The 121,896-nt window shown below is 56.1% G+C and overlaps 6 protein-coding genes across 10 annotated transcripts; 1 reads left to right on the top strand and 5 right to left on the bottom strand.

Moving 5' to 3' along the window:
* Nucleotides 1–232: 232 nt before the first annotated feature.
* On the bottom strand, nt 233–12,417 carry MCAM (melanoma cell adhesion molecule). Of its 4 annotated transcripts, XM_071576292.1 has the most exons (16): nt 12,241–12,373; nt 8,463–8,590; nt 8,143–8,356; nt 7,956–8,026; nt 7,773–7,860; nt 7,470–7,643; nt 7,263–7,390; nt 6,951–7,113; nt 6,740–6,861; nt 6,358–6,496; nt 4,998–5,119; nt 3,519–3,654; nt 3,316–3,393; nt 2,742–2,886; nt 2,251–2,368; nt 233–1,500 (listed from the first exon to the last, which is right to left on the bottom strand). In XM_071576292.1, exons 1-16 carry the CDS (start codon nt 12,305–12,307, stop codon nt 1,471–1,473), a joined length of 1,923 nt encoding a protein of 640 aa, XP_071432393.1. In that variant the 5' UTR covers nt 12,308–12,373; the 3' UTR covers nt 233–1,470. The 4 variants fall into 4 exon arrangements, with proteins under 4 accessions (XP_071432393.1, XP_071432391.1, XP_071432390.1 ...); XM_071576290.1 differs by lacking the exon at nt 2,251–2,368 and having other exon boundaries at nt 12,241–12,417; XM_071576289.1 differs by lacking the exon at nt 3,316–3,393 and having other exon boundaries at nt 12,241–12,382.
* Nucleotides 12,418–21,852: 9,435 nt separating this feature from the next.
* On the top strand, nt 21,853–25,716 carry RNF26 (ring finger protein 26). Its single transcript, XM_071576124.1, has one exon. It carries the CDS (start codon nt 21,891–21,893, stop codon nt 23,574–23,576), a length of 1,686 nt encoding a protein of 561 aa, XP_071432225.1. The 5' UTR covers nt 21,853–21,890; the 3' UTR covers nt 23,577–25,716.
* Nucleotides 25,717–28,929: 3,213 nt separating this feature from the next.
* Nucleotides 28,930–31,428, bottom strand: C1QTNF5 (C1q and TNF related 5). The gene is made up of 3 exons (XM_071576218.1): nt 31,300–31,428; nt 30,301–30,533; nt 28,930–29,714 (listed from the first exon to the last, which is right to left on the bottom strand). Exons 2-3 carry the CDS (start codon nt 30,512–30,514, stop codon nt 29,197–29,199), a joined length of 732 nt encoding a protein of 243 aa, XP_071432319.1. The 5' UTR covers nt 30,515–30,533; nt 31,300–31,428; the 3' UTR covers nt 28,930–29,196.
* A 1,750-nt stretch (nt 31,429–33,178) lies between these two features.
* On the bottom strand, nt 33,179–37,239 carry MFRP (membrane frizzled-related protein). The gene is made up of 13 exons (XM_071576239.1): nt 36,980–37,239; nt 36,780–36,891; nt 36,448–36,576; nt 35,963–36,124; nt 35,645–35,879; nt 35,430–35,560; nt 35,129–35,254; nt 34,952–35,028; nt 34,683–34,831; nt 34,368–34,498; nt 34,134–34,268; nt 33,858–33,985; nt 33,179–33,778 (listed from the first exon to the last, which is right to left on the bottom strand). The coding sequence occupies exons 1-13, from the start codon at nt 37,031–37,033 to the stop codon at nt 33,554–33,556; spliced, it is 1,794 nt and encodes a 597-aa protein (XP_071432340.1). The 5' UTR covers nt 37,034–37,239; the 3' UTR covers nt 33,179–33,553.
* Nucleotides 37,240–39,113: 1,874 nt separating this feature from the next.
* USP2 (ubiquitin specific peptidase 2) lies at nt 39,114–50,933 on the bottom strand. Of its 2 annotated transcripts, XM_071576262.1 has the most exons (13): nt 50,804–50,933; nt 48,196–48,938; nt 41,680–41,730; nt 41,285–41,408; nt 40,905–41,016; nt 40,713–40,823; nt 40,496–40,560; nt 40,300–40,403; nt 40,146–40,226; nt 39,929–40,007; nt 39,715–39,822; nt 39,395–39,515; nt 39,114–39,287 (listed from the first exon to the last, which is right to left on the bottom strand). In XM_071576262.1, the coding sequence occupies exons 2-13, from the start codon at nt 48,895–48,897 to the stop codon at nt 39,200–39,202; spliced, it is 1,746 nt and encodes a 581-aa protein (XP_071432363.1). In that variant the 5' UTR covers nt 48,898–48,938; nt 50,804–50,933; the 3' UTR covers nt 39,114–39,199. The 2 variants fall into 2 exon arrangements, with proteins under 2 accessions (XP_071432363.1, XP_071432365.1); XM_071576264.1 differs by lacking the exons at nt 48,196–48,938; nt 50,804–50,933 and adding an exon at nt 43,955–45,796.
* Nucleotides 50,934–54,750: 3,817 nt separating this feature from the next.
* On the bottom strand, nt 54,751–59,512 carry THY1 (Thy-1 cell surface antigen). The gene is made up of 4 exons (XM_071576348.1): nt 59,270–59,512; nt 56,973–57,054; nt 56,509–56,844; nt 54,751–55,937 (listed from the first exon to the last, which is right to left on the bottom strand). Exons 2-4 carry the CDS (start codon nt 57,007–57,009, stop codon nt 55,825–55,827), a joined length of 486 nt encoding a protein of 161 aa, XP_071432449.1. The 5' UTR covers nt 57,010–57,054; nt 59,270–59,512; the 3' UTR covers nt 54,751–55,824.
* Between the last annotated feature and the right edge of the window lie 62,384 nt (nt 59,513–121,896).

Genomic DNA, 121,896 nt, shown 5'->3' with positions numbered 1-121,896 from the left:
TATTAAGTTCTATTGACAATATTATCTGTTAGTATCTACTTGTAGTACAGTCACATATTACAGTCTAAAGCCAGGATTATTAGAATAATTAGTACTGGTAATTACTAGTGTATGACACTTATTAGCAGCTACAGGGGTATAAATGTGTCATGTTAAAACCTCAGTGGCATCATGGAATGATGGGGGAGACCCTCTGCCCTTCCCACCCCCCACAGGGGAACAAACTCCAAACTCAGCCTTGAATTTGTACTTTATTTTCACATATATATATAAAAAAAAAACTTCTGGAAAATGTACACACAGTCCAACAAAAATATATATAAACCAAAGCTCTTGCTCGGGACACCACGTGTAGCAGGCAGGGAGAGGTCCCTGCTGGCAGGGCTGTGGCACAGGCACAGTGCCCCTGGCACCCAGGGGCAGCCCCAGCCCCGTGCCCAGGGCTGGGGGGCAAAGGCTTGTGGGCAGCAGAGCTCAGAGTACAGTGATTTAGAGGCACAGCAGGGGCTGATCCCGCTGGGAGGAGAGGCAGGAGCTGTGGGTGGGAGGCTGGCACAGCCCCTGGCACAAGATAAAGGCAGAGTCTTGCCCATCTCCCCACCAGCCGGGCTGTGGGGCCAGAGGTGCCACCAAAGCACAGGAATAAATCAGTTTTACCTGGGGCTGGCACAAAAAAAAACCCAAAAAACCCTGAGACATCCCTGACTGGCCCTGGTCTAACACTGGATTTAATCTGAGGGTGCTGCTGTTGCAGCCACCCCTGAAAACCCAATTCTGAGGGGAGAGGGGAGCCCTCCCCTCACACCAGCTTCAAACCAGGCAACCTTGGTGTGGCATGTGCCTGGAGGTGGGCACCCATCCTTGCTGTGCCAGGCACTGCCCTCCCATGGGATCACAGCTCCGTTGGGCAGCGCCCTGGGCTTAACTGAGGCAACAGGGACAGTTCAAAGGCAAAGCAAAGCACTAAACCCTCCCCAAATGCCACTCTAACACTCACCACTGCCACTCCTCCTCCTCCTCCCTGCACACCACTGCTGCCAGGGGGCCTGGCACGTCCCAGGGGGCCTGGCACGTCCCACAGGTTACATTTCACCAGCCCGTCTGAGCAAGTTTGGGGTACAAAAACAAAACGCATCCAAACCTTCCCACACATGTACAGAACAGGTTACCTGGAAAAAAAATGCCTCAAATCCTTCCACCCAGTAGCTTAGTGGGATATTTCTTCCTAATATTGCTGTGGCTTCTCTGGAGTAATAAGCAAGTCCAGCTTTGCTAAGGCAACACCTGCAAGCCCACGGTTGAGGTAATGGCCAGGTGAGTCAGGGAGGTGCCCCCTGCGCCCCAGGGCTTGGCACTTTGGCACAGGAGTTGCCTCTGGCCGTGCCCCCCAGGTGCTGGAGCAGGGGTGGGAGAAGGCAGTCCAAGAGCAGGAAAGGTTTGAAGGAAGAAAGCACTTAGTAGGTTTCCTCTCTAGTTTCTCAGATCGATGTATTTCTCGCTCTTCAGCCCGGCAAAAAGAGGGAGAGGGGGTGGGAAAAACAAGCAGTTAGGGATGAACACAGAATCCAATCCTCTGCTGCAGGTGTGGCAGTGACAGGCACCATGTGATGGGCGACAGCTGCCAGCCCAGGCCACCCAGTGTGGGGGAACACCCACCCAAGGAAGGGGAGGTGAGTACGAGCTGTGCAGGCAGAACCAGGGAGGGATTATCCCTTGGCCCAAGGCAAATAAAACAGCAGTGGGCTCAGGTGCTGCATCCTGTGGCTGCACAGCGTGGCAAGCCCTGCCTTGGCACCGTGCTGGCCCAGCACTGGCACTGGGAGCAGCTGCTCAGTCCCAGGTGAGAGGAAAGCACGTGACCCAGAGATTCATCTCAGAGATGCTGGAGCAGGACCCATTCCTGAGCCTCTGCCCTGACTCCTGGCCAGAAATGTTTGCATAGCTCCTCTCCCAAAGGCCCCAGGAGCCTGGTTGCTGCTCCAGGGAGCACGGGGGGAGGCAGAGCCAAGCAGAGCTGTGTGCTCCAGGAGGTGCCAGGGGCTGGCACGGAGCAGGGCTGCACGTGTGTCCCTGGAGCTGTGCCACCTCCCCTCCCTCCCACGGCCCCTCTGAGCGCTGGAGATGGATGATGGAGGCCCATGCAGGGAGGGCAGTGGTGGGAAGTGAGCAAAGCATTACCTGGATCACCACCATCCCTCCTCAGCTCCGCTCCCAGCCCCGGGAAGGGCAGTGCCCGACGCCCCGTCCTACCTGGTCAGCGTTGGGTCTCTTCTCGCCGTTGGCACCCTGCAGGAGCCCAGCCTCTTCGGGAAGTTTATCTGACTTAACTTCAACTACAATCTTGTCTTTACGTGCCTCTGGCCTTGTGCTAGGGGAGGGAGGTGACAATTTTTGAGACATGTTTGAGGTACTGAAGAGGCACAACGTGGCCAAGCCCTGGGGCTCTGGAGTGGGGCCAGGGGGACAGAGGCTCCGGCTCACAGGAAGCTTTGGGCTGCCCAGCCCCTCCCTGGGGAGGGGACCCTTGGCTGCTCTACCACTCTGCTGTCCTCCTCACAGCCTCCCTGCACGGACGGGGCGGGCAGTGCCCTGTGGAGAAGCTGCCAAGCCCCCCCAGTGTGTGCCCCCCACGGGGCTGTCGCCCCGCTCTGCGCCGGGCAGAGAGCAGCTGGTGCAATGAGATGGGAAGCATGAGTGATGCCAAGCAGCCCTGGGGGCTCCCTGGGGGTGGCAGTGCTTACATGTCCTGCTTCCCAGCGCGGCCACACGGGATCTTGCCTTTCTTGTGCAGGAAGTAGATGACGGCGCCCAGCACGGCCACCACGAGGATGGCCACGATGATGGCCACGATGATCACCCCTTGGCTCTCCGCTGTTGTCCTTTGATCTGAACAGGACAGCAGAGGAAGAAATCAATGCCTGTCCCACTGTGGTCCTCTCCAGCTTTCCTTGTGGGCAAGGAAAGCATCCCTTTCCCCCAGTTGCCAGCATTCCCCAGCAGGATGCAGATCTCAGTACACAAACGCCCTGTTGGGGCAGTTTCTGTACGAACACGCTCTGCCATCTGCCCCAGCCTGCCATGCCCCATGTGCCACAGGAGGGTGGGGAACAGCGATTCCTGCACAGCCAGCCCTTTGCTTCCTTGCCCAGCAGGTCTGGGCTGCAGGAGGCTGCACTTGGTGGACCACAGGCAGCTTTCCCACCACTGGGACAGAGCCTGTCCTTCCCTCCCAGCTGGGCAGGGAGAGGAGCAGCAGGAGATGCAGTGCAGAGCCAGCAGCCAAGCCCCCTCCTCAGGCTCCAGAGTGTGACTCACGTGGGTGGCTCCCCCCAGAGCCGGGCTGATGGGTACCAGGAGCACCATCAGCAGACTGACCTGTCCTGATGGACTCCACTGAGAGAGCAGGAGGGGAGGCAAAGACACCGAGCTCAGCCCCACCACGGCACAGCCGGCGCCGGGCGAGGGGCACTGCCAGCCCTGGGGGGCTCCTGGGGCACAGGGCAGGGCCTCAGACTCACCCAGCAGCTGGATGTGCTTCTCGCTGACTCCCAGGTCGTTGGAGACCCGGCACATGGCCCCAGCCCTCAGCAGGTCGTGGTTCACACGCACGGTCAGGTTGCTGGCGATGTGCTGGTCCTCAATGTACTCGTGAGCCTGGGGAGGGAGGCAGGGAGGGGTCAGGGAGCTGATGCTTTAAAATCTATAACTTTTAGTATAGCTTTTTAGTACCTTTGGCTTGCTAAGATTTCTATAAATGCTGTTTAATATTCCTGTTAAGAATTTCAACGGAGAAGAGATTTTAGCAAGGTGAGAAGTTTCTTATTTGTAAAAATGTACTGAGAAAAACAAAACACCTGATATAATGACCCAAAGATATTGAGAAGCCTTGAAACCATTGCAGAAGGTGTGATACTGTGCCAAGGACCAAGAAACCATTGCAGAAGGTGTGATACTGTGCCAAAGACCAAGGAGCAAGATGAGGAAGGCAAAGAGACCTTTGGGACCTCCGACTCAAATTCAGGAGGCGTGTTGATGGTGGCACTAATGGAGGGACGGTCTTGGAAGTGGGTGTAACAGTATTAGGTAATGCTTTGAGTTGTTAATTAGGTAATTATATAAAAGCAAGAGGCTTTGGTAACTCTGCATGCAGCTTTTGAAGGAACTGGGCAGTGCTCCTCTTATTTCCAGAAACCCCCCAGAGACCCCTGAGAGACCCTCCAGAGTCCACCCAGAGACCCCCAGAGACCTCCCAAGACCCTCAGAGACCCCCCAGAGAGACCCCCAAGAGACCCCCGAGAGACCGCCCAGAGACCTCCCGAGACCACCAACGACACCACCAGAGACCCCCCAGAGGCTGCCAGAGACCACCAGAGACCCCCCAGAGACCTCTGAGGGACCACCAGAGACCTCCCAGAGGCCGCCAGAGACCCCCCCAGAGGCCCCCCAGAGGCCCCGCAGAGTCCACCCAGAGAGCCCCAAGAGAGCCCCAAGAGAGCCCCAAGAGAGCCCCAAGAGACCGCCCAGAGAGACCCCCAGAGAGACCCCCAGAGAGACCCCCAGAGAGACCCCCAGAGAGACCCCAAGAGACCGCCCAGAGACCCCCCCAGAGAGACCCCCCCAGAGAGAGACCCCCCCAGAGAGAGACCCCCCCAGAGAGAGACCCCCCCAGAGAGAGACCCCCCCCAGAGAGAGACCCCCCCCAAGAGAGACCCCCCCCAGAGAGACCCCCCCCAGAGAGACCCCCCCCAGAGACAGCCCAGAGACTCTCCAGAGTCCACCCTGAGAGACCTCCCGAGACCACCAGACACCCCTGAGAGACCCCCAAGAGACCCCCAAGAGAGCCCCAAGAGAGCCCCAAGAGACCCCCAAGAGACCCCCAAGAGACCCCCAAGAGACCCCCAAGAGACCCCCAAGAGACCCCCAAGAGACCGCCAGCTGAGCCTCAGGGGTTTCCTGTCAGGAGCAGAGGTCAGACCCAGCCCCCAGGCAGCTCTCACCGTGCCGTTGACGTTCCAGTGCAGGGAGGGCCTGGGCACAGCGATGGCCTTGCAGGTCAGGTTCACCACCTCGTCCTGCCGCACGTACAGGGGGGAGCTGATGGCCACGATGCGCGGCTTCCCTGCGGGGACAGCACGTCAGGGCCACCAGGGCTCCTCTCTTGGGTCTTACACAAAACTCCAGTACAGCTCTTTTAGTGCAGCACTTTCAGTCCATTAAGTGTCTTTGTATTATAGAATCATAGAATGGATTGGGTTGGAAAAGACCTCTGAGATCATCAAGTCCAACCCTTGATCCAACCCCACTGTGATCATCAGCCCAGGGCACTCTGTGGTGGATTCTCACTCAGTGCCTCATCCATAGAATGGATTGGGTTGGAAATGACCTCTGAGATCATCAAGTCCAACCCTTGATCCAACCCCACTGTGATCATCAGCCCAGGGCACTCTGTGGTGGATTCTCACTCAGTGCCTCATCCATAAAATGGATTGGGTTGGAAAAGACCTCTGAGATCATCAAGTCCAACCCTTGATCCAACCCCACTGTGATCATCAGCCCAGGGCACTCTGTGGTGGATTCTCACTCAGTGCCTCATCCATAGAATGGATTGGGTTGGAAAAGACCTCCGAGACCATCAAGTCCAACCCTTGATCCAACCCCACTGTGATCATCAGCCCAGGGCACTCTGTGCCCTGGGCTGATGATCACAGTGGGGTTGGATCAAGACGTGGTGGATTCTCACTCAGTGCCACATCCATAGAATGGATTGGGTTGGAAAAACCCTCCGAGATCATCAAGTCCAACCCTTGGTCCAACTCCAGTCCCTTTACCAGATCATGGCACTCAGTGCCACGGCCAATCTGTGTTTAAAAGTCCCTAGATTCCTGAAATGTTGTTTAACTTTTCTCATCAAGAATTTCAGCAGACAAGGACTTTCACAAGGTGAAAAACATCTAATCTGTAGGAAATACACATAACAAGGTCACATCCTTTGATATAACCAAGTCAGGACTACTCAGAAGCCTTGAAGCTGTTCCAAGGACAGAGATGAGGAGGAGGATGGGGATGAAAGGGTGGTTGTTCTGCGACCACCAACTCAAATTCAGGGGGTGTGTCTGAGGGTAGGACGATGGGATGGACTTTTGGGACTGGGTGTAACCAAAGAGGTTTGATGTGTAACCAAATATTATAATTAATAGTGTTATAAACATTGTGAAGGCCTGTGCTGCTGGGGTGTGCAATATATTTTGTTCATCCAAGTCACCACAATTAAAGAGCTGCTTTCTACCTTTCTACACCCAAAACTGTCCAGAGAATTCTTTCTCTCATTTTAGGCAACACAACCACACCAGCTCTTACCATGGACAGCCACAGTCACCTCCTTGCTCTGCTCCAGCCCTGGCACACTCGGTGCCACCACCTTGCAGCTGAAGTTGTTGGGGGTCTCGAAGGTGAGGTTGCTCAGGAAGAGCTGGTTCCCCTCTGCGACCTTCTTGCCCTGTTGGGAAGGGAGGGTCCAGTAGTAAGTCCCAGGCACTTCTGTGCCCATCTCCCACCAGGCTCAGGGCTCCCTGCAGTGCTGCCAGGAGGCAACGAGGTGGAGATGGACAGTGCAGGTCCATGGAAATGCAAATCCTTCCCTGGGCTCTCAGCAGGAGATGGAGTGAGCTCCTGACTCTGCCAAATTTGCTGCAAAGCCCAGGCTGAGCCTGAGCAGGACAGAACCTGGATTCCCCCTCACCTTCTCATCCCTCCACTGGTAGTCCAGGGCCACAGGGCTGTGGGCATCGCAGCTCAGTGTCACACTGGACCCCTCCCTTACAGGGGAGGACGGCTCCATCTCCACACGGACCCCTTCGATGTCTAGGAGAGAGATGGAGACCAGCACAAGGTGAGCAGGAGGGACAAAACACCCACCATGAGGTCCCCAGGGGCCCACCCTGCTGTCTTACAGTTTACAACAAGCTCCACTTCCTTCTCTAGCTGTGTCATATCATCCAGGTCCAGGGTCTGGCATTTGTAGAGGCCACTGCTGCTCTTATTCACACCATGCAGGTTCAGGACCCCACTGTCAGGCTCTGTCAACCATGACAGGTCCTGCCAGTCGTCCTCCAGCTGCAGGCAGTGGGGAGAAAGCAGAGCCCTTAGCCCTCCACAGCCACTGCATCCCACTCCCCAGGCCCCTCCAGGGTGCCCCCAAAAGCAGCAACCAGAACACAAGGTGTTTGCCAAGGCAGAGGTGCCCAGGTCCCCTCTGGCCTCACCTCTCTCTTGTAGAAGCTGAAAACAGGAGGTGGGTTCCCATCAGCCTCGCAGACCAGCTTGACATTGTCCCCTTCCTTCACCAGCGACGAGGGTGGCATGACCTGCAGCTTCAGGTGCTCTGCGGGGTCTGGGGGGACGGAGGGGCACGGTGGGTGCCCGGCCCCGCTGCCCAGGCAGCAGCACAGCCCCCCAGGCCCCCTACTCACAGAAGACTTTGATCATGACCTTCCTGGACTCCAGGGCGTGCCTCTGCCCCCGCAGCCAGTAGTGCACCGTGCAGTGGTAGCGCGAGTCGCGGTCCTCGCGCGTGACGGGCGCGAACATGGTGCTGGTGACCGTGTACAGCCCGCTGGACTCACGTGTCCGCGTGTACTTCACCTCTGCAGGGGACACGGCTGCTGCTCCCAACCGCGCCCAAAAGGTGCCATCCCTCCCTTTGCCCCCAGCTGATGGGACCCTGGGCAGCGCAGGCAGCCCAGCTCCTCTTCCCCCATCCCCATCCCACTCACGGTTCTCCTGGAGCTGCAGCTGCTCCCCGTTCTTGTGCCACGTGATGTTGGGGGCCGGGAAGCTGTTCCTGCTCACACACCTGGCAATCTGAGGTGGCACAGACAGCCTTGAGCATGGGGTGCTCCCACGGGGAAGAGGGGAGCAGGGAGCCTCCCCCTCCCCTGCGTAGGGCCACTTCTCACCTGTGGGATGTCACTGCTCTGCACTGAGATGCCTGCTGGGTTGGGATCAATCTCGGGGGTCTCAGGGACCTCTGGAAAGAGAAGCCATGCCACAGGTATTAGGAGGGCTGGCATGGCATGGCATGGCATCTCCCCAGCCCTGCAGAGCAGCTGCCCAGCCGTGCTGCCCTCCTGCCCCATCACTCACTGTAGACGCGGAGCTCGGTGCGGCTCTCGCCCACGCTGGAGCTCCCTGCTCCAACCTGGCACACGAAGGTCCTGACATCCTGCATTGTCACCTTGCTGATGGACAGAGCCTTGTCCTCCCCCACTGAGAGCCTCTCCTTGTAGTCAGTGTCATCCTTCAGGACCTCACCCTCCGTAACGTGGCACAGCCTCACCCGGCTGTTGGTGCGATCCACCTGCAGGGCGAGGGACCAGGCTGGGCTGGCAGCCCAGGAGAAGGCCCTGGGCTAGTTGGCCCGGGCAGCCCAACACCCAGCACTGCTCTCCCAGGCCAGCACTCACGTAGAACCAGTCGATGTAGGTGTAGGAATCATTGTCAGGGGTGTAGAAGCTGCATTCGATCTTGGCTGTGCCTCCGACCTCCACTTCAACCACCGCTGGTGTGGAGACCTCCAGCCTGCTGGCTGCAGCTGTGGGGCAGAACTGCTGTCAGGGGAAGCCCTTGTGCCTGCCCCATCTCCATCATCCAAAGAGTGTGGGGCAGAGCCACGTCCTATGCCAGAGTCCCCAGGGATCTTTCAGCAGAAAGGAGATGCCTTGTTCCTCCACAGCAGGGTGGGCACACAGGGCAGCAGCTCAGGAGGGGAGTCCCAGCCCGCCGTGTCCCAGCCCACTGTGGCTCCCCTGCTGCTCCCTTTGCCCCTCCAAGGGCCCGTCAGGGGGGCAGCACATCCTTGAGCACCATGGCCATGGCACATCCAGGACTGCCAGGTCCCTCCACAAGCTCTGACGTGCCACCACAGCAGGAACTCAGAACCCCACTGTGGTTGGAGCACCCACCCTGCAGCATTCCCAAGGCAAGCCCCTCCCTGCCCACACAGCAGACCCAGCTCTGCCCACGCACAGCACGGGTGGCCCCAGGGACCCACACCCTGGGGAGCAGGAGCTGGCCCAACCCTGCACCCTCCTTCCCTCCTGGCCCAGCCGCCCGCAGCAGTAATGGAGCTCCTGGCCACACTCCAGAACGGATGGGCAAGGTAATGGCTATTGATTCAGGACAGAATGGAGCAGCTTCCCAAGGGATTGGGAGCAGAGCAGCCCAGCTGGGCAGAGCAGAGGAAAGGACGGCATCATAACAAGCCTGGGAGTGTCATTGCCACCATCCCTGCAGGTGACAAAGCAAAGGGCTCAACCTGCATGCCCTGGGCTGGCACAGAAGGCCCAGCAGCAGAGCCAGCCCAGGTATGGCAGCTGGGGACAGGAGGCTTGGAGGAAGCAGCTGTGTCAACACCTCCCAGGACAGAGCCAGCTTGGTAACAGCCACTGAGGCAACTTCAAAGGGCAGTTCCTGTGTCCACAGAATGCTCTTTGTTTGGAAGTGGGTATGGGGAGGCTCAGTGCCAAAACACATCCAGGAGCCCCTTCGGGCACAGCCAAGGCCCCACCTCACAGGACTAGCCCGACAGTTTCTGGTCTTTACCCATGTTATCAGCTGGCACTAAGGAAAGAGGGACGAGCAAAACATGGCAGAGAAGGTGCTAGAAAAACACAGGTGAAAGTCCCACAGATAAGTATGCACTGTGGAAAGGAAACTGGACCAGGATTGCATAGGAAAAGATAATTTTTCACCAGAGGCACCTGCCCACCCTCTGTGGCCACGACTGGGCTGCCTGGAGCAGGCGAGCACCTGCAGAATTGGGCAAGAATTGGGGCAGCCCAGGGCTGGGGTGTGGCCCTGCAGTGCCCTGCACCCTGCCCTGAGTCCTGACACGGGGCTGCAGCCAGGCCAGACTTTGCCTCTGCCTGGCCAGCCCCTGGGAGAGGGAGAGCTGTGGCCAGCCCTCCCCCTGACCCGCTCGGCATGAGGGCCCTCAACCAGGCAGCAAAGCAACCGAAACCATGAGCTCAGAGCTGGAGAATGGCTGGCATCCGCGGCTGGCATGAGGCTCACATCCCTCCCCACCATCCGCTGCCCTTGAGGAGGCTGACACGGTCGCTGCAGCCCCCACCCTGCCTGGAACAAGGGCTCACTGCTCCCCACCTCCTCTGGGACAAGCTGGAAGGAGCACCCAGCATCCAGCTGGAGGACACGAGGTCCCCCACAACCCTGGGGACAACAAGGCTTCCTTCTGCAGCTCCAAGACCTTTGCTATTTGCGTGGGCAAGCCCGAGGGGCACTGGGCACAGGCACCCTGGCACAGCAGGCTCTGGAGACTTGGGAATCCTCCCCTGTGCCCAGCACAGCTGCAGACACCGGCCTGGTGAGGGACCCTGGAGACCCACGGGCCGCTCACGGAGCTGCAGAGCTGAGCTCCATCCAGCCCGTGCCCGTGCACCCCCAGCGCCTGGCACAGCTCCAGCGGGAGACCCAGAGCTCTGGAGGGGACGTCTGCAGCGAGCAGGCAGGGAAGGAAGGAGAGTCCCCGTGCCTTTCCATCTGGCTGGCGGACAGCCGGCCGGCAGCCAGAGCTCCACAAGAACAAAGATTTGCTTTTAGATCGCGGGGAAGGGGGTGGGGAGCAGCACAGTCCCTCGCCAGCCTCCTGCAGAGCCGAGGTGTGCGAGGAGCGGCTGCTGCACAGAGCCCCCGGCGCGGAGCCCCCCGGCCCGCAGCAAAGAAGGGGCACCACAGGGGTCTGGGGCCGCACGTGGGATGCCTGAGGTTTCCGCGGGTTTGTGTTGCCCTCTCAGGGAAACCAGCTGCGGGCAGCTCCCTCCCGCCTGCTGCCAGCCACACGCGCACACGCTGCCCTGCTGTTCCCAGGGAAAGCTGCTCCTCGGGCACAGAGCCCCGAGCGGGGCTGCCCCAGCTCACAAAGAACAGCTCCACCTGCGCCCTGCCTTCTGCACAGGGAGAAGGAACAGCGTGCGGAGCCCCCGCCCTGCAACAAGCAGCACCACCTGCAGCGCCCGACAGCCCCCGCCCCGGGGACGGGATGGAGCCAGGGCTCTGCTGCCGTAGGGATCAGCACCTGGCACCCCAAAACAACCCCACCGCCCCCTCAGGGCCCCGTCGTGTGCACCAAGAGAGGCAAAGCTCTCAACTCCCCCCACAGCTCGGTGACAGCATCCAGACACCTCCCGAACAGCCGGATCCCGGTGCAGAAGGGGCTGGGGCGGCTCTGGCAGCCCGAGGGTGGGCTCAGACCCCAATCCAGCAGCACTGGCTGGCCGGGGAATGTCTTGGCTATGGCCCCTCGTGCTTCTGGGAAGCATCAAACCTTTCACGTGGCTCGGCTTCCAAACACACCGACGCCGCCAACCATTGAGAGGCTCCTGGCTCGGCACATGTGCTGTGGGAAGGGGATCCCGGCACGGGCCGGGGGTGGGAGCAGCCTGCCTTAGGCTCTGCTCTGAGCCTGCCTTTGGCTCCAGCACCTCGGCCCGGGCAGGTTCCCAGCGGCGGGGCCACCTCCGCAGCGCGGCGGGGCAGGGAGCACCGGGACCGCTCCCGGGCCCCTGGGGAGGGCAGGGCGGGATGCGGGATGCGGGAGTGGGGCAGGGCAGGAAGCCCAGCCACCCCCCGAGGGTGAAAATGGACTGGAAAGTGGTTAAAAAAAGAAAGCTCTAAAAAAGCCAAGAGAAACACAGCGCTCAGGGAAAAAGTCCTTAGAAGGAAAGGGGTGGATGCCTCCCAATAACAACCAGCCCGCTGAACGCACGTGGGGCACCCCTCGATCTTGCCCTGCCTTGGGGGGGCTGCAGAGGGGCCCCCAAAGCGGGACGGGACCCCAGACCCGCCCCTGCGAGGCTGGCGGTGCGGTGCGGGCGGGACCCAGGCGCGGTGGGGCTGCTCCCACCTGGGCTCTGCCCTGGCCCCGCGATCCGAGCATTCCCGGCGCCGCGCCAGGCACCGCCCGAGGGGCGCAGCGCTCCGGGCTGCTCGGGCTGGCCCCGCAGCGGCTCTGCGGGGAAAACCCGCCGGCTGCCGCTCCCAGGAGCCGCACAGAGGCAAAGGAACCAGCAATGCCCAGCCCTGCACCCACCCTACAGAGCGGTGTCCCCCGGGGGCGAAGGGCATCGCCCCGCGCCGCGCCTCTCGCCCCGCATCGCCCCGGAGCGCTCCCGCAGGTGCGCGCCCCGCACCGCTCCGCACCGCCCGCACCGCCCGGCCACTCACCGCAGCAGAACAGGAGGCAGCAGCCCCAGCCCAGGGCGAGCCCCGCCGCCCGTCGCCCCCCAGCCATGCCCTCCACCAGCGCCGGCCGTCCGCGACTGAGCGGGGCCCGCGGGCTGACGTCAGGCGGCGGAGGAGGAGGAGGAGGAGGAGGAAGGCGCGGTGCCTGCCCACCGCCCGCGGCCCCTTATCACCCCCCAGCGGCAGCCGGCCGGGCGCCGCCGCACCCAGCCCCGCAAGCCGTGCCCGGCCCCGCAAGCCGCGGGCACCGCTCGGTGCGGGGTCCCCCCCGCGCAGCCCCCCGCGCTCCCAGCGGGGCCCGAGGGGCTCCTGCCCCGCCAGCTCCTGCCTGCCCGGGCGTGCACGGGCTGGGCCAGGCAGACAGGCGGGCGCTGGAGGTGGAATCTCTCACAGACGGAGTGTTGTTTTCCGTGGGGTTTGGGGAACGCCGGCGGCAGGGACAGTCCCGCAGAGTCCAATGTGCAGGTGGCAGCGGGGGCGATGAGGAGCGACCTGCTGTCCCTGCTCAGCCCCCACGCCGCCCCAAAGCCCAGACGCCGCTGCTGGGTCACCTTTGAACCCGCAGAGCAAACCCAGAAATCGGGGTGGGGGAAGCAAACTACTCTTTGTTATTGCCTGGGCTCGGAGAGGCACCTGGGCAGTGCGGGGGCTTAGCAGGGTCGTGCCCCGAGTGTGTCCCAGGCAGGTCACCGAGGTCTGCAGGGCTGGCACCCCGCTTGGTGTGCCCAGTGCCACAGAGAGCCCCCATCCTGCCCCCAAGGCAGGGCCCCAGGGCACAGCGATTGGTGGCCGAGCCCCCGCGCAGCTGTCGCTGAAAGGGGCGGCTGTGGAGGCGCTGCCCGGTGCGCGCCGGGGCCGACCCGGGGCGGGGGGGTTCGCGGGGATGCACAAGGCTCCCATTATCCAGGGGTAATCACCCAGCCCAACACAGCCTGAGGCAGACCCCGGAGGAGCACAGCAAACCCCCGCAGGTTGCTGAGAGTTGCCCAGAGCCAACCGGCCAGGACCCCCAGGGCCAGTGCCCCGTCACAGCCTGGCTCGGTGCCTCGGTTTCCCCCGGTCAGTCAGAGCCAGGGCGGCTGTGTTGGAGGACAAAACACTGGGGGTTTCTGACCTCTCAAAGTCCTATTTACCCAACTCCTGCCCCATTCACAGGACTCCCAAAGCTGACTGATTCGGGATCATCCCACCCAAGGACAGACCCAGAGCTGCCTCCACCTCATCACTCTCCTCCAGCTCCCAGCCCAGGGGCTCTGAACCTTCGCACACACTTTTCTCTCCTCTGCTTGCTTTCCCTGCAGTAGGACTTGTTCTCCAGGGCCCAGGCATCATGGGCTGCACCTCTGACCCTCCCTGAGCCACTCAAGGGCTGGGCTGAGGGTTCCCCTGAGGCACAGCATTCCTCCCGGGAATCCCCAGGCACCTCTCACGCCACCAGCCCCCTGTGCTGGCCCCCAGCCCTGCTCCCCTGCTGGTGCCATGCGGAGGCCCTTCCCATGCCCTCCTCCTCCACCTCCTCCACCTCCTCCTCCTCCTCCTCTTCATGCCTGACTAGCACCCCCCCACACAACACTTTCCCAGCCAAATAGTCTTGATGATTCATCGGAAATGATTAAATTTTTTCCCCATAGGATTAGTTGCTTAAAATGGCAATGCTGGGCAGCGATAAGGCTCAGAGCCCTTGTGCTGCCGCTGGAGAGGGGAGGCCTCCGCCCTTTGCCGGGAGGAACAAGTGCAAGGGAGCTGTGCCATCACCCACAGGATGCTTGGGAGCTGCTCTGCAGCCCTATGGCTGCAGTGCTGGGATGATCCCACAGCTGATGGCAGGAGCTCCCTGTCTGTGGTGGGTAAAGACACCCTCTGAGTGTGTGCCCAGGACTCAGAACCCCCTGACATGTTCACTCTTTCCCTCCAAAGAGCAGGATCCAGCACCAGGCTCTGCTCTCCTTGCAGCAAGGAAAGGGATCTTCAACTTCACAATTTAAGCCCCACAAATGCCACCCTGCGAGGGAAGGGGGCCCAAGGGGTCCCCCACTCCCACAGGAAAGCACCCACCAAGTCAAGCAAAGGAGAGGGAGAACCCAGATGACACACTGCTGGTGCATTTTGTTCCGGGGCTAACTTTTATTCCACGTTAAAAATAAAACAGAATGTTGCTAAGAAAACCTCTGCAGGAAAATTCCCAGCAGTTGGAAAGGGCAATGCCCTTCCCTGGAGAAAACAGGCTGGTGAGCCCCTGCGGCGGGGAACGTGCCACCCTCAAACAGCCTCCTGCTCTTTACTGCATGGCTGTGTCTCCAGTTGTTGGGCTTTGGTGTGTTTAATTGTGAAGAAAACTTGGGGCTTTTTTCCCTATCAAACCAATTGTTCTGGGGAAGACAGGCAGGACTTGAAAGCAAAGCATGAACAGATGGCATGAAATCGCCCCGTCGCGCTGTGTGTGGCACCCGGTGGGCTCGGGGTCTCTGCGTGGGGAGCGTGGCAGGCTGGCCACCTTCATCTTCCCTCCCTGCTGCCTGATCTCGTGCCTTCTGGTTTATTTGCTTGCTTAATGGATTTGCCTTTGGCACCCAATGACAGCAGTGCACACAAACAGTGTGGATCAGGCTCCCGGGTCGTGGTCCCACACGCTCAGCCAGGGTGGGAAGCACAGCTCTGGTCCCACCTGAGACCCAGAGGAGATCTCACAGCTCTCACTCTCTGGCAGTGGAGGGAATATTGATCCCAGTGCTCTCCTCTTGCTCCATCCCTCCTGCCACCCCTCAGGCGAGGCTGTGCCCGGGCAGGCAGCTCTGCCCATGGCAGTGGTGGGGTTTGGCAGTTCCTGGCACAGATTCTGGGAGCCTGGGATGCACAGAACCGTGCCCAGGGCAGGGCTGATTACCCGGCGTTATCTGAGCATCGCAGGTTGCAGGAATGATCTGGAAGGGTGTAATTGCATTTGCCTCTCTCCTCTGGCCCCTGCTGGGCCTGGCTCTCCGCAGCAGTGGCCAGCACAGAGCCAGGCACGAGGCCTGGGGCTGAGCACAGGCTGCACCCCAGCACACAGCTCAGCCCCTTCCACCTCCCCCTGCCCTCCCAGTGAGATCCCTGCTGATTTGGGCACCTGGGGATGCTGCCAGAGGGAGCTGGGCTGTGCCAGCTCTGTGCTCTCGCTGTGCATGTCCTGGCATGTGGCTCAGTGTGTCCCAGGTGGGTAAAGGGGACTCTGTGCCCAATACCTGCAGCCTCCAGCCATGCCTGTGGAGCCCAGAGAAGCTCAGGGGGGCTCTGTGAGGTGCCTGGGGTGCTCTGTGCTGGTTGCCTCTCTCCAGTGCCAGTGCTGATGGAATGCTGGCTGTCCTGGCTCCCCACACAGTTCCAGGGGGATCCAAGGGCAGCTCTGCAGGGCAGAAGCTGCCAGCTGCATCCACCCAGGGCTGCACCTCTTCACACAACACCGCCAGGGCCGAGAGGGGCCCCATCCCCAGGGAAGGGACGGGATGTGGCCAGTGCTGTGCTTTCCTACACCACCCCAGGAGCAGCCAGTGTGTCCCTGCCACTGGGGCATGGCAGTGCTGAGGATCACTGCCCCTGGGGCACCATCCTGCCAGTCCCTAGTGCTGCATTTTGGGGTACTTTAGGGCTCACACAATGTGTTGCAGTCTGGGGTAAGTATAGGAACCTGCCTGGGATGTCTGACCTCTGGCTGCCCATTTCCTGGTGGAAGGAAAGAAGGGGTGGGATATTCTATGTGCCATGAGGGTGCCTCCACCCCATCTCTGTTCACCCCTGGGAGCCCTCTTCGATGCCCCCTGTCATTCAGCTCAGGAAAACACCTCCTTCCAACCCCTTCCTCAGCTGGGCTCTCAGCGGCTCCTTTGTGTCTCCCCTCTCCTTCCTCTCCTCTTCTGCAGGGCCTTTCTGAGGGGATTATTAACCATGGCTACAGGGCCTTCACTCAGGAGGGGCCAGGAGCGGGAGCCAGCCAGGAGCAGGGAGGGTGGAGGAAGGAAAGGAGCTGAAGGCGGGGGGGAAGGTGACATCTGGATTTCTGTGCCGGACGAGCGCGATCTCCTGGAGCAGCTGCACGGGCATGGCCAAGGGCTCAGCAGATACAGAGCAGTGGCAAAGCCCCAGAAAGGAGCCAAGCTGGCAAGGGTCACCCAGCCCCACAGCACACAGCCCGCCCTCACACCCTGCCCGGGGTGCCAGAGCCTTGCTGAGTGTGGGAAGGATGGACAAGGACAGCTGGGGCAGCGAGCGCTCCTGGGGGAACCTCAGCCAGCCGACAGCCACGGACATGACCCAGGGAGAAGGACCCTGTGCCCACCAGCCTGTCACTCAGCATGCTGGGGGTACAGCAGCCCCACGTCCCAGAGCAGGTGCAGCCCTGGGACAGGGTGGGGACAGCCACGGACTGGCCCCTCACACACGCTTTGCACTGCGCTGCTCACGTGTGTGTGCCAGGCTCCTCTGCCAGCCCTGCTGCACTGCCACCCCCATGCAAGGGGCAGCTTTGGGGAGGGGTGGGGTGGGATGGGGGCTGACTGGAGAGCCGGGAGCCCGGGGATGGCTATTTATAAACTACATTTTTCCTTCGGAAGTCTTCCGAGTCCATCTCCCTCCAGCGCCGGCCGGAAAAAGGCCCCATTGTCCCGGCGCCACACGGGCCAGGGCCGGGCACTCGCCCCCACAAAGGGACAGATCCGGCCATGGAAGCCCCTCTGGGGGGGGGCAGCTGCAGCCAGTGCCTGCATGGAAATCCCTCGAGGGCTGCCCAGGGGCAGCAGGAATGCCCTGTGCACCCTGTGATCCACCTTTCCTGGCTCCCTGCGGCAAAGGGAGGGAGGAGAAGCCAGTGTGGGGAACCAGCAACACTCCCTGTGCCAGCCAGGGGTGTCTTCCTGCCCGCTTTGGCTGCAGGGCTTGGGGCTCCCTAGGAGGGCTCACAGGATGGACTGTGAGAAAGCCTGAAAGAGATGAGCCCCAGGCAGGAGCAAGGCCAGCCCCAGCTTTGGGGCAGCCCCTCTGGCAGGGGATCCCTCTGGAGGCTTTGGGGAAGGCTCCCTGTGTAGAGGAACAAGGGACAAAGGTTGCCTGGTAAAGGCAGCAGGCAGGGCACAGTGCCCATCCCACCTCCCCACACCACTGGCCCCACAGCACTGGGGACACGCTGAAGCACCAGGCCCAGGGGAACTGTGGGGCTGGCCTGGCTGAGCAGGAATTTCTCCTTGCAGGACTTTCCCATGGAAGAGGACTTGCTTTTCCCAGGACTGTCTGGCCAGACTCCAGGAGGAGAGAGAGATCCCAGCTCCCACCGTGGGGAGACACACAGCCCTCCAGAAACACAGTGGGCAGCCCTTGTGCTCCTGCTCTTCCACAGCTCTGCAGGGTGGAAAAAGGCAGGGAAAGTGCCTTTGGCTGCTGGGGACAGAGGGATGGGCTCCCTGCAGCTCCCAACCCTTCCTGCAGCCTTGGGGCAGCTGGCAGCTGTTCCCTGCCAGCAGGGATACGTGCCTTGGGGGATACCATCACCTGCACCTCCAAGGCCAAGGGAAGGCCAGAGGAAGAGCAAGCCACGCCATCCTGGAGCTGAGCCCGAGTGGGGACGGGGGATTTTCCGGAGCGGATGCACCGAAATGAGCCATTGTTTGAGGCTGGGCTGTGAGCACGGGACTGCAGGGCCTGTCTCCGTGCCCAGGCATCCTCTGGCTGCTGTTTCCCGACCTGGGCAGGGCAGGGCAGGGCAGAGCAGGGAACCCACACACAGCCCGGGCTCTGCAGGCAGAGCAGGGGACCCACACACAGCCCGGGCTCTGCAGCCAGGGCAGGGCAGCAGGACCTACACACAGCCCCAGCTCTGCATCCTCAGGGTGGGCTGGGGTGGCCCTGGGCAGCAGCAGAGCCCTGCCTGCCCCATGCCCACGGAGCAGTGAGGATGAGGAGGGGAGGGAGCTCACAGGCAGGGCCCACCCTGTCCTGCTGCCAGCAGCTGCCACGGGCACAGCTGGGAGCACGGGGGCATCATTCCCAGACCTCCAGCAATCGAGGGACAGTGGGGGGGACCCTCCTTGCAAGGTGTCCCATCCACAGCCCAGCTGCCAGGCTCCCTGTCAGGGAACTTTATCCCCTCACAGAAACCCAGGAAGGGTTTTCCCTCCCAGCACCCAAAGCCCTGCTCTGCTCTGCTCCAACCCAATCGCTGTTCCAGTCTGAGCTATCCCGGGGCTTCCAGCCCCTCCTGGCCCCGTGCTGGGCACCCTGAGCCTGTGCCTCTGCCCAGCAGGTCTGGACGCTGTGCAGCTGAACAGTCACGAAGCACGGGGGAGGGATGGAGAAATCGCTACGGAGCCACGAACTCCACGGGCTGCAGCCCCCGCACCCCCGGCACTGCCGCCCGAGCCCCCCGGGGTGCCCCGGGCAGGCTCCAGGAGCGGGCAGGGCCAGGCAGGTGCACCGCTGCGGGCAGCGAGGGAGCAGAGCACGCCCTGCCCTTGGCTCGGCTCACTTTTCCCGTCTCCCGCTTGGCGAAGCGATGAGAAACGCAAACATCACCATAAATGCTGAAAGCATCCCGGCTCGGTGACGTGCGGATCCAGGAACCCGCGGCCAGCGCCGGCCGGGCAGGGAGGAGACAGGGCTGGCGGGGGGCCAGACAGCCGGACAGAGCCCGAGCACGGACAGACAGACAGACGCGGCTGGAGGAGCAGCACCAGCCCACGCAGAGGTGTCAGGATGTGCGCCCTGCACCGGCTCGGGGTGTCCGGGGGGAATACGGAGGGAGGAGCTGCAGGAGGGTCCCCAGCCCTGGTGCTGCCCCGCGGGGCTGTGGTGCTGCCCCAGTGCCCCCTGTGGGGCTGCCCCGGTGCCTCCTGTGGTGCTGCCCCGGTGCCTCCTGTGCTGCAGAATCTTTCCCTGGCTCAGCATTCCGTGCCCTGGCTCGCCCCTGCTAAAAAGCCTTGGGCTCCAGGGCTGGGTTTTCCTGAGATTGTCACCCCCGCCCAAGGCTCTGGGGCTGGAGCATCCCCGGGCACAACCCGAGGGTTTTTTGGGGCTGGAGCATCCCCGGGCACAGCCCGAGGCTCTGGGGCTGGAGCATCCCCGGGCACAGCCCGAGGCTCTGGGGCTGGAGCATCCCCGGGCACAGCCCGAGGCTCTGGGGCTGGAGCATCCCCCGGGCACAGCCCGAGGGTTTTTTGGGGCTGGAGCATCCCCGGGCACAACCCGAGGCTCTGGGGCTGGAGCATCCCCGGGCACAGCCCGAGGGTTTGGGGCTGGAGCATCCCCGGGCACAGCCCGAGGCTCTGGGGCTGGAGCATCCCCGGGCACAGCCCGAGGCTCTGGGGCTGGAGCATCCCCGGGCACAGCCCGAGGCTCTGGGGCTGGAGCATCCCCGGGCACAGCCCGAGGGTTTTTTGGGGCTGGAGCATCCCCGGGCACAGCCCGAGGCTCTGGGGCTGGAGCATCCCCGGGCACAGCCCGAGGCTCTGGGGCTGGAGCATCCCCGGGCACAGCCCGAGGGGTTTTTGGGGCTGGAGCATCCCCGGGCACAGCCCGAGGCTCTGGGGCTGGAGCATCCCCGGGCACAGCCCGAGGGGTTTTTGGGGCTGGAGCATCCCCGGGCACAGCCCGAGGCTCTGGGGCTGGAGCATCCCCGGGCACAGCCCGAGGCTCTGGGGCTGGAGCATCCCCGGGCACAGCCCGAGGCTCTGGGGCTGGAGCATCCCCGGGGCACAGCCCGAGGCTCTGGGGCTGGAGCATCCCTGGGCACAGCCCGAGGCTCTGGGGCTGGAGCATCCCCGGGCACAGCCCGAGGCTCTGGGGCTGGAGCATCCCCGGGGCACAGCCCGAGGCTCTGGGGCTGGAGCATCCCTGGGCACAGCCCGAGGCTCTGGGGCTGGAGCATCCCCGGGCACAGCCCGAGGCTCTGGCCCGGCAGGGAGGGCAGGACCTGCCCCGGGGATGGAACCTCGGGCTGGGACCCGATCCGGGCTCCGTTTTCGGATTCCTGCAGGGAACAGCTCGGAGCATCCCAGGCCAGTGCGAGGGGCTCCTGCCCGAGAGCTTTTCCTCTGGCTGGAGTGGGGCGGATCCAATTCCACACAGGGAACACAATGTTATAAATTTAATTTTATATTGCTGTTAATTTTATATATTATTATGATTTAAAGGCATCCAATTGAAATAAAATAATTAACATTAATTTAAAATAGTTCATATCAGTAATATAAGATGATATATCCTATTATATTAATACATTGTATAATATAAATATTATATGTAATAGATGTGCAATAATATGTAATTTATTATATGTAATATATATAATATAAATATTATATGTAATATACACGCAATTATATGTAATATATTGTATGTAATATGACATATGTAATGTTATATATATTACATATAATATAAATATAAATATTCTATGTAATATACATCGCATTACAATATGTATTATCATGTAGTGTGATATAATTTTTATATTGTAATATGACTTTTATATTGTAATGGAATATTAAACATCATTATGTTCAGGATTTAATAAATTATGTATATTATAAATTATAAAGATATTGCAATAATTGTTGTGCTGCGATGCAATTTTGATTTTGTAATGTAAAATATAATAAAATATAATAAAATATAATAAAATATAACAGAAAATAGAATAAAAATATAATATAAAATATAATCAAATATAATAAAATATAACAGAAAATAGAATAAAAATATAATATAAAATATAATAAAATATAACAGAAAATAGAATTAAAATATAATATAAATTATAATAAAATATACAATATAATGTAAAGTAAAAAATGTAATATAATTATAATGAAATAAATAAGAAATATAACTGTAATATAAAATATAATATAATACAACTATAATATAAAATATAATAAAATATAAAATATAAATCATACTGAAAATATAAAATATAATATAAATATAATTAAATAAATAAGAAATATAATGAAATAAATATGAAATATAATACAACTATAATATAAAATATAATAAAATAATAAGAAGTATAATACGAACTATAAAATATAAAATATGAAATATAATACAACTATAATATAAAATATAATAAAATATAAAATATATATCATACTGTAAAATATAAAATATAATATGAATAGAATGAAATAAATGTGAAATATAATGAAATCAATATGAAATATAATGAAATAAATATGAAATATAATACTATAATACAACTATAATATAAAATATTATCAAATAATAAGAAATATAATATGAACTATAAACTATAAAATATGATATGAACTATAATACAACATATAATACAAATATAATATAAAATATACTGTAAAACACAATAAAATATAATTTCAATATTAAAATTGGCACCTTTCAGGTTTAATCAGTGGCGAGACCCGACGGCGCCCGGGGGTGGGCGGAGCGCTCGGCGATAACGAGCCGCGCTGGCCCTTTAAATGCGCGGCAGTGGGCGTGGCCCAGCGGACAGCGCCCCCGCCGCGTCCTCCAAACCGCCCAATGAGCTGCGGTTGGGGGCGGAGCCTCGCCGCCCATTGGCCCGGCGCTGCACGGCCCTCCGGCGCAAGATGGCGGCGCCCATGTCGGAGGGTCCCCGCGGCTGAGCGGCCATGGAGGCGCTGCTGGCGCTGCTGCGGGCGCTGCGCCTGGCGCTGGACCTGCTGCTGCTGGTGCTCGACCTCAACTTCTTCCTGGTGTCCTCGCTGGTGTCGGCGCTGCGCTGGGTGCTGTGCGCGGCCTGCGGGCTGCCCGCGGCCTGCGGGGACGCGCTGGTGCGGGCCGGGCGCGGCGCGGCGGCGCTGGCGCTGCGGGGCCGGGAGCTGGCGCAGCGCGGGGTGTGCGCGGCGCTGGGCGGGGGGCAGGCGCTGTGCCGCCAGGCGGGCGAGGCGCTGGGCATCGCGGGCAGCCTGCTGCTCTACCTGGCCAACAGCCTGCTGAACGTCTGCCTGCTGGGCGCGCAGGACCTGCTGACGCTGCTGGCCGCGCTCGGGGACGCGCTGGCCGCGCCGCTGCTCCGCGCCGCGGAGCTGCTCGCCGCCTGCCTCGCACACGTGTCCAGCGCCGCCATCGCCCTCTCCATCCTGCTCTGGTCGCCCTGCCAGCTCGCCTTCGAGCTGCTCTGCGCCGCCGCCGAGCTCTTCGTCAGCGTTTTCTTCGTCAATGTCTACGGGCTGGGCTTGCTGCTGCTGCTCGTGGCGGCCGGAGCGCTGCTGCTCAACCCCGCGCTGCTGGGCACGCTGCTGGCACACCTGCTGGCACACCTGCGCGCCCTGCCCGCCCCGCGGCGCCTGCAGAGGGACGCCTGGCGGCTCTACCAGGTGGCCGTCCTCAGCCTGGGCATGGCCGTGGCCGCCCAGCCCTGGCGCAGGCTGGCGGAGTGGGCGCTGCAGGTGATGGACTGGAGCCTGCAGGTGACCAACTGGAGCCGAGGAGGCAGAGGGATGAACCAGGGCAGTGCCCAGCGCGGCGCTGTGGCCGTGCCCAGAGCCCTGGCGCCCCGCAGGGTGGTGCTGGGGCCGGTGCTGGGCTATGGCGAGGAGCTGGTGGCACCACCACGTGCTGGGACAGCCCACGGCAGGGTGACACTGGGCAGGGTGCTGGACGATGACGAGGAGCTGCTGGAGGCGGCACAGGTGGCACCACCACGTGCTGGGACAGCCCATGGCAGGAGGACACTGGGCCAGGTGCTGGACGATGACGAGGAACTGGTGGCACCACCACGTGCTGGGACAGCCCATGGCAGGAGGACACTGGGCCAGGTGCTGGACGATGACGAGGAACTGGTGGCACCACCACGTGCTGGGACAGCCCACGGCAGGAGGACACTGGGCCAGGTGCTGGACGATGACGAGGAACTGGTGGCACCACCACGTGCTGGGACGGCCCACGGCAGGGTGACACTGGGCAGGGTGCTGGATGATGACGACGAGCTGCCGGAGGTGGCAGAGGTGCCACTGCCACGCCCTGCCCTGAGCCGTGGGGCAGCTGGACAGCGTCCCCAGGCGCCCAGGGAGGAGCCAGGCACAGCCTGGGGGAATCCAAGGAATCAGCAGCGGAACGCCGGGAGCGCCGAGGGAGCCGCGGATGGCGACCCGTGGGCGCTGCTGAAGGAGCAAGAGGAGCGCAAGAAGTGTGTCATCTGTCAGGACCAAACCAAGACGGTGCTGCTGCTGCCCTGCAGGCACCTGTGCCTGTGCCAGGAGTGCACTGAAGTGCTCCTGCAACAGGCCATCTACCAGCGCAACTGCCCGCTGTGCCGCCAGATGATCCTGCAGACCCTCAACGTGTACCTGTGAGCCCACGGCACAGGGGCTGGGGGTTGGCCCAGGAGCTCAAAGGCAGCCCTGCCTGCACTTCCCAGGGCTGCCCTGAGCAGCTTCCAAAGAACTGAGGACGGGGCTGGAAGGGCAGAACGCTGTGGGGGTGTCTGCTGGTCACGTTTGCTACATAACTAGGTTGTGGCTCTTGCTAGCAAGCACAGCACTGATCTCTGCAGCAGGCTGGAAGTCTTGCCTGGTTTTTTTGTTGACCACTTTTGCTGTTTCAAGGGCTGTTGTTTGCCTCGAGCCTGCAGCAGCCTGAGGTCCAAAGCAGAGCGATGCTCTGGTCCCTCCAAGCCAAAGCTGATGGAAAGGGTAAAGGCTCTGCCCTCCTGGGAATCACAGGGGCTGGTGCAAAGCAAGGGAAGGGTTTTCCCAAGGTCTCAGTAGAAAACTCCCTGGCAGGCTGAATTCAGGCCTCCTTTCTCCTCCCACCATGGATGTCAAGGAGCTCCCTGGCAAGTTTGCAAGGCCCTGGTGGAGCAGGGAGCACAGTCCAGTCTGCTGGGCTTTGCTCCCAGAAGGCTGAGCCTGGCCCTCAGCTGGAGAACAGGGTTTCTGGGGTACTTCAGCATCCCAGCCACCCAGTGGCTTTGGTTTCTGAGGGATTTCCCTTGCCAGGACAGCATGGAACCTTGATGGACACGGGTCTCCCTGCAGAGCTCAGTGTTGCTGCTGCTTCCACGCATCACCTATGCAAGACTAGCAAGCACACATCAGGTTACCTGCATGGGGAGGCTGGAGGGATTACTCCTCCTCAACCTCAGGGGTGGCCACCCAGCCAGTGCTCCCAGCCCTGGCAGCAGCCCAGGTCTGAGCCAAGGCTGGAGAATGCCCTCCAAAATAATGTTTTCAGGCTCAGAGTGCCCTGGAACAGGGAGAGTCACACCAAAGCTTGCTCCTTTTTGGGCTGGGCTGGCTAGAGGGAGGAACTCTTTGAGAGGAGAAGGGGGACACCCCCCAAAGCTCCTGGGAGCTCACAGACATTCCAGCTCCAGGCACAAGTTCTGCACATCTGCTGGCATCTACCTTTGTGTGCGTGGAGCAGTACCAGGACCACGGATACCTTGGATTAGGGCAGGGTTGTATTATTGTGTTGTCCTACCTGTCTGTCACAAATGTAGCTAATTGTAAAGTGTCCACTGAAGTCTAATGAGAGCATCTGATCCTGGCTGGGGAGGCCTGAGATGGCTCATCCCAGCTTGGGCAACCAGCACCATTCCAAGGAACTGCTGGGCTGCAAGAGGGCCTTGCACTGAAAAGCTTTTCCAGCTGCTTGCCTGAGGTCAGCCACATGCCACAGCCAGTTCTGGCTGCAGCCAGACTGGGGAGAGTTGATTGCTGGACTGCAAGCCAAGAGCCTGAGAGCAGTTGGCCTGGTTTTCCTTCTCCATTTTCCTTCTTGATTAGCAATTTAAGCCAAAACAGAAGCAGCAGAGAGGCCAGGCCGTGCTGGAGATGCCTCTGTGCTGTAAACTGAGCTGTGACGTGGCACTGTCTTCTTGTTGAGTGACTTTGCTCCAGAAGGCACTGCCAATGTTGTTTTCCTCCACATTTATTGGGCCAAGTGGGTGTTGGAAGGACCTGGCCCTGGGGCTGTCAGCTGCTTCCTCTTGACTTCAAAGAGATGCAAAGCTCAGCCACTTGTCCCTGTGCCTCCCCACACACCTCCTCTGGTAACTTTGCTCTGTCCAGTTGCCAGCACTTGCAGCTGAGTAGCCAAGCCCTCAGCAGAGCAGTGAGTGGGACCACACAGGCCGTGCTCCACAGGGTCTGCCTTGTCCCAGAGGAGGTGGGGAGCTGCACCTTTCCCTGGATGTACCTCTGGAGTCACCCAGGAGTGGGAGTGGGGCTGTGCTTTTGGCCACAAGGCAGCAGCTTTTGGTCAGGACCACTGGGTGCAATATTTCCTACATGAATTACAGGGTGAGGGGAAAGGGCACCTCCCCAAACCTGCAGTTTGTTCCCTCAGACCTCTTTTTTTTTGTTGTTGTTATAGCAGTCACGCTTGTTGTTTTAGAGCCTGTTTGTCTGCTGTTTATAAAGAGAAAGCTTTGCCTTAAGTTTAACTCTTTGCACTATGGACTAGATACTGAGCAGATTAAAGTCTCCTTTACCAAAAGATGCCTCGTTCTTGAGAAAGGTTTTCTTGTGTGTTGTCTCCTCTGGTCACCCCTGGATTCCAGCATGTTCCAGGCTGGCAAGAATGATCCCTGTTCCTGCATGTCCTTGGTGCCTCTGTGTCCTGTGCTGGCACACCAGACTGTCCCAGGGATGGAGGCAGCACAGGGCTTGGTCATACCTCACTCGGGGCTGCTGGTGAGCAGATGCATTTGCTGCACAATGAGCTACTCCCCAGCTGCAATCTGAGCTCCTGGCAGGTTGCTCTGTGCTTTTAAGCACTCTGCTCCCCCAGCATCCCTGTAAATTGTTTGGAAAACCATCTCAGGACCCTGATGGGCAAAGACACCAGGAGTTCTGGCTTGCTCTGCCCTGGACTCACCTGCCAAGGCAGGGCCATGCCAGCAAACTGGCTAATTTTAATCAGGATGAAAACCAGCTCGGGGAGATGGGAGCTGCTGGGAGGGCAGAAAGAGATGGGTATCTGCTGCAGGCACAAGGAGCAGCCCACTCAGGTCCTAGAGGGGTCTGGCTGCAAGGGGGGTGATAACTGGGTAAACAGAGGCACTTGTCTGGCTCCCAGAGTGTGACCTTAGGCTGGCTGGGCACCTGGGCAGGCTGCAGAGGAGGAGAGGGTCAGCAGGGGAGTGTCTGCCACCTCTGCACACACAGGATGCTCCCAACCCACCCCCAAAACACTCCCAGCAGGGGATGGAGAGGGTGTTCAGCCACCTCAGGCCACTGCAGCTGAGCCTTCCCGGAGAGGACAGGATGTGCAGGACACAGCCTTCCCTCGGGAGCCATCCTGCACACACTTGGCTCACTCTCTGGCCAAGCAGCCAGCAATTACAGCAGGGAAATGCAACCACCTCGGGGATAATGGGCAGTGGGACTGCTGACAGCCAGGCCAGTCCTGGCACTGTGGCTGTTGGTGCAGGGCTGCCCAGCAGCAGCAACACTCCCAGACCGCTCCAAGGCAGAGATCTGGAGTCCCCGGGGGTACCCCCTGCTCCAGATCTTGCTTGGGAGCCTCATGTGTGAGATGAATGGGCTGCTCTCAGCTCATCAGAATGCCGAGACCCATCCCCAGGGAGAGAGGAGCGTGATGCTGCTGGGTTAGCCCAGTTCAGGAACACTGAGGTGGTCGGGGCTGACAGCTTGCCGGGACCAGGGGCCCCCAGGCCCTGGGAAAAATCCCTTTGTCAGCCCAGCTGCAACTCCTCCAAATAATGAGCCGCCAGTCCCAGCCTGGGGCCAGCAGGCATGAGCAGGACAGCGGGGGGCCGGCAGGAGCCGACGTGCAGCAGCAGGGGCAGCCAAGGATACCCGGCCGGCAGGGAGGGAGCAGGTGAGAATCGGCAGCCGAGACACGGGGGGGGGGGCGTTGCTAGGACGGTTGCTATGGGGAAGCCGTTGCTAGAACAGTTGCTATGAGGGCCCGTTGCTAGGGCGGTTGCTATGAGGGCCCGTTGCTAGGGCGGTTGCTATGAACAGGCCGTTGCTAGAGCAGTTGCTATGGGGAACCATTGCTAGGGTGGTTATTATGAGGGGCCGTTGCTAAGGTGGTTGCTATGAGGGGCCATTGCTAGGGCTGTTGCTATGGGGGACCATTGCTAGGGCTGTTGCTATGGGAGGACCATTGCTAGGGCTGTTGCTATGGGGAAGCTCTTGCTAGGGCTGTTGCTATGGGGAAGCTGTTGCTAGGGCAGTTGCTATGGGGTTCCCAATATCCCATGGAGGGACACTACTCTGAGCAACCTGTGCCAAGGTTTGATGCCTCTCCCAGCAGGAGATGGAGAGCCCATCGCTGGACTCTCTCTGGCATGTCCCTGGGGAGCCCAGCACTGGACCTAGTCCTGACTGGTGCTGGGTCACCTCCAGAACCCAGAAACTGCTGTGCCCAACACTGTGCCTGTGGCTGCCTCTGCTGACTGTGCTTCCCCATGCCCTGACAGGGACCAGAGAGTGCTCCCAGCCCCCACTCACCTCCCCAGGCCTCCTCTCCAGAAAATTCACTTTCCTGCTCCCAGAATAGAGTGCTGGCCATCGATCTGTGGTGTTGTTTGCCCCTGAGCAGCTCTGCTTACACAAAAGGCCATCACGAACCCAAACAGATGCTTCCACCACAACCCAACCCTGGGAAGGGGGTGAGGGGCTGCAGGGTGGGTGCAGCACAGCCCTTCTGCACCCCAAAGGGGTGTGAGGCTTCCCCCCTGCTCCCAACACCTCCACAGGTCCCCATGGAGTGGGGTGGCCCCTGGCACTGCTGGGCTGTGCATCCCCCCATCCCACTCAGCCAGGCAGGTTGCAGTGATGTGCCCATGGACACCAGAGTTTGGGGTTCCCTTTGGGGGTGGCATTGTCCCTGTAGAGGGGCACACAAAGGTCCCATCGCTGCTGCCAGCCTGCCCCAGCTCCCAGCCAGGGAAGGTGAGCAGAGACACAGGGTTTGCTCCCCTCAATGGGCACTGCAGTAGTGTGGGGGATCCCTCCAGCATGAATGGGAACAGCAGGGGATCCAGGGCAGGGCAGGCCAGATGTGTAAGGGGGTCCTGGGCTGCTGAGCGCTGCAAGGTCCTGCTGGTACGGCCAGAAAAGCCAGTCCCAGCTGGCACCCCATGGCCGGGCAGGGCACCGTCCCCAGCCCATTAAGAGCCTCAGCCGCTGGCCAAGAGCCCCTTCCCCTGCTGGTCCCCGCAGGGACCTATTTCGGGCAGGAATGAGGAAGCTCCTCATTCTCCTGCTAAAAATAGGGACCTTTCCCAGCGGCGGGTCACTGTGTTCCCACTTGGGCGGGGGGCGGGCACGGGGGGCTCGGCAAGCCCTGTCCTCTAGGTCCGGGAGCGAGGGGTGCCCACCCCGCCGGATCGGGGTCCCCGCTCGCCCCGGGCAACCCCCTGCCCCCGGAGTGGCCCTGCGGCACTGGGACCCTCCCGGCCGGCAGGGGTCTGTCCTCGGAGGGACACCGGGGATGTTCCCAGCCCGCTCCCCCAATCCTGAGCCTTGGGGAGGTGCCAGGAGCTGTTGCAGCGCCGCGGCCGCCGCTTAAGGACGCCGATGCCACCATCTAGTGGCTCCCGCTGGCCCTGCGGGGACACCGCGCCACCGTGTCCCCGTCCCTCCGTCCCCAGTCCCGGGACCCCCGCGCAGGGCGGCTCGGCCCCCTCCCGCCGTCGGGGCTCCCCCGAGGAGGACACACGTGTGGCTGAGCAGCCCTTTATTGAGGGTATGGCAGGGGCCCCCCAGCCCGGCTTGCCGTGCCCTGGGGAGCAGCAGGCACCGGGCACCGTGGTGGGTAACATACAACCGGGGCATGGGGGCTCCCCAGAGACAGGTGCCCGAATTAATAGTGAGCTCAAGGGGCGCTCCCCGCCACCGCCAGGGTGGCAGAGGGGCTGTATTCCTGCCCTGAGCAGGGCAGGGGTCCCCGTGCCCTGGTGGCTGGGAAGGGGCACACCCGCAGCCTTGGGCGGGCTCAGGCGAAGACGGCGGAGTTTTGCCAGTAGGAGTAGACGAGGAAGCCGGTGAAGGTGCTGTCTGTCTTGACGCTGGCGTAGAAGCCGATGTAGTCCCCCACGCCCACCTGCACCCACACCTCGTCCTCGGGCTCCAGGCGGACCAGCGTGCCCCCGGAGAGCGAGGTGGGCTTGGGCCAGTTCCCGTAGTACTGGAAGAAGGAGGCGATGGACTGGCCGTTCTTCATGATGTCGAACTGCAGGCTGGTGCGGTACACGGTGGCGTGGACGGCGAAGTAGTAGAGGCCGGGCACCTCGCAGGTGAACCTGCCCGTGGCGGGGTCGTAGTGGCCCTGCTCGTTGATGAGCACCACGTCGAAGAGGATGGGCTGGTCGGGCAGGGGCGGGCTGCGCGACTCGGAGCGCTTGGCGCTGAAGGCGGAGCGAGGAGCCACAGCACACTCGCCCTGCGCCCCCTTCTCGCCGTGCATCCCATCCACGCCGGGGCTGCCCACCTCCCCACGGGGACCGGGCGGTCCTGGGCAGGCAGGAGTGGGACAGAGTTACCTACAATTCAGTGCCACCAACACAGCTCCCCACCACCCCCCAGCCGCCCTGCCCAGCCCCAACCCCACCAGAGATGTGGGTGGTGAGTGCCCACCACACCCAGGGCACTGCCTGGGGAAGCGGCACTAGTGGGGGAGGGCTGGCTTGCATGAGATAAGTTGGCACAGCATCGGCAGTTTGTTGGAGAAAACCCCACAGACAGGAAGAAACCCCGTCCTGGGAGCCATGAAAGGGATGATGCAGCCCTTTTCCTGGTGGGCTCTCCTAAAGCAGGGCTGGAAGAGAAGGGTAGCACTGGGCATGGGGACAAATGAAGCTTTGCCAGTGACAGGGAGCTGCCCCCTTTTTCAGGAGCACAGGGTCACCCCAGGCAGGACCAGAGCGAGGGTGGTGGCATGGAAGGGGCACTTTTGCAGGATTCACTCTCAGTTTGACAATGTGGGGCTGTATCTGGGACTCACTCTCTGGCATGAGGGCATTCCCCACAGCCAGGGCAGAGCAGGGCAGAGCAGGGCAGAGCAGATACCCCTCCCAAGCAGGGGTGTCTCTTTTCTTACCAGGAGGGCCCATCTCGCCCTTCTCCCCTGGCATCCCCATGGCCCCATCCCGGCCATCTCGTCCATCTCTGCCTGGCAAACCCTGGCCCCCGTGCAGGCCCGGGGTCCCTGGGATTCCTGGCTGCCCTGAGCACAGCCCAGGGATCTTGTTGTCTTCGATCTGCAAGGAGCTGGTGATGAGCTCGAGCAGGAAGAGGAGGAAGAGCTGCTTCATCTCGTCTGCCGTGGAGGGTCTGGAAGGGGCAGAGAAGGGTCATGGCCCTGGGAAACGCAGCAGAGAGGGCTGGGAGATGGGCTGGCAGTGCTGGGCAGGGAGTGGGTGTGGGGGGTCAGCAGGGCACACTCCCCTCTTCTTTCCCTTTGCCTTTTTGGCAGCTCCTCACAGCTGCACCTGCTGCAGCATCCCAGTCACCCGAGTGCCACCCCACCACCCTGCAGCCTGTGGGGTGGCTCACGGGGCGCTGGGCACAGGGAATCGGGGAGGGGGCTGCGGCATGGGGGGCTGGCAGGGGCTCTGTGAATGTCCCGGGGGGTTGTTTGAGGTGGGCACTGTCCCATCCACAGCGTGGCCGGCTCCGGGGGGTGCGGGCAGGGGATTTAGGGGTGTCAGCTGGTGCGTGGGGTGGGGTTGCTGCCTCTGGGGTGTGCGGTGGGGCGGCAGCTCGGGCAGCGCGGGGCTGTGCCGTGGCCCGGCCCTTGGCAGCATCCCGGGGCTCCGCTCCACGCCCTGCCCGCTCCCCGGGGGCTGCAGCATCCCCGGCCGTGCCGGACCACCCGGGAGCTGCCACCACCCGCTGCCCCTTCCCACATCGGCGCAAGGAGAAGAGAGTCCCAGCGCTGCCCCCTCCCCGTGGCCTGGACCCAGGAAAGCCGCTCTCTTCCCCCTCCACGACTGCAACAAAGAGGAAAAGGAGGAGAAAAGTGTCTCTTCTCCGCCCAGGCGCCGGAGCCGGGAACTCCGGGAGTGCCAGCTGCCCCCGGCTGGGTATCCCCACTCACTGCGGCCCCGCAGCTCCTGCCCCGCTGTCTCCTGCTCTCGCGGCTGGAAAGGCTGCGGCTCTTCCCGGCCACTTCGCTCTGACGAAGGCCCGAGGAGAGGCAGCCTCTCCACCCCCCCCTCCTCCTCACGTCTCTCCTCCCAAACTCCAAAGGAAATCAAGGGCCTTGGGAGCCAAAAGCTACAAGACAAGGGGAAAAAGAAAAATAATCCTGTGGTGTCAGAAGTGTTGTAAGCAGGGGGAAGGGAGAGCGAGGAGAACAGCCTGGACAAGGGAGAGGAGGCACAGGCTGCAGACTGTTCCCACTGGGCACAGCTGGGCACAAGGGCAACAGCACAAAGAGGAGGGAGAACAGGCAGCAGAGGGAAAGCCTAGAAGAAGGAAATCCATCTAAGGGACTTAGAGGGAGCCCTGAGTGTGTGGAGGTCTCCTGACTGGCAGCCCGGGGGATGTCGCTGGCAGCAGAGCTGAGGCAAGGGCAGATGGCAGGGCACACACAGCCGGGCAGTGCCAGCCCTCGGATCATCCATGGAGAGCTGCAGGAACCATCCAAGTGGTGGCTGAGCATGCAGGGCAGGTGAAAGCACAGGCAGAGCAGTGCTGTGGCCATGCCAGGAGGCAGGGCTGGCCCTCAGGGACCTTGGAGCACGTGGAGAAGCTTTCGAAGGCACTCCCAGCTTGCCTTTAACTTGTTCCAGCACCGAGTGCATCCAGGGGACACGGGCACACGCCAGGCAGTGGGGCAGTCCCGTGGCTGGGGGAGTCCCCCTGCCCAACAGCAGCGGGCAGGAGCTGGCACATGCAGGGAATGAAGGACTGGGAGGGCTGTGGGGGAACGGTGGTGCTGTGCTGGGTACAAGGGTGGAGCAGTGCTGACCCAAGTGGGTCCTGCTGCCAGTGACCCCAGGTGGGCCGGGGACTTGCCCACACATTCAGGGAGGGTGAGGGCAGCAGGAAGCACGTTGGCACTGCTGGCTCTCTGCTCACCGTGCCAGGGCCCACAGCAGTGTCGTGGCACTGTGGCTGGGGGGTGATAGCCCTATTAAACTCTTTCTTGCTATTAAGTGTGGTCCTCACAGCAGTGTTGGAAATTCTTCCAGCCTGTGTGCTGCCCAGTGCTGGGCAGGCAGTGCTGGGTGCACAAGACTGGTTTTCTGGAAATGCTTATAGCTAATAAGTTCTCCCTGACTAAAGTGTGGTCCCCATGGGAAGGTTAAAAATCTTTCCAGCCTGTGTTCTGTCCAGTGTCAGGCAGGCAGTGTTGGGTTCATAAAGCTTTGATTGTTCCTAGGATGCTTATAGCTAATAACTTTATATTAATACAGGTGAGACAAGAAATCTTTGCATTTCTGCCCCTTCTTTTCACATGACACAGTCTGAGCCTCCCTGACCTCAATGCCCCGAGCCAGGGTGGGTGGTGGCAGGGAGCTGACGGGCTCCTCTCTCCCAAGGTGTGAAAGGGATGTTGTTTTTGGCCAGCTGGGAGGTGGTTTGTGGCCATGGGGTGTTGCCAGGCCTGTGGCCATCAGGGTGGCCTCCCGCCAGCACAGCCAGCTCAGCCAGCAAGGCCACAGCTCTTGCTCAGACAGGATCCCTTCCTTGCACCATGGGGGGACCAAAATACTCCCTTCAATACCCCTCTATCTCCCTGCCAGCCCCCAGCCCAGAGAGGGCACAGCTGCCCAGTCTCCCCTGCAGACAAACAGTCTGTGCCACTCCATCCCTGCTCAGACTCCCCACCCCATCCCTGGTTTTCCTCCCTCCGCCCATGCCAGAGTTTCCCCAAGTTTGTGGCAGGACCCACATGCAGAGACCCTTCCCCAAATGAGCCACCTACTCCAGTGTGTTTGTCAGCTGCTCATGCTGTTTATTCTGCTGGCTTTGGGGCTGCAGGACACTGGCAGCCCCGGGCTCCTCTGCCTGCACCTGGCTCACCTCTGCCCGGCCTTGCTGCATTTGGGGAGCATTAACCCTCTCCCTGGTACTCCCAGCACAGCCCCTCCAGCCCAAACCTTTCCCTGTGGGATGTGTCACCTGCTCTCAAGGGATTTGGAGCTGTGGGCAAGCTTGTGGCTTCCAGGCACCGAGCCAAGCTCTGGGCAGAGGGGCTGACCCAGGGCAGGTGAGGAGCCAGGCAAGGGGGCTACAGGTGGGGGCAACCCCAGCAGCTGGGTATTCACACCAGGAGGAGGGTGGGAGGGACATTTGGGGTGGGGTAGGGTGGCTTCCTCCCCTACTCCTCTTCTCTTGCCGGGTCAGGGCTGGAAGCACTCCACGGGGTCGTTGGAGTCGGGCAGGATGTTGCAGTTGATGGGCCAGAGGATGCCGAGGAGCCCGAGGGAGTGTTGGCAGCGCAGCTCAGCCGCCTGGCACACGGCTCTGCAGGGCTGCAGGACCCCCCCATCCGGGGTGCACTTGGGCACGAAGAGGCTGCAGATGAGCAGGCGAAGGTGCTGGAAGCACGGCAGCTCCATCAGCGTCTGCGGGAGGGCAGCGGTGAGCCGGGAATGGGGAGCCGGGAATGCTGCAGGCAGGGCAGGACCCTCGCGGGTGGCTCACCTGGTAGTCCTGCAGCACCTCGGCGGCTCCCTCCTGGTCCGGGATGGCCAGCCAGATGTTGGGGAAGGAGGTGGCGTTGTAGCCCAGCCCCAGGCACATCTCCACTTCCACGGGTTCACAGACAGACCCTGCCACCGGGCGAGGAGGGGCTTCAGTCCTTGCGGTGGCGGTGCTGCCCACCAGACATGCCATGGGGCAGCTGCCAGAGTGGCCCCCGGGCCAGGTGGGTTCAGGAGGGGCCGAGTGGTGAGTGGAGCAGCCAGGGGTGGCACTCACCAAAGGCTGGGTAGGACACCCCGGTGCAGTTGAGCTCGTCGGTGCCGTCGGGGCAGTCGTGCCAGCCGTCACATACAGACTCCAGAGCCCGGCACTCGCCATTCCCGCAGGAGAACTCGGCGGGGCTGCAGGTCCCTGGAAGGTGAGAGGGGCCAGGGTGGCAGGGCATGGGCTGGGGCATGGCTGGGAGTCAGAATACCCCTGGGTATTCTGTGCCCCTGCTTGGCTACCTACTCTCTGTGGCATTGCGGGCTTGGTAGGTGGCAAAGAACCCGTTGTCTGCTACTCCCTCGTCTGCCACGAAGAGGATGGTCATGACATGTCGTGAGGAGGTCAGGGAGGGTGGCAGCTGGTGGCCACAGAACCTGCCGAGGTCATGGGGAGAGGGATGGAGTCAGGGTGGGCTGAACAGCACCTCCCCAAACCCTGTCTTTGGGTGGCTCCTCCTCAACAGCCACCCCCGTGCCCAGTTTCCCCAGCTGAGCCACGGCAGTCCAGTGCCCTCAGGCTGGTGCAACGAGGCTGGAGGTGCCAGGAGGGTGCCAGTACCTGCCCATGAGGCTGGCAGCCCCCGTGCCCGCGCTGTCGTGCACCTCCACGAAGTCGAAGCTGCAGTCCTCGTGCGACTCCAGGCTGAAGTTGTGGAAGTGCAGGTCGATGACGTGGCCCACGGGCACTGAGATCTGCCAGAGGCACAGCTGCGGGGCAGGGGGCAGCCGGTGGCACCCGTGAAGATGGGCAAGGGCACCCCCAGCTTTTCCTCCCCACCCAACCTCACCCTGCTCCCACCTCCACCCCGCTGGCATCCCTTCTCTTACCTGCTGGTGTGGGTATGGCTGGGGGTGGTTCGGGGTGGAGAGGTGCCCCTCCAAGGCGGTCAGAGGTCCTCCACACTCTGGAGGGACACACACATGCAGCTTTACCCCTGCCCCTCTCCCCTGCCCCTCCCTCCCCACCCATCACCGTGCCCTCTGGCAGGGCTCTGTCCCACACACCTTTGTGTTTCAGGCTGCAGTTGTCCTCATCACTCTTGTCTGTGCAGTCCTGGAATCCATCACAGACGAAGCCCAGCTGGAGGCAGAGCCCCTGGTCACACAGGTGCTCGTCCCAGGCGCAGCTCTCTGCATGCAGGCAGAGACACCCAGGCTGGTGGGGGCATCCCACTGGGCACTGCCCCCTCCTGGGGGGACCCTCGATGGGGGCATCCCACTGGGCACTGCCCCCTCCTGGGGGGACCCTCGATGGCTCTCCCCACCGTGACCAGCCCTGGCAGTGCCCAGCGTGGGGGGTACTCACTCTCACTGGGTGCCACGGCGCGGTAGCGGGCACTGAAGCCCAGGGCGCCCACGCTGCTGTCGGACACGAAGGTGACACGCAGATAGTTGGAGTTGGAGTTGAAGGTCGGGGGGAGCACGTTGCCACAAAACCTGTGGGCACAGCAAGGGGGTGGTGCCCTCGCTGCCTCCTCCCCACTGCACCTCCACACCGCCCACAGGTGGGAGGGGTCCTACCTGGTCGGGCCCCCCCGAGCTGGGGCAGGACCCTCCCCCTGCTCCTCATAAAGCTCCACACGGTCGAAAAGGCAGGAGGCTGTGCCCTCCACGCTGAACGTCTCCATCTTCAGCTGGATGGCGAGCCCAGGGCCCACCTCGATGTGCCAGATGCAGAGGGTGTTGGGCGGGTAGGGGCTGGGGTAGTTGGGGGAGCTGAAGGTGCCCTCGGGGCCCCTCAGGGTCCCTCCACAGGCTGCACGGGGGAACAGCGTGGGCATGAGATGGTGCAGGGCACACGCGTCCCGAAACGCTGCTGCCCCACGTGGGGGGACTTACCCGGTGCTGCTGTCAGGGCTGTGGGCAGCCAGCTCTGGGTTGGGGTGGCAGATGTTCTGAGGGCCGGGGGGTCCTTTCGGGTGAGAGTTGTGGTGATGGTGGCAGTGCCACGGGCAGGCAGGGCTGTGGCTGGGGCGCCAGGTGGGTGTGGAGCTGTCAGCTCTGTGCCCAGAGAAGAGCAGAGACTGCTCAGCCCCAGCAGGGAGAGGTGGCTGCAATGTGGGGAAGGGGCTTGGGAAGCCCACCCAGCCCCGTGCCCTGTGCTCCCATCCTGCCCACGGGTGTGCAGCTCCCAGGGGATCCCACACATCTCCCAGGGGCTGGCGATCCTGCCACATCCCAGGGAAGTGGAGATCTCTCTCTCTCTCCTCTGCATGGGGGCACTCTCTCCCCGCAGTGGGCAGACCCTGGGATGTCCTTTGGGTGTCCCTCTCCCCCTCTGTGCCAGTTGTGTCCCCCCCAGCCCTCCCTGCTCTGCCACTCACGGTGGATGACGATGCCCAGCAGGAGGGCGATGAGGAAGAGCAGGATGGTGCTCATCAGAGCCACGCACAGCCAGGTGAACTTGCAGTCGGCGCGGTACCTCCAGGCTACCTGTCCCCAGAGCTGCTGGCCTGCGGGGAGGGCGAGGACAGCGGGCAGAGCCGGGGGGCTGCTTAGGGTGCCCCCACCTCCCTACACGGCTGGCTGAGCCCCGGCTGGGCATGTCCCCACCTCTTGCCCACCCCAGAGCCCACCACGCCGCTCCCAGCCCCACGGCTGCTCCCGGCAGTGCCACAGACCCCCAGAGGTGTGTGTACAAACCCCAGGCTGGTACCGAGGCCATCCCGGGCTGATGCAGGGCTGGTCCCGTCCTTGTCTGGCACGTGGTCCGTGCTCGGGGCTGCTTGGGGCTCCTCACCCTCGAAGACGGGGTTGCAGAACTCGGTCTGTGGGACAGCAAGTGCAGGTGGCACCACAGGGACCCATGGGTGGGTACAAGGGGACGTCCAGCAGCACTCACACCCCCAGCCCTACCTTGCTGTGGTCCAGGGTCTCAGGGCAGAGCGTGATTTCGGTGAAGTCTCTCATGGCAGCAGGTCCCCAGAGCAGCCTGGCTGAAAGCTTGCCCAGCGTGCTGTGCCCCCCAGCACAGCTCCCAGCCCCGCTGCCCGCTCCTCCCCAGCTGCCCCCATCAGCCCCAGGGCAGTGTGGGGACCAGGCACAGGTGGTGGCAGTGCCAGCTGTGCCTACACGTCCCACCACAGCGGTGGAGCTGCGGGGGCCATTCCCACCGTGCCAGGAGTGCAGGGAGCCCCGAGAGGCAGCAGCCCCAGTCCCCTCTGCAGGCCCCTTCCCCCCTCGCCCTGTTAATCCAGCTCAGCTGAGGATGCCGAGGTCAGGCTCTGGCACGGAGAACCAGCGTCTTAAAGGGGAATGAATGTGTGTTTGCACCCGCCCGGCTGGGAGCCTGCCCCGACAGGGACCCTGCCTTTGGGTGCAGAGACACCCTTGGTTTGGCTGCTGCCTCTGGACTCCCCATTGCTCAGGGCAGCACTGGGGGGTTGCGTTGGGGACCTCAGGCTGTGTGTCCCTCCTTCCCTCAGTGGGTGCCAGAGCCCAGCCACCTGCATTCCCGCTGCCCCTTAATGCCTCGGTGCCCGTCCTGTCCCTAAGCAGGGGAGAAAGGGGCCATTGTTCAGGGGGTTGGGGGGAAGAGTGTGAGCACTGCAGGGCTGGAAAGGCTCCTTCTGCCCCCAGAGGCTGCAGGCAGCTGGAGGAGAGGGATCTGCACCCACATTTCCATTGGTCACGGATGCTCCTGGTCCAAGGGGGCTGCTGGGCCTCCAGAGCCGTGCACAGGGAGGCTGTTCCAGCACTGCTGGCAGTTTCCCACCCAGTGCCTGAGCACAGTCCTCCCCGAGAAAACCACATGCATACAGGACTCTTTTCAAGCTCAAATTTATTCCTGCAGGAGTCTCCCTTGTATGAGACACTTCCCACCCACCTTGCTTACACAGTAAACAAGCCACCTGCCAAGCAGCAGCGCTGCCTCAGTCCAGCACCTGCCCCGGGCAGCCCCTCCAGCCTGACCTGCCCTCCCTGAGCCCTGCTGGGATGCCCCAGGCTGGGCAGGGCGCTCGTGCCAGTGCTCAGCCTGTGCCCGCGGGGCAGCGAGTGCAAAGCCAGCCAGGTGCTAACTCTGGCCAGTCCCTCCTCCCACTGCACCTCAGGCAAAGGCAGGGCAGGGAGGAGAATAAATTAGAGAAAAGGCTAAAAAGGCCACTGGCATTTGCTGTAGCTGGAGGGCAGAGCAGCAGGGCGGGTTGCCGGGCACCCAGGGGGGCTCCTTGATTGCAGGGAGGAAAAAGCCCCGATTGCAGATGGTCCCGGAAAGCCACTGCCCTCCTCTCCCTCTCCCCCACAGGATGGATGTTCCTGTGCAGCCCCAGTGGCCCCCTCGCTCCCCTGAATGGTTTAAGGCACCGTATATGAGGAGGCAGGTAAAAACCTCCCGGAGCAGCCCCCGACACAGGCCCTGGAGGGGCAGGAAGCAGGGGGTGCTCCAGGTGAAGCAAAGTCCACTATAAATACATATAAATTCCACAAAATGTTTTCCTCTCTCCTGTCCATGAGTCTGGGCCTGAACTCAGGCTGCTTTGAGGAGTGTGTGTGGGGCAGCTGCTGGGGATGTGCTGCCTGAGGCAGGACAGAGGCAACTGGAGGGCTGCAGTCCTTTGCCAGGAGGTTTGGAAGCACTGGGAGGAGGTCAGGAGCAGTTCACCAATCCTCTGGGATAGCCAAGCAGATACAGGAGTGCCAAGAGGCCAGGAGGGATGTGTCAGGCTCTCCTGGGTCCCCAGCTCTGGGTGCTGCCCCAGAGGAGCAGAGGTCCTGGTTGAGTCAATGGGACAGGCGGCCCCATTCCTGTAGAGTCCCTTGCTCTGGATTTTTATTACACACCAAAAAAAAAAAAAAAAAAAAAAGAAAAAATAAAAGAAAAAGAAATAAAAAAGAAACTGAACCCCCAAGGTAAAAAACAAGTGCCAGCAACCAGAAGGTGCCTGAGCTGCTTGAGCTCTGTCCTGCCACAAGCTGCCTCTTCTCAGTCCGGAGCTGGGCTGTCCTTGCCCAGGCTTTGCTTCTGGCTGCTCCCAGCCTCCCTCTGCAGCCACCTCTTCACCTCCCTCTTGCATCTGGGGGTCCAAAGGGCTCTGAGGGGTGGCACTGGGGTCCCCAGGGAGGCAGCAGGGCTGGCTACATGCGGGAGGACGGGCTGGCCAGCTCGTAGAAGAGCAGGTAGGCATCGCTGCTGCGCACGTGGCTGGATGACATCGGGGTGACGCTGCAGAGACGGGAGGAGAGCTGTGAGAAACGGGCACAAGGCAGCAGGGCTCCCTGAGCAGGGGGGCCCTGCTCCCCCTGCCCCACTGTGACCCACAGCAGCCTCACCGGGAGTCGTTGAAGTTGTGCCACTCGCTGGACACGGGGCTCTTGCAGTAGGCTGTGTAGTGTCCCCCCATGGTGGTGCCCGAGTGGTTGGAGACGGCGTAGAGGTTGTAAACGGCGTGGTCTGTGGGGGGCAAAGGTGCTGCTCAGCCCTGCTGCCCACCCAGCGTGCCAGCACGGAGCTGGAGCCCCTGGACTCCGTGGCTCCCACCCCTCCTGCCTCTGCCCCCCACCACAGCTGTGACACCCTGGGGAGCACAAGGAACTCGGGAGTCACCAGGGGCTCAGGGCTGGACTGGAAAGACGCAGGGAATGGGACTCACTGCAGCTCTGTGAGGCGAATTCCCGGAGGTCCAGGTCCTTCAGCTGGAAGTTGACGAAGGTGGTGAGTTTGCTGCTTCGTATCCTGGCCTCTGAGAAGCGCTTCAGGTCTGGGGGGTCACGTCAAGGAGCCAAGGGACAGAGGGGAGCCCATGAAAACCCACCTGCAGCCCTCCCCAACATTCCCTATCCCCATCCCTCTGCCTGAAAGGATACGAAGCACCAGGATCTTGGGGAACTTTTGGATGCTGAATTTCTTCGTGCACCTTGTCCTGGCTTTGCAGCGACAACATGTCTGTGGGAGACAAACAGCACAAGCAGGAGGGTGAGGGCAGAGGTCAGTCCCACCAGGCACCAAGCCCACAGTCCTGGTAACACAGGCATGGGGGGAAGGCACCCACTCTGCCCCCAGGAAAGCCCCCCTGCTCTGTACCGGTTTCTCGTCCCCATCCAGCACATCCTCTTTGGTGAAGAGCCGGAGACAGTCCATGAGCGTCACCTCCCCATAGCCTTTCTGTGGGAGTACAGTGGGGGTCAGGGTCACGGAATGAGGGACAGGGGGTCCTGGGTCATTGGGGATCCCTCACCTTGGGGATGGGCAGGGACAGGTCCCAGAAGGGGTCGAAGGCTGTGGAACAGTAGCCGCACTCACTGCAGGTCAGCGAACTCTTCAGCTGCCCAACGAAGAGGTCTGGTGGGATGGGATAGAGTAGGGTGAGACCCCCAGTTCCCAACCCAGCTCCCAGGCCAGCCCTGCCCTCCTCTCCCCCCTGCTCTGCTCACCACTGATGCGGCTGTCCTCCCTCTCCTGGTACCTCCTCCACATCTGCCGGCTCTTCTCGTCGTCACTGCAAGGAATGGGGAGACACGGGGGGCTGAGCATGGCCTGGGGGATGCCAGCCCTGCCACCCAGCCTAGAGGAACCTGCGTGGTCACTGTCCCGAGGCTGGGCTTGCAGGCAGTGAGCTCATCTCATCCCTCCACCCCAGCTGGCACTCACGGGAGGTGGTCCAGGCTGTCTGTGCTGGCCCGGGGCCGCACCAGCACACGGTTCACCTCGCTGTGCAACCCGTCCAGGAGGAACCGCAGGAACTCCTGTGCATCCTGCTGGCTGCAAGACACGGGGCCTGGTGGGTGAGCAGAGGCAGAGGGGGCTCAGCTCCCCCACCACCCCTGCACCCACCCCCCTTACTTGTATCCGACAAAGCGTGGGGCGTATCTCTGGATCTGCGTCTTGAACTCGGAGGGGCTCACACTTTCGTTGGGGGATGAGGTCCAGAGCAGCTGCATCAGCTTTGCAAACTCTGCAGGCAGAGCAGCAGGTCAGCAGCATGGGGTGGCATGGCACTGCTGTGCCCCCCAGGACAGAGCTCAGCACCCCTCTCAGGGGTCCCTGGACCCAATCGTCCCACTGACTGGGCACCCTATGGCACAACACCTGCCCAGCAAGGCTGGGACAAGCAGCAGCCTCTGGGTGGGGGTCCCTCAGGATCTGGGGTGTCCCAGGGGGGTGAGGATGTGCTGCAGGGCTGTGCTGCAGGGCAGTCCCCAGGGCCGGGGATGGACAGTTACCTGACATGAGCGCCGTGCGCATGCGGCTGTTGTTGTTGAGGTCCCGCAGGTACTGGTTCTGCAGGCAGTAATCCCGCAGCTCCTTGGTGTTGCTCAGGCACTGCAGGATGGAGTTCATGAAGCACTGGGGGAGGCAGAAGAGAAAACCATGGCAACGGGAAGCAGAGGGAGGCAGGCGATGGCAGGGGGACACCCAGGGTGGGTGGGCAGAGGATGGGGATGGAGCAGTGCAGAGCAGGGGAAACTCTTCCTCCGGCAGCACCAGCAGGAGGGGGTGCACGGAGCTGCCAAGTGACAGTGGGTGCTGGAGGGTGAGACAATGCAGCAGGGCTCTCCCCTGCCCCACAGATGTGCATGGTGTGAGCTGGGGCCGTGGTGCCTGGGCACACACTCACCGTATTGCCGAGGTTCCGCAGCCCAGTCAGCCCCTGCACTGTCTTGGAGCTCTGCAGAGAGAGGGAACAAGGCTGGGACCGTGCCGCGCTGGCCATGCCTGTGGGCAGCCCAGTGAGGCCATGGTGCCACAGACAACCATATGGAGCAGGCCCTGAGTGCAGGCAGAGACCCCATCCCACTGTGACATCATGGGCAGAGCCAGCACCGCCACTGCTCTCTGGGCAAAGGACCTGGTGAGAAGACATGGCTGGCCTGCCCCATCCTGCCTGCCAGGCGGCTGCTGCTGGCCCAGGACAATGCACAGGGCTCAAAGTTCTCCCTGCCTGATGACACTGCTGCCCCTTGCCCTGGGCTGCAGGCCAGGCCAGCCACCCTGGCTGCCTCCACTGCCACCTCTGAGCCCCAGGACACTGGGGGATGGCAGAGCCCCGTGCCTGCCCCACACTGCAGGAGTAGCACAGTGCCCTGTCACTGCCCATCTTGTACCCTCCAAAACAGTCTGCACAAGCACAGTCCAGACTTTGGCACAGTTATTTTGCCGGATAAAGTCCACCTGGGAAAGTGCAAGCCCAGCCCTGCAGCAGTGAGCCCGGGGAGCAGGGCGTGCAGGGTCAGACTGCTGACAGTGCTTCCCAGATGATCAGGGTCTGAGGATCCTCGGGCAAACACCCCAGCTACCCACCCCAGGTTTGAGGAGGAGGATGAGGAGGAGAGGAGGGGAGTGGAGAGGAGGGGAGGGGGCCCAGCAGCTCTGAAATAGCAGCAGCTGGTGTGTGTGTGGGAGGTGCTGAGCACCCAGCCCTGACAGCAGCCCAAAATAACCCAGATCCAGTTACACGTGCTCCTTAGCGACGGCGCAGGCATCACCCACCGCAGTGGGGACGGGCATCAGAGGGGACTGGGCCACCCTGTCAGGGCAGACGTGGCTCTGCTGGACTGGCTATGTACCCTGCATGCCCTGGCAGTGCCCTGTGGTGCCCTGTGGTGTCCAGATGTGGTTGAGCACAGACCTCACTGCCAGCGAGTGGCTGTCCAAAATTGCCAAGCAATCCCCTCTGCTTCTCCCCAGGCAGGTTTGGTCGGGCAGGGGCTGCCAGCACTCTGTGATGGGTCAGTGCCACACCATGGCTGGAGGAGCTGGCGTGGCTCTGGCCCACAAGCAGACAGGGCCAGGCAGACAGCAGGAGAGGTGGGTCTGTCTCCCAACAGCCTACATCACTTGAAGGGTCTGACCCTGTGAGAGGTTGCTGCTCATGTTCCCATGTCTATCACAGGGAAGGTCACGGTGCCAGGGGTGAGCAGTAACCCCTGAGAGCTGCCTCGGTGTGCCCCAGCCATCCCCACCAGGACGTTGCTTATCCAGTTGCCCTTGTTGAGCAGCTCCTGCCTGTGTGCCAGGAGGGACCGGGCTGTCCCAAAAATGTAGGTGCAAACCTGCCCACAGTGCTGGCATTCCCCAGCAGCCAGGACCTGGGCTGTCCTCCCAGAGCCTGGAACAACCCCAAGGGAGGGCTGGAGCTGCAGTGGTGGGGGGTCAGGTACTCCCAAACCATGGCACAAGCCTGTGTGCACCGAGGTGATATTTCCCAGCCTGGATTTCCCTCCCCTGGGTGACTCAACTCCGGCTAATCCCCCTCTCCCGTACAGGGCTTTATCTAGGACACGACATGCTCAGAGGCGCTGAAGGAGAGCTGGCTCACGCGGCGCGGCTGGGGAGTCCCCGAGGCTGCACTGCAGGACGGGGACAAGGGACAGGGGATGGGGACAAGGGACACGATCCGCACTGTCCTGCCCCATCCAGGTCCGCATGCCCCGTGCCTGTTGGGACAGCAGGAGAGCCGGAGCAGCCAGACTTACATAAGTGCCCAGCCTCTGCCCTCCCTGCCCCTTGCTCTGCCATGCCCGCAGGGGATGGCACTGTAGCTCCAGGGACACTGTTCAGTCCGGTGACACCGCCAAGGGGCCAGCGTGGCCAGCAGACCCTTCCTTATGGTGGGCAGGCTGGGACAGAGGGACCCGGCCAAGGTCACCACAAGGGCAGGGCTGGGAGAGGAACCCAGGTGTCCTGACACGTGCGTTCACCTGCTCCCTGCCACCCTGCGGGACAGCGGGACACGCCGTCTCCACTGCCAGCCAGGGCAACCACCCACCCCCGGCACCCCATCCTCGGGCACGGGGGCTGCCACAGGGCACCCCACGCTCCCCGGCGAGGGCAGCGGGTGCCCCCTCCTCTGACCCCAAGCCCGAGGGGCCGGGGCTGCGGGCAGCTCGTACCTTGGTCTTGTTGAGGACGAGCCCGACGAAGGTGGAGACCAGCAGGGACCCTGGCATGGAGGCGCGGGGCCGCAGGTCCTTGTGAAGGTCGGGGAGCGCGGGGGGCTCCTCGGGCAGTGTCACCGTGTAGGAGTCCCTCATGGTGGCCCCGTCGGGCACGGCAGCACGGCGGGGACCCGCCGCGGGCAGCGGGGTGCCAGGGGGTGGGGGTGCAGGGTAGGCACCCCTCGCCCGTGGCCAGCTGGAGCCGGGGGCGCGGGGTCAGGCGCGGAGCCCCCCGTGCTGGGCGTGCGGTGCCGGAGCCGGTGCCGGCTGCGGGGCTGACGGCACCTGAGAGGCTCTGACATCAGATGGGTGGGGACGCGGCAGCCGGGGCTCGGTGACGGGCTCGGTGACGGCTCGGTGACGGCCAGCCCCCGCGCACCGCGTGGTACAGCGCGCCGGGAGACAGGGGGGCCCGCGAGGGGCGGCTGTGCCCGGGGGGACACGGCCCCGGGGGGCTCGAGAGGGATGCGGTGCCCCCTCCACCCCTCTTTGAGCGGGGCTACCTGCGCTCCCGCACCCCAACACCAGCAGCGAGCGGGGCACTGGGGCATTTGGGCAAAGCGGCAGCCCGAGGAGCGCCTGCTCTCCCCCCCAGTGCTCCCCCATGCTCCCTGCTCCGCGTTCCCGGCGCTGATGGCACCGGCTGTTCGGCCCCGGGCACGCCGTGCTCTGGGCAGGCACTGGGCACAGAGCGGGGTTGCCCAGCCGGGGGATTCGCTCGCCAAAACTGAGTCGGTAACACAGGCACAGTCCCGTGGGTGCACGTACCCATAGAGGGACTGTCAGAGCGGGTTGTGGGGCTCCTGGGCATGTGCCTCCCCTGGCAGGGCCAGTGCCAGTGTCCCAGGCAGTGACATTTTGGGGGGACCCTTCTCCTTGGGGGATGCATTGGCGCTGAGCTCAGAGGGTGTTTTAGTGCCTTGTGCTGGGGAAAAAACTTCCCTCAAATCCTACGTGGAGCAAAGACCCCACCTGGCGTCTCCCCTCGGTAAACTGAGGCACGGCACGGGCAGGGCTCCAGCTCTTCTGCAGCAAGGGCAGATGCGGAGGCTGGCAGGGAGCCCAGGTGTCCTGCGTCCTAGTGCTGCGTCTGCCTGTGCTTCACCCCTGTGACCGCAGCAGGACGAGTGGCGGAGCCGGGCGCCCGCTGTGCGTGCCCAGGTGTCCTACAGCCCGCTCGGGGAAATTTCCATGGGCCACCGAGGCAGCGAGCGCGGCTGGGCTGCTCGGACACAGCCAGAGCTTCGAGCCTCACCGAGAGGGCTGGGGGCACCAAGCAGAGCCTGCTTTGCCCCCCTGCTAGCCCCCCAAACACCCCATCCAGAGGCAGGGGCTGGTGAATCCTGCTGGCTGCAGATGCAGCCTCCCCCTGTCCGTGGTGGAGCTCGGCACAGGCAGCCGAGGGGCTGACTGGGGAGGAGGGGGGGAGGGAGGGAGACTATTTTTGGCACCAGCAAAAAATATCTGAGGAGGCATCTTGCAGCGTTACTCATCTGCAGGGCCAGGGCTTTTTGCATCACAACAGGATGCCTGTCGTAATGCCGGGCCCGCGCGTGCTCACATGTGTGTGTACATGTACACACCGTGCCGTGTGTACACCGTACACATGTGGGGACACGGTGTGCACGCCTGGGGGCACACACCCCACTGGGGCTGTCCTGCAGCGTGGGTGTCCTGCAGCTCTCCCACAGCCCCCACACGGCACAGCCTTGGCCCCGGGGCCGTGGCACAGCTCCCTGAGATCCAGAGCCAGGGTGGGTATCCTTGGCAGCCCAGGTGGTATCCCAGGGGCAGGATCAGCCCCGGTGCACAGTGCAGGGTGCAGGTCCAGCACTCCCCATGGGGATACACCGTGCCAGCAGAGCCGGCTCCATGGCAGGAGGGTGACGTTCGTCCACATCCCATGTTGAACCTCGTGCCCTGGTGTCATGGGGTGCCCTGGATCAGGGACCAAATTCCCTCCAAGCCAGAGAGTGGCATGCAGGCTCTGAGGGCCAGGCTGGAGTGGGAAAGGGAATGGGACATCTGGTGGGATGGCACCACCCAGAGCCAGGTCCATGCCCTCAGCCGTCCCCTCTGCAGCAGTGACCTTCTGCCGCGGGCAGAGGTTGCCACAGGCCCGGTTGGCACCGCAGTGGCAGGCAGGGCTGGGGCTGGCTGCGGGCCAGGGACGTCAGCTGCTCAGGATGGGACTGCGGAGAGCTGCCGGCGGTTTTGTGGGTGGCTCTGGCCTCCTGACCCTGTGTACACCCAGGGTGGTTAATGGGGCGGCACAGCCCCAGTCCTGCCCCTCTCCAGCCTGCCCTTCCCAGGAGCCAGCATGGCCCCAGCAACTCTGCAGCTGCACCTCCCTTTGCCCCGTGGGGTGGTAAACTGAGGCACAAAGTGATGGCGTGGGCAGGGACAAAGGCAGGCACCCTCACCTGCTGGCTGCAAACCCCTCTGCACGGTGGTTTGTAGACACAGGAGGCAGCTGGAGAATAAGGGAAGGCAGGAGGCACTGAGCCAGCCCTGCTGTACCCTGGCTCTGTCAGGAGTGGGTGCTGCTGGCACTGCCCTCTGGGCTGGGTAATGGGGCAGAACCGATGGCAGCAGCGGGGCTGAACATGTGCCTGTTTCCGGCTCCTGGCACGACCGCAGGCACCCAACTCTGTTTTACGATCGGTACTTTTGCTTGGGAAAGGGAGGGAAAAAGGCAGAGCAGTGGAAAATAGCAGGTGTGCCCATCAAAGCACCAAGGAAACCTAAGCCAGTGTGGCTGACCCAGCCTGACCTGGCATGGCTGGCTGTCCCAGTGCCACCTCTGCCACTCACCAGCCCAGGCTATGTTCATATGCAGACCAAAGGAAGGGCTAAAGTTTGGGAGTAACACAGACCCTGCTGCCCCGTGGGCATCCCATGGCAGCAGGATGGCACCCACATCACAGTGGTGTGTGGGCATCTGGGCTGGGGACCCTTCCCTAGCAGTGGGCTTTCCAGAGTGCCCAGGGCTGACAGCAGCCACTGGATCCTCCCTTGGTCCCCTCTGCCAGGGCCTGGTGTGGGAGTGAGAGGCAGGAATTCCCTTTCCACAGCACTGATCCTCCACTCTCACAGCTGCCCAACCTGCTTCCTCTCCCAGGGCTGGGGGCCATGGATGAAGGAGGTGGGCTCAGGGAGTCCCTCACCAGGGAAGGCGCTGCTGGCACTGCAGGTGCAGATGGTTCTGTGGTGGAAGTGGCACAGAAAGGGATGTGGGGGCACTGGCTGCAAAGGGAAAGAGATTCCTGTCCTGCTCCCAGGGAAGCAGAAAAGAATCTCCCAGCACTTTTCCTTGCAGTTTGGTGGATGATGGTGGGAAGCAAAGGGCAGGTCAGACCCTGGGCTGGGGCAGATCAGACTCCACCACAGGTGGATGGAAAGAAAGTGGGAGACAACGCAAGCAGAGCCTGACCAGATCTTGGAAGGAAACCTGAGTGGAAAATTACCAGGCTGCTCCCCTGTGCACCCGAGCTGGGCTGTGTGTGTGACTCCTGCTCTCGGCCCACGCTGGGGCTCTGGGGACATGCAGCACTGACAGGTACCTGGGGCACAGAGTGCCTGTCACCCTGTGTGACACCCTGTCTGCCCAGAGCAGCACTGCCACGGGGAACCTGCTGCTGCCACAGGGGCTGGGGCACAGGGCCCTGAGATGGCAGACACAGATCGTGCCAGGAAACTGGCATCACTGGGCATCAGTGAGAAATCTGGCTGGCAGCTGGGCACCGAGTCATTGTGGCAGAGCCAGCACCAGCCAAACCAGCAATCCCAGCAGGGTGAGTGCACAGCCTGGTCGTGTCACCTTCCCCAGCTGGGATGAGGCAGCAGGAACCCCCTCCTCGGCCCTGAACTGGGCCGGGGCCGTCACCCACTGGTCATGCACACACAGAGAAAAGTGCAGTGGGCACAATCCTGCCAGGACATGGGCACCCTCAGCCACGGGGTGAGGTTTGCTCCCAGCTTGCAGACAGCGAGCACAGCCTCTCAGAGGGCACGGCCACCTCAGCAGCTCCAGCCTGGGGCTGCTGCGCCAACAAGGGCATCTCAGACGCAGAAACTGAGGCACGGAGCAGCACGCTGAGATTCCCAGGCAAAGCACCAGAGCTCGGCACAACCACGGACCATGGACCCACCCCACAGCACAGCTCTGTCCCCCACCCCCAGCCAGCACCACATACCGTGGGGTCCTGGGCGGGCACGTCGCAGGGGTCATCGCTCCTCTCGTAGGGCTGGGTGGCAGAGCGTGTGCCCGAGGGTGGCAGGGCAGAGCCCAGTGTGGGCTCAGAGGGGCTGAGGTGGTCAGCAGAGAGGCTGCCGTGGTTGCTTCTTCTCCCGTAGCTCTCCAGGTACCCACGGACATAGTCAGAGCGAGTGGCAGCCTGGTAGAGCCCCTGCAGGGCACCGGGCTCCTGCCGGCCGCGGGCACCGTAGGCGCTGTCCGAGGTGTGCAGCCCCGCGAACTCCCGCGCCAGGTCCGAGTGGCTGACGGATTTGTGGCGGCTGAGCGGCGCTGCGGAGGACAGGTAACCCGTGGGGCTGGTGGGGGACCCTGCGAAGGTGTAACAGGCCCCTCCGCTGAGCCCCCCGCCGGGCGGGCGCGGTTGGGCGCGGAGGTACGAGGGGCTCAGGCGGATGGCGGGGTCGGGATACAACGACAGGCGGCCGCTGTCGTAGCCGCTGGTCGGGGACAGCCCCGCGGGGTGGTAGCGGGGCGAGCCCAGGTAGCTGGCTTTGAAGCCGATTTTGTCACTGTCTGCGTAGGACAAGGTGGATCCATAGGAGGTGTAGGAGCTGTACCCGCTGGGCACTTTGGTGTAGGTGGTCTCGGCGTAGCGGGAGGAGTCGACGTAGCGCTTCAGCGTGGAGGAGAGCTGGGACATGCTGCAGGCTGGGGCTCAGCGCGCTCTCCTGGAGGCATCGACTGCAAGAGAAGAGCCCAAGGCTGAGCTTCCACACACTGTGGTCAGCACAACTGGGTGCCAACCACCAGCACCCACCCAGAAGCCCACTGTCCGGGGGTAGGCTGGGAGAGGCATGAGGGTGACAGAGGGAACCCAGGTGGTAAAGGGTGCTGTGGGGTACAGTGTTCATGCCTCCTGCCACCTGCCAGAGTTCCTGAAGAAGCCTGTGACAGCAGGACTCAGCTGGCACTGCCACCCATGTGCCCTCAGGCACCTCATAACACAGCAGGAAGCCTCAGGGCACAGCCAGACGCACCCAGTGTCTCAGAATACACAGTCACCAAAGGCAAGGGACTGCAGTAGTCATGTCTGCTCCAGCCCTGGCATCTCTGCCACACTGTCCCATGGATGTCCCTCTCTAGAGGCTGGAGAGATGTCCCCAGTGTCTCCTCCAGATGGGAGGCAGTTGCCTGGTCACTTAGGCCCAGCTCTGTCTGAAAGAGGCAGGAGGGATGGACTAAGCCAGCCAGCCCAGCCCCTTCCCCTGGTTATTCAGGGCTGTCTGGAGCTGGAGGAAAGTTTGCCCTCAGCACCCACGCTGTCAGGCTGTCAGCTGGTTCCCTACCTGTCCTGGGGCTGTGGGTGGCACCTGGGATGGCAGGACCCGAGCTGAGCTCCTCTGTCCTGCTGGTTCTGGCACTCGACTGCCCCGGTGCCTGGTGTCCCTTCCCTGGTAGGACAGTGGCTCGTGTGGCTCCGAGAGTCTCCAGTCACCCGGGAGATGACCCTGATTCACAGGTTTTTCCCAGCCCAGCTGGGGCGGGCTCTGGCCCCGCTCCAAGCCAGGAGGTGACGGAGCCTGTGCCTGGCCCGTCCCTGGCACAGCCCCGGCAGCACGCAGGGTGCATCCAGGATTCGGGGTGGGCACTGAAATCCGGCAGCTGGATCCCTGCCTGACTCTACGGGGACCCAGGCTCCTGCTCAGAATCCTGGAGACTGACCCCAGAGCGGAAATGCCCCGGGACTGCTTTTAGGAGAGGGTGGTGAGGAGCACCCGTGGGCTCCTGGCAGACAGCCTGGCTTTCCAGCCACTCAGCTGCATCCCAGGTGCTGTTGTTATTGCCCAGAGAACCACATCCCACAGTGGAGAGGGAAATATTTACAAGCAGGAGCAAGGTGGAGCACACAGACCTGTTTGGGAACAGAGGCTGAAGGGTGAATAACCTGCTCCCAGGCAAGGACTCCACGAAACACCCAGCTCCTCCCAGCCAGGCTGGGGCTGCCCTCACCAGGAGTGAGGGCCCAGGAGAGGTTTTGCCAGTCAGGATTTGACATGGACAGTGAGGGAATTCTGCTTGGAGGGATGTGGGACCCCAGCCAAGAGACTGGCACTCTCTGCCAGTGCCAGAATGAGCATGACAGAGCCCCTCAGCTCCATGTGCTCGTGCCTGGCTGCCTGCCCTGCTGGGCCATGGAGCAGCCTGGCACAGGACCCTGTCTGGGCTATCCCTGATCCTTGTCTCCCTCACCAGCAGAGATGATCTGGGCTTGGGACAGGTGCCTCAAGTGCTGAAATACCCTCATGCCATCACCCACTGCCAGCAGTGCCTGTGGCCTCTGACAGCACCCTGTGCCTTCACCCACTGCTCCTGATCACCCACCATTGCTCACCATCTGCCACTGTGCTGTGCCATCACTGACACTGGCAGCACCAGGAGAGCCTCCAGTTTGGAAGCAGGAGGGCAGCAGGTGCTCTCTGGCAGCTGAACATATTTCCAGAGGACACCATGTGCCCTGGGGATGTGGGGGAGCTGATGGAGGGATGGGAGCAGGAGCCAGGGCCAGGCATGGCAGCTACCCCATGTCTTGGGAAAAGAGATCTTACCATGGAGGAATGCCACATCTGCTAGGACTGCCTGTGCTGCCGAGTCCCCGTGTCACATCCGAGCGGACCCCAGGGCAGAGGGAGAGCGGAGTGTGCCAGGAGCCAGAGGAGCTGATGAGGTGTGAGAACACCCCGGTTCCTCCCAGTGCTTCCTGGGCTCTGGCCCCTCCCTGCCCGTCATAGTGCTGAGCTCTCCTGGTGCCTGGAAAAGCCCTGGGGCTGGCACGGCTGAGTCAGGTCTCCTGCACCCTCATCATCCTCCCGGGGTGTCAGGAGAAGCTGAGGCACAGGAATGTCCGGTCTGCACTCACGTGGCCAGGCAGGAGCCCGTGCCAGGACATGGGAGCAGGACACCATGGGACTGCTCCAAGTGCTTGGGAGTCCTGTCCTGGCCTCCAGTTCCACCAGCCTTCCCAGTGGGAAGCTCAGCTCAAAGCAGGCAGGCAAACCCTTCACTCTGGAGGAGGAGCAGAAACACTGCTCCATTGCCAGCTGCTGTCCTGCCTGTGCTCGGTGGCAGCTGTCCCCTCTGTCCTCCTGCCTGTGCCTGGTGACTGCTGTCCCCCTCAGTGGCCACAGAGCCCCAGAGCAGGCTCAGCTCAGCTTACACAGCGCTGGCTCCATCCAAGGTGTCACAGCACAGTTGCTTCTCACTTACACAGACTTGGAGCTGTGTCCCCTGCACCCTGAGACACAATGTCCCAGCCTGGAGGTTACATGGGAACTCCCAGCAGTGGCAGAGAGGGAACCCTGTGGGAGTACTTTACATGCTCCAGTTAGGGATGGAGGGGCTCCGTGTCCAGCTGAGAGTGGCAGAGGAGTGGGACAGCCTCCTGCCCATCCTCTGAGGGGCACAAGGCAAAGGATCCCTCTGGGTATCCATCTCTCTCTAGGGAGAGTGGCCCTGAGCAGCCCTGAGTGGAATGTGCCACAAAACTTTTGCTCCCTGCAAGGGGCTGGAGTCATCCTGGTCACCCCAGTGACCCTCTCACAGCCCTGTCCCAGCACTTGGGGAGAAGCCACCCCAGCTCCAGTGGTGCTCCCCCCATCTCCCCTCACAGCCTCCAGAACGATGGGCCCTGTCCAAGGTGACCCACACAGCTGGGGCCAGCCTGGTCAGGGCCCTTCCTTCCCCCACCAGCCTCTGGGCCTGAGAACCCTCCAGCCTCACACCCCACGTGCTGGCCGGGAGTCACCGCTCCGGACTCACTCCGTGCTGCTGACACATCCCCATCCAACCTGCTACTCACCCCTCCCGGGCCAGCCCCCCAGGCAGCAGAAGCCCAGACCCACTGGGAACCTTGACGTAAGACCCAGGGCATGATGTGTTAATTGCTTTGAGGTCTGTGGTTGGGAAAAAAAAAAAGGAAGGGACCCCTGGGCACGCGGCTCTGCCCTTGCTGGGGAACAAGGAGGCTGCCAGGAAGCTGCCAAGGTTTTCTGAGTAACTCTGAACCTGGAGAGAAACCTCTGCCCCGTGGTTTTGTGCAGCTGAAGGAAGAGGGGGGGTAGTTTTGTCTGTCTCTGAGACCCCCTCCACAGGGCGGTGTCCCCACAGCACCCCCTCCACTCACCTGTGCTGGTCGGGGGCACGGCGAGGGATGAACAGCTGGGCATGTGGCGATGCCCACGGGGCTGATCCTGCCTCCTTGGGAAGCTCCCCCTGGCACCGGAGCTGGGCGATGTGGAGCTGGTCAGCAGCCGAGCCCTCGGAAGGGGACAGGGCACCCCCAGGCCAGCCCCTCTACCCCGAGATAGAGCTCCGTGGCTGGAGGGGGCCGAGCCCAGAGGGCTGTGGGGCCACGTAAAAAACGCCACCGCAGAAATTCAGGGCTCAGGTTACCGACCAGATAAATATAGTGTCTTTATCTGACCTCACAGGGCGCTGAAATGCTCCTCTCGCATTCCAGCTTGGGGAGGCTTAAAGGGGACGTGAACACGAGGGGCTGGTGGCTCACGGCAAGGGCTGTGCTGGGAGGGGAGGCTGCGGGGGCAGCCCGGGCTGTGGGCATGAGGGATGCCCCAGGGTAAGTGTGAGGAAGGGAGCACTCTGGGGAGGGGCATGGAGGTCCAAGAGGGAAAGGGTAGATGAAGGGTTAAGAGAGAGAGAGCAGGGTGGGACACTGCTCGGTGTCAGACGAATGGTGTGCCCGTGCTGACGGTGAGGTCTGGAGTAGCGCATCAGGGTGAGGGCAGGGCTTGGTCTGGGGTTTGCCCCCCTTAGGGCAAGCCAGAGGGAGAAGAGCCACTGAGGCTGCAGCAAAGGTGGGCACTGGGCAGCTGCAGTGTCGTGGCCGTTCCTCGTGGACCCATAGGGACACCAGGACACCCACCCAGCAGCGCTCCCCGACGCCCGACCCGCCCAGGGAACGCTGGCACCTGCGCGGCCCTGACTCAGCGAGAACCTGCTGGGGATAATGAGCAGGGAGGTAATTACGGTGGCATCTCCCTCTGTCCCGCCTGGCTCCAGCCCCGAAACAGGGAGGGACCCGCGAGGGAGGGACGCGTCTGGGCGGCATCGGGGAGGCTGCACGGGGTCACCAATGGTGTTAGGGGGTGGTGGCCGAGCCCTGCTCCCACCTGAGGGTGAGCTGTCCCACAGGTCCTGGTGCCAGGGTGGCATTGTGACCCTGTGCAAGGAGCAGTGGCTGCTCCAGAGGACACGGGAGCCCATGGCAGTCCCACAGGCAGCATGAGGGCACAGGGGCACCAGCAGGACACTGGTGTGACTGGCACAGGATTTTTGGGACATGAATACCCAGCCCTGCTCCCATGTGTCCTCTCAGCCTGGCAATTCCCACCCAGGAGGATGGATGGACCAGGACCAGACCTGGGATCCCCTACTTTGCCTCTCTGCTGGCAGAGGAGGAAGGGGCCTCTGGGATGGAGCTGGGGGGATAGGGACAGGTATGGGAATGGGGCAAAGGGTCTGGGCACAGGGGTCAGTGCTCCAGATGGGCAGAAGGGGGTAATCCTCCCCAGGGAAGGCGAGTCTTGTCCCCCTGTCTGCTTCTCTCCTGCAGGGATTGGGGTGCTGGAAGCCTGGTTGAGGCTGCCCTGGGGTGCTGTACCCCTCAGCTGGGATGCTGGGGGCACAGGCTCCCTGCCCTGGGTACAGGCTGCAGCCCAGCCCCACCACAGCCCTTCATCCCACCGCTGCACACACGGTCGCCCGAGGCTCCAACACACAACCTAGGAAGGGTTTTATTGTGCAGACAGAGGAACACTCCTGGAGGATAGTTGTGGGTTTTTTTGTTGTTGTTGTTGCTTTTCATAGGGTTCTTTTTTTTCTTTGTTCTTTTTCCCCTTTAACAGAATTTCTCTGACAACAAGCTGTGGAAACAACTACAAATGTTCACAAAAAAATGAAGACTTGAGACGCGTCCGCGCTCTGCCACTGGGCCCTGTGCCCGCCCCGGCGCTCACCAGCACGCCCAGGGGGCTGGGCACAGCCAGACCTCAGCTCTACACGGCCTCAGCAGCACTAGACAGCAAGCAAGCAGGCAAGGGTGGGACGGACACGGGGGTAGGAGGCAGCTGGCGGTGTCTGGAGAGGAGCAAGGAGTGGGAGCAGCTGCTGCCAATTGCTCTACTTCGTGGTGGCACAGCCCAGGCAGCTCAGCAGCGCTGGGGTTCACCTGTGGATGAGGATGCTCCTGCCTGCATCCTCCCCTCCCTCTGCTCTCCCCTGGGAGGCTCCTGGGGTCCCCTGGCCACACCCACCCTGGTCTGTGCTGGGAATCCCTGTCCCTGCTCTTGCCAGCCCCGGGATCATCTGACTTTACTGAGGTGGTGGACGAGAGCTGGGCTGCCCTTCGGTCCTTTTCTGCTCTTAAGTGGAGGCAGGGAAATGCTGGAAGGGAGGAGGGAGAAGGGAGGGGACACACGTGCTCCTGCCAGGAGCATGGTGGGACTGGAAGACTGCTGAGCCTACCCATGGGCAAGGATTCGGGACCCAAGTTGTTTTCTTGGGCAAGACAAGGTGACAGTGCAGAGGAGTCCCTGCAGGGTCACACTCCTCCCCACCAGTCTGGATGCAGCTCTGGGGGCCTTGGGGAGGGCAGTGGAGGTGAGGGCAGGGCTGTGTCTAGCTCAGAGAGGCTCTGCTTGCCTCCACTGCAGCGGGCGCTGGCAGAAACTCTCTCGTCACAGCTAAGGGCTGGTCCCTGGGGAGAGCAAGTGGTGGCTCTGGCTCGGGCAGCCCAAAGGTACCAGATGGTGTCTGGAGGAGGCCTCACTTCCAGCTCAGCTGTAAGAAACAGATTAGGAAAAACTTGTTGCCAAAGCACATTTGCAGTGAACCTGCTCCCAGAGCCTCAGAGGAGCCCTAAGGAGGCAGGGGGGGTTCACAGGTGCCTCTGAGATCTGCTCTTTTTCCTCCCAGCTTGGCCAGGCTCAGCATCCCTGGGCTGCCCTTTCTCCTCCTCCCAGCTTGCTCTGAGACAGGATTTGCCTCATGCCCACTCCCAAGCGTGGCATTTCGGGGTGACTCAGGGTGAGGAGCAGGATGAGGAATCAGTCACCTGGCTGGCAGGCAGGGCAGGTGGGGGCACCAAGAGCCCCATCACCTCCAGGGGCTGTGGGCACCGCAGCAAGCACGGGGACCCTCCACACGCTCTCACATCATCCCTCTCTCTTACCTGCCAATCCAGCTGAGAACAGGCAAACCCCCAAAGTTAAAGGGATGGGATAAGCGAGGCTGAGGCTCCAGTGCTCCCAGCAAGAGCAAAACCAGCCAGGCTGTGGAGCGGGGAGGCTCCATGGGAGAAGCAACGCTGCCTAGCAGAGCCCACCATGCTTCGGCGCGGGGCGTGTGTGCGTGGGATGGCCTCGGCACAGGGCGGCGCTAGCGTTAGATATACGGCTATATAGAGATAACACAGAGAGGTTGCACGGCTTCCAGACGCTTCAGCTTCTCTTTTTCCAAGGGCTGCGACCTGGCGGGGGAGGAGGGTTTGCTGGGGTGCTCGATGTGTGCGTGTGTGTGTGTGTGTGTGAGTGTGTGCGAGGTGCTTTTCCTCTCACAGGGACACGAAGTCCACGGCTTGCAGGAGAGGCAGGGAAAGGAGAAGCAGCAGGAGCCACGAGGTATTCTGGATCAAGAGGCTGAAGCCGGCACATTTCTCCAGTTTGTCTGTGAGGAGAAGGAATGGGGAGGGAGAGAAGAGCTGCCATGAAATGCCTGGGAGCAGGGCTCAGGCTGGGTGTTATAATGGTGCTGGGGCACAGCTTCCTGCCTTTTTATCTGTCACAGAAATGCAGCAAGTCCCATCCCCACCCCTTGCCTGTTCCCTCCCACCACGTAGCAGCAAAGGTTTTGGGGAGCCTGAGAAGCATAACCCTGCCTGTGCCTGACTGAGGTGACAAGGGCATGGGCACCAGCTGAGACAAAGGGCTCTGCAAGAGGAGGACTGCTCCTGTGGGACACAGGTGTGGAAAATCTCCACTGTCACCTCTGTGAGAGGTGATGTACCTGAGGTGGAACCCAAGAAAGGCAGAAAAAGCAGTCTCAGATGGGGCAGAAGGAGCCCATCTCTGGGGCTGACTACTCTGCTTGCTAGTAGGAAGGGCATCTAAGGGTTGGGAAACATTTATGGGGATTGTGAAGGGTTTGGGTGTTTTCCTTTCCCTGCTGGCCCTGCCTAGCCAAGGAGAGGGAGAAAAGGAGAGGCCAAAGGATGAGCAGATGGCACTGCCCACCTCACCTTTGATGACAGTGATGTTCCGTATCTGGTTGCCGGTGTAGTCGTTGGTGGCCTTCAGCTCGCACATGTAGACACCCTCATCGCTGGTGGTGAAGCTCTGCAGGTGGAGGCACACCAGGTTCCTGTGCATGGTGACGTTGGCCCGGCTCCGGTAGATGTTCTCAGAGACGCTGATGGTGCTGTGGATGACGTGCTTCCTGTTGTCCTTGGTGATGCTGAACTCGTAGGTCAGGGGGTTGCTGGTTTTGTTCTCATAGTGACAGTCCACGCGCAGGTTCTGGCCCAGCAGGCAGGCACTCAGGTCCTTGATCATCTGGCAGTGGGCAGCCTGGAGGACTGGGACAGAGGCAGGAGGGGGTTGGACAGGGAGCAGCGAGCTCTGGGGGTGCTCCTGCAGCCTCCAGGCCCTGGGCTGGCTGCTCTGGGCCGAGGGAGCAGGGAGGGGTGTGTGCTGCCAGCTGTACCTGTCAGGATGACAGCGATGCCGACGGTGGGGTTCATCTTGTCACTGAGGTGCCCCGTGGGGGCTGTGTCTGAGAGGGAAGCCTGGGCAGGGGGAGAGAGAGGCAGTTAGCCAGGCCATTGCCCTGGCACATGGATGTGGCCACTCCATGGTGCAGGCATGGCACAGGTGGGCAGGCTGCCCTTCTTGCACCAGTGATGCTCTACAGCCTCCTCCTCCTCACGATGCCGGTTCACTGCACAGAGACAGGCTGGCACTGCAGTGAGCCGGGGAATCAGGCACTGTGTGTAATGCCGTATCCATGCTCTCTTTTTCCTGTTCAGATCCCCCCAGCAGACCTTCAGTGGGTGTGACACAGATCTGCAGCAAGGCCTGCCTGTGCTGCCTTCTCCCCCCTTCTGTCCCGTGCCCATCCAAGGTTGGAGCAGGAGAATTGATGCCCCCTGGTGCCTGCACACCTTATCCAGAGGTCTGTGACTCACGGCGAGGGGGATTCCAGGTGAGGGACCCTCTCCTGGCACCGGCGGGTGCCTGCCCTGCCAGCCCCGCTGCAGCTCCAGTGGGTGAGCTCAGCAAGGATGAGTCACAGCGATGCAGTGGAGGGAAAGGGGCCAAGAGCAGGGAGCAGGAGGGACACAGCAGCTGGACAGGGAGCCAAGACTGCTGAAGGATGGCACCGACTTCCCAGGAGCTGAGCTGAGCCTGCCTGACCATGAGGTGGAAGGGATTTGTGTGGCAACATCTACCCTCTGGGTCCCTGCCCAGTGCCTGTCTCCGTCCAGGATGTGTGTGTGGGTAAGGGACCCATGGATGTGTCCTCAAAACACCAGGGCTGCTGATTCCAACCAGCCCAATTCAGCCACGAGGAAACAATTACAGGTTTGCAGCCCGGCCAAGCCACCGCATGGGGAATCCAGCTGCAGATATGCGGAATGGAGGGAGAGGGTGGGGGAGGCTGAAGGACACCCCAAGCGCTCTGCAGTCACTGCTCCAGGCTGGGTTGTGGGGCCAGGTCCAAGAGGGGGAGATGAATCACCAGGCTGGAAGAGGGGACAGCAGTCCCTCAGATTGTTTCCTCTGAGCTTGGCTAAGCATCCAGAGAAGATCCGGGAATTGCGTGCATCGCAGCCAGTTGGATTTTATTTAGCAATTATTGGGTCTTTCATATAACACTCAAGGAGGAAATACCAAACCCGTTTGCTCACTCTGAAGCTCTGAAAAATCTCTTTCTCCACAACCCCAAACCCTGGCCAGGAAGAGAAATTCCATTCTGTTTGGTCTTGACAAACAAGAGGTTGCAAATGGGGGCAAAGGTATGTTGGAGGAGACAACTTGAGTCTCCTCTGGGTTCCTAGAAACTGTCCCCCATCCCTTGCTTTCCCATCCAACCTGCTCCTTTTTGAATGTCCTGAGACACTATCTAGGTCACAGTCAGGCTTTCCTCCAGAAGATCAGTGCAAATAAGCTCTCAGAGAAAGAGTCTTCTTTCCATTTTATGTCCCAAAGCACTCAGATCTTCCAGGCTCTGGTTTCATGAGCCCTTGGACCCTTCCCATCCTCCTGGCAGCTGTGCCAGGAGCAGAGCTATCCAGCTAACTCTAACTCCCGCATGATCCCAAGGGTTTGCTGGAGGGACAGGGCTCAGGAGGATGAGAACAGTGGAGGGACTCTTGCAGGGTAAAGCTTCCCGGCACAACCTCCGACTGCTCAGGTTCGCACCACGGTGGTACTTACCCAACCACCGCTGTGCCACCACCGTGACAGGCTAAGGGCGACAAACGAGCGGCGGGGATGGGGATGGGGATGCAGAGCCGGACTGATGGGCTGGAAGCTCCCAGGACCCGCAGGAACCGCGCCTGGGGGTGCACGGGGACCCCACGGGTGCGGCGCGCAGGGAAGAGCGAGGCAGGCGATGCCTGCGAGGGGCAGGAGGGCTCGGGGGGCGGAGGGGTCGAGCTCGCCCCTCCTGCAGCAGCGCGTGGCGGGAGCGCGGCTGCGGCTGCGGGAACGCGCCCACCGGGAATGCCGCAGTCCCGAGCCGGGGGGCTGGAGAGGGGGGGCACTGGCACCGCTGCGAAAAAGCCGAGCGCGTCCTCCGCTCCTCCATCCCCGCGCTCCGCCCGGCCGAGCATCCCCCGGGGCGAGGGGCGAGATGCCCCCGCGGTGCCACGCGCGACCCTCCCCGCGGTGCGTCCTGATCCCCGCAGCGCATCCCAGGAGCGGATCCCAGGAGCGGACCCCAGCGCTGCTCGCAGCCCCCGGGCGGTGCGGGGCGGTGCGGGGCGATGCGGTGCCTACCTGCGGGCGCTGTCCGGTGCTGCCCGCTGCCTGCGGGGCTGCCGGCGCTGTCCGGGGCTGCCCGGCGGGGCTGTGGGCGCGCCGCTCCCGCAGTCTGGGCAGGGCTGGGCGGGCGGGCCCAACGAATGGGGACCGGGAGGCGTCACTGAGGCTCGGCCCCCGGCCCTGCGGCGGGGGGCGGTGCGGGGGGGCCCTGCCTCTGTCTCTGCCTCTGCGGGACTCACACACCGCTCCCCGCCCCGCCCCAGCGGTGCGCGCTGATGCGGACGGGCCCGTTCACCTCCCCCTGCCGCCCCCCCTTTATCTTCCCCAGAAAGGGCGACACATCCCCATTGCCATGGGAACATGGTTTTGGAGAAGGGCTGCCAACCCTCGTCCTTCCCGGCAGCGTGGGAGGTGTTTTGCTGGGAAAGGAAGATGATTGGGAAGGGGGAAGATGGTTGGAAAGGGATGGTTGGCGTGGGCTCTGCTGAGGAGGAGGGCAATGTCCTTTGTCCTCACCAAAGGAGCTGAGCAGGTCCCCAGTGAGGCCAGTCTGCACCCAGTCACCAGAGACCTGTACAACACAGGCCTCCAAAGTGATGGGAACAGCAGGACATACAAATAGCTGAATCACAGGATTTGGGCTGGGAAAGATGTCTAAGACCACCAAATCCAACTGTTAAGCCAGCACTGCCAAGTTCACCACTAAGCCATGTCCCCAAGTGTCACATCTACAAGCTCTGTGATGCCACAGGCCACAAAGCTTCAGTTTTAGGTCCAGAGATGGTAACAATGAGGACACAACAAGGTTTTGCTTCCAACAGGCTCCCATCAGCACGTGCTTGGGAAGGGGATAGGACAAGTTTCTTCTGCACAGGCAAAATGTGTTTGGATCCAGAAAGCAGCCTGGGAAGAGACCTCTTCCCTGCTCTTGGGCAGAGTGGAGATGACAAGAGAGAAGGGCAGCATCAGGGAGCTGCTCTCCCTGGGAGTTTGGGTCCAAAGGCATCCCAGGAAGGTGCAGAGGCACTCGGGATGGCCTGCCCTGTCCTCACCTCCTCCCACCCCCCCCAGCTGGGTTCTGCATAAAGGGCTGACACTGTGAAAGTCAATATGAAAAGTCATATTCTGCTCCAGCAGAACCTGATCCCAGGTGACACCTGAGTGCTGAGGTTTTGCAAGCTGGCTCTGCAGGGGGTTTTGCTAATTCTACAAAAGCTTGGCTCTGGCTGCAGTGTTCACTATGTGGGATGCAGGTGGGTTGGCCTGAATGCAGAAGCTGGTCAGGAGGGCCTGTGATGCCCTAGGAGTGTGCAGCAGGATTCGTGTGCTGCAGTGAGGAGGGAAAAGGCCCAACCCTGCGTGCCTGTATGTCACTGTGGCAGTGCAGTGACACACCACACTGGTGGCTCAGGATGGTCCAGACTGGTGGGCCTGGCTGTGGGTGGGATAACAAGACTGGAAGCAGATGGATGCAAGGCAAAGAGACAGACACAAGAGGCAATGCTGTCAGAGTGGAAAAATTGCAAGCACAAGATCTGCATGGAAACACAGCTGTGATGTGGGGCAGCACACCAACCACACACACACGGGTCCTGCTGACATCCAGCCTCACATCTCCATAACACATCTCCACATAGTCACCCTCACTCCCAGATATCCCACAGGCAACCAGGGAATTCAAGCTCCAAGGACTGTTGTTTTTTTTTCCTTTTTTTCCCCCAATTCCCACTGCCAGAGAGTTCAGCTGCCTCAGTCCCTGGCTGTGGTGCTGTGCAGGCAGGAATGAGTGTGCAGTTTTTGGGCAGTGCAGGCAGTGAGTGTCCTGCATAGGCATTTGCAGGAGGCTCCTTGCAGAGGCTCTCCCTCTGGACAGTCCTTTTGCTGCAGATTGCAGTCTGGCTGCTTCCAATAAACCAGGGAAAAGCAGTGCCCAAGTCACACCTAATGCAGAGGCCCCTGGACAGTGGCCAAAGAAAAGGGTGGGGAGTAAAAATCCTAATAATGACAGGCAAGTGGAGAGGGGGGCAGGTGGTGTTTGCAGAGCCAGGTGGCAGTCAGGGAGACAGACAAGAATAAAGAGGGGCAAGGAGGCAGCAGACAGGCAGAGTGCAGCACAGCAGTGCAGACACCAGCAGGAGTGAGTGGCTGCAGCAGGACAGACAGACAGCACTGTCCCCAGGAGCTGCAGGAGGCAGGCTGGCAGCAAAGGCACTGAGGGGCACCATGACTCGAGTGTCTGGTGATGCTGCAGCAATTAAAGCCTGGCCTTGCCCAAGGACATCCTGCTGCAGGGGACACCCTTCTTCTAGGAGAAAGATGGATGCACATCCTTCCCCAAAAGGACATCTCTCTCCTGCCCTCAGCCTACCCCAAAGCAGGAATTAGAGTCTGTCCCTCCTGCTCACAAACCACTACACAGCAGAACACTCTGGGTCCTGCTCAAAACATGCCAGCAGGATGCCCACGCAGCAACCACTGCTAATTGCTGGAGAGGGGAGATGGAAGGACCCAGAAACAGGCCCTGGGGGCAGCACTGTTGGGGACAGACCCCTGACACCCTCCCCAGGGCCATTAAATCAGGGCAGTTACAGGATGGAGGAGCAGAATGGGCATCTGGGAATCAGTGCTATTGATCTGGCAGAGATCACAGCCCCAGGTGTGACTGGTGCTGCCTCACAGCTCAGCACCTGCCCTGCACATCCTGCTCTGCCCAGGCCCAGCTGACAGGAGGGATGCAAAGGATTCCTGTTCCTCGTTGCACTAAGCCAAACCCGGGCCCTTCCCAGCCCTTCTTTGAGGGATGAGCAAGGGAGGCTGCAGGAGAGTTTTGCCCTTGATTGGAGGGACAGGATGGCCCCTGGGAGCCCCATGAGGCCCCACAGATGCTATATGTGTGGCATGGCCCAGATATGAAGCCCCTGGGCTTTGTGGCACTGCTGCACAGAGCAGGGGTGGAGGAGACTGTGCTCGCCTCCTTCCTGCACACAGCACAGAGCCATGGAAAACAGGGGCAGGCAGGGCTCCTGCTGCAGCACTGGCCTGGGCTCTGCTGGGCTTCCAGCAGCCTGGCAGAGGAGTCAGAAGGCTGGCACAGCACCCCAGCTCTGCCACAGCACACAGGGCTCATCTTTTGGTAGCCACTACCTGCTTTATGTCTGTGTCCTGTGCACTGAAAAGCCCCAGAGACCGAAGACTTCAGCCTAACAATGATCAAGGGCTAAGATCAGTTCCAGCCCTGCACTGGAACATCCTGCCAGCAGGAACACCTCTCCCTGCCCTCTGCTTCTCCCTGTTTGCCTGCACACTCTGTCCTGTGCTGGTTCTGTGCTCACACCCAGTCAGAGAGGGAATGTTGTGACCTCCTGCCTGCCATGGGGCCTTGCCTTCAAGGGAGTCTTCTCTGGGAGGCTGCCAGCCCTGAGCATTCACTACAGGTCATGACCCCAGGTAATAAATCCCTGCTTCACCAGGCACTGCTGCTTTTCCACCCTGCTGGGATCCTCCAGACAAGATCCCAGCAGTGCTTCTCTCCTGGCCAAGCAGAGCAAAGCATTTCTCCTCACAGCCTGATACCCATCTGGAGGAGTGAGTGACCATCTCCATCTGCCTCTAGCACAAGGCCACCTAAACCTTCCTGCAAGACACTTGGGGATCCCTGTGGGATCCAGCCAGGACAGTAGGAGCCAAGTCAGCCTGGAAGTGGGGGCTGAGTGAAGTATAGAGCTCTCAGTTTGCTCCATCTGCTCCCCAGACTGAGTGGGAAGGGTCCTTGGCTGCCTGCTCCAGCCTCCTCCTTGCTGCCTCCTGTTGCTTGGCAGGGGTGGGGTTTTGGGAGAGCTGTTTTCTGCACTGTGCCCCACAAACCTGATCTCTGCTGAGCTTAGAGAGACACTCATTCCTTGGGGAAGGAGAAGCACCTCTGCCAGCTGAGCCAGGCAGGTTTGGCAGGTAACAACTCCTAGCTCAGAGTCCGTGGATCTGTCTCCTACCTGAAGGGTGAGTGGCCAAAGGGCCTGTGTTCAAGCTCTTTGCAAGGGTGCCACATCCTAGGGGCTCTTCAGATGGGAGTTGCCATGGGCAGAGCATTGGAACTGGGAAAAGATGCCACTTCAGACAGTGAAACTCCCCTTCTCCACCTGCTGAACACCTTACCCTGTGACTCACCATCCCCCTTTCAAAATTGGGAGTACCTGCAGGGGCTGAGAGCAGGTCAGGCAGCAAGGACCCCTGACAGGCAGCTGATTCCCAGAGCAACTTTAAACCCCTCTGTTTTAGGGAAATTCACCTGTGTGGGACAGGAGAACCTGCTGGGGGCCTGCCAGGAAGGTGCTGGGCAGAGAAACAGGTGTGGAGCTCAGCCCTGCTGCTCCCCATCCCCAGCCAAACTTTCTCCCCTCTGCCTCAGGGGAGATGATTAATGCAAGCTGCAGAAAATGAAAATAGCTTCCCTGAATTTACTCTTCCTCCCTGCTGGGTCTTCAGGAATGGGAAGTGTTCATTAGCCTTCCTTATTTATGAAGAGACCAGTGGGCCAGGGCTGGTAACTCTCACCACACAGGTTTCTACAGACAGTTCCAGGAAACAGCCACTGGAAGCAGCTGCCTGCAGGGTCTCCCTGTGCTCCAAACCAGCCAGGAATCCCCTTCCTCTGGAGAGAATCAGGTTAAAAACATTCTACAACACCCTCATGAGGGGAAGGGAAGTAGCAGCTCTGCTCTCTGTGAGCAGTGACAGCACCCAGGGAAAGGCTGGAGTTGTGTCAGGGAGGGTTAGGCTGGATATCAGAAAGTTCTTCCCCCAGAGGGTGGTGGGCACTGAGCAGGCTCCCCAGGGCAGTGGGCACAGCCCCGAGGCTGCCAGAGCTCCAGGAGGGTTTGGACAAAGCTCTGAGGGACAGGGTGGGATTGTGGGGGTGTCTGTGCAGGTTAAGTTGGACTCGATGATGCTTGTGGGTCCCTCCCAACTCAGGATAGTCTGTGATTCTATGATAAAAAAGGCAGTTTTGCTCCTTTCTGAGCTTGCTCCTCCCCTGAGGCTGTCAGGAGAGCTGGCTGTCACCCTGGCAGGGCAGGGGCTGGCCCTGCACACACAGAGCATCCCTTGAGCCACCAGGCAGCTGCTGCCCCGCAGGGGTTTGTGTCATCAGCTCCAGAGCTCCCTCCCCTCCCCTATTGTTAGGGGCACAATGGGAACATGTGCTGGGGGGGGCAAGAAAGGGCTTTCCCTGCCCCAGGGAGAGCCTGGGAAGAGCCCTGCCTGCCCACACCCTGTGCCAGCTCTGCCCAGGCACTGGGCCAGCCCTGCTCTCTGCATTTCTTTCTCACACCCCCAAACTCCAGCAGCCCTCCTGCCACATCCACCCAGTCTGTGCCCTGAATGGTCATTCAGTGATTCCCCCCAGTCCATAAAGACAAATTGGTTGGAGCAGGGGGAGATTTGCAAGTGCTGCCACATTTCCCAGGGTCTGCTTCTGTTTCCTTAGGCTGGAAAACCTTGGAGAAAGCACAACTTGTAGCAGAGGTGGAGGTGAGAGTCCCCCATCTCCTCTCCTGTCTCCTTCAGGGACAGCAAGTGGGTCACACCATATCCCTGTGCAGTAGTTTTGCCAGAGAAAAAGATAACCTAAGAAATTGCCTTTTTTTTTTTTCTAGTCCAGGTGAACTCTCTGATTTGAAATATTTTTCTGGCTAGGAGAGATTGTGGATAAAGGCAGCACTGCCAGAAAGAAAAGCACCAAAGAGATGAAAGGGGGGATGTGGCTTGGGCATCTGGAGCATGTTCCAAAGCAGAAGCTGCACAGCACGTGGTGTCTAAAGGAGTTTGGGATCCTGCCAGCCAGCACTCAGTTACAACCAATGTACTGCCCTTTTCATTGCAGATAATTCCTGGGCTTTATTAGCCTGAGTGGTGCTGTCCCAGAGCTCTCCCCACAGCATGCCAGAGCCAGAAAACATGCCCACAGAACTGGAACTGGGAACACCAAGGATAAACAACAAACCACAACATCAGAACCTGCAACTGGCGGGGGAAAAGGGTAAAAAAAATACAATGGAATCATGAGATCATGAGAAAAAAAATCGTGTATGGAAAACTGTAAAACACACAGACTAAAAAAGCAGTTTATTGACAAAAAAGAGCATGAAGGACCCAGGAAAAATGGAAGTCGCAGCTGCTGGTTCTGGAGAGAAAGGAGAAAGATTTTGTGGATGATGAGGTTCAGTTGCTTTGTCCCCTATAAAAATGCTGCAAAAACAAAAAAAACCAGGTTGAGAATCAACAACATTACAACTTTCTAAACAAGACATTGGCAAAACACTTTGAAGAGCAGGTCAGAAACAGAGAAAAATGATTAATCAAATAGAGTTACAAAGCAGAAAGAAATTGTGAAAAGTTCTAAAGAAAAAGTTCCCAACTATCCCCACCTTCACAAACCTCTCCCTCCTGGGCATGCAAAGCAGTGGCCAAAGGGGTGCACCCTCCTTGCACCCCTCAGGAAGTGCTTTATAGTTCTTATTTATCTACATTATTTGCAACCCAAGTTAAAATGGAACATTCTGTTGGTGTGAATCAGAGGCAGGGGTAGGAAGATGGGCAAAATGGGAAAGGCAGGGAAAGAATTAGCTGAAAAACATGGACTGGAGAGGAAAATATTGCTATTAAAATCATGCATACACACAGACACAGGGGAAGGCTCTACTTAAACACAAACACCCACTTAACAAAACAGGGATTTATTAAACATCACAAACAACAAAACCTGCTGCTTATTCCAAGAATAGTAAACAAACACTAGGAACCAACCCACAGCCCATTTTCATGCAATTCCTGTCTGTGCTGGCAGGCCAGGGCTACATTTCTGGAAATGCATTAGAAATAAACCACAAAAAGCTCCAGTCAAATGAAGCAAAGTGATGTAAATACAAATTAATCGAGTGTGAAGGGCCCACAAACACTGCCCATGTGTCCTCCCCATGCAAAGCAATGACTTGATACCTCCAACTTCTTCCCTCATTCCTCCTAATAATGCTGGGGTTGCTTTTCCTTGGAGAGACATGAGGGAAGTGTAGAATCCCAGAGTGGTTTGAGTTGGAAAGGACATTAAAGCTTGTCTAATTCCAATGAGGGACAACTTCCACTAGCACAGGTTTTCTCAGAACCCCATCCAGCGAACTGACACTGAGAGCAGCTAAATAAAAATCAGCAGGAGAGGAGGAAAACATCTCCCCATCCTGTGCAGGTGGGTGTGAACGTGGCTGTGGCACCTTGCTGGGTTCCTTTAAAGGGTTTGATGGTGCGACACTGGGGGGAGGGGGGTTCCAGCCAGCACGGCTGGGAATGTCCTCTCCATGCAGCGCTTTGGGGCAGTGCCAGCGGCTCATCATCATCATCATCATCATCATCATCATCATCATCATCATCATCATCATCATCATCATCACCAGGTGAGCGAGCGATGCAGGTACCGCTGTGGGGCAGCGGCGCGCAGAGTGCGCTCCCGCTGCGCACCACGAGAGGGCAGCATTGCCCTGCGCTGTGCAGGGGGCGCAGGTACGGCGGGCTCAGGTGTGGGGGGCTCAGGTGTGGGGGGCTCAGGTGTAAGGGGCACAGGTATAGGGGGCTCAGGTATAGGGGGGCGCAGGTATAGGGGGCTTAGGTATAGGGGGGCGCAGGTATAGAGGGCTCAGGTGTAGGGGGCACAGGTGTAGGGGGGCAGAGGTATAGGGGGCACAGGTGTAGGGGGGCAGAAGTATAGGGGGCTCAGGTGTAGGGGGGCAGAGGTGTAGGGGGGCTCAGGTGTAGGGGGCACAAGTATGAGGGGCACAGTTATAGGGTGTGCAGGTATAGGGGGGCACAGGTGTAAGGGGCACAGGTATAGGGGGGCATAGGTGTAGGGGGCTCAGGTATAGAGGGCACAGGTATAGGGGGGCATAGGTGTAGGGGGCTCATATGTAAGGGGGCAAAGGTATAGAGGGCACAGGTATTGGGAGCACAGGTGTAGGGGCACAGGTGTAGGAGGGCTCAAGTGTAGGGGCAGTTCAGGTGTATTGGGGCTCAGGTTTGGTGGGCTCGGGGTGGGGCTGTTCTACACATGAACAGAAGACATTCCACAACCCAGGAGTCCAGGGATTTGTCTGCAAACTGCAGCCCGTTGGTGAGGTGGGGGTTGCTGACAGGCCTTTCAGTGCAGCTGCTTTAACACCTCTGCTCTGACAGCAGCAACACTGTGGATCTCAGGGGTAGCAGCAGAACAGACAGACATTTTTTGACTATTGGCAGGCTCGTGTGTGCTTTAAAAACCTTTATCTTGCTAAGGAAGTGCAGCCCTTTCAGTCTCTTGCTGGGGAGGGGGCAGGAATTCAACATGTACAGTGTGTGAGGGGGAAGTGGTGGGGTGAGCCTTGCTCTAGAGCAGTCACCAGTGTCACAGCACTGGGGACCTGCCAACCCCTCTGTCATCCCTGTGCCCTCCCTGCAATGTTTTCTTCTGAGCCTTTGGCGTTTCCTTATCATAAATCCTGTAGGATTTAACTTCTAGCTACTGATCCTTTTGACAGTAATGGACCATTAACTAACTAGACATAAAATTGAAAGGGTAAATCCCTCTCTCTTGGGGAATTAGAAAGCAGGTTTAGGATGCAGGCCATGAAAGGCAGGAGTTCACTGAAATCACAGAAGAGGCTTGATTAACTCTTCTTGGCATCCCCAGCCTGTGCCAGTTGATGAACACTGGAACAGGAGCTGAGCTGGTGCTGCAGAACATTTGCATGTGCTGGGGAAAACCTTTGGTCTCAGTCTTTGAGCTTGTTTATCCCATTGCCAGGATCTTCCCTGTAAGACAGAGAGGGAGCTCAGGGCTGACGAGGAATTACCTCCACAGACTGAGGATGCTCTGGTGGGAAGTTTGGTGTGTTTTCCATTTTTGAGACAAGGTGAGAAGGAAAGACCAGAGGTGAAGGGAAGAGCAGGAGGTGCCTCTGCCCCAGGGGAATGGCCCAAACTGCTCCCACCAGGGAGAAGATGAGGTGGTGAAGCAGCTCTGCAGGTTGGTGTGTACCAAGTCCAGTTCCCAGCCTTCTCCTTGAGGTCTCCAGTAACTTGGCAGGGCTCCAGATGTATCTGTGGGAGTGAGTTGCTGCTGGCTCTCTTTACCAGACCTCGAGATCAGCACCCACTGATTGAAAAAGTTAATTACCTTCCTCTTTCAGAAATGACTCTGTTTTCAAGGTCTCCCAGGCCCTTACTGAGCATCTTGCTTTGAAAGGAGTTTTGATTGAATTGCAGTGAGTCACTGTTAGAGCCAGGATGGCCAGGTCAGAGGGGGATGTCTTCAGGGACCAGCTGGGCTCTGCTGGTGGAGATTGGAGTGATCCCCAACTCCTCAGGAATGAGTGACTGTCAGAGAGAAGAGGGCAATCAGGGTCAAAGGCAGGCTGAGGTGGGTCTGTGCCACTGGCACCTCCTGAGAAGGGAAGTGCCCGGGGACTGTGGCCAGTGCCCTGCTCACCTGAGCCAGCCTCACCTCCTGGGGATGCTCCAGCATTTCCCTCCTTTCCCTGCAGCCCGTGGCCACATTCCTGCAGCTCAGCTGCCTGTGCCATCCATCACACCAGCAGCACAAGAGCAACTGGAAAAAGTGGCTGGAATTTATCACCAATGGCAGGAGCTTTTGTCTGTAATAAAATACATTTTCCCCCTCCTCTCTTCTAGTGCTTTCCCCCTTCCCTTCTTTCATTATTATTATTATTAAGAAGCTTAATGCCATATGTCTTGCTGGTTTATAAATAACCCCTGTAATCAAACAGCGCTGGGTAAATGGCCAGTCCAGCTTGTGCAATTTGTTTGACAAAATGAATCCAGAAGAATATGAGTCTGTGGAGGAAAGACAAATAGAGCAGCTTGGATTAATGTGTTAACCAAGAGAAAAACAGCTTGGCAGAGACATTGGTGCTATTTTTATCCACACAAATGGAGTTCGGGGTTAATTTATTAAAAATATAGTGAGGAACGTGCCAGAATGGTCAGTGTCTCATGGGAGGGAGAGCAAGGACTGTCCTCTGTCTCCTGGGGACACAGGATTTGGTGACACACAGAGAGAGTGAGGGGCAGCCAGCCTGGAGTGTGCCCAGGCTGCAGGTAGGGCTGGTTCAGCTGCAGGACCAAACCCCCCAGTGGGAACTGGGAGCATCCTGGCCAAGCTCTTGCTGCTTCCCCGGGCAGGCAGGGAGGGTTTGTTCCCTGGACTCATCCTGAAGATTACCTTTAGAAGGAGGTGTCTTTGCTTAAGGATGTCTCTGCAACCTGAGCTGGGCCTGGAGCGTCCCCTGGAGCAGAAAGGGAAGAGAAGGAAAGGGGAAATACTCTGGGCTGGTGCTCCTGGCATCCATCCATCCATCCACCCATCCATCCACCCATCCATCCACCCATCCATCCATCCATCCATCCACCCATCCATCCACCCACCCATCCACCCACCCATCCACCCACCCATCCATCCATCCATCCATCCATCCATCCATCCATCCATCCATCCATCCATCCATCCATCCATCCATCCATCCACCCATCCACCCACCCATCCACCCACCCATCCACCCACCCATCCACCCATCCATCCATCCATCCATCCATCCATCCATCCATCCATCCATCCATCCATCCATCCATCCATCCATCCACCTATCCACCCATCCATCCATCCATCCATCCATCCATCCATCCATCCATCCATCCATCCATCCATCCATCCACCCATCCACCCACCCATCCACCCACCCATCCACCCACCCATCCATCCATCCATCCATCCATCCATCCATCCATCCATCCATCCATCCATCCATCCATCCATCCATCCATCCACCTATCCACCCATCCATCCATCCATCCATCCATCCATCCATCCATCCATCCATCCATCCATCCATCCATCCATCCATCCCCCCCATCCTCAGACCACAGGGAGGTCCCACAGAGCCAGCTCTCAGCTGAGTGTGACCCTGATGAGGTCACAGGAGAAGGGAGACAGCTGGGGGGGTTCAGAGGTCTGTGCCTTCCTGCCTGCTGCTGCCTGTACCCTGCTCACCATGTACCTGAATATCCGAGTGAGCTTCCAGGGCAAGCAAAGCCTTCAGCCACCCCCTGCGAGGCTGTGTCTCCTCACCAGTGCTCCCTGTACTCTCTTCCGTGGGAAATCCACCCCAGGAGACAGTGAGAGCTGTCTGAGCCTGGGAAGTGCTACAGCCTAGAGGAGAAACCGCTTCATCCTGCAGCGGTGCCCTTCCTCTTCCTCGCCATCAGGCGGCAATGCAGGACCTGGTGCCAGGCAGGGCTGGGATGTGCCCGGAGCGCAGACGAAGGGGAGCATCTTTCATTGATGAGGAATATCTCGGGTACTGGTCCCTGCATCTCACCTTTCGCAGCCCTGCCCTGTGGCCGCGGCAGCTGAAGAGCTGAATTTTTCATCAAAGCAATGCCTGTATTTTAGAGAAGGGGATTGTGTGCAGAGGGATGTTCCCCCATCTCTTCACCCCCTCAGAGCACCTGAGCTGCCCTGGCTCTGGCTTTTAAAGCATGGCCTTGCCCTGTGGGCTCCAAGAGATGACCTGCACCCTGGGGTGCTGCTCCCAGCTCTGTGCTGGGGGCACAGGCAGGCAGAGCTGCCGTGCAGGTGGCACCAGGGTGGCACTGCACAGCCACAGCCAGCAGTGCTGCCTCATTAGCCCAGGAAACACCTCTCCTGTCTCCTCCCTCCCCCTATTTCCAAGTGGGAATGCAGCCCCCATCCTTTTCCCCCATTCCTGGTGTGTGTGAGTATTCTTTTTTAAGTGGCAAGCTGAATATTTTAAACAAACACTGCTTAAAATCTATAATTTATGGGCAAAGCTTCAGAAGAGAAGATCAGTCATGTCTTGGTGCTGAGGGTGTCTCTCCATCTCCAGGGGCCCCCACTGCTGTTTCCAGTCAACTGGGGCAGCATCAGGGATGAGCCTTGGCCAGCTCCAAGCAGCACCCAGAAAATTCCCAGCTCTGAATGAAGGCAAACTGGATTGTTTTCTATGGCAGGCAGGAACAACTCCAAGCCTTCCACCGGTGAGAGAACCCTCCTGCTAGTTCTCCTGGGAGCAGAGGGCTGGGCCCCAGGGGCTGGCCCAGAGCTGGACTATTCCAGCCAGCACAGCTCTTGGAATATGCAGGGTTAGGAATCTGCAGCCTTCCTTCAGTCTCTCTTGGGCGTTGCAAGGGGTGGCACAGCTTTGTGGCACCTCTGCCAGACTCTTGTGGGGTCAGGACTGCAGCTCCCACCTCAGCCCTTGCCTAAAAGCTCAGGGAACGTGGCACAGCTGGGGAGTCCCAGCTGGCAGAGGCTGAACTCTCAAAGCTGTCAGGTGAGACATGAGGAGAAGCTGAACCAGAACCTGAATTTGAGCTTACAGGCACTGCCAGGCAGGGAAAGACCCCTGACCACTGGAAGAAGGCCCTGCCTCTGCTTCCTTCTCCTCCCTGTGGCCCTGCATGTTCCCCAAGCTGGGCTGCACGTGGGAGGACTCCAGGCTTGTTCGTTAATGGGAGTGGAGAGACTTTTGCTTCGATTAATTAATTTGCTGCTCTTCCCCATTTTCAGGACCATCTTTTATTCATGGCCAAGTAGCTCAGGCACTGCTGCTTGCTGCCTGCTCAGGATGCTGGCATTAATATTTCATCCCAGAGCCTGCTCGTGCTGAAGGGAGCTCATGGCCCATGTCCCTCCTTCTTCCTGCTGATCTCCTGCCCTGGCCCAGCTCACAGTCCTCCCTCCCAGCCCCAGGCTGGCTATCCCTGGCTCTTCACCAGCTGCACAACCTCTCCTAGGATCATATTCCCTGGAAATTAAATGTGGCACTTGGAGCTGGGGCTTGCAGCTCCCTGTCCTTGTCTCCTGTGTCAGTGGGTGACCAGCCCTGTGATCACTGTGGCCATAACAGGTTCTGGGAGCAACTTGTGATATAAAGAACAAGGGAATGGGGAATGGCTTGTATTCTTCTGTCCTTCTGTGCCCTCCCAGGAAAACATGGAAAACGGGATCTATATTTCAGTAGCCAGAGGAGTGGTTTGGTGCTGTGGCTGCAAGCTGGGAGGAAAGGAGGCTGCTGAAGAAGAAAACCCTGGCTGTACCTGTCAGGGGAGCAGCAGAAATGATGAAACAACGTTCCCCTCCTGCTTGTTCACCTCTCTCCTGGCTTCTGTTGCTGCACTTCCTTAGTTGTGCAGAGCTCCAAGGCCAGGAACAGCCTTTCCTGCAGCTCTGCAGCCCCAGCAGTTCTGTGTCTGATCGAGGGCAGGCCACAGAGCAGCTGTTTGGAGTGGCACTTCATTTACTGAATGGCAGCTCCATAATCCTCTTCAAATAAAAAGACTGTGGAGTTTCTGTGCTGGGAGCTGATGGAAGCCTTTGCTTTCAGGCAGGTACCACAAGGGGAGTATCTTTTTGCTGCATTTGGGAGTTCCTGGGGTTTGCTTGGGCTTCGTGATTTCATTATTTGTTCTCTTCTTCATCACTGGGGCCAATGGGTGTGGTACATTGTCCCTGACTGAGGTGCTTGTTCTGGCAGGTATTGGGGACACCCTTTCCTGGGGTGATGTAGATCAGCTTAGTGGTGGTCAGAGGAGGCAGAGACAGCTCAGGCTGCAGGGGGATCAGAAGGCTCACCTAAGACAAAGGACTTGATTTGGAGTAACACCTTCTCTTTTATCTACTCCTGTATCCAAGATGCCAGCACACCATTGGCCAGTGGTTCACCTCACACACATGGAAAGATCCTGCTGGTTACAAGGCATCTCACATCCTACAGGTGCCTCTCTGGTCCTTAAGGATGTACCATCAGTCACCTCAGACCATAAGAGAGCCACACACACTGTCACCCCCACAGGCAGGAAAGTGTTTTCCAGATCTCATGGGATGGGAGGAGGGGCCTCACAAGGCACAGTCTGTGGCCTTTCCCCTTCATCCCAGAGATCCCAGAGCCAATTCTCCCAGCAGAACCAGTTCCTGGTACATCTTCCATCCCTTCATGAACAAGACACAGCAGCTCATGAACTGTCAGCCCACAGAGGCTGCAGAGCTGAAGAGCTTTAGGAGCCACCAAACCAAAGCATCATCTCAGAAGAGGTCCCCAAATCAGCTGGAAAAATGTGTGTCTGCTCCAGACAGATGTGTTTGGAAAGAGCAGATGTGGCTGCTGGGGGGTCCCAGTCTGCACCCAGAGAGGGGATTTGGGAGCAGAGGGTGGGATGTGCTGCAGAGCACGTGCACACACCTGAGCATCCAGACCAGTAGTGGGGACGTGCTCAATGAAGGGACTGTGACTGCAGGTTGCAGGATGTGGAGGCTGCAAGTGGCAGAATCTCCACAGCCTCATTAAACCCTCATGTCCAAATTAAATGTCAGATTTGCATATCAGTTCTGTGTGTTTTCAGGCCTGTTGTGCAGCAGATGAGAGGGAGCTGCTGTGGGTATCCAGCAAGGAACAGGGGCCGTGGTGGCTGCTTGGACACAAGGACACACCATGGAAAATGCTCACAGGGATGGAGGAACAGCTGGTGGGAGAAGTGTGTGCATGAGGAGATGGGCTGGGGGTCCAATTTGCAAGAGCTGTGCTCTTCAGAGGTGCATTGCAAAGTGATTTACCAAAGAGGGAGTGAGCCCAGACAAGTTTAACTCTCAATGCCTCATTTTGTATTTAGGAAACTGAAGCACAGGAAAGACAGTGATGAATTCACCCAGCAAAGCCCTTCTGTGGGTAAGGCACAGGACACCTAAGGATAGGGCACAGCACAAACCTGTCCTTCCAGATGGAGACCTCCTGAGTCCTGCCTGGCCCTCTTCTTGAAGAATCTGAGGTTCAGAGAGCCTGCCCTTCCTTCCTCCTGAGGGAGATGGAGCCTGACCACCCCTTTGTAGTGGGAATGGGAGATGTGGCAATGCTGAGAGCTCCTGGCTGAGCATCCAGGGCCAGTTCCTCTCCAAAGCTGTGCAGGAGAGGAGATTGCTCCCTCTCCTGGGAGCCCTGCAAAGCCAGGCATGTGAGGTTTTAGGGAGAATTAGGGATTAAGTTTGGTCTTCCATGAGTCAGGGCCTCGACTCCTGCAGGTGGAGCCGTGAGCTGCATGTGGTGGGCAGCGTTGTGCTGAAGCATCCAAGCTGGTCTTTGGCTATGGACAGGTTGCCAAAGCAGCTTCTGTGGGTTTTTCACTACCCCCTTGCTCTCAGGAGACAGAAGAAGGGCACAGCACTGCCTGGACTCTGGTCCATCTCTGGGAAGCCCTTTACAATTTCCCCCAGGCTGGATTCCAGTAAGATCTTGCTCTAATCCAGATTTAATTACCTGTAAAGACAGACAAGCCTCTTGCTTGCCCCTTGGGAAGCCCAACCAGCAGGGTAATGCCAGGAATTGATACAAAGCCAAACTGCAGCCCGGGTTGGTGAGTCCCTGATGTGCACAGGGATTTCCATGGTGGCTGGAGACAGATAAATGTGCACAGGGACTGAACTAAGCAGCACTTGGAATCAGTGATCCAGCACCTGAGAGAGGCAAATCCTCCTCCATGGGCAGCAGGAGGTTTTGTAGTGGAATGCTGATAATCCCATGGAGATCCTGCCAGGGGTCTGGCTGCAGAGTCACACATGGCAGCAGTGGAAAGATGCTTCCCAACAGCGTGTTGGCAACCAGGGAGCTACAAGCAGGGCTGGCTTCGGGTGTTTCTGTCCTGCAAGGTAGCAAGAGCAGTGCAAAATCTGTCCCCTTCACTGCCCCTTCCCAGGCAGGACAGACTGGAGATTTATGAAGGATTAGCATGAGATCAGAGAGTATCACCTGGGGAGGAAGGTGAGACAAGGCTTATTCCTTCAGGAAAAGAATCCTGGTCATCTGGCTATGCTGTTGTGCTGTCCCAGTGTCCCCTCTGGGACCTGAAGGAGTCAGGCAGCACATGTGGCTTCAGTCCCTGGAAAGGGATGGAGAGCAAGAAGGAGGAATGAGGTCACTGCAAAGCCTGTCCCTCTGTCCTGCACAGCTGTGCAACATGTCACATCCTTGATGGGCCAGATGCTGAAACATGCTCAACATCCTTAGAAGGTCAAACTGAGAAGGCAGAAAGGCCTCCTGGCTAACTCTGAGACACAGCAGTGACAGGGCCCACACGACAGGAGACACCCTCCAGGCAGAGCAGGCTCTGAGTCAGCCATCTCCAGAGTCAGATCTGTCAGTGGCTGGGCTGGTTTGCACCAGCTCCACAGCTGGTGGCAGTTCCTGCACTTCATTCGAGAAGCATCTTGTGTGGCTGACATGCTGGTCCCTGGAGGGGAGCCAGGGAATGAGACCCCTCCTTTCTCACTGGGGCTGATGCCTGCAGAACCTCAGCCAAGCACTCTTTGTGCTGCAGCACCATTTCCCCAGGAAGAACAGGGGGCCAGCATCAGGGAAGGGCCTGCAGACCTGAGTCTGAGGGACTGAAGGGTCTGAAGCATCTCTGGCCACCTTCTCAACTCCTGTGAGTCCAGGCTGTGAGTGCAGCCCACAGCTCAGCACCTCAGAGCAGGCTCTGGGCAGGAAAGGACAGTGTCATTCCAGGGGAGTCTCTCCTGATTCAGATGATTGTAAAGGGAAAGGATGCAGCCTTGATTAAACCTTGTTGTGAGTCCTGGGAGGGGCAAAGTGATGAAGGGCTGGGTTAAAACTCTGAGATCTGCCACAGACTCCCTGTGTGTCAGTTGTACGATTCCTCCTGGTCCCAATTCTCCTACCTGCAAAAGCTGGGGAACCTCCTGCCTTGGAACCTTTCAGGGCTGAGTCTGCTCCTGCCAACCACCCCAGAATCCAGGAAAATGATGGAGTTCCATGTGCTGCTGTTCCAACCGCTTCCAACTCTGATTCTGGGCTGGCAAAACTGCCCTGGAGCAAAGCACCCACTTCCCTTCCAAGCCTGCAGCTGTGGGACAGCATCCAGCTCCCTCAGCCATGAGGGTGTCAACCCCCACAGCCTGTGTGCTCTCCAGCCATTCCTGGTTCCTGGGTGCAATCCCTGATGGCAGGGACAACAGAGGCTGATGTTCTGGGAGCTGGAGAGCATCCTTCATGGCACGATGGAAGGAGTGAGCCTGAGGCTCCTGCAGGCAGAAGAGCAATCCATGCAGGACAGCTGAGGTCATGGGGCTCCAAACAGGAGCTGTGCCTGAGTTTTTATGCACCTGCCCTTTTGTTTTTCCCTCTATTCATGCCGGGAAGGAAACCACGTCCTCTGTATCCATCTTTCTGTCAGAAAATCCTTAGCCTCTGAAAAGATTCTCTCTCCAGTCTGTGATCTGTTTAGCACCAAGCCTGTCTAGTGGGAGGAGGTGAATGAGTCTGGAGGGCTTTATTGGCAGGACAGTGCCCTGGAGAGAAGGCTGGTTGGTTGTTATCGATGGGATCCTTCACTGGTGGAAACAGCCTTGAGGAGAAGGAGTGGAGGATGGTCCCAGATTCCAAACTTGGCTATAGGCTTGGCCCCAAGGCCTGACCCAGCTCCTCCTCCCTGGGCAAATCCCTGGGATCTGCTTTACTTCTGTAAGAGTTCCCTGTCTGTCCATCTCTCCCCACAGATGCAGGAGTCTCTTCTTGCCCTCGTGTTTCAGGCCCAGAGATATTTGACTACCCATAACAAGCAGCCAGGTAGGCTGTGGAAAGGCACAACCACAGAGTGCTTGCTCAGCCTCTGCTTTCTGCCACTGCAATGACTGTGCAGACAAATCCTTGGCTCCCGTGGCTGCTTCCCCAGGGGCAGTTGGTAGTGCTGCCTTCCTCTTCCACCGAGCTGTCTCTGCCTGCTGCACTCACATAATCAGGAGCTGTAAAACCACTGACAAGTCCACACACCAGAATGCAGATTACATGCAACATTAAAATTAAAAATGGGCCAGACTCACCAAGTTGTCTTCATTAGGCAGCTGTGTTTTATTTGTGGCTTTTACTGCCAAATAAATAATCCTTCAGGTGAGTTAGTTAAGCTGCCCTCAGGAGCAAGAGGAGATGGAGGAGCAGAGGCACTTCTGCACAGCCACTGGGATTCCTGCCACAAATCAGCCCATCTGGAAACTGCAGGGCTGGTGTAAAACCAGGATGAAACCCCCCCAAACACACCAACACTCAATGCAAAGTGACATGGAGCAGTCCCTTTCCCTGAGCCAATGCAGAGCTGCCTTCAGTGCAGGGCGAATCCAGACATTTGAGGCTCTGCCTCCCTCCCTCCCTCCCTCCCTCCCTCCCTCCCTCACACTCTCCATTTGCCCTCTGCATTCATTTGCCTCCTCAGGTTTCTTTCCTCTCCTTTCAGTTCCATTCAGACTAGCAGGGCTTACCATTGGGCTTATGTTATGCAGTTGCACATTAACTGGGAGACTGGTTTAAAATACAAATACCACTTGCTCACTTCTTGTTCCAAGAACTTGCCAGTGACTTCACATTAACTCAAAACATAGACTGGGCACTATTTTGCTTTGCCTGCTCATGCCACCAGTGCTCAGTCAGTGTGTCTTCTCTAGCAAAGCACATCTCTATTTTGTCTAAGTGCAGGGAAAAATTCCTGAATGAAAACTGGATTTATATTTAGTGTCAGTAGGTGTGTTTTGAAGGAATTTAGTCTAAAGATATTTTTATTCTGTCTTCTGTGCTTTATTTTAAAATTCTTTTCCCATAATTCCAGCTTTAGGAACACTCCCTGGGAAAGCACTGAGGGAAGGCAGTGCTGTGGATACTTCAGGGCAGCATCAGAAGGCAGAGCAGTTGTGCCTCAGCATATTCCAGGACTTCTCTGGGGAAAGCACACCCACAATACACTCCCTGGAGGGGCAGAGCTTGTGGGTTGTGTCCCACCAACACCCTGCTCTGACTTTGCATCAGAACCAGACGAAGTCTTGTCTTTGCTTTTTGTTTTCTCCTTGCACTTCTAGACCCTTCCAAACCACAGGCTTGAAAGGAGTGACACTTGTTCCCACAGGGACCAAAAGGTCTCATGCAAACCACTGCAAAACCACAGAAGTGATGCTGCTGATGTTGCAGGCACAGGAGAACCAGGGGAAAGGTGCTAAAATTCTCACCTGCTTCCTGCCTGGTCCAGGCTGGGGCTCTGCCTTCCTGGTTACTCCTCCACTCCCTGACATACCTGGGCCAGGCTGGGGCTCTGCCTCCCTGGTTACTCCTCCACTCCCTGACATACCTGGGCCAGGCTGGGGCTCTGCCTCCCTGGTTACTCCTCCACTCCCTGACATACCTGGGCCAGGCTGGGGCTCTGCCTCCCTGGTTTCTCCTCCACTCCCTGACATACCTGGGCCAGGCTGGGGCTCTGCCTCCCTGGTTTCTCCTCCACTCCCTGACATACCTGGGCCAGGCTGGGGCTCTGCCTCCCTGGTTACTCCTCCACTCCCTGACATACCTGGGCCAGGCTGGGGCTCTGCCTCCCTGGTTACTCCTCCACTCCCTGACATACCTGGGCCAGGCTGGGGCTCTGCCTCCCTGGTTTCTCCTCCACTCCCTGACATACCTGGGCCAGGCTGGGGCTCTGCCTCCCTGGTTACTCCTCCACTCCCTGACATACCTGGGCCAGGCTGGTGGATAACACAGAAATCCAGCCCTCCCTCCCACTCCTGTGACTGGCAGGCTGTGCCAGCAAAGCTCCTCAGTCCTAATGAGGAGGTAAAGATGAGATACCCCAGGTAAGGTCAGGTATCCTCTGATTATCTACTCCCTCATCAGAAAACTGCTTTAATGAAACTGAAATTCTTTGCAGGAAACGCTTTCATAAATAAGTCAATTTTTGCAAGAAACACGATAACAAACGTATCTGTGGGAAAGATACTGGTGAATCATCCCATTTCAGTGCTTTCAAAATGGAAAAAAATTGCTACTTTACATTAAACGACAGCATTTTGTTCAGAAATGAAAGTTAACTGATATTACACACACACAAAAGATCACAAAGGCTGAGCTGGTACAGGTGCAGATAGTGAAGGAGTCCTTGTGCTCCCTCTGCTCAAGGAGTCCAGACTGAGCTCAGCTGAATGAACTTCATCCTTTTAATACAAAACAGGCCTTTTTCCACCCACCCTCTGGCTTTTCAATACCCTTCACTGCAAAGCCAGAGCTGTGCAAATTACACCAGGGAGCAGGTTGAAAAATAAACAGTGTGACAAGGTGGGTCTCAGTCGGGAGACACCTGGTAATCTGTCCCCAGCAGTTCGGGGACGTTTCTCCTGGTGTGTGACAGATCTCTGCTCACACAGGTGCCTTTGGGGAGGGGCAGAGCATCCACTGCACAGGCAGCAAAGGGAGACTCTCAGAAGACAGTCATGGAGCATCCTAAAGAATTCAGGGAGCATTCAGGAAGAATTTCTTCATGGAAAGGGATTTCAAGCATTGGAAAGGGCTGCCCAGGGAGGTGGTGAAATCCCCATCCCTGGAGGTGTTCAAGGAATGAGTGGATGTGGCACTCAGTGCTCTGGGCTGGGTGACAAGGGGGTGGGTGATGGGTCACGGGCTGGACTCCATGGCCATGGAAGACTTTTCCAGCCTCAGTGATTTTCTGATCAGATTTGGATGCTGCTTGGCACTGGTGCAGATGTGCTTTTTGGCCTCAGTTTTGTCATTTTGCTTTCTCTGTGCTTCTCACCTTTCTGTGTGGAAAAGAAGAGGGAGAAAAGCAACTCATGACTCCCTTCTTTAGGCAGGTGTGAAGCTGGCGAGGAGGTCCTGCCCAACAGCAAGAGAGGTTCTGTGAGCCTTGGAGATGGGTGTGCTTTCAGTGGCACAGGTGTCAGAGAACACCAAATTCTGTCGGGGTTCTGCACACCCTTTGTGCCAGACAGAGGGCAGAGCCCATGGTGGGCAGAGAGGGAACAGCCCATCCCTTGCTGAGAGCTCTGGTGCTCCCCAGGGAGGCAGAGGGAGACCATTCCCATTGTGTGTGTCTGTGTGTGGTTTTTCCCTGGCACAATCACCCCAAATCCTCCTTGGCTCATGTGCCAGGGCATGAGGGAGCTCCCTGCCCGTGCTATGAAAGCCTCCTCAGCCTGTGCCTCTGGAGGGGGCAGAGCACCAAGGGCTGTTCTGGCGCCAGCTGTGCTTTGAAGGAGGCGGTTCCTGCTCGCACAGAACGTCCTGTTGTGAGGGGATTTAATGAGCTGCGGTTTGTTCGCTCAGCAGACACAAATGAGGTTTTAATTTCTTGTGTACAGTCGAGAGGCAGTTTTTATTCATTGCATCAGGAGCTCTCTCAGCCCTCCCACGTCACAAGCTGCCTCCAAGAGGATGCAGAGGGCCAGGCAAAACTGGGGTGATGATCCACAAGGGGACAGATGAAGATGAGCTGAGCTTTTTGCTATTTTTGTCCCAAACACATGATATTAAAGTGTGTCCTGGCTGTGGGATGCTGGGCAGAGAGTGATTAAGGGAAACCTGCCCTCAGCACTACTGCCAGAATGGCACAAGATTCCCAGGATCTCACACCATGCAAGGAGGGAACCCATGGCAGCAAAGCACACGGACCCCTCTCAGGTCAGCAGAGGTGTGGAAAGCACGGATGGAGCTGCTCAGTGTGGGAAAATTCTGGAAACTGGGCTGTTGGCTTCATCCAGCCTGAGAACCCCTCAGCTCTGCTGGAAGAAGCTTGCAAGAGCCAGTTAAGAAAGATGGAGGGTTAGACACTACCAAGAAACACTTCTGTGGGATTGCTTTTTCTCCTTTTCTCTGCCTATTTTCTACCTTTGCCAACTTCCTTTGCTTTTGCTGTCCCCAGCAGAAAGCCCCATGTCCCTCTTCTTCCAAAAAAAAGGGAGTGTGTAGATGCTGAGAGGCCTGGGGAGCAAACCTAAGTCTCTCTAAATCTTCCCAGAGCCTCATTTCCTTCTGCATCTCATCGTGTCTCTCCTGTCCTCAAGCACCCAGAAGCGAAATGGAATTTACTTTCTTACTTAATGTCAATATTTGCTTTTCTTTGGAACTGTCTGTTTAATAATTCCTGGGCACAAGAGGAGAGGTGAGGCCTCTGTGAGCTCAGACCCAGCACTCACGTTTGCTCCACTTTCTCTGGAAGATGTTCTGGGGTTGGAGCAGCAAAGGGAGGATTCCTGGACTCCTCACCCATGGATGTTTGACTTCGGTGGGGTGTCAGTGCCTCCAGTTGTTACTCCTGTGTGTTTTCCTTGCCTGCCTTCCCTCTGTGATGGATGCTGTCTGTGGGACAGGCAGCTGCAGAGGGAATTGCAATTTTTCTCAGCTTGCCAGCCATCAATCTCCTGAACAATCCCCTGCTAATGAAATGGCAACGTTATCACAGGCCTGTCACCAGCAGTAATGGGGCGACCATCCCAGACTCTGACCAGACAGACAGAAAGCAGAAACAGCTCCCGAGCTTGACTTCAGTGATTCCTTTCCTTGTGAAGGCTTTGGGCAAGCTCTGGGCATCCCCCACTGCAGGACCAAGAGCCCCCAAGCAAGGTGTGCTGGCCACCAACCCCACCTTGCAGGGACAGAAGTGTCCACACATGGACAACCACTGTCCTTTAAGACCACACTTTGTTTTCCTCTGAATTCACCACGTGGACACCCGTGGTCACCCAGGGAGGGACTTTCTCCTGTCTCCTTTGGGAACTGACATCACCAAGAGAGCAAGAAAGTCCTTCAAGCTTCTTCTTTTGCAAACCAAGAGGTTTCCAAGTGGATAAACCTCTCCCTGACCTGTTGCTATTCCACCTCCTGCTTTCCACCACTTGGAACACTTTAGATTAGGCAGCAAAGAGCTCTTGAGTGGCACTTTGTCCCTGAGGCCCTTCTGGCCATGCCCTCAGTGAATCCCAAGGCACAGTGAGTGCTGCTGAGCAGTGCTTTGCCTTCTGATAAACCTGGGGATGAGTTTCATGTGAGGAGATGGAGCTGGTGATGGGGACACACTTGGAAGCTGCAGGAGGAATCAGTGAGAGCAGAGGTGTTGTATCATGGGGCAGAATGTCCTTTAATGGGGAAGAACTTCCCAATAAAACAAAACCCCTGGATGTGTGACCAGATGGAAGGAGCAACTTGGAGGAAATGAGAGATGAGGGGAAAGTTACCAAAAGGACAATCTTTAGCCAGAACTTAGGGCTGGCTCCAGACAGGAGAGATGAGCTGCTCTGTAGATCTCATCCTGCTCTGGATCAGGCTGAGAAAATGACAGGTTAGCTGTTATTTCAGTGCAGGATCAGCAGGAGAAACTCCAGAGGTGAGAACAGGGGCAGCAGCCCCTGAGCCCTCCTTTCCTAGGGTTGATCCCTGAGCCCTTTTCCTGGAGCTGAGCCCTGAGTCCTCCTTTCCTAGGGCTGATCCCTGAGCCCTCCTTTCCTAGGGCTGATCCCTGAGCCCTTTTCCTGGAGCTGAGCCCTGAGTCCTCCTTTCCTGGGGCTAATCCCTGAGCTCTCCTTTCCTTGGTCTGAGCCCTGAGTCCTCCTTTCCTGGGGCTAATCCCTGAGCTCTCCTTTCCTTGGTCTGATCCCTGAGCCCTTTTCCTTGGGCTGATCCCTGAGCCCTCCTTTCCTGGGGCTGATCCCTGAGTCCTTTTCCTGGAGCTGATCCCTGAGCCCTCCTTTCCTGAGAATGATCCCTGAGCCCTTTTCCTGGGGCTGATCCCTGAGCCCTTTTCCTGGGGCTGATCCCTGATCCCTCCTTTCCTTGGTCTGATCCCTGAGCCCTTTTCCTGGGGCTGATCCCTGAGCCCTCCTTTCCTGGGGCTGATCCCTGATCCCTCCTTCCCTTGGTCTGATCCCTGAGCCCTTTTCCTGGGGCTGATTCCTGATCCCTCCTTTCCTGGGGCTGATCCCTGAGCCCTTTTCCTGGGACTGATTCCTGATCCCTCCTTTCCTGGGGCTGATCCCTGAGCCCTTTTCCTGGGGCTGATTCCTGAGCCCTCCATTCTTGGGCCTGATCCCTGATCCCTCCTTTCCTTGGTCTGATCTCTGAGCCCTTTTCCTGAGGCTGATCCCTGAGCCCTTTTCCTGGGGCTGATCCCTGAGCCCTTTTCCTGGGGCTGATTCCTGAGCCCTCCTTCCACTTGCACATACAAGTGTTACGTGCACATTCTTGTGCATCAGGCACAAATTAAAGTTCTGGGAGTGTCAGAAGTTGCCAAATAGTGCAAGTCTTGGTGCATCCAAGGTCACTGAGGTTCCCAGGATTTGTGTAACAGGTGGATCCACCCTAATTGCTCCATCCTTTAGAAATCGTGGTTTATATGACCAGTCCCATTCGAGGTCTTGGCTGGAAAAATTGTTCTTTTTTAGTAATAATTGTCACTGAACACTGAAAAACAGCCATGAGAAATGACCAGAATGTAACCTCTGGAGAGTGCTGTAAAAGATTTTTGTTGTTTATTTACTTTAGGAAAAAAAGAAGAATCAAAGAGAAGAGTAAGAAATTCAAGGCTGTGCAATGAGAGGGAAAAGAAATGCAATTTACTTTTTAAAGCTCTTTCTGATTTTAAAGTGATATACAGAAAAATATAAATGGTTCCAGAAAGCTTCACCAAATAATAGAGAGAAGAGAAAATAACTACAGTGAAGGGCAGTATATTGAGGGTCATATCTGCCTTCATCTCCCGTAAAACAATATTTGCTGCAACAAAAGCTTGGATATTTTAGTTATTTATTGTTCTGTCAGCTACAAAATATTAAGGAAGTAAAAAAATTATAGTTTCTCCTGGATGTAGTCGTGGCCAATAGAACAAGACTGCCCAGGAACATCATCCTTGAATGCACAAGGAGGGATGAGGGGAGCAGGAAGAGCCTCAACTTGAAGCTGGTCCAGGGAGTGCAAGGAAGAAAGGTCTGGAATAGGTGAAGTGTCAGACAGCACCTGCTGGGAGAGGGCTGGGCTCCTCCAGGCACCATCACACCACACAAATGAGATTTAAGTGCCAGAAATTCATCACCTTTTGGAATGGGGGGGTGTCAGCTCTCCCTTATCCCAGATTTTGGGCTGTGTGTTCAGAGCCTCTTTCAATCCAGCCCACAAATCATTTGTCCCTCTTATGTCTCTTCTCCACACAGCTGGTGTTTGTCATTAACACATTTTATTAAAGTTTGTTCCCCATCCTTGTAAAAAAAAAAAATTAATAAAATGCCAGAACACAGAGCGAGCAGAAGAACAAATTGTTAATGTGTTCATTAAACAAACACACTTCTCCTCCGGTCCTTGGGTGGAAGTTGATGACCCTCCTGGAACCCAAGGCAGGATGTTTACTTTGACTGAGGGCTGGAAGTCGTGTCTGAATCCTTTCCTGGGGGCTGAGATGGGAACTGGCCCCATTTGCAGCCATGGGGAGGTGATGGCAGAGCTCTGGGCTGGCCAAGGCAGCTCCGGGTGCAGAGCCAGCCCCTCCCAGATGTGCCCCTGCCACCAGCCTGGCTTGGGGACACCCACAGGACGTGTCACTGCACTGCCCCATGGTCTGGGACATCCCTAATCCACCAGCACGTGATAATGAACCTTTTAGCTGGGAGTAGAGAGGGAGAAAGAAAGAGGATGAATGAGCTGGGAAAGAGAGAATGACTGTGGATTCAGTTAGTTAATAAAGGGATTGCAGGAGCAAGGTGAAGAGACAGTGGTAATTTTATGCACTGCCAGTCAGGCCCATTTGTCCTGGGAGCAGCTCCAATTTCTCTCTGAGCTGTTCTTTTTCTTTAGAAATGGAGCTGTGAAAGGGGAAGGGAAAGAAAAAAGCCCTGATTAAAATCAGCACCCAAAGTGACAAGGAAAAAAGCCATTTTAATCTCTGCATCCACAGATGAATCTTCTCCCAAATAAGTGAAACAAAGGGGAATTTAGGATATTGGCCACTCATACTGAACACAGTCTGAAATCATGCAGACTGTGATGGCAGTCTTGTCATATCCCAGCCCTAACCACAAGAGAAAGCCAAATTTCATCTTTACAACTATTAATTCCCACTTATATACAAATCTCTCCACTCCTCCCTCATCCACTCCCCATTCATTCATGACCATTTAAGAGCAAACCTCCCCTGAAATCTTAATTAGCACTGTAATTTTGATGCTCTCTCTCTAAAACTGGCCCAAATCTTCCTCCTGTTATTAAATATTCCTAATCCTGCATCGTAACTCCTGACCCTGAGCTGAGGCCAGAGCAAGAGACAGAACTGCCAGCACCACACACGGGGAATTTAGTGCTTTAAACTCACCTTTTATCAGATCCCTGAGCCTCAAGGGGGAGTGAGATGCACTTTTTGCATAGAACTTCCATTTCTGATGAGGAAAAAGGAAGTTATTTGGGGAGGAGCATTCCTGTGTTTAAAGCAGCCATGGGTTTCCCCTGCAGTCAGTGGGAACTCGTGAAAAGGCTGGTTATGTTTTAAGACCACAGGATGGGGACATAAATAGGAAAGTGTAAGTATTAAATTCTGGCTGAGTGGTGCTTGGAAGGGCAAGGATGGGACAGGTTTGCAGCAGGTCTCAGGGCAGGTGGCTGTGTTTGCCTGTAAATTCCACTTCACTACAACCCATGACAGTGCCAGGGCTCCTGAGCAGTTTGTGCACACCCAGCCCACGTTTGTGCCCTTGACAGGGATGCTCTGCCCAGCCATGGCAGTGGGGGATGATGGCACTGAGCACATGCATCACAATTTGTGTGTCTGACTGTAGGGACAAGCTGTTAATATGGGAGTGTTTCTGCTGCAGGAGCCTTGTTTTATCCTTGCTTGTTGTACCCTGCCCTGGCCATGCCCAGCCTGGCCACTGGGCAGTGTGGGTGCCAGCTGAGGCACCAAACCAGAGCACTCAGGGCTCTCAGAGAAGCTTTCAGGGCTTGTCTCCAAGGGAACAAACTGAAAGGTCCAGGGGCAAAGCCAGTGCATTTCCTAAAGAGGATTAAATCTGATGTGAGTTGCCCCCAAGCACAGGGTCTTGCACAAAAGGCTGAGAGTGTTCATAAGTCTGTTTAACCCCTTTTAACTTCCCTGCCTTTACCCCTTTAACTGAGTGAGCAGAACCACCTTGTTCTGATCTCGATGACTTGAGTGCAGGAAGGTTTGTAGGATTTTTTTAAGGGAGGCACCAGCGGTGTGTGGCCTTTCCTCAGGTGCACTGAGGAGATAAACCACTCACCAGCAAGCCAAGGGCTTTTATTTTTGTGTCAATAGCCTTGGAGTTGGGATGTGGGGCCTGGGAAATGCAGGCAAAGAGCCTTGCTGGGGTTTGCCATCCAGGAGGATGCTGTGGATGTCAATGTGAGGAGCAGCAAAATAAGGGGGGTTGTTTGATGCAGTTCAAGCTCGAGGGGGATGAGAGTCCCATCTGTCCTGCTCTTTTATTAGCAGTGGTCTTCTTGGGGTGAGGCTGTAGCTCAGTTCTGGCACAGAGGCCCTGTGATCACATTACAGGGAATTATCAGGTGGTTGCACCTGGTTTGGAGAGCTCCAAGAAGGCACAGGGGTGCAAAAGGGAAGGCAAAGCACCGGTGGTTTATGAAATTAAAAAGTTCATGAGTGCCAAATCCACGTGCTAGAGAGGAACTGAGAAATGGAAGAGGTCTCAGCAACATCTTATCAGGAGGTAGGACAAGGAAATTGCAGTTGAAAGCACTGTAGTGCCTGATTTGCTATCTCTCCTCTGCACCTTGGCTGCAAGTTCTGCCTTTAGGGGTTTGTTAGACAACTTGGGGAGGAATATTTTATACGTATTCAGTGGGCTCTGCTTGCTGGGACCTTAATATGCACAAGGCAGAAAACCTGCCTGGAGAGATCAGATCGAGTGTCCTGGTACCCTACAACAAACACAAACAGAAGAGGGAAAAGGACAAAAGTTGTGACATGGGCTTTGTGCAGGTTTTTGGAGATGGACTGTGAGTTCTGCCCTGCACTTGTCGTGGTGTTCCTGCAAACACAGATGGTGTTTGCACTGTCAGTGTTGTTGGGTTGGGCTGTTCCCAGTGAAGGGACTCCAGCAGTGCTGCCCCTTCTGCTGCTGCTGCCATGGGAGAGAGGCTGTGCAGGGCACAGAGCAGGGCTCTCCTGTGTGAAGTGTCTCCTGGACAGGAGTGTGTGGAAAAGGGAAGCAGAGCCCAACCTCCCTCTGAAATAAAAGACCCTTCCCTTTCTGAAACGGAGAGGAAAAGATGCTTGGACAGAGCTGAGAGGGAAGCTGATGGAATCCAATGGATCCCTGGATTGCAGGGAGTGCCTGTGGTGGGTCTGGGAGCACCATCTGATCAGGAGACCTGCTGGGCCAGAGCTCAGCTGGTATCAGTGCAGAAAGGAGGTTGAAGTCCTCAAATGTTGCTGCCAGAGAAATTGAGATTTCACTTTCTGTACTATAAATACAGGTTGGTTTCCTGGTTCTACCTTCAGAACGTGCTGCCAACTGGATCAGGGCAGGGGATCAGATCCTCCTGTGCTTTCAGAGCCTACTGCTTATCTCCACTCTTTCCTCAAAGGAAAAATCTGGAAAGCCCTGATAGTAGTGTGCTGTCAGATGCTGGTTGCAAGCTCAGGGTAGGTCTGGCCCCGTGGCTGCTGGTGCAGACTGGAGGATGCTCAGCAATAATATCACGACTTGCTGGCAGTGGCACAACAGGAAATTGGAGTAGTAAAATATTTCCCTCCTCGCTGCATCCCATTTACATGTTTATAATGGAGGTTTTTAAGGCCCTAATGAGAAGGAATGCTCATTGCTGGGGGATGATGATTAAAGCAGAGACAGGCATGATTGCAGGCAGTAACAAAGGGGTGTTAATTACATCAGAGAAAACAGGAGGGCAATGCAGCTGGAGTGGCTGCTGCTGCCACCCTGGCACTGGGGCTGACCTTGTGCCCCTGCCCCTGGCACAGATGTGCTCACCCACCATCTCCAGAGCTCAGGGGAAGCAGCTGAGATGCAGCTCTGGAAGGACAAAGCAGAGCAACAAGCCCCAGACAAACAGAAATTCTCCTTCCAGCTGCAGCCTGCAATGGGAATGAGCTGAATTCGTGCATGGAAAGTTCCTCCTTGTGCTGGGAGAGTGAGCAGAGCTCAGAGCCAGAACAAAGATGCTCAGGAGAGGCAGAAAGAGGGGAAGGGCCCTGGGGACTCAGCCTGGTGGGTAAGGTGGGTCAAGAAGTGAACTGCTGAGGTGCAGATTAAGGGTGCATATAAATCAGAGGCAGCCTTTGAAGCTGTGCAGAGGATGCTGGGCTTGTTTCATCTTTCCAGCCAAGTTCTCTCCAAACTCTGTTCTCTTCTGCCTTGCTGGTGGAGTGATGCCCCAGGGAGGGACCTCTTTGGATGGAAATCTCCATCTGCATCCCCCTGAGAGTGCAGGGCACGGGGCTGCTCCAGAGGAGGTGTCTGAGGACAGTAAACTGGGCACAGAAGAGAGGAAGAGATAAAGGAAAGCACGTGCAGGTAACTCAGCATAACAAAAAGTAGCAGAGAAAAGAGTTAATGGAAGGATGCATAGAAGAACAAATGAAAAAGAAGTCTTTAGTGATTGCATAGGGCCTAATTTAAGCAGAATAATCCTGATATTTTCTCTTTAAATAAATAAATCAGCAGAGCCCAAAGTGTTTGAGTCATTCCCAGTCAAAGCCTCGGTATCAAACTTTCATCTATTCTTGACAGAGCAATTAAAGGGAGGGATACAGGCTCTGAAATGTAGCCAAAAGGAGTAGACTGAATATTTAATACAGTTCCAGGCTTTGAAAGTCCCAACAAACCAGTGGAATGGGGAATCTGGTGACAGCTTTATCTTAATAAGGAAAGGGAGGGGGAAAAAAACCCTTTATCCCTTCCATCCTTGCCACTCTGCCATCCTTGCTGACATGGAAACACAAACTGGGTAGGGAACAGGCAGCACCTTTCCAGACTCCTTGGATGCTGTAACAGCATTTCCCAAAGAGTATTTGATGGAGAGGGATCTTCCCACGTCTCCTGTTCCATCTCTGGGTGCTGGAGAGACATAAATAATGTGTTTGGGGCTCTCTGAGGCTGCTTTGCTGAGTGCTAAAGGAATAAAAATAATATCTCAGGGCTTCTTCCCCACTGCTGAGGGCAACTCGTGGTCTGCAGGCTCGGAGTGCCTGGGAGAGGCTGGAGGGGAGTTAACGGGAGGGTTCGCTCAGTGCCAGAGCTCAGGCAACTCATTAAAGGGATTAACCACCATCCCTGGCTGGATTTAGGATGGTGGCTCCTGCTATCAATAAGTAATCCTGTCTCCAATCCTCTCTAGTGGCTTGGGAAAGACAGAGAGGAGAGGAAGGGCGGGAGGGAAAGAGGAACAGAAAGAAATGAGAGGGATAAATTGAGGGAAGTGCTGGTGGAGGCACCGGAAAACTCATCCCTGAGAGGCTGATGAGGAGCAAACTGTTCCTTCTCCCCGTGCTCTGGGGAGGACGTGGGAGCTCTCCCATTTCCACCCTGCAGGGCCTGCAACCCTCCAGGTTGGACTTGCTGGAAGAGGATTGTTATTCAGGGGCTGGGAGATTGAATTTTGATTAGCTCTGACACAGTCGCTTAGAACCTTTTCATTAGAAAATTATGTTTAATAGAAATTGTTCTGACACCTCAGCAGCATTTTCCCCTCTTTCATTACCCAGTCCCCTGGTGGGAAGGGAGGGGAGGTAAATGAGGAGGTCTCTGTTGAGGCAGCTCCTGTTTGGGGGCAATATTTACCCTAATCAGGCTGCGGTGGGAGGTGACAGGAGAGCAGGAGGTGGGAGAGGGGGTGGAAGGAGCAGGAGCACAAAGGAGAAACTCCCTGGAGAATTGTTTGCTGGAGCCCTGAGGGAGGAGAAGCAAAATCAGCCCAAAGCAGGGAAGTGGAAACCAGCTGGGGGGTGCAAAACCCAGCCAGACGAGGAGCAGGGAGCTGCTCCCACAGGGTGTTTGGTGCCAAAAACTGCTGCACTTGGGCACCCAAAGGCCAGGTCAGCATCCCTAAGAAAGCACCTGTTGGTCTTCCTGGGTGTGTCGCACCTTCCACTCCCAAGTGCTGCTCTCCTGGGCATCCCTCACCCAATTCCCCACTGCTCCCCTCTCTTTCTCCTGCTTGTGTATTTATTAATCCCTTTACAATTTAATCCATCCCCTGCTCACCTACTGACCTCTTTGCTGGTGTTTCTGCCTGTTCCTCTGTCTGCAATACCCACCCAAACAGAGAATGAAGTTGTCTGCTTTTTATTCTGAATTAGAAGCCAATGCTACTTTTTGCCTGTGAAATACAATTTTTTTTTTTCCTTTTGGAAGAAACATTGTTTTGGGCCAAATGCAATATTCCTTTTCAATTTTCCCTTGAAAAGATAATAGTATAAAAGTCATGTTCTGACTTCAAATGAAAAATGAAGGTGTTCCTTTCTAACAGTGTCAAAACCAAGTTTCTGCTTCATTGAAAGGCATCTCTGCCTAATTTTTGATCAAAGTTTCCTCCCAGTGGATGGATGGATGGATGGATGGATGGATGGAGGGAGGGAGGGATGGAGGGAGGGATGGAGGGAGGGAGGGATGGAGGGATGGAGGGATGGATGGATGGATGGATGGATGGATGGATGGATGGATGGATGGATAGATGATGGTTGGAGGAAAAAGCAGCAGAGCAAGGATGGAAAATGCCTCCATGTCATCCAGGCCATCCCATGTCATCTCAGTCCTGGGTGATGGAAAGGAATACCAGGTGTGGGAACAGAAGGTATAACAGTTATTTGCAGAACTCCTTGAGATCCTTAAAGAGAAAACCCAGGAGAGACGTAAAATATTCTTATAAGGGCTGTAAGTTCTTTTCAGGCAGTTAAGGGGGTAATAAATTCCTTGCCCAGGAGATCTGGTGGTCGAAGTTCTGTGTAGAACATTGTGAAAAAGTCAGACTGTTGGAGACCAGGAGCTTTTCCAGGTTGATACTGAGCAGGAGGACAGTAGAGCCAGGGTTGTCTGAGGGGTTTCTGGGTTAGAGTCAGTTTTGTTTAAAGCAGCCCTTTCATAAACCCTAAATGTGTTTGGAGCTGGAGAATTTTCGTGGGTTTTGGTATTTAGTCAGCAGGTCTTTGGGCCTCATTTCTCTTTTGAATTTCTTTGGCTTCATCTTGCAGTCATTGCATATTTTTTCTGTCTTTTTTATTTTTCCCCCCTCTGGCAGATTAACGAGGCCTTTAGAACCTGACAAAGGTTCTTATTGTCTCCTCACAAAGGCTTTTATCTGTTCTAGTCCAGTCCCTTCTCAATCTCTGCTCAATAAACTGAGAGGATTGAGCTGTTCCTGCCTCCCTCCAGGGAGTGATGGATCAATGCTCTCAGCATGCTCTGCCTTTGGTCTTTTCCAGGGAAACCCCTGTCCACATTCCAGTGAATTCCTGCTCTCTGGATGCTCCCTGCAGGCACCTTTGTCAGGCAGGAGTGATGCTCCTCATTCCAGCATCCTTTGGAGAGCAGGTTGGAGCTGTATCCAGAGCAGGAATTCCCTCTCTGCTCCTGCAGGACCCTTTGGAGAGCAGGTTGGAGCTGTATCCAGAGCAGGAATTCCCTCTCTGCTCCTGCAGGACCCTTTGGAGAGCAGGTTGGAGCTGTATCCAGAGCAGGAATTCCCTCTCTGCTCCTGCAGGACCCTTTGGAGAGCAGGTTGGAGCTGTATCCAGAGCAGGAATTCCCGCTCTGCTCCTGCAGGACCCTTTGGAGAGCAGGTTGGAGCTGCATCCAGAGCAGGAATTCCCTCTCTGCTCCTACAGGATTCTTTGGAAAGCAGGTTGGAGCTGCATCCAGAGCAGGAATTCCCTCTCTGCTCCTACAGCATCCCTTGGAGAGCAGGTTGGAGCTGTATCCAGAGCAGGAATTCCCTCTCTGCTCCTACAGCATCCCTTGGAGAGCAGGTTGGAGAGCAGGCTGGGGAACAGGTTGGAGCTGTATCCAGAGCAGGAATTCCCTCTCTGCTCCTGCAGGATCCCTTGGAGAGCAGGTTGGGGAACAGGTTGGAGCTGTACCCAGAGCAGGAATTCCCTCTCCTCCTGCAGCCAGGAGCTGCCACACCAGCTGTTGTTCCTCCTCTTCCTCCTGTCCCTGCTTGCTCTACACACCCCCCATTCCTTGTCCAGTGGGGCTGGAACAGGCCCAGCTTTCCCAGTGATCCAACTTTCTCCCACAGCAATTTCCCCATTTTTATTGCCTTGCACCTCTCCTCAGATTTTTGGGCTTTCTACAAATTTCATTAGGATTAATTTAATTCTTCACATCAAGATTGTTGAGGGAAATGGAGTCCAAGGCTGGAAATGTGTTAGAAGTTCCACTTGGGCCTCTCTCTCCCTTTTTCTCTTCTCCATGGACAGCCCCTTCCATCAGAAATATGATTCTTAATCCATTTACCATGTGCTTCACTGATAGAATATAACATTAATTTTTTAATCAGAAGGTTGTGAGATCCAAAGTCAAACATCTTACAACAGCTAAATATGTTACATTTTGCAGTTACCCTTATCAACCAAACTCGTAATCTCATCAAAGAACCAAATCAGATTTGACTGACAAGTCCCATTTTCCACAAGACCACGTTGACTGATGTTAATTATATTTCTCCCCTTTAATTCTTTATCAATTGAATCCTACATCAGCTTTGCTGATTACTTTGCCAGGGCCAGATGTTGGCTGGCCCAGATTCCCTGGTTCAGTTTGGTGGAGTTATGAGATACAGGCACCACTTTTACCTTTTCCTGCTGCAATTTCCTTTGCCAGGGGACTGGACAGGTGTGAGCTCCTGTTGCCTGTAAACATCCACTGTTTTTATCCTGCTAAAGTACAAACTCCTGGAAGAAGGCTGGGAATTGTGAAGTGAGGAGAATTCCCTGGAGCTGTGAGAGCCTTTCCCTGGGAGGAGGCAGCTCCCTGGAGTGCTCAGCTCCAGAGGCAGCCCCTGCTGCAGAGCTGCTCCTCTCTCTGGGAGTTTCTCAGACATCAGAAACAATCAGCTCTCTCCTGCTGCCTGACAGTGTCAGATTTTCTTACATCTCCTGATAAGAACTAACCCAGCATTTTACAACTGTATCTCTGAAATTAGTAGCAGCTTAATCTCCCTCTGCTGGATCACTCAGAGGTGTAATTGTGCAGAAAAAAAGAGTATTAAAATGCAAAACACTCTCCTGTACTTTTTCATGTTAAGGCCCTACTTCCTTCTATTCTTTTTTTTTAAATTTTACAAGAAGGCTTTTACTTTTTTCCTTCCCCCCATGTGTGTGTCTGTGTGTCTTCATAAAGAGAACAAGCTGGGCACGCAGAGAGAATAATTTCAATTTCTACATAAATCTCAGAATTGAATACTTAAATTCAAGCAAAAAAAAAATACATTCTTACACCTTTAAATTCCTCTCTATGAAGTATAATGAAAAAGCCTGATTATTTTTAATTCTTCCCTTTAATAATTCAGCAGTGGAGTGATTTAAAGCTGGGGACGATAATTACCTTTTCACTTTCCTGGTAAATGGAGTTTTAATAGAAATGGAGGCTCAAATGCTGGAATTAATTCCAACAGGTCAGCGTCAGGTCATCCATAGCATCTTCTGGATAAATCATTTATCTGGAAAAGGGCCTGCTCCTCATTTTCCCAGGAATCCCTACCCAGAGGCTGTATTTAAACAGGAGCCTCAATGTTGATGCCTTGTAAAGAAGGGAGGGAGGGGGAAAGTGCAACCCGCATCATCTTGGAGGGATGTTTTTTTTAATGCAAATTAAACCGCTGGTTGAAGGACAAGGGAGCAGGGGCTTGTGAAGATTAGGGAAATTCAGTGTGGCTGCAGTGCTGGGGAGGGTGGAAGCTTTCCCAGATCCATTATCTAAGCAGTTTGTGCTGCTCAGACTATTTATCTTCCTGCTCCACCTGCTCCGTGTGGTTCCCTGGTGAGCTGCAGGTGGGCAGTGCCACCCCGAGCTGAGCCTGGACCCCCAAAACGGGGCTCTGGGCCCTTCCAGGGAGAGAGGAAAACCAGGAAAACGCTTTTTTATTTCCATCTGTGGAGGTGCCTTTTGTAAAGACGAGTTTCAAACAAATCAAGCCAGGTTTAGCCAAAGCCATGGGAAGGATGTGAACCCAACAGGGATGGTATTCCAAGCCTTTTCCTGGCACAGGGAGAGGGAAAAGCTCTGATGGCTTCACTGAGATTCCCAGGATTCAACTGATTCAATCCTAATGGGTTCAGCTGGCAAAGCATCCCCGTGATCCCCCGCCCTGGGCAGTGCCAAGGCTGCTGCCAGCCGGGACTGGTGTCCCCGGGCACTCTGTGGAACGGGAATGGGCTGTGCTGGCATCAGGCAAAGCAGTCGGGGGGTTAAATTTTTCATGAGAGCTAAACTCACGCTGCCTGCTCCCTAATTAAGCGCTGGGACGAGGCAACTTTAAAGCACTCCAGCTCTGATTCGCCACAAGTGCGTGGTAATGATTTCTTTTCAAATGTCAAGCAGTTTTGTTTCTATTTCCTTTCATCAATAATTGGTGCTGAGCCGGTGGCAGCGGCAGCTCCAGCTGGGCAGAGGAGCCTGGGGATGTTCCTCTGCCACCTGGGCAGTGCCAGGGCAGGGACAGGGACAGGGACAGGGACAGGGACAGGGACAGGGACAGGGACAGGGACAGGGACAGGGACAGGGACAGAGCAGCCCATGGAAATTGGGTGTTCCTTCTGCCCCTGCAGGGTACAAGGAGCCACTGAGATTTCTTTGGGGATTTCTGCCTTGTTTTATTAGTTCTTTTGTTTCATAGAATCAAAGAATGGATTGGGTTGGAAAAGACCTCCGAGATCATCAGTCCAACCCTTGGTCCAACTCCAGTCCCTTTACCAGATCATGGCACTCAGTGCCACGGCCAAGCTCAGCTTAAAAACCTCCAGGGATGGGGAATCCACCCCCTCTCTGGGCAGCCCATTCCAATCCCTGAGCACTCTCTCTGCAAAGAATTTCTTTCTGCTCTTCAACTTCAATTTCCCCTGGCAGAGCTTGAGCCCATCGTGCCCCCTTGTCCTATTGCTGAGTGCCTGGGAGAAGAGACCAACCCCCACCTGGCCAGAACTTCCCTTCAGGCAGTTCCAGACAGTGCTGAGGTCACCTCTGAGCCTCCTCTTCTCCAGGCTGAACACCCCCAGCTCCCTCAGCCTCTCCCCACAGCACTTGTGCTCCAGTCCCTTCTCCAGCCTCGTTGCTTTTCTCAGTTGGGTTGGAAGAGACCTCTGAGATCACCAAGTCCAACCCTTGATCCAACCCCACTGCGATCACCAGCCCAGGGCACAGAGTGCCCTGGGCTGGTGACCACAGTGGGGTTGGATCAAGACGTGGTGGATTCTCACTCAGTGCCACATCCATAGAATGGATTGGGTTGGGAAAGCCCTCCGAGATCATCAAGTCCAACCCTTGGTCCAACTCCAGTCCCTTTACCAGATCATGGCACTCAGTGCCACGGCCAATCTCAGGTTAAAAACCTCCAGGGATGGGGAATCCACCCCCTCTCTGGCCAGGACACCTTTCACAAAGATTAACCCCAGCAGGGAAAGGGGCCTGCACTCTGCAGGGATGGGGGATGCCAAAAATGTGATTTTCTGCCAGAATAAGGGGGGAACCTGATGCTTGAGGGCGACACCTAAATAAGCACATGCCCAGCTGTGCTGTCCTGGCAGAGGACAGCCAAGGCCTCCAGGTGAGTCCTCGAGGTCCATCCTGCTCCTCTGCAGGTTCAGCACATCCCACCCTTCCTGGAGCCCCAGCAGGTTCTGTGTGTTTGCTCTGCCAGTCCTGCTCTGCACTAATATTTCTCTATCCATTACCATTTACAGCCACGTATTCTACAGCCCTGCCTGGGGAACTCAGTGATTGCATTGCTGGAATCTCCAGCCCTGTCAGCAAATACAAACAGAACTTCCAGACATGGGCAATGACCCATCAGTCATCAGTTCCAGGGGATCAAACTGATGTCTCTTTTTTGGGGGTGCTGCTTAAAGTGGTGCAGAAGTGCTGTATGTTATAAAGGTGTTGAATGCAGGTCCCTATTTAGGCTGTCAGATCCCCCCCTGAGAAGTTAAATAAAGCCCTTTCTCCTCTCCCTCCTTTCTGCTGCCTTTGGGGTTGGCACTGACAGTGCTATGGAGAAGTCCATTTGATTTTTACAAAAAAGGTGTTTTAGAAATGTATAAACTTTGGAAATCAGATCTCCTGGGAGAAAAGCGACGTGCCAAGAGACATCCTCCTCTTGCAGTAATGATGGAATTGATCTCCTGTCTCTTTCCTGGAGTTTTTCAGATTCCCTGGACCTATCCAGCTTAGGAAGGCAGATGTTTAAACCCGGATTTTGCTTGCCTCTTACTGCCTTCCCTATTTAACCCAAGAAATATCTGAAGTGGCCGTGCTGCCTGTCTCAAGGGGGAAGGAAGAAAATAAATCAGACCAAATAGGAGCTGGGTTGTTTGCTTGGGGCATGTTAGAGCAGCGTGTGCGTGGCCTTCTGCCTCAGCTGCAGGGCAGAGCTGGGGCTCATCCCTGGGCCTCCCTCCCATGTGTCACATGGCCCTTGGGGACAGGCAGCCTGCACTGTCTGGGTCACTGGAGACAGGGAGCCCTGCCATGTATTTCACTCACAGATCCACTGTGTGTACACACACACACACACACACATACACACACACACACACACACACACACACACACACATACACACACACACATACTCTCACACACACACACACACACACACACACACACACACACACACACACACACTCACTCACACACACACACTCACACACACTCACACACACACACACACACACACACACATACACACACACACACACACACATACACACACACACACACACACACACACACACACACACACATATATATATTTACATACAGAAATCTCTGTATGCCCCTGTCTGTAGTTACACATGTCCCGTGTCATCCAGCCCTTCCTTCTGGGAACAAGCTGGAGCAATGCCATGGGGTGCTGTTTCCCAGTGCTCCTGCTCCCTGGGGCTCTGCTGGTGCCTCTGCCCCTGCACAAACAGCCCTTTCCCCTCTCCCTTTGCAGGAAGGATGTTTATTGAGTCTCACACACATCCACACTGCTGCATTTTTCATGGGGCTGCTCTCTGGGGGCGGTGCAGGCTGATAATCAAACAGCAGCAGAGCACTGATTGCTTCTGCTCCCTGGTACAGCTTTTAATTACCCTCCTGTCCCTGCCACAAGCCCTGACAGCTGCCACCCCCTTCATCACCAGCCACTGGTTTAATTAACCCATGGTCATGTTTCCTGGGCTCACATAGGTGTTGGGAGAAGGCAAATTACCCCCGTCTGTCCTTGGGCAAAGGAAAGGGGCTGTGGTGTGAGGCTGGGACCAACCAGGGGTGGGGTTATCCATGCTGGGATAACAAACTCTGCCTTTCCCACCCTGCCCTCTCCCAGCAGCTCAGCAGGGAATGGTGACCATGGCAGAGCCTCCTCCTCCAGCTCTGCTCTGCCAGGGGATCACACACAGTGGAGGATTTAAGGGTGAAAAGGATGTTCTCTGAAAACAGCCCAGCAAGAGTCTGCTGTGGGGAATTGTCCCCTCCATCTGAAGCCTGGAAAGAAGGGGGGAGAATCCACTTGCATGTGCTGTGGGGGCTTCTTAGAGCTAAAGATGATCCAAGCATTGTGTAGCACCCAGGAATGTGCCTTTGATGTGGGGAACAAGCTCTGCAGAAACTCCACTCCTTGTGCTCCTTCCTCCTCTGTCACTGCTCATTCCAGAGCCTGGACTTTTTAATCCTGGTGTGGGATAGAGATGGAACAATCCCAAATACATAAAACAAGCAGTGTCTGAGGGCTGACAGTCCCTTTCACCAGTGCAGAGCTGACCTCTGTTTCTTGGTGTGTGGCACTCACTGTTGTCCTTAGATAAAGTTCAGGTCCAAGAACTGCTGAGACAGCCCTTCCACCTTCCCATTCCCACCAAAACCCACCTTTCCCAGGGCTTGCTCTATTCCAAGCACAAGGAGCATCCTGTGGCCTCAGAGTGCCAGGAGAGCTGCTCCTGGTTCTGGGGAGCAAAATAGCTGCTTGAACTCCTTCATTCCTTCCATGGGATAAGGAGTCTCTGGAATGTTGTGGGAGATCCCTGGGGCTGTGACACTTTGTGGTGTGAAGGAAGAGACCTGCAGGGTGTGAAGGATGTGCAGAGCTCTGAGAGAAACAAGAGCATCTGTTTTTCCCACCCTTTGCCAGAGAGTTGCCCTTTACTTTTTTTTTTGCCTTCTTTTTTCTTTTTTTTTGTGGTGAATCAGATATTCTTGATGAGAAGGAGGAGTAAGTTTCACACTATGGAAATGTGGTGAAATCTGAAAAGTTGTTCTCTGTTCTCTCTCCCTGCCCAGTTCCCATTCCCAGTATCCACACACACTGTCAGGGCTCCTGGTTGGATCCATCTCCTCATCTCTCCCCTGAAATAAAATATATCCTCCAGACAAAGAAGCAACAAAGGGTGGTAATTTATGAGTACTGAATAATTCAAAGAACTTCCATGCCCCGCTCCCTTTTTTGTTGTTGTCCCCTGGAATAATCCACCCCCTGCCACGCTCTCATGGGGAATGGGAGAGGGGGAGGCTCTCCTGGGAGATACAAACTTACACATTCTCCTTTCATCCCTCCCTCCCTCTGGCCTTCTCTTCCTCTGTGTAAACACATCTGCAAACCCTTTCCAGGCTTGGCTTTCCCTGCCTTGCACACACACCTCAGCCTTCCTGTGCTCTACCACCAGCACATCCCCCAGTCTCCCTCAAGAGCACTCCATTTCAATAGGAGATGGGACCTGGGAATTTGCCTTTAATATTTCATAAGCTTCCTTCTAAAATGTAAAGCATATTTATGTTATTTGCATCAACTACCAGGCAAAATAATGCCTTGGATTTGCAGGCAGATCCTCACCTGCTGCCCACTTTCCAGGGCACAGCATAAATAACACAATTTATTCAAAGGAACCCTTTCTCCTATTTACATTTATATTGAATAATTTAAAACAACTTTCTCCACTTCCATAAATTCTTCCTTCTAGGATGGGGGAACCTGTCCATGTCTAAGGAATGTGGTCCCAAGGGAACCTTTTAACTACACAAGCACAGGCAGATGTTTGCCAGTCTGATGGAATTGATGGATCCTCCAGGATGGACTTGCCATACTGGGAAAGAGGAGACACTGAGTGGTGGGGAGACAATGGTGAGCCCAGGAATGAGGGAGGCAATTGGATCATCCTGGAGGGCATTAAGATGCCAGAGGGAAGCCAACTGAGTGCTCTGCTCTTGCACTGGTAACGTCAGTCACTGGGGAAAGAGGAAAGAGTTTGTGTCCCAGCCATAAACTGGCAGTAAGACCTGTAAAGTGAAACAACACAGGACCAGAAATCATCTGGTCCTGTCCAAATTCTGATCCTTTCCCTTTTTGCTTTGTCTGATGAGAGGGTACAGAGAGACCAACACGTTCTGAGGTGAGAATGCAACACAACAAACTCAGGCTGCACAATTTTAGTGCTGGGAAAAGCTGGCAGGGCTCAGGCTGAGGAGTGTTAGAGCTGAGCTCTTGCAGCAGCACCCAGGGAGGCAGATCAGCCAGTGCCAGGCTGGGATAATCACTGAGTTGATTTAAACCCATTGAATCCCACTTTCCCCCTTTCATTTCCTCTCTCCCTGGACAGGTTTAGGCTCTTTGTCTCTTACCTCTTTCTAATCATTTGTATTTCCATCACTTTCTCTTCCTTGGGGTTTCTTTGGCAGCGTTCTCTGAAGTTTAGTCTGTTTGCTAGACCCAGACTTTATGTTATTATTCTGTCCTGGCTTCCAGACAGGTTGTCCATCACTTAGGCATGACAGGAGGGAAGTGAGCCAGAAATGAATCAAGCTGTCACAGCCCAGGGGATGGGGGAATCTCCCTTGGAAGCCCAAGCAGGAACCCTCAGAGAGGAAATCCTACAGTGAATCTCAGTATAGGAGTGTGAGTTCAGAATAATTAGCAAGAGAGAGGATGAAAGTCTAACTAATGTCTGCTTTCCTAATTTAAAAACTGTCTCCATCACTCTCAAGGCTCTGGGTTCTCTTTCCAGCACTGAGCACGACTCAAACCTTCCCAGTACCTTGGACAGCTGATCTTTTTCCCCACTCTTAGTTCTTTAATCTGTGCTACTCTCAGCCTTTTGGGGCTCTTTGTGTAGGACACACAGACTGATTGCAGGAGGTGGATTTGCTGTGGCTGGAAAACCCCCTGACACTGAATGGTGGTTGTTCATTTGTCCAGGGGAATCCAGGGGGGTGGAGGAGGGCCCTCAAAACAGGCAAAAAGGGGTGGGAGATCAGCCCTGCAAGATCCACAGCTCCTCCGTGGCAGCAACCTGCAAGTTTCAGACATATATAATGCATAATCCAAACAAACTGCAGGGAATGCCATCCTCAAATTGGCCTAAATTAGGAGCTATTCAAATGAAGCCCAAAGCACTCATGAACTATTTGGGTAAATACTCTTTTAATCTGGTGCTGACTCCATTAAGAAACAGAAGAGCCTAATTTTTGCTTGCAGTAAAACTGGAGAAAGATGTTGGCAAATCAAAGCTGATAAAGCAAGAGAAGTGTTAGTCTTTTAATTGGAAGTGGAATAAATCCACCTGCTTATGATACCTCCCCAGAACTTTCCTTCTTAGTTTCCTTTTCTTTTCTCGGTCATTTCTAGAATTTTAGGGTTAGGGATTAATTATGGTGGTAATATTGCCATTTATTTTACTGCCAGCTGTACTGGGAGAATAAATCTATCTTGAAAATAAATTGTGATTGCTGTGTCCACACTTAAAAGCTTTTGATACTGCCTCTGTATTAATGAAATATTATTGACTAATTCTATTGAATTTGGCACAAACCCTCCCTTGCTACTTCCACTGCACCAAGGCACAGACCTTGGAAAAACAAGATCTTGCTTAAACAAGAGTTCAGCTCCTACACCTGGAAAACTGGAGCACCAGAAAAGAAAAAGAACATCCTTTCCTTCCTTGCCCTTAATCTGAAATGTTTCCATTCCCCCTTCTTTTGTCTCCTTTATTTCTCCAAAGTCCAGCACACAGCACTCCTGGTAGTGGTTTATGTTTAAGGACACAGATACCCATTTAATTACCTCCATAATTGCATGGTGACTGCTGGCCTTCAGACTGCACAGTAAGCAGCAGGCAGATTAAGGCAGTAATTTCATGGGTATTTCTTTCTTTCCCAATTGCTTGTCTCTTAGGGACAAATTCAGATGTCCCCTGAGAAGGTTATAATTAGGGACAGCCTGAAACCCCACCAGGGAGGGATCAGAGCAGTTGTCCTGGTGGAGGTGAAGGCCCTGGGCTGTGCAGGGCCAGGAAGGAGCTCCCACAGCAGGCAGGGATGGAGGGATGTGACCAGAGAAACTGGGACAAAACTCCTGCAGCAAAGGAAAAAATTCCCTCTTCTCCTCCCTGGCTTCTTGCAGCATCCCTGCTTGTCTCCCTGCCTGATGCCAGGGCTGCAGGGCAGGCAGGTCTGGGCTTCATAAACCCAGAACTTCTTTGCTGATCTCAGCCCTGTGATGGCCACAGAACAGATTGCCCATTAATTGGATGAACTGTGACAGCAAATGGCAGGTTCTCTCCTCCTCTCCTGGTCCATCTCGACTGGGGTGTCACAGAGTTTGAGTTGTGTCAGGACTTGTAAAGGATTAAAATTGGAGATAACAGGCAGGAGCAGAATGAAAAATCAGAATGACTTGGCAAACTCTGCTCTCGAGGAGCATGGGCTGAACCTGGGGAGCAAACCAGGGAGAGATGCAGAGCTGAGATCCACTGGTGGTTTCCACTGGATCTTCCAACTGTCTTCACTTGTGAGAACATCTGGGATCCATATGGCACCAATGGCACTTGCCACAGAGCTTGATGTGCTGGAAATTCTGTTTAACAACCAGAATAAAATCTTCTTTCTGGATACACCTCCCAAAGACCAAAACTGTGATATCCCTTCAAGCACCAAAGAGGGGCCCATTAGAGAGCTCTTGTTTGAGCATTTGAAGCAATTATTCATGTTCATCCAGCTCCAAACAGCTACCAAACACCATGTGTTTTTCCTCAGTGTTAATAAAATCCTAAATGATTCTTCATTAAGAAGCCCATTAAGACGACTGCAGTTTCCTCAAAGCTCATTAGAGGATATTCTCACCACTAAATTATCACACTGGAGTTTTATAGAAGTCTGAGGAAAGATGCCCTATTGTGATTAATTCATGATGGATTCCCTCTCCCTTGCAGGCTGTTCCCCAGGCTCAGCTGAGCTGATTTCCCAACTTTGGGAGAATAATAGTCATCCTTCAGCTTTGCTTTGTGGGAGCAACATTCCAGAGCTGAGAGCTGCTGGTCCTGCCATCCTTATTTTCCTCTTGCATCTTCCACCAGGACCTCTCCTCTGCAGAGAGGATTCCTGACCAGGCTGAAGGGCAGCCTTGCCAAGCAGAACTCTGAAGACACAATGGTGAACACAACAGCAGCAGACAAAACCCTTGAAGCTGAGCCCACGCTGGATCAGTGTGTGTTGTCCCCACTGCAGGTTCTCCTGAGCCCAGTGGGAAGCTCCAAGAGCTGGAGTGTGGGAACACAGGCTGCTGGAACCAAAGAGAGCTGCTCACATCTCCCACTGAGTATTCCAATCTCATTTTATGCTACATTATACCCTTGGCCTCTGGAACAATCAGTGGCCATGGACGGTGTTTGCATCCTGAAGCCAAGTCTGGGGAAAGAACAAGAGATAATCTGTCTGGCAGGAGGGGATGGAGAGGGAAGGGCCAGCACTGCACAATTATTTATGTCCACTCAGAGACACAGGGAAATTAAATGCATTAAGAGGACTGCCAGGCCCTCCTCAGAATGGGGCTTTAAATGATATTGATGTGGTGCTAATGGGTGCACAGTTTGTCTTTTTTGTATTACAGCCCAGGGCTTGGAACAGGCACTTGGAGAGCAAGTTTAGGCATATTCAGTCTCTGCAGGAGGATTTATTTCCAGGGATTTGGAGTATCAAAAAGCTGCAGAGCCCATTTGACCCAACAAGAGGATCAGGGAGGTGTGGGGGTTACCCAGACACAATGCCACTGACATCCACTCTTTCCAGAGTTCATTCACCGGGCAGGGGCCAGGAATCCTTAAATCAGGATTTTGCCTGAATAGGAAATGAAGAATGAATCTGAATAATATCCATGTCTCAGGATGACCTTTGGCAAAGTGACTTGAGGCTGGCAGGATGCCACACACTGCCCCAGAATGTCACACACTGCCTTAGCATGGACCCAAAATCCCCAGGGATTTGAGCCACCCTTGCTATGAGAAGCCACTTTTTTTCCAGGTAAGAGATGAAACTTTGTCCATTCTGTCAGACTGTGTCGCTGCCCCCTCAGGGCTGCCTTGGAAATCTCTCCCACCCATGGATAAAACTCCTCATATGTGGCCTATTCCTTTCAGCTTTAATCTCCCCCAGAATCAGCTATTAAATCAGGAGTGTGTGTGATTATCTGCTGCCATCTCTGGAGGGGAAGGTGCAGGGTTTGAAGGCAAAGGCTGTTTATCCATTCAGTTCCTTGTGCAGGAACGTTGATCTTGGCATGGAATTAGGGGAGGAAGGGCAGAGCTGAGATTTGTTGGCTTGATTTGACAGCCAATTTTCAGATCTGAATCTGAAAGTTACAGTGGAAGTTTTAGAAGTGGCAACATTTGGGTTTAGCTTTGTGGAGAAAAGAGGTTTGTTGTTGTGTTTTTTTTTTTAGTTTAGTTTCAGAGAAAAGTTTTTAATATATCATAGAAGTTTTTAAGGATTCAGTTCCATCATTGCAGCATCAACTGAAGCCCTTTGAGACCAGACCAGTGCAAGGCACAGGCACAAAGTGAACACAGTCCCTCCCCAAAGGGCTCAGGTATGTCAATAAACACTGAGAATAACTGAGGAAATCACAGAATCACAGACTGGTGTGGGTTGGAAGGTATTAAAGTCCATCCCATCCCACCCCCTGCCATGGGCAGGGACACCTCCCATAGCCCATGTTGCTCCAAGCTCTGTCCAGCCTGGCCTTGGACACTCCCAGGGATGGGGCAGCCACAGCTTCTCTGCCCAACCTGTGCCAGGGCCTGCCCACCCCCCCAGGGAAGGATTTCTTTCTACCACCAAATGTAAATCTCTCCTCTTTTAGCTTAAAACTGCTCCCCCTTGTCCTTTCACTGTCTGCCTGCACAAAAAGTCGCTCTCCCTCTTTTTTGTATCAACCAGTGAGTAATGAATCACAGCAATGGTGTGTGTAGTGCCATTATTCTCCAATTCACTTCCTTCTGGTGTAAATCCACCCCTGGGATCAGCTGAGTGAAGCTGCTCTGGTGTCAAAGAAGTTATTTGGCCACGTCAGTAAATCAGAACTTGTTTGTGGGGGCATTTCCAGCCTCTGCTTCTTAAGGGAAAACCTTCTCCAGATGTCCTGGAGGAAACACAAGCACCATTTGATGGCAACTCAGAGATCCAGGCAGGAGCCAGCCAGGCCATCTGGGCACGTGCTGTGTGTGGATTTTTCTGTGTCTCTCTCTCTCTTCACGAGCAGAGATAATTCTTTCTGTGTGTCGTGGCTCTGAGTGAACATCCCTGGTACGAGCTCTGCCTCTTATCACGAGGCAGCTGCAAAATTGCCTTCGAGTTGTTTTACAATTGGGTTTTGCTTGTGGAGCTCTTGATTGAGCAAGGCAAAACTGATGTGAGAAGAGCATTTGGGAGGGAGGGAGAAGAGAGGAGGCCGAGAGGGTGAGATCTGGGAGACTGAAGATGTGGAAGGGGGGATGAAAGGTGGTGTTTTCAGCAGGAGCTCAGGGGTCACAGCAGAAGGGACGGGTTCCTTGGCCTTGCAGAGGGAGGAGAAGCCTCTGTGCTGCTGCCCTGTGTCTGTGCAGGGCCTGGCAGGTGGATGGGAAGCACTACAGGAAGGCAAATATCTCTGTGCCCATAAGACCAGCCCATGGTTTATGGTTAAAATGAGTCTGGTTTGGGGGCAGACCCAGCATCCATTTAGCCTGGTGGCTTTGGATGGCAGAAGGGGAAGCAGAGCCTCTGTGCAAGAGAGGGTGGAGGGCACTAAGAAATGAAACCCTCCAGGTGAAATTGTGTCCTCTGAGAAGTGAAAAGTAATTTTTCTACTGGCTGCATCTGACCACAGCTCTGCTCTCCCCCATCACATGGCAGCCCATGGTTAACTCCACTGCCAAGGTATTTCCTTGCAGTGCAATAAAAATAAAATACTCTCGGATCCAGCAGTTCTGATAGCAGTGAATTTGTTTAAGCAACTTTATAATGAGTCCTAGCTCTTCTCCCAATAGATGCCTTTGCTATAATATCCTAGAGTAGCAATGGACTACAATAAATCAGCTTTTACAAACTCATAAACACATAGAAGGGAATGTAAACCAATTTCTGATCTAGTTGAGGTGCACTGAGATTTCACAGAGTGGCATGAAGCTTGAGTGGATTCTGAAATTGCTCTTGAGCCTGTGAATTCATCTCTCTCCTCTCTCTCCTCTGCCAGCAGAGATGTTGTTCTTAACCCCTTGAAGGCCGTCCCTGAATTCCCACCTTGGTTTGGTCTCTGCCTGTCTGTGTGCACTGCACAGTCTGGTGTGGGTGTGTGCAGGTGAGGCCAAGCCTGTGCACAGCTGTGGGCTCAGAGGGGACAGGGTGATGGCAGCTGCTGGCACAGTCACCCCGGCCCTGTTTTCCAGTCACACTTCCCCTGGGAAGCATCAAGTGCCTTGGCTGAGCCAGAGGCAGCAACACACAGGGATGTATTTGTATATTTGTCTGGCAGTAGGAAGTTCACCTGCAGAAAAAAATGTTTAAAGGTCAGCTGTGAGATAAGGAGACTTAGACAGGTCAAGGTGAGTGCTCAGAGCTCTTCAGTGACCGGCAGTTTAACAGCTCTTGGGAGAAAGGGGTGTCTGGGACAGAATCACTGTCACTGCTGGGAAATAGCTCCTTCACCATGAGCCACCTGGGACACACAGGGCTGGGGACGCAGCTGCCAGCCAGAGCAACACTGCTGGTGCACTAGAGCTTGGGGGGAAATTATAGGAAAAATGGGAAAATGGAATTATTGAGAAAATTGCTTGCACCGTGCCCAGGGGGAAAATTGTCTTCCCCAGCTGGATTATCTACATGCATCCTCTGAAGGGAAAGCACAGGCCCCCACCTTCCTCCCCACTCCCCACCAGAGAGGGGATTGCTGGGACCCTTCTCCATCAGCCAGAAAGGATGGAAAACCTGCCAGAGCAAGGCAGGAAGGCAGAGCCCCCTGCAGGATGTGCAGAGGGGGGATGGGGTTGGCATGGCAACAGCCTGGTGCCAACAAACTCTGGGGGCCCCCCTCACCCACTCCAGTCCTGGCCCACTTTTCCCAGCTGTCAGGGATAATAGGGAACGGGAAGAGCCAGGCTGAATGCTGAAATTCCACAAGGAGCAGCAGGGATGGAAGGTGGGTTGTGTCTGGGAACACTAAGGTTGGATTTCAGTGGTGGTGCCTCCATCACCTGCTCAAACTCTGCCAAACACACAGTGCCTGGCCTGGAGGGTGCACGGGGGTCCTGGGTGTGCCAGCCCTGAGGGCACAGCTGGGACCATCTGTGGCTCTGCAGCTGGTGGGTGTTCCTGGCACAGAGGGACTTTTGATGGAGCTCTCCTGGAAAAACCCTCACAGAGGCCCCCAGCTCTTGCTCTGCAGTGAGAGGTGTCTCTTTTAGGGTTCTCCCACTCAACAGAGCCATTATATCAACACCTCTTTGCTGCTCTGCTGGTCCCACCACCCCATTCCCTTTCCCAGAGCTCAGGGATGGGGTCCAGCCCGTTGGCTGCAGCTCAGGGGTTTGCTGGGTGTCTGTAGGAGCACCTGTGACAAAGGACTGGCACAGAAAAGGGACAGTGTTTTCCCCTGGCTCTGCTGAGTGAATTCTCCTCTTGCTGGGATCTTGATGCTCCAGTGCCACTTTGTCCTTCCCTTTCCCTCATCCCCTCTCCCTCCTTGCCCATGGTCTCTGGCAGGAAGCACAAACAAGTTCTTGCTGTTTGGAGCCCGTTTTCCAGACCAGGAGTGAAGGATGGAATATGATTTTCTTGGGCAGACTGATAACAACCCCCACCACACCCTGAGCCCCAGGAACAGCAGTGGTGGATCTGCAGATAATCCCATCAGACATGGACAGTGCTGCAGGTTCACAAGCCCTGGGAAAACAAGACCCATCCTCCTCCTCCTCCTCCTCATCATCATCATCATCTTGTCTTCAACAAGTGCCCGTGCACTGTGTAATTAACCCAGTTAGCAGAGACATTGATGCATGCTAACTCCATGAAACCAGCTTATTATCTGCACTGCTAATTAGCCATGGGAAAACAGGCACGGGGTTTATGAATATCCTCTTAAGAAGAGGGAGGAGGAAATGAAAACCTGTTGAAACTGATTTCTTCCCTGTTATTCCTTTAATTTTTAAAGAGAGATGAAAGCAGAAACAAATTAAAAGTGCCCGTGTCAAGGAGAGATTAGTTGGGCAGAGTCAGGCAGAGCACAGGGAGGGAACTGGATGGAGGGGGAGGTGGGTTTGGGAGATGAAGGTGGAAAGCTGCTGGGAGAGGAGTTTTACCATCAATTCCTGAACATCTTGGGGTCACTGAGACCTTTCTGCCTGCTTGGCCTTATTGATCACTGCTCCTATTGAGTGCTTTGCCTCACCTGGCTGGGATGGGGCTGGAAACAGCCCTGAGCAGGGACTGGGGGAACAGCAGCAGCAATTCAGCATCTGGAGTGAGCAGCCAGCCCTGGCTGTCCCAGCAGAGCCCGTGGCTCTCAGAGGAGGCTCCTCCTGGAGTTTCTGCTGCATTTCATATTCAGGGAAGAGCCCAATTCGCTGATTGTGCTGATGGGATGTGAAAGGCAGGATGGAGTTTTATTGCAGAGCAGTTGACCTTGCTCTAGAGATATTACAGATCCACAGCTGCTATTCAACATTTCAAAACACTGGAGTCATTATGAGAATCTGGCTGCTAAGAGGAGCAATTAAGACTTTGGGTTTGCTTTTAAAAAAAAGGGCACACACTGGTGGGAGGATGGAGGCAACTGGTGGGAGGATGGGGGCAGTTCCCACCTTGTCTCAGGTGGTAGAACTGCACTGGAGGAACAAATGGATGCCTCGTGCTGCCCTTGAGGGTCCAGGCAGGGACCCTGCCCCACTTCAACACAGGGTGACAATGTGGTTCTACAGCTGCTCAGGGAGATGGGAGTTTGCAGTGACCACCTCAGTGGTGAGACCAGCCAGTGAGGGGTTCAACACTGGGACAAATCCTTCCATCCAGGCTCTCCTCACTGACCTCCTTGGTTGGAAAAGACCTCCAAGACCACCGAGTCCATCCTGTGCCCGATGCCCACCTTGGCACCCAGCCCAGAGCACTGAGTGCCACATCCAGTCATTCCCTGATAACATCCAGGGGTGGGAACTCCACCACCTCCCTGGCAGCCCCTTCCAATGTCTCACCATCCTTTCCATAAAGAAATTCCTGCTGATGTCCAGCCTGAACCTCCCCTGACACAGCTTGAGGCCGTTTCCTCTCACTCAGACACATGATGTGACTCTTGGGGATGGTCCTGTCAGGGCTAAGAGCTGGACTCAAAGACCTTTGTGGGTCTGCCATTGAGAACATGGGATATATATATACAATTTAGGATAGTCAGGGCAAGAGAGGGAGGGCAGGGAGGGTTTCTGTGCTTGCCAGTGAGCTGTAATTATGTTCAGTCTGTGTCAGTGATTACACTTGTTCTGCTTGTACAGCACAGGGCTGGTGGCTTGTTTAACAATGCACAGCACATTGTTCCTGCTCCAGCCCTCAGCACCACCAAATTGATATTGCTTCTCCATGGGCAGGGAGATAAGGCCTGTGTTCAGTGCACTGTCTGAGCTGTGATACCATCACCACATGGGGAAATTAAAAACCTCAGCACAGCAACAAGGCCCCTCTTCCTTCCTTCCCTCCCAGCAGGAATTCTAAAGAGGAGAGCAAATGAGAGGGACGGGCCAGTAAGGGACACTCTGAGGCTGTGGGGAAGGGATGAAATCCTTCCAGGCAGGATGGGAGCCCAGAACAAGCATTGGACCCACAGCTGGATCTCACATTAGGGAAGGTGAAGCCACACGTGGGATGGTCCCTGTAAATTCAGGCAGAGCCTTTAAACCAACTGATGGTTTTTCTGCTCTTCCCATGCCAGCTCCCCAAACACACTCTGTCCTCAGCCTGGACACAGGGAATTGTGTGTGTTTGGAGGGCAGAGGGTGGGAATCTGTCCTGTGGTGCATTTGGGAATGAGGGAGACTGAGAGGCAGGGAGAGAACTGGAAGGAGAATGTTGAGCATGAGATTGCCTCTGACAGCAGAAACAGTGACAAGTTTTTCCCCCAAGATACATTTTTGTCCTTCCCTGAAAAGTGCTGATTTGCTGCAGCAGAACTAGTCAAGATTTGGAAGCATTCACAAGGAATTTTCTGGGCTGGAAAAACAGAGTTTGAAATTATCAAGGCACCTCAGTCTCATATAATCAGGACACAAAGTCTGGCACAGTCTGAGTCAAAATTTACCCTTTCACTTGAAGTTTAAACTCGAATGGCTTTAAAATACCCTAAAGCTTAAAATCGAAATGGAACAATCTCAAGTTATTGGAGGAAAGGAGTGACCCAATCTAAACTGTATTTCTACTGGTCATCTGGGGAAAATTGGCCACACTTTCACTTTTTGCTTCAACCTGAGATGGATTTCTGTCAGTCAAAAAAAATATTTGTCTGCCCCATACTTTTTTTTCTCTCTCTTTGGTGCAATATGAGCCCCCTGAGGGTGATGTTTGCAGCACTGGCTGTGTGAGACCGGGGGATTTCTGTGCCCAGAATCTCTCAGAGGACTCTCTCTCACCGTGCTGGCCATGCCAGGATGGGCAGCAACTCTGGTGCTGGGCTCTGTTCACCCAAAAGGGAAGAAATAATCTTTTCCCCTGTCTCATCCCCAGGACACAATTTTTCCCCCATTTCTCTTGTGTTGAATGAAGTCAGCCCAGATTTTATGCACCTCTAGCAGGCAGGATGCTTTGCCCCCAGGCTGGAGGAGGTCTGGGAGGGCACTGGAGGGAAGGAAGGATGTTCTGTCCCCTCTGGCTGTAGGGGCTGTGCCAGGGCCCATGGGCAGCTCTGCCTCCCTCTCCCCAATCCAAGGTGGAGAAACCAAACAGTTCTCCCGAGTCTCTGCTTTATGCCAGTAACGACCCTCTGGAGCATTCCCATTTTCACAGATTTACTGGCTTAATGCTTTGTTAGAATGATAAAAGCCAGTTAATTATCCCTTACGAGATTCTGCCTCCCCACCTGCCTTCCTGGCCCCCCCAGCCTCCCCATGGCCGTATATTTATCTTTTGTTCATTCATTTGATTTGGAGCTGAATAAATTGGGAAAGCTGAAGTGATTCATGGACTGTTGGATTGTATATTGATCTGGCACACTTTGCTCCTCAGAGCCCCCATTAGTCATGCAGATCAATGGTCCTTCTGGCTGGGCATCCGTGGCTGTGGAGCCAGGAGAGGGGGTGTGGGCTGGGGGAAAGGAAGGTCTGTGCCCTCCCCAGCCCCTGCCCAGCCCCTGCTCTTTGCCCCCCTCTCTTGCCAGCGCTGTGGCTGATAAAGCTTTGCAGAGGCAGGATGGCTCTGCTGCTCTCCCAGCCCCGGGAGACTCTGCCTAATGCAGTTTATAAACACTTCCAGGAGCTGCTGTTGATTGTAGCTCTGCCAGCACACTCCTTTGATGGGTATCAAGAGTCAGGAGGTGAAGGAACATGTTATTTTGCAGGCTACTAGAGAAATATTTCCTCCTCTGTGGAGAAACCACGAGGTTTTCCATCAAGACATGGTGCTATCAAAACATTATCACTCCACAGCAGCCAAACACTGGCCTTCCTTCCAGCAGAGCTCATAAAACAATTTCCTGAGCCAGAGCAGCATCATCTTCCTCAGAATCAGACACAGCCAACACCTCCACAGCTAAACGGGGCTATTTACAGTGATCAGAGAGGCACCAGCACCACCAAATCCTCCTCTCAGGCTCCTGACTCCCTGGTTGGGTTTTTTTCCTACATCACTTTCTCACATGACTGGGTAATTCCATGCAGGAATGTGGATCCATCACACGTTTTTCCATCCCCTGGGGTTGGGAAGCAGTTTTAAGTGAGGTGCTGTGGTGACACACACCAAAAATGCTGCAGGTCAGTGGGTTTCCAGCAGCACTTTGAAGATTGTTGGGGGTCAGGAGATTATATCTAAGGAGCTGCAAGAGGAAACTCAGAAAAGCCAAGTTGTTGTCAGCAGGTTTAACTGAGGTCTTCAGGGGTCAGGAAAACTATTCCTCTATGAGAAACATAACAGGATCAGAAATAAAAAAAAGCCTGAAAGTTCAGTATGTGACTGAGGCAAAGTCCTCAAACATGAGGATAATGCAGGAGGGTGTTTTGGGCTGTTTGATTTCAAGATTTTTGTATTTCTTCCAGGTTGGGTTCTCCTCTAGAGGCTCAGGGGTTGTGGCCACCCTTCTGGGCTGGGTGAAGAAACTCTGACCTGCTCCTGAAATGTTGTAGGTCTGCTGGAATGCCAATCTTGCTGTCTGGATTGTTCCCTGAAAGAAGGACCAGAGGCCCCTCAGACTCCTCCAATTGTCCCTCCCATGGCTGTTCCAGAAGCAGAATCACAGAGGAGTTGGAAGGACCCCCAAGGATCATCAAAGTCCAAATGTCCAGTGAATGGCCCTTGCAGGGATCAGACCCAGCCCTGGCATTACCAGCACCAGGCTCTAACCAAGCAGGAGCTCAAAGCCAGTTTTGCCCACAATGACAAAGCAAAGTCAATTCATTTGGGGCGAGAATGATTCCTCAGCTGAACCTTAAATCAGTCCCTGCTCTCCCTCCAGGGCCAGTCCCAGCCTGTCTCTGCTGGGACCAGCATCCCTGGGAGCAGTGGGGACCATTTGTGCTTCACCATCTGGGCCTGACCAAAAGGTCTTGGTGCATCTCAGCCTTCCCAGACAACCCCAATCCTCCCTGAGGCTGCTGGGACCTGCTGGGACACCGAGCCTGTGGTTGTGTCCTTTCCACTGGGTCTTCTCCTCCACTTCCATTCAGGATCTGCAGCAGCAAAGGGGACTGGTATGCCTGGTCCTGCCAGGCTGATCCAAGCCCTGAGCCCCCTCAGGTGTGCTGCCAGGTCCTGCCAGCCCAGCTCAGGGTGATGGCAGCTCTGTCAGGCAGCAGCTCCCCTGGCTGTGACACGTTAATGGCTTTGCAGCTCTGCCTCTGGATTTGCAGTTGCTGAGACTCAGCTGAGCTGTCAGGCCAAGACAGAGCAATTACTGCTGAGCTCCACCGTGCTGGGGAGGTCCCAGGGCTGCAGGGACAGGGATGGAGCATCCCTGAGGGATCACAGGGAATGTGGGGACATGGAGGGACCGAATCGAGGTTGTGTCACACAAGCAGGGGCAGAGAACATCTGTCATATGGTGGAATCCATTTCCACTGAGGAATATTATCCCCAATATCTGATTATTCCTGTTAAAACTTAGAACCATGGTCCAGTTCTGCCACTGTTTGCCTCCCTCATTCTGGATAACTGTCTCCATCCCCATCCTCACCTGATGCAGTTATAACCAGGTGGGGGTTGGTCCCTTCTCCCAGGCACTCAGCAATAGGACAAGGGGGCACGATGGGCTCAAGCTCTGCCAGGGGAAATTGAAGTTGGAGAGCAGAAAAAAATTCCTTGCAGAGAGAGTGCTCAGGGATTGGAATGGGCTGCCCAGAGAGGGGGTGGATTCCCCATCCCTGGAGGTTTTTCAGCTGAGCTTGGCCGTGGCACTGAGTGCCATGATCTGGTAAAGGGACTGGAGTTGGACCAAGGGTTGGACTTGATGATCTCAGAGGGCTTTTCCAACCCAATCCATTCTATGATTCTGTGTTTCTATGGATGTGACACTGGGTGAGAATCCACCATGTCTTGATCCAACCCCACTGTGATCATCATGTCTTGATCCAACCATGTCTTGATCCAACCCCACTGTGATCATCATGTCTTGATCCAACCATGTCTTGATCCAGCCCCACTGTGATCATCATGTCTTGATCCAACCATGTCTTGATCCAACCCCACTGTGATCATCATGCCTTGATCCAACCATGTCTTGATCCAACCCCACTGTGATCATCATGTCTTGATCCAACCATGTCTTGATCCAACCCCACTGTGATCATCATGTCTTGATCCAACCATGTCTTGATCCAACCCCACTGTGATCATCATGTCTTGATCCAACCATGTCTTGATCCAACCCCACTGTGATCATCAGCCCAGGGCACAGAGTGCCCTGGGCTGATGATCACAGTGGGATTGGATCAAGGGTTGGACTTGATGATCTCAGAGGTCTTTTCCAACCCAACCCATTCTATGATCTCTGCAGACCTTTGGTTCTCTGCTCTCTTCTCCAGCAGTGGCTGCTTTGCAGGGAAGCTGCTCAAGGATGTAAATGTGTCTCATCATCCCAAGATGAGGGTTTTCCCTGCTGAAAATATCCAAACCTGCAAGTGTTAGAGGTTTGGGGGGAAATCTGCCTTCATGATACTCACCATTTGGAACAGATTCAAGATTTTCTTCCTGGCCACATGATCTTTCACATAGGCTAGACTTGAAAACAAACCCATTTTCTCTGCCAAAAAGGGAGGAATCCTTTCATGAAAACAGGATGAATTCCAGCTCAGCAATGATCCATGGAAACACAAAAATATAGGGTGCCATCTTCCATAAATCCTGGTCATTAAAAGATCAGCTAACAGAAAATGGCAGGATTGCTTTGAAAGCCACATCATTTGTGCTGTTGGATGGGAAAACATGGACACATGAAATAAAGCCCAGCAGGACACAACTGTTAATTACTAGAGAAACAGTCCTTTCCTAAATTTGATGTGCCTCTCATGGGTGAATCTGCCTCTTAATTCTGTTCTGGCTGATGAGCTGTTGATGCAGAGGAACCAGCTCAAGGTTTGGCCCAGAACCACAGGAATTGGGAAGAGGAGACAAAATCCAGCCTTCTGCTTCAGAGCTTTTGTAGTCCCATCCTCCTTGCCAGGATCTCCAGACTTTCACAGCCTTGGTGTCACTGCTGCAGGGATGGACATCTGTAGAGGGACAGGAGGAGCAAGGCAGGGTGGGGACCAGTGAGCTTTGGGAAGGGGTCCTGCTCTTCACACCTCCAGATTGTTTGATCTCTGCTGTGAGAGGACCAGGCTGGAGGAAAAAGGTCTTATCCATGCCTGGGGGTTGGAACTAGATGATCTTTGAGCTCCCTTCCAACCCAAACCATTCTGGGACTGTCTGATGTGCAGGTCTGGCAGAGAAATCCTCGCACTGATTGCACAGATCTTTCCCTGCTGGTTGGTGTGTGCCAGGAGGCAGCTCAGGCTCCTGCAGAGACTTTGCTTTGTTCAGCAGGCCCAGCTGCCAGCCCTGTGGCAGCTGCAGCCCTGGGCTGGCAGAGCAGGCAGGGTGCCTTGGGAGAGACATGTGGGCATTTCTGCAGGGTGGCACAGGGGGTGTGTGAAGCCCAGGGAACCCCAAACAGCACTGGCTCAGCACAGGACAGCTGAGGCCCAGGGACAAGTGAACACAAGCTTTGTGCCATGCTGAGCCCCTTCCCCTGGCATCAGCAGCTGCCCAAGGGCACAGGTGGCACAGGCACTTCTCCCCTGGGAGCTGTGTGAGGTTCATGTGCTGCCTGGGGGGGGCTGCAGGGCCCCCTCCCTGCTCACAGCTGGGAGCACAGGAGGAGAATGTCCCCCCCATGACCCAGGAGTATGAAGTGGAGACCCTGCAAGGTCCTGCAGCCCCCACAGCTCTCGGCAGCAGAGGTTGGGAGTGAGACAGGCACAGGGAGTGTGGCTGGGAGGGGGAGCAGCACGTCAGTGATGTGTGCACTGATGCTGCTCCTCAGCCCCTGCAGGCTGGAGATCCTTTTCTCACCAAGAATAACATCCCTTTTCTGCTCAGGGACCTTCCCTGTCCCCATCACCCCATGTCCCACTCAGAACATCCATTGCCTGAGTTCCCTTCAGAGCCCTGCCCATAAATACTCACTTTTACAGCTGCAGCCCCACTCTGAGGGATGATGTGGCCGAATGGTCCCATCCATTTGCTTTTCTAATAGTCGTGTGAGTAACATTGTGAGTGCTCAGAGTCTCAGACAAATCCTGGTTCCATAAACCCACTTCAGCATTTCATGCCCCAGAGCCCTTTTCACTCCAGTCACTCCTGTGGCACAAAACTCCTGCCTCCTTCAGGCTATGGATCCTCATCAGCCAAAGCCCCACACGAATTCCTGAGAGACAAGGCTGGGGCTTTCAGCTGCAGGTGAAGGTTTTCCTCCACTGTTTCTCCCCCCACACATACCCACACTTTATACAGTGCAAAGTGTCTTAATTTCTCACTCGGTTTGCTCTCTAGAAGGAAAGGAGGGGAAGGGAGGGAAGGGAGGGAAGGGAGGGAAGGGAGGAAGGGAAGGGAAGGGAAGGGAAGGGAAGGGAAGGGAAGGGAAGGGAAGGGAAGGGAAGGGAAGGAAGGGAAGGGAAGGAAGGGAAGGGAAGGAAGGGAAGGGAAGGAAGGGAAGGGAAGGAAGGGAAGGGAAGGAAGGGAAGGGAAGGAAGGGAAGGGAAGGAAGGGAAGGGAAGGAAGGGAAGGGAAGGAAGGGAAGGGAAGGAAGGGAAGGGAAGGAAGGGAAGGGAAGGAAGGGAAGGGAAGGAAGGGAAGGGAAGGAAGGGAAGGGAAGGGAAGGAAGGGAAGGGAAGGAAGGGAAGGGAAGGAAGGGAAGGGAAGGAAGGGAAGGGAAGGAAGGGAAGGGAAGGAAGGGAAGGGAAGGAAGGGAAGGGAAGAAAGGGAAGGGAAGAAAGGGAAGGGAAGAAAGGGAAGGGAAGAAAGGGAAGGGAAGAAAGGGAAGGGAAGAAAGGGAAGGGAAGAAAGGGAAGGGAAGAAAGGGAAGGGAAGAAAGGGAAGGGAAGAAAGGGAAGGGAAGAAAGGGAAGGGAAGAAAGGGAAGGGAAGAAAGGGAAGGGAAGAAAGGGAAGGGAAGAAAGGGAAGGGAAGAAAGGGAAGGGAAGAAAGGGAAGGGAAGAAAGGGAAGGGAAGAAAGGGAAGGGAAGAAAGGGAAGGGAAGGAAGGAAGGGAAGGAAGGGAAGGGAAGGAAGGGAAGGGAAGGAAGGAAGGGAAGGAAGGAAGGGAAGGAAGGAAGGGAAGGAAGGAAGGGAAGGAAGGAAGGGAAGGAAGGAAGGGAAGGAAGGAAGGGAAGGAAGGAAGGAAGGGAAGGAAGGAAGGAAGGAAGGGAAGGAAGGGAAGGAAGGGAAGGAAGGGAAGGAAGGGAAGGAAGGGAAGGAAGGGAAGGAAGGGAAGGAAGGGAAGGAAGGGAAGGAAGGGAAGGAAGGGAAGGAAGGGAAGGAAGGGAAGGAAGGGAAGGAAGGGAAGGAAGGGAAGGAAGGGAAGGAAGGGAAGGAAGGGAAGGAAGGAAGGAAGGGAAGGAAGGAAGGAAGGGAAGGAGGGAAGGAAGGAAGGGAAGGAAGGAAGGGAAGGAAGGAAGGAAGTTGATATTTAACTTTCTGGCAGTAAGAGACTGGAGACTGATGGTTTGACCTCTGGTGGGAGAGGAGGAGACAAGCAGGCCCTTGAATCTGTTGGGGGTGAGCTGATCCCCCCTTGGTGCCTCAGTTTCCTCCTATGGCCAATTGAGTGGGACAGAAACTCTTTCCAGGCAGGTGACACTGCTCTGATCACACCCCTGAGGGCCCTGGCTCTGGAGGAACACCTTTCCTTCTGCCATGGGCTCATTTACCATCTGCTTAACCTGGGAGAGATGAGAGCAGAGGGGTAAAGAAATAAGGTTACTTATTTACCAGCCTGTTAATATTCATGAGGAATATGAACCAGATTAATTCCCATGCACCATTTCACCTGCAATGCTTTCCTTCCATACTGATGTAAGGAGAAAATAAATAAACAAACAAAAAAACCCAGTCCAAATATCTACCTGCTTTTAGTTGGTGCACGAGCCTTCTGTCATTTAAACAGGATGAAAGAGTTTTCCTGAGTTTTTTGGGCAGTGGGATCCTTTTCCAAGCTGCAGGGCAAGGGCTGGCTGTCCCTGTGGTGCTCTGCAGCATCTCCTCGCTCAGCCTGGGGCTCACCAGCTCTGTGGGGCTGCCTGGATTCAGGAATTCATGGCTCTCCTGGATTTTAGGATCCAGAGAGTGGTGCCATGGAGAACCAGACCCACAGGTCAGAGATGGGTGGGGAGAAAGGGGCCCTGCTCAGAGTCACAGAGAGGTAAAAAGTGGCAGACCCACCATGGCACATCCATCCACCTGCATTTCCATCCCAGTCCCAGGTGGTTCAGGTTTGCTATTCCCAGATCCAGCTGCTGCTGTTTGGGCACTCCCAATCCCCCTGGGAAACATTTCTGTATTGTCTGTAGGAGAAACACAGTCAAGTCTGTTTGTGAAACCAGTTATGGGTATAAATTAACATTTAAAACCCCCTACAGTTTACATTTCCATTTATAAAATCTCCTGTTAGGATTATTTGATAATGCAAATTCCCATCTTCTGCCTTAATAGACCCTTCAGTGTTGGGGTGGGGTTTGATTTCAATTGCTTTTTTTTTTTCCTTCTTCTAGTAATAGGATCTGCCTTACATATGACAGGTTTGTCAGTGGGATTTTAACAAATAATATCAAATGAACTTTAAATGCCATTTGTATCATCAGTTTTTAATTTCAAAAGTGTCATCCTATTGCATTTGGGGAATATGTAAATGAAGAGTTCACCCAGTAAATTTTATGGCAGCCCAACGTGTCTGGAATATTTTCTGCTGATATTTCTGTTTATTTAATCCTTGCAATATAAGGGAAAGATTATCTGCTCCTATTTTGTGTATTTGTTTGATAATGACTTGGGTTTTTTCATTAATGAAATGATTTAGAGTGATGCAAAACAAGGTACAAATTGCATTGGAAGTTGACTATAAAATAAACAATTTGGGGGGAAAATAGATGGATTAAAAAAACAGAAAGATAGTCCAGTGCCACAGAATGTGATAAGAGTCTGTAAACCCCTGAGCTCATCTGGCTTTCCAAGGAGATCCAGAGAAAAGAGATGTTACACCTGAAGTGGGAGAAGGGCCCTAATTTAGACACCCAGACTCTGCTCCATTGCAGAGCTTTAATCCTGGTAATCCACTGCAACTCCTTGAGAAAGGGCAGCTCTCACCTGGTCAATGCTTTGCTTACTTTTAAAAAGTGTTTAAGGACCTCAAAAAGAAGCTGCAGAGATTTGGGGGAAGCTTGCTTAGAATTGCTAATAATGCTTGCAGGGAAAGGGGATGGGAAGGAAGAGCTTTTCAAGTGACAGGAATGACACAGGACTTCAATAAGGCTCTGAAGGGGGAGGTGGAGACAGAATGGAAGACTCTCTGTGATCTGAAAAGTGGGTGAAGTCTGAGGGGAAGCAAGTTGGTGTGAAACACTTGCAGGCTCCTGACCTTGGAGAGAGGCTCCTGCAGGATGCTCTGCCCTGGGAATTCACTCCTGGCACTTGCAGAGAGAAGGGGAAGGGGAAATGTTCTGTGGTGAGAGCTGAGTGTGGGTGTTTGTGGCTTGGTGGCCCAGGACAGGATGTTTGGGGGCAGTCAGGAGAGGGGCTGGCTCAGACAAGAGCCCAAAGAACTCACCTGGGGGATTCTCTCCTCAAAATACCCTCACAGAATCTCAGGATGGTTTGGGTGGGAAGGGACCTTAGAGATCATCCAGTTCCAACCCCCTGCCATGGGCAGGAATGCCACTCACTAGAGTAGGTGGCTCAGGGCCCCTTCCAACCTGGCCTTGGACACTTCCAGTGATGGGGGATCCATTCCTTGAACTGTTTCTGCCAGACCTTTCCATAAGATGAGGCTTTTCCAGGCAGGGCACAGAGGCCATGAGAGCATTGGCAGCCTTTGGGATGTTTCCAGCTGGGAAGACCAGCCCTCCCCTGGGCACGGGGCCACTGGCACAGCACAGCAGGAACCCCCAAGCACAGGGTGTCACCCACGCAGTGACTGACACCATGGACAGGGGCAGATTCCTCACCCTGGAGTTCTGCTCCCCCAGGAGCACAGTCCCTTTACAGCTGCATAAATAACTGCCTTGGGATGGTGTTGCTCCACTGCTTCATGACCCGTGGCAGCAGCTCAAACACAGGCAGGAGCGTCGCGATAATTGCAATCCTCTTGTTATGCAAAGCCATCAGCAGACTAATGTGCCATGTTATTGCCAGGAACTGCAGCCACCTCCGTTCCAAGAGGAGCCAGGATGGGAGCAGAGGCAGCCCTGGGCTCTGGGGGAGCCCGGGCAGGGCACACAGGTCTCACCTTATTGCTGGGGTTGGAGGCTGAGAGGGCACAGGTTAGGGTTAGGGTTAGGGTTAGGGTTAGGATTAGGGTTAGGGTTAGGGTTAGGCTTCTCTTTTGTCTTAGGATCAGGTTTTGGGTGTTTTTTTAATGTTAATGGCGCAGCATCACCGGCCCCTCAGAGCCCAAGGCTGCCACCTTTTCTCTTGGCACAAAACTCAGTCCTTCCTTGGCACCAGTGGGGCTGGGAAATTGCCATTTTCCAGCCAAGAATTGAATCCGAACGAAGATCCCTCTTGGAAAAGGAATGGAAAGAGGAAAGGTGCCAGCCCACAAAGGGCTGCCCCCTGCTAAGGGGGGGACAGTGGTTGTGATGAAGGAGAACAAAACTCTTCCCTGCAACAGCCCCTCTGCTGCTCTGCCAGTTGTTCCCCAAGTCTGAGTTTCCTCCTCTTCAGCTGATGTCTCCTGAGCTCATAAATTCATCATCACTGCCCTGAGACATTGCCCAGGCTGTGCCACCAGCCTTGGAAGACTTTAGGACCAATCTGGATGGAATCACAGACCCCCAGAATGGTTTGGGTTGGAAGAGACCTTAAAGCTCATCCCATCCCACCCCCTGCCATGGACAGGGACACCTCCCACTAGACCAGATTCCTCCAAGCCCCGTCCAACCTGGCCTGGGACACTCCCAGGGATGGGGCAGCCACAGCTTCTCTGGGCACCTGTGCCAGGGCCTGCCCACCCTCACAGGGAACAATTTATTCCATGTTTCTAAGCTATTTATTTTCCCCTCCTGAGTGACCTGATCTGAACTCACACAGTTTGGAGCAGGAGGTTTTGCTGGAGGCCCCTGGGGTCCCTTCCCACCTGAAGTCCCCCCCAGCACAGGTACCAAGCCCTCCCCTCAGCTGAAGGAGGTTGTTGGGTGCCACACCAAGGCTGCCAAAGCCTCTGCACAGGAAGACTTGCAAAAATACTCATTTTTGGCTCACCGATTATTTTCTGTTGTTGTTTATCTCAAAAGAACCGGAGGGTTTATTCGAGTACAAACATAGTGGTGGGATGAATTACACTTGTCTGTGGTGTTTTCCCGCCCCAGCACCGGCTCCTCACGGGGGTGGCATTCCCTGGAGGGTGGTTTGACTCCCGTAAGCAGCTTTTGATGTGCCGTGGCACACGCTGGGGGGAGGGTGCTGGAGCCTGCGACTCCCTGAGCTGCTGAGCTCATTCACAGGGCTCAGGGAGTGACACAGAGTAAGGAAGCAAAGTGTTCTGCTCAATCCCAGCCTGGCTGTGCTCCTGGGAGAGAGAATTCCTGCAGAATCCCACCTCACACCCATCAGGGAACAGCCAGAGCAAGGGAACTGAGCTGGGATCCTCCCAGTCTGAAGAGGATGAGGGGAGAACAACTTAAAACATGGGTTATTTTTAAAGAGGACACTCAACACAAACTACCCTCTCCCAGCCCCTTGTCCCTAAGTGACCCAGCTGAGCCCTCTGTGGTACCTGCCACCACCCACTGAAGAGCACTCTGAGAGGCAATAATTCACATTATTTATCTAGAGAGACCCTCTGTTCTCACATATCAGGCAGAAAGGTACTCAGAAGAGTCCTCCGAGTTTCCAGCAGAAGCCCTGGATAAAATATTGTTTGTGGTACAGTGTCAAGTGTGTCCCAGCAGAACTGCTGGCAAAGGGGCAGGGCCAGCTCAGCCAGGCTCTATTTCTCTCCCTGCTCTCTCCAGAACTGGTGGCCTCCCAGGCAGTGGGAGATTCAATTCCCTTCCTTCCTTAGCTGTCCCCTCCCTTCCCTGATCCCTTCCTTGCACATCCTGCCCCTTCCACCTGCATTTCTGTCTCTCCTTTCCTCTGAGCTCCCTCCTGCTTTGTCTCTAAGTTGCCGTGGCAGTAGTTGGGTTGTGGGAGCCTCCAATTTCCTATTCAGTTCAGCACGGAGCAGTAATTTTCTTCACTTCCATAATTAGGGGAATTTTAAGCAAACTACCTTGTGAATGATTACAGCAGGATTCCATTTCGGTTGCTTTGAGCACCAAGGGAAGAAGATGCTGTTGGAATATCTGGTTGTGTGCTCTT

This window comes from Pithys albifrons, chromosome 23, assembly GCF_047495875.1.
Source record: "Pithys albifrons albifrons isolate INPA30051 chromosome 23, PitAlb_v1, whole genome shotgun sequence".
Taxonomy (NCBI): domain Eukaryota; kingdom Metazoa; phylum Chordata; class Aves; order Passeriformes; family Thamnophilidae; genus Pithys; species Pithys albifrons.
The sequence above is the reverse complement of the archived record's forward strand: the minus strand, read 5'-3'. Positions and strand labels throughout refer to the sequence as shown.

Excerpts from the sequence above, each read along its gene's own strand:
- C1QTNF5 (XM_071576218.1), bottom strand. The coding sequence starts at position 30,514 with ATGAAGCAGCTCTTCCTCCTCTTCCTGCTCGAGCTCATCACCAGCTCC. Across the intron at positions 29,715-30,300 it reads GGGCGAGATGGGCCCTCCTG|GACCGCCCGGTCCCCGTGGG; the intron begins GTAAGAAAAGAG and ends CTGCCTGCCCAG.
- RNF26 (XM_071576124.1), top strand. The coding sequence starts at position 21,891 with ATGGAGGCGCTGCTGGCGCTGCTGCGGGCGCTGCGCCTGGCGCTGGAC.
- MFRP (XM_071576239.1), bottom strand. The coding sequence starts at position 37,033 with ATGAGAGACTTCACCGAAATCACGCTCTGCCCTGAGACCCTGGACCAC. Across the intron at positions 36,892-36,979 it reads AGACCCTGGACCACAGCAAG|ACCGAGTTCTGCAACCCCGT; the intron begins GTAGGGCTGGGG and ends GCTGTCCCACAG. Across the intron at positions 34,499-34,682 it reads GCTGCCAGCCTCATGGGCAG|GTTCTGTGGCCACCAGCTGC; the intron begins GTACTGGCACCC and ends TGACCTCGGCAG.
- MCAM (XM_071576292.1), bottom strand. The coding sequence starts at position 12,307 with ATGGCTGGGGGGCGACGGGCGGCGGGGCTCGCCCTGGGCTGGGGCTGC. Across the intron at positions 7,861-7,955 it reads AGAGCAGTGACATCCCACAG|ATTGCCAGGTGTGTGAGCAG; the intron begins GTGAGAAGTGGC and ends GTGCCACCTCAG. Across the intron at positions 3,655-4,997 it reads ACTGGAACGTCAACGGCACG|GCTCACGAGTACATTGAGGA; the intron begins GTGAGAGCTGCC and ends CTCCCTCCCCAG.
- THY1 (XM_071576348.1), bottom strand. The coding sequence starts at position 57,009 with ATGAACCCCACCGTCGGCATCGCTGTCATCCTGACAG. Across the intron at positions 56,845-56,972 it reads CATCGCTGTCATCCTGACAG|TCCTCCAGGCTGCCCACTGC; the intron begins GTACAGCTGGCA and ends CCTCTGTCCCAG. Across the intron at positions 55,938-56,508 it reads GAACATCACTGTCATCAAAG|ACAAACTGGAGAAATGTGCC; the intron begins GTGAGGTGGGCA and ends TTCTCCTCACAG.
- USP2 (XM_071576262.1), bottom strand. The coding sequence starts at position 48,897 with ATGTCCCAGCTCTCCTCCACGCTGAAGCGCTACGTCGACTCCTCCCGC. Across the intron at positions 41,409-41,679 it reads TGCGGAACCTCGGCAATACG|TGCTTCATGAACTCCATCCT; the intron begins GTGAGTGTGTGC and ends TGCCTCCCCCAG. Across the intron at positions 39,823-39,928 it reads CCCCAAGATCCTGGTGCTTC|ACCTGAAGCGCTTCTCAGAG; the intron begins GTATCCTTTCAG and ends GTGACCCCCCAG.